The sequence below is a fragment of the Artibeus jamaicensis genome, unplaced genomic scaffold, assembly GCF_021234435.1.
Source record: "Artibeus jamaicensis isolate MK-2021 breed Jamaican fruit bat unplaced genomic scaffold, CSHL_Jam_final scaffold_1283, whole genome shotgun sequence".
In the NCBI taxonomy this organism is placed as follows: domain Eukaryota; kingdom Metazoa; phylum Chordata; class Mammalia; order Chiroptera; family Phyllostomidae; genus Artibeus; species Artibeus jamaicensis.
The window spans coordinates 5,793,129-5,937,307 of record NW_026522028.1 but is presented as its reverse complement, the minus strand read 5'-3'; the positions used below and the strand labels follow the sequence as shown (position 1 = coordinate 5,937,307).

Sequence of the window (144,179 nt, the reverse complement as noted above, 5' to 3'; positions counted from 1 at the left end):
TCTGGCCAATGAGATAGAAGGAGAATTCTAGGAGGTTCTAGGAAATGGTCCCCTCCCCCAGGAAAGGAACAAGACATGTAAGGAGGGTAACGCCTGAGCTATGGCAGCCATATCACAACCATAATGCCATTATTAGCCTTTAAGATGCCACAGACACCTCTAGTTTGGTGCTATGGTTTATCCAAATTTATTTGAACAATATGATTAATTTAAGAGTGCCTTTGAGATCTGTGACTAAATCCACATGTGCAGTTAATCAAGGAACTAAGCCTTGAACTCAGTAATCTTAATTCATATGCTTTTGCTAGAATATAAATCTGCCTCTTAATGTTCCATTTTATATTTTACTCATCTGGTCATTAATTGAATTAAATGTATTGGGACTAGTCTACAATGTAGTCATTTTCTTAAGCACATTGATAACCACAGATGATATTTTGCATGAATGATCTCAGAGAGAACCTGCAATTGCCCCAGCTGGTATGGCTCAGTTGGTGGGAGTGTCATCTTGCAAACCAAAAAGTTGTGGGTTTAATTCCCAGTCAGGGCACATGCCTAGTGATTGGTTGGGTATCTGCTCTGGACACGTATGGTTCCCAGTCTGGGAGCATATGGGTTGATGTTTTCCTCTTACATAGGTATTTTTCTCTCAATCCCTTGCTCTCTAAAAGCAACGAAAAATGCCCTCGTGTGAAGTTTAAAAACAATGGAAAATATACAATAAACAATTAAACTGCTAAAAAAAAGAAGGTCCCGCAATCAACTCATATATGCCTCAATTAGGACTGAGGGCTTTGTTTGTTTTTCCAGATATGTCATCCCATTACGAAATCATAAGTGATTTTGTAAAATGCAAGTTGAAACACAGTGAGCACTATCACCTAATATTTGGTGAAAACCAAACGGTTTAGTTCTAATTAGGGCAAACAGACTGCTGTTACTTTGGCTGAAGAAAAGTCTCTGTGACAACCTCAGAAACAAATACACTCAGGTTATACCACAAACATTAATTTTTTAAAAACCTTTTTTATAATAAAATTGTTTTTTAAGATTTTATTTATTTTTAGAGAGAGCAAAGGGAAGGAAGAAGAGAGGGAAAGAGATATCAGTGTGTGGTTGCCTCTCGCTCACCCCCTACTGGGGACCTGGCCTGCAACCCAGCCATGTGCCCTGATTGGGAATCGAACTGGTGACTCTTTGGTTTGCACATCAGCGCTCAATCCACTGAGCCACACCAGCCAGGGCCTATACCAGAAACATTTAGAAGCTATATGCTAATCAAAGTTAGTTCACTTGCCCCCAATTTAGAATAAATGTTTTTCATTAGGTGTTTTCTTTCTTTTTGCTATAAAGCCAAGTCTACCCCTTGTATAATATAAAACATTTGAGACCAAAGATTTAGGGAAGATTCAGTTCATGTAGTGAATGGACCAAAGAGGATTTTAGAAAACAAGGGACAAATCTGAGAGCTAGAGCAAAAGTAATCAAAATCTGATAATCTGGGCCATTAATGGGACAGATGGCAACATCAGGAAATTAGAATATGAAAATAATATTAAGAATTAAGCTGTTTCGTACTATGGAATTAATGACAATATGGCATCTTGGAATCATTTTACAATTTTTAATTGTAAGAAATTTATGAAATAGAAACAAAAAATAGAAAAACTGAGAAAAAAGAAAGTAACAAGTTCATGATATAAGTAGGAGTGACAAGGTAAATGTTCTTTCTTTTTAAGATTTTATTCATTTATTTTTAGACAGAGGGGAAGGGAGGGAGAAAGAGAGGCAGAGAAACATCCATGTGTGGTTGCCTTTAGCGCGCCCCCTACTGGGGACCTGGGGGCCTGGGTTGCAGGCATGTGCCCTGCCTAGGAACTGAACCAGCGACCCTTTGGTTCCCAGGCTGGCACTCAACCACTGAGCCAAACCAGCCAGGGCTGTTTGTTCTTTCTAAAGAATAAATTATTGTCCTGGGTGGGTGGCTCTACTGGTTGGAGTGTCACCCTATCCCATACACCGAACAGGTTGCAGGTTCCATCACTGGTCAGGGTATATACCTCCTTGGTTGCCGGTGGGTGGGTGGTGAGAGGGGGTCGAGCGGTGTGCATTTGGGAGGCAACTAGTTGATGTTTCTCTCTCACATCAATATTTCTATTTCTCTCTCTCTGTCTCCTCCCTCTTCCTCAAATCAAACATATCCTCGGTGAGGATAAAAAAAAATTATTTAGAAAAAAACATTTTATTTTAGTAAAGAACAATTTTTTGGTGAAGAAAATGTCCTAAGCAGTCTGTCTTTCAAAAATGACTCAATTTTATGATTATAATGATAAATAATTACATTTTTAATATCTCAATTTTATATTTTGTATTTACTATAGACCAAAAATATTATTTTGGATATTCCTCTCCCATATCATTTGTAATTATTAGAGCATGTCTCACTTTCAAATCATGCAACTAACTGAAAGTTGTGATGTTCTGGCCTCCTGGCTCAGCTGGTGAGAGCATCATCCCAATACACCAAAGTTACAGGTTCGATCCCTGATCAGGGCACATGCAAGAATCAGCCAATGAATGCATAAATAAGTGAAACAACAAGCTGATGTTTTGATGTTTCTCTCAAATCAATCAATAAAAATGTTTTAAAAGTTATGATCGACTAACATTTTCATTGCCACTGATATTTATTCTTATACTTACTGGTCCCTGGATTTATATGGCAGGTTTCCATTTCAAAATTTATCATAGAACTTTCAAAAAGTAAACTCTAGACATCATTAAAATGTTCTCTCCATGTTACTTACAAAAATTCATGGATTTTAAAAAAGATTTTATTTATTTATTTTAGAGAGATGGGGAAGGGAGGGAGACAGAGAGGGAGTGAAACATCAATGTATGGTTGTCTCTCATGCACCCCCTACTGGGGACCTGGCCTGCAACCCAGGCATGTGCCCTGACTGGGAATTGAATTGGCAATGCTTTGGTTTGCAGGCCTGCACTCATCAAGGATAATTTTTTAATTATTGGCTTATAATCTTTAATGGTACTAAACGAATACTGTTTAAGCTATCTAAATTTTACTCCAGATAATTTCGTTACATAGGTAAGGTTCTAAGTGCCTTCAATTTTATTTTTATTCTATTGTGTTTATGCAACAGAGTCTAAAAATGGCCACAATATTTTGCAGCTCTTCCCACCAAGAGGTGAAGTTTCTTTCCTCACCCCTTCCATCTGTCTGGGCTGGCCAAGTGATCTGTTTCATTGAATAAATGCAGTATAAGAGATGTGCAAAGTTCTGAGCCTAGGATTAAAGAAGCCTTACAGATTTTGCTTTCTTTCTTTTTTTAAAATACTTTATTCATTTATCTTTAGAGGGGAAGGGAATCAGGGAGAGAAATGTCAATGTATGGTTGCCTCTTGTGTGTCCCCTGCTGGGAACTGGCCTGCAACCCAGGCATGTGCCCTGACTGGGAATCGAACCATGATCCTCTGGTTCTCAGGCCTGTGCTCAACCCACTGAGCTACACCAGTCAGGGCCAGACTTTGCTTTCTTGTGGCTCTTGGAACCCTTTCACCACCATATGATCAAGCCAGGGCTAGACTGCTAGAGAATAAAAAGCAAAGGAACAGAGGTAAGTTGTCCTAGCTGGTGCCCCCCAAACCAAATAGCTCTGAGTCACCCTGGCAGCTAATCACAGAAACGTGAATGAACCCAACCAAGAACTTCCCTATTGAGCCCAGTCCAAATTACTTACTCATAGAATCCTACACTAAAGGAATGATTATTCTTTTAAATTAATAAATTCTGGGGTAGTTTGTTACACAGCAATAGCTAACTGGTACAATCTGCTTCTAAGGCACTAAAGTACAATACATTAGTTCATTTTGTCACTTTTATATTTCCATTTCTACATGTTTATTTCTTTTAAGGATTTGGTGAGGCTTAAAGATCATGAAAATGATTCTGAAAAATCAGTCACTTAAATTATAGTTGGGTATGACAAAAAATAGATTGTGCGTTAAAGTTTAAGGGAGATTAATAACAACCTCCTTCCCTTCAATCTCCCACTCAAGTTTACAACCAATTAAGTGAGTGGCCCCAGAGTAAATGAAAAGGAGAATAAACTCTCACTGTAATGGAGGGAGTGCCCTAAATTACAAACCTGGTGCTACTGATCTACAGACTGAGAATTACACCTCACTCGGAGCCCCTGGCTGAGTTGAAAAACTCTAGGGAATGCAGAATGGGAAGGCAGCCACTGTGAAATTTAGAGCAGGTAGGAGCAAGAGTAGAGCATATGCCCTGTATACAGGAAGGAAGTACCTGAGGACAGGGAGAAAAAAACATGTCAAGACGAGCAAGTTCCTTCTCACATATTTACCAACAGATAAGTCACCACCCTCAGCAAAAGGCCAGGAATATTGCTTTAATGGACTGATTCCTCCAAATGTAAAGGTACATCAGGAGCATTGGACAAGCACTCCTGTCTAACACTCTCATGAACTGAAAACAATGGGTAACCTGAACATTACTCAGAAGTTAGGAGATTTAAAATTAGAAATATACCATCTCGAGAAAAGTAAAAAAAAAATTATATGTAATTATAACAAAAATAATAATAGTAATGGCAATAGCTAATGGTTTTTGAGCATTTATTATGGCCAAGTGGTATCTCTTTTTTAAATTTCCTTTTTAATAAATTTAATCAAGTGACAGTGGTTAACACAATTATACAGGTTTCTCCCTAACCCGTGCAGCTGGGTTTGGCAACATCCCCAGAGCAAGGGGTTGCTGGTTTGATTCCCAGTTGGAGTGCGTAAAAGAGAACCGGTAGGTGATTCTCTCTTGCATGAATGTTTCTTTTTCCCTTCCTTCCCCCTCTCTCTAAAGAGAAATAAGCAAAATTTTTTAAAAAATTATAAAGTTTTACCCTGGCTGGTGTAGCTCTTGTGGATTGAGCACGGGCTGTGAATCAAAGGGTTGCTGGTTCAATTCCCAGTCAGGGCACATGCCTGGGTTGTGCGCCAGGTCCCCAGTCGGGGCCATGTAAGAGGCAACCACACACTGATATTTCTCTCCCTCTTTCTCCCTCCCTTCCCCTATCCCTAAAAATAAATAAAATCCTTTAAAAAAATTATACAGGTTTCAGGTGCATGATTCTGCAACACATCATCTGTACACTGTAGTGCATACTGATGGAATTCTGGCCAGGCTGTATTTTCAGTGAAAGTATTTCATTTCTTCTTCACGTGCCCTATGGTATAGACATTCTCATTATCCCCTTTGTCAGATGCAACAGCCTAAGGAACTGACTCCACAATAAACAAGATGGAATGAAGTTGGAGTCTTTTCTGAATTGTTTCCATCCAAGAGTAAAACGTATTTTGAAAAACATAACAAGTGTTGGCAAGGATGTGGAGAAATTGGAAGCCTTATGTATTTCTGATGGGAATATAAAATGTTGTGATTTCATTTCCTGCAGATATAAACTCAGAAGTGGAATTGCTGGATCATATTTTTAATATTTTTTCATCCTCACATGAAGATCTGCTCATTGATTTGAGAGAGAGAGAGAGGAAGAGATTGGTTTGTTGCTCCATTTATTTATACATTCATTGGTTGAATCTTGTATGTGCCCTGACCAGGGATCAAACCTGCAACCTTAACATATTGGGACGATGCCCTAACCAACTGAGCTACCTGGCCAGGGCCTTATTTTTAAGTTTTTGAGGAAACTCCATACTGTCTCCCACAGTGGCTGCACCAATTTACATTCCCGCCAACAGTGCACTAGGGTTCCCTTGTCTCCATCCACATCCTCGCCAACATTTATCCCTTGTCTTTTAAAAAAACTTTTTTAGATTTTCATTTATTTATCTTTAGAGGGGAAGGGAAGGAGAGAGAGAGTGAAACATCAATGTATGGTTGCCTCTTGTGTGTCCCCTGCTGGGAAGTGGCCTCAACCCAGGCATGTGCCCTGACTGGGAATTGAGCCATGATCCTCTGGTTCACAGGCCTGCGCTCAATCCACTGAGCTACACCAGCCAGGGCCCTTGTCTTTTTTATAACAGCCATTCTAACCAGTGTGAGGTGATATCTCACTGGGATTTTTCTTTGCATTTCCCCGATGATTAGTGACACTGAGCACCTTCTCCCGGATCTGCTGGCCATTGGTGTGACTTTGTTCGCCCAGTTTTTAACTGGAGTATTTGGCAGGGAGTGTTTGTTTTTGTTTTTGCTTTTGAGTTATGAGTTTCTTCTATATGTCAGATATTAACCCCTTATCGAATATGTGGTGTGCAAATACTTTCTGCCCTTCCGTAGGTTGCCTTTTCTTTTCGTTGATGGTTTTCTTCACTGTGCAGAAGCTTTTAAGCTTGATGTAGTCCCACTTATTAATGTTGCTTTTGTTGCCTTTGGGTTACATTACATATTATAAACTACAAATTGGAAAAGAAATTGTTTCTAACCATTCTGAAAAGTACAATAGTTAATCATTTCTTCTCTTTGAAGGTTCACTTTGGCCAAAAAAAAATTGATAATGGCTTATAATGATCCAATCTTATATCTATAACATTGTCAATATTTTATTTGGGCAGAACTATTTTTCTCCTTCTTTACCATTTTTGTCTTTAAATCTTTCTAATTAAAGTTTCTATTTTGAGACAACTGTAGATTCGCATGCGGTTGCAAGAAATAATTGCGAAGAAGCCTGGGTAGACTTTGGCCAGTTTCTTCCCCTCTTGCAAAACTACAGTTTGTACAAGTATGTCGTAAATGTGTCATATTGCTGCAGTCAAGATACAGAACATTTCCAGCATCACAGTGATTCCTTTTATTACCACACCCACTTCCTCCCACGCTCACCCCTCCTTAACACACAGCTATGAGCATTATTTTCAACGTGTCTATATATATATATAATGAAACCAGCATCTTTTCAAATGTGTGATCCTACCATAAAAGAAGTAAAGGATCCTACCCTGGATGGCATGGCTCAGTGTATTGAGGGCTGGTCTGTGAACTGAAAGGTTGCTGGTTCAATTCCCAGTCAGGGCACATGCCTGGGTTGCGGGCCAGGTCCCCCTGGTGGGGAGTCACACGAGAGGCAACCACACATTGATGTTTCTCTCCCTCTCTTTCTCCATCCCTTTTCCTCTCTCTAAAAATAAGTAAATAAAATATTTTTAAATGAAGTAAGGGATCCTTTTGTATTCCTCCCTTAACATCAGTGAGTAAAGTGATTAGAAAGTCAAATTCTTCTTTTTTTTTAAGCAGTGAATACCCCAAGCTTATTATTCTTTTTTTAAAAATAATTTTATTTATTTATTTTTTAGATTTTATTTATCTTTAGAAGGGAAGGGAAAGAGAGAGGGAGAGAAATATCAATGTATGGTTGCTTTTCATGTGTCCCCTGCTGGGAAATGACCCCCTGCTGAGGACTGGCTTGCAACCTAGGCATGTGCCCTGACTGGGAATCGAACCACGATCCTTTTGTTCGCAGGTTCGTGCTCAATCCACTGAGCTACACCAGCCAGGGCCCCAAATTCTTCTTAATAAGGTCATAGACATGGCAAATGTTCATGATCTTCTACAGCAAAGGCTAGTAGGGCTTACTGGTTTATTAATTTTTAAAAACTTTTTATTTCGGGCCCTGGCTGGTATAGCTCAGTGGATTGAGTGTGGGCCTATGAACAAAATAACTGTGGTTCTATTCCCAGTCAGGGCACATGCCTGGGTTGCAGGCCAGTTCCCAGCAGGGGATGCACAAGAAGCAACCATACATTGATATTTCTCTCCCTCTCTCCTTCCCTTCCCTTTCCCTTCCCTTTCCCTTCCCTTTCCCTTCCCTTCCCTTTCCCTTCCCCTTCCCTTCCCTTTCCCTTCCCTTCCCTTCCCTTCCCTTTCCCTTCCCTTTCCCTTCCCTTTCCCTTCCCTTTCCCTTCCCCTTCCCTTCCCTTCCCTTCCCTTCCCCTTCCCTTCCTTCCCTTTCCCTTCCCTTCCCTTCCCTTCCCTTCCCTTCCCTTCCCTTCCCTTTCCCTTCCTTCCTTCCTTCCCTTCCCTTCCCCTTCCCTTCCCTTCCTTTCCCTTCCCTTCCTTCCCTTCCCTTCCCTTCCTTCCCTTCCTTCCTTCCCTTCCTTCCCTTTCCCTTCCCTTCCCTTCCCTTCCTTCCCTTCCCTTCCCTTCCCTTTCCTTTCCCTTCCCTTCCCTTTCCTTCCCTTTCCCTTCCCCTTCCTTCCTTCCTTCCCTTCCTTCCTTCCTTCCCTTCCCTTCCCTTCCTTCCCTTCCTTCCCTTCCTTCCCTTCCCTTCCCTTCCTCTTCCCTTCCTTCCTTCCCTTCCTTCCCTTCCTTCCCCTTCCCTTCCCTTTCCTTCCTTCCCTTCCCTTCCCTTCCTTCCTTCCCTTCCCTTTCCCTTCCTTCCTTTCCCTTCCCTTCCTTCCTTCCCTTCCTTCCTTCCTTCCTTCCTTTCCTCTTCCCTTCCTTCCCTTCCCTTCCTTCCCCTTCCCTTCCCTTCCCTTCCTTCCTTCCTTCCTTTCCCTTCCCTTTCCTTTCCCTTTCCTTCCTTCCCTTCCCTTCCTTCCCTTCCTTCCCTTCCCTTTCCTTTCCCCTTCCTTCCCTTCCCTTCCTTCCCTTCCCTTCCCTTCCTTTCCCTTCCTTCCCTTCCCTTCCCTTCCCTTTCCCTTTCCTTCCTTCCCTTCCTTCCCTTCCCTTCCCTTCCCCTTCCCTTCCTTTCCTCCTTCCCCTTCCTTTCCCTTCCCTTCCTTCCTTCCCTTCCCTTCCCCTTTCCCTTCCTTCCCTTCCCTTCCCTTTCCTTCCTTTCCTTTTCCTTTCCCTTCCCTTCCCTTCCCTTTCCTCTTCCCTTCCCTTCCCTTCCCTTCCCTTCCCTTTCCTTCCCTTCCTTTCCCTTCCCCCTTCCCTTCCCTTCCTTCCTTCCCTTCCTTCCCTTCCTTCCTTCCCTTTCCTCTTCCCTTCCTTCCCTTCCCTTCCTTCCTTCCCTTCCCTTCCTTCCCTTCCCTTCCCTTCCTTCCTTCCCTTCCTTCCCTTTCCCTTCCTTCCCTTCCCTTCTCTTCCCTTCCCTTCCCTTCCTTCCCTTCCCTTCCCTTCCCTTTCCTCTTCCCCTTCCCTTCCCTTCCCTTCCCTTCCCTTCCCTTCCCTTTCCCTTCCCTTTCCCTTTCCCTTTCCCTTCCCTTTCCCTTCCCTTCCCTTCCCTTCTAAAGATAAATAAATTAAATTTTAAAAAACCTTTTTATTTCGGAATAATTTAGAAAAAATTCTCACCTGAGGATTTGTTTTCTAAGATTTATTTATTCGTAGAGAGAAAAAGGGAGGGACACAGAGATAGAGAGAGAAACATCAATCAGTTGACACTTGCATGTCCCCAAATGGGGACACACAACCCAGACACGTGCCGTGACTGGGAATTGAACTGGTGACCTTTAGGTTCACAGGCCAGTGTTCAGCCCACTGAGCCACATCAGCCAGGGCTGTTTTATTTGCATTGATTTTTGGAGAGAGGGAGAGAAAAAAAAAACATTGATGCGAGAAACACTGATCGTTGGTTGCCTCCTGTGCTCACTCCTACCGGGGATGTAACCTCAGTATGTGCCCTGACTGCCATCTTACCCGCGATCTTACCTGTGATCTTTTGTCGTGCGGGGGCAACACTCCAACAAACGGAGCCACCAGGCCAGGGCTGGAATAATTGTAGATTTACAGAAAAGTTGTAGAGAGAGTATGGAGTTCCCAAGTACCTTTCACCTGGCTTTCCCTAATGTTCTTCCCCCTCTTTTGGAAAAAGCTATAAAATTTACGGAGACGAACATCCAACATAAGAACAGTCTGCATGTGTTTTCAGCTCATCTTCCCTTGAACCTGTGCTTGCCCTTCTCCTGGAAGATAGACATAACAGTTGGGAACACTACTTAGCAGAATTTGACTTAGAGTCCGTTAAAGCCATACAAAGGACACTGCAGTGTTGGTTTTATAAGACAGACTTCCAAGCATCTATGTTACTAATATTTTTTTCAATTACACCTTACATGCCATATTATGCTGTATTAGTTTCAGATGTGGGGCTTCCCGTAAAGCTAACATCTTATATAACTAAATACATTTGTCAAAACTAAGAAATGAGTATTGGTATGTTATTATTTACTGAACTGCAGATTTTGTTTGGAGTCCACCGGTTGTTTTGTCACTCATTTCCTATTTCTGTCCCAGAATTCAGTCGAGGATACCACCGCATATGTAATTGTGGCGTTATTTTAATTACAAGAATTCATCCAGTGTGCTCGACAACAAAAAATTTATATAGCAATTTCGTTCTGATCCCGAAATACTTGCATGTTGAGATGATCTCCAAATGTAGCCATTTAGTAAACAATACTGGATTATATTTTCCCAGGAAAATCTGCCCTGGTATCCAGAGAAAATATGGAACCAATAAACAGAGGGGCCATTAGGTATTTCAAAAGTGCTTAGGGAATTGCATTCATATTGTTTTATGGTTATTTGCTCGAGAGAGACTTAGAGCTGGGATATTTTATAAAAAAGCTTTATAAAGCTTTTGTCCTTCAGCTTGTTCCCACTTTCTGGGTGGTAGAAACATAATACGATAATTATTTTAGTAGAAGTCTTCCTTCCAAACTTATTCATTATTCATTTAATTCAGCATCCTTTTAGCAGGTGGTGGTTGAATGCCCATATGGTGAGGGAGGAAGAAAGATTCCTGTTCCCATCTACGTTTTACTGGGCAGTCTGATGATGAGATCTACATTAAACAGATTAACAAGAGAAAAGAAACAAGTTTAATTACATATCTATGGTAACCCCACCTACGTGGGGGGTTCAGGGAGGGCGAAATGAGGTCTATGTAAACATTTTAAGTTGAGGATGAGACAGGGCACCTGGGGAGGAAAGTGGTTCTCAAGACGAGAGGAAGATGTTTAGTAATCAGAAGTTTGCCCGCCCCATAGACAGGGCATAAAAAGTTGTTTCCGGTGATAACTCTTATTTTATGAGCAAGGGCCCTAATTTAAAGTCTTCTAGATCATCAAAAGGTTCGGAGCCAATGTTTCTCTTAAGCCCATGGGACTCAGTTGCCTTTCACTCAAAATAATCCACACGCCACGGCCCCCGGGTGAGTCGTTGTAAACCCTTACAATGCCAAGCACTGTTGTAAACCCTTAGGACTCACAGGTGCGGTATGGACATTCTGATTCCGAAGGGTTCTCGGTCTCCACTCATAAATCCCACCAACTGCCTGAATCGCTCTAGTTTATTGATCCCATTGCCTCTGCAGATAGATGATGGTCACACTGAAATATTAAACATTCACTCTCCACCAACCAGACTATACTCATGACTAAACCCCCTTTTTCAAATGAGCAGTGGTGTCCTTAGTGACTAGGAGAAGGGATTTACAGCTCACCCCGGCTTTGTTTTTTGTTTTTGGAGAAGAAGAATGAGTCATGGAAGTGAGTCACTTCCAGGGTCGGTATGACTTGGAAAAGGAGCGCTTATATTCTCTGTTTTTTTGTTTTTTTTTTGTTTTTTTTTTTTTTTCAGAATCCCGCCATCAGATAAATGTCCTCTAGGCCAGGGGTCCCCAACCTCGGGGCAGTGAACCTGTACTACAGGTGTGCTTGAATCATCCGGAAACCATCCCTCCCCCCTCCCCACCCCCCCATCCCTGGTCTGTGGAAAAATTGTTTCCCACGAAACTGGTCTCTGGTGCCAAAAAAGTTGGAATCACTACTCTAGGCTACAGCAATCTTTAAAATTTTTTTAATTTAGTGATTGATTTAAGAGAGAGAAGGGAGGGAGAGAGAGAGAATATAAACATGGAAACATCCATGTGAGCGAGAAACATCGATCAGTCGCTTCCCATACCCACCCCAACCAGGGATGGAACCAGAGCCGTAGGAACGTGTCCTGACCCAGAATGAAACCCACAACCTTTTGGTGTAGAGGATGACCCTCTAACCAAGTGAGCTACCCTGCTAGGGCCCTATGATTTCTTTATATAAAGGTTAAAATGGGCAGAACTGATCTATAATGATAAGTTAAAATGATGGTGATCCTTTGGGGGTAACTAACGAGGCTTGTTTCTAAGAGCGGGTAATGTTTCATACCTTGAGGCCCTTACACAAGTCTCTACATATTGTAAAACTTTTCAGGCTGTGTGCTTCATATTTAGGTACTTTTATATACCATCAGTAACTTCTGTAAGGAAACAACCCCTTATTATTATTCTCTCTCAATAGAGTAATTCTTTTCTTGCTTCCTGTGATATTATGATTGATAACAAGAAATATAAATTTGGTCTTTGTCACTTGCCTGGCACAGAGTTCCTAAAACCCTGGGAATTTCTTGAATAATGAAAGTGATCAAGGTGTCTTTGTTATGTTAATGAGGTGACTTTCCGAAGCCCCTAGGTCACCAATGATGGGGGCTGGTTGCCAGGGGAACCAACCACGTGAATAGAGGCTTAGAATGTTCAGTCCCACCCCCTGGCTTCCGGGGAGGGAAGAGGGGGGCTGGAGATTGAGTTTAATCAGTTGTAATGAAGACGCCATTAAGACCCAGGAGGATGGAGTTTGGAGTTGGTGAACCCGTGGAGATTCGGGGGAAGGACATGGAAGCTTCGTGTTCTTATGCATCTATTCCATTTGGCTGTTCCTGAGTTAGTTCTTTTATAAACCACCAATGATCTAGTAAGTAAAATATTTCTTTGAGTTCTGTGGCTGTGGCAGCAAAGTGATCAAACCTGAAGCAATGGGGATATGCATTGAGTTTTTCTTTGGCTCCAAGTTGCTCCTCAACAGTGTGTAAACCAGAGGATGGAATTAGGTGGTAGAAAGATGTTGCTTAAATCGAACTATCAGGAGATTCAAGCCCCAGCCGCAAGTCAGTGAAAATGCCATTACATTTTTTCCTTTTCTATCTTGAGATTTACTTTTGAGAAAAAAAAATCCTCACCCAAGGAGATGTTTATTGATTTTGGGAAGGAGGGAGGGAGAGACAGCGAAAGAGAGAGAAGCATCAATGTGAAAGAGAAACATGGATCAGTTGTGGTTGCTTGCCATAGGCGCCCCACCTGGGTTTGAACCTGCAGTCTTTTGGTGTAAGGGACGACACTCTAACCAACGAAGCCACCTGGCCAAGGCTACATTTGTTTTTAAATAAGAGAGGAAACCTAAAATGTCCCATGGGGCAAGTCTGCCCATGACCCAAAGGTAATGCATTTATAGAAGTCCCAATAAGAGGTTATCAGAGAACAAGCTAGAACTCTGAAACTAAAATTTAAAAATAGGTGCAAGTGGAGAGGGAGGAGCGAGAGAGCACTCTTTTCATGTGATTTTCTAGTGCCAAAAATGGTGTCACAAAGTTTGTCAGAGTTGAAAAAGAATTAATGATGTAAGGCTACTTCAGGCCAAATATATATATATATGTGTGTGTGTGTGTGTGTGTGTGTGTGTATGTGTATATGTATATATATATATGATTATATTTATTTACAGAGAAAGGGGAAGGGAGGGAGAAAGAGAGAAACATCAGTCGGTTGCCTCTTGTATACCCCCACCTGGGGACCTGCCCCGAAACCCAGGCATGTGCCCTGACTGGGAATCGAACCAGCTACTCTTTGGTTTACAGGCCGGCACTCAATCCACTGAGCCACATTAGCCAGGGCAGGCCAAATATATTTTGATGAATATGTGATTCAGACAAATCTGTGAGTCCCTTCCAGTGAGGATACATGTAAAAGTCTCCCAGGGAAAGAGCCCCACTCCCGTCGGATTGGCAGTCAGATTGTCAAGACAATTCATTGCTTCAGGTATTTCAGGATCTCGGGTATGTCCCAGAAGTAGGTGATGTGTCCAGAGGAGAAAATCCTAGTGCTTTAAATGGACTGGTCTAGTCCAGTGATTCTAACCCGTGCTTGTATTAGAATTACTTAGAGAGCTTTGTTAAAATATTGATTCCTGGGTCCTGCCATTCATAAATTCTGATGCCGGCGGACTGAGCAAGAAAGAACTAATGCTGTAGAGCATCGCTGTGCTTTAGCAGGTTGGGAAAAGAATACTTGTCCGTTTGGTTTAAAAAGATAACCCTGGCTGGTATGGCTCAGAGGACTGATTGATTGCCGGCCTGTGAACTGAAAGGTTGCGTCTTTAATTCCCAGTTGGAGGCTGTGTGAGAGGCAAACCATTATCTCTCACACACTGATGTTTCTCTCCTTCTCTATCTCCCTCCTTTCCCCACTCTCTAAAAGTAAACAAATGAAATCTAAAAAGAAAAAAAAAAAGATAATGAAGGGGCCTTGGCTAGGTGCTCAGTTAATTGGAGGGCCCTGTACAGGTTGCTGGTTCAAACCCTGGCTGATGTAACTGATTATGTTTCTGTCCCCTTCCTCTCTCTCTCAAATCAATATCCTCTGGTGAGGATTAAAAATTTCTTTTAAGATAATACATCGAATAAGATAACAATCAACTGAAATTGAACTGAAATTCCTTAACTCCAGCAATCTAAGGGAACCCAAATTCACGTATCACGTTCCAGGCAAGTATCCTTAAAGACTAAACCAAGGATAAAGGTTATCTGCTCGGAGCTGGCTTACAAATCTTATCTCTATAGAGATGGGCAAGTTCTACCCCATTGATAGAGATGAGACATGGTCCACAACAGATCTAGGAACCAGAAAGGGGGTCAGCAGATGGTTTTGTCATAATACCCACTTGTGAGAAAGAGACTGAACTCAGGAATGTTAAAAAGCAGTCCCCTGGAGAGTTCTGCCTTCTGCCAAAACATGCCCCATCCTCCCCCCATAAACAGTCATGATCCTTTTCAGCTTGGGTTTTACAACCGTGCACTTTAGCCGCAGCTTAGAATTTGAAACCTATATTTTTGTATGTGACACAATTAAAAAAAAACAAAACCCAGATTAAGCACATTTTACAGGATAGCATTTGAGATGCACATACATAATACTCACACACTTTAATACCTACAACACATACTGTTTCATTTGTGTTATTCCAGCTCCCTTCAAAGAGAGTGTGTGGAAGAATTAATTTCCAGTTGAGGGGTAAGGCATGGTCTGTGGGAATTTTTATCAGGGTGCACATAGTGATTCGGGGGGAAGGGGGAAATCTAAGCAGACAGGGTCCCTCTTTTCTTGTGTCCTTAACATTTCTATGAATGGACACAGATTGATATCCCCAACAGCACAAGGACACGTGATGATTCGGTATTTGTATCTGTAAAGTGATCACCACAGTCAGTCTGTCACCATATGTAGTTACAGAGGTGTTTTTTTTTTTCTTGTGATAAGGATTTTTAAGATCTGTTCTCTTAGCAACTTTCAAATACACAGTACAGAATTAACCATAGTCACCATGCTGTACATTCCATCCCCTTGACTTACTTACTTTATACTTGTTTATAAGCGGAAGTTTGTGCATTTGATTACCTTCACCCATTTGGCCTCCCTGCCCTCCAATCCCCCACAATGTGACATCTCTTTCTGTGTCTCACTTATTGCACTTAGTATGATGTCCTCAAAGGTCCATCCGCACTGCCACAAATGGCGCAATTCTACTTTTTTATGGTTGAATAATTTCCCATTGTTTATATATATATACTATCTTTTTTTTTTAATTTTATTTAGTTATTTTTCAAGTACAGTTTTTTGTCTATTTTTCCATCCCAGCCTCCCCCGCCCCTTGCTCCCCACCTCCCTCCCATTTCCTCCCCCCCCCTTAGTTCTCGTCCCTGTGTCCTTCCTATTTGTTCCTCCAAATCCCTCCCCCTTTTTTCCCCTTAACTTCCCTTCCTTCTCCCCTCTGGTCACTATCCCCTTGTTCTCTATTTCAGTGTCTTTGTTTTTTGGGTTTTTTTTTTCTGCTTACTTGTTTGTTTTGTTGTTTAGCTTCCTGTTAAAGGTGAGATCATATGGTAATACTATCTTTTCTTTCTTCCTTTCTTTTTCTTTTTCTTTTTTTTGTAAGGGAAGGTTTATTGATCAAGAAGGCCTAGCTAGCTCCGGAAGATGGGAGAATTAAGTCTCAAATCCATCTTAAGAGCTCAAAATTCAGGTATCTTATATATAAAAGGAAAGGAGGGGGTGGGGGCGGAATGGGAGGGAGGGGGGAGACCAGGCGGGGGGGGGGGGGGGGGGGATGGGAGAAATAGATAAAAAAGATGTACTTGAAAAGTAACTAAATAAAATTTAATATTAAAAAAAAAAAGGAAAGGAGGGTGAGTGGGTGGGGGCTACAAAGGTAGACCCCTTTGTAGACGGGCAGCAAAGGGGTCCAAGGAAAAGTTTCAACATTTCTAATGATCACCCCCCCCCATCTGAGTCAAGTTCTAGAGTCCTTTGTGCTATTTCCCTACCTCTTGCCCACCTAGGGTCTGCTAACGCCTCAAGCAGAATTTGTGCTGTTAATTAGCATATCTATAGCAGGAGCTGTTGGCCTAAAGGCTGTAGGAGAGAGGAAGCCTTTCACTCTTTGGGACTTCAAGTTGAGGGCCAAAGGGAATAATGGACTTGAGAGAGCCCCCTGGTGGACAGGAACTGAAACCGGAGTGGGGGCCGGTAACGGGTTGAGGGGAGTGGTCCCACCAGGTTGTGGTAACCCTTTCCCGCCTTGCCCCTGCAGGGCCTAAGGACGGAAAGAGTTCCCACTGATGCTAGCTGGTCCCCAGTGGCCGCACCAAGCCTACGTGGCCCCCTTAACCTAACCCACAGTTCTGGAACCGGCCCCTTTATTGAACTCTCCTCAAATACCCAGCTTAATAAGAATGACTATTTTGGACTGAGACCTTTACATACAGCTTGGGGCCAAGCGGTAGACAGGAATTCTGCATGGGGCTGGCCAGCCTGAGCCAACACCCAGTGATGCCCAGAAAACAGTGCAGGGCAGGGTGTGGGCGGCAGGGCCTGGATTGGACCACCCACCCAGGATTGACCCAAGCTAACATAGAACACAGAGCCCTGTCCATTCCTCTCCACTGAGCAGCTTGAAGGCAGAAATTTATTTCTACTCACTTCTGCAAGGGCTGGAGCTCAGCTGATTAGATGTACCCTCTCCGGAGTTTGCTGGGGGCTGGTGATCAGCAGCCGGGCTACAGAGGCTGCTTTGGCAGCAGCCGGCCAGCAGCACGTGATGTCTGGGCCAATGTGAATGCTGTAGGCGTGTCTTCTTTACCCATCCATTTATCAGTTGATGAACACGGGTTGTTTCCATAGCTTGGCTATTGTGAATAATGCTGCAATGAGCATGGGGTGCAGATGTCTCTTCAAATTAATGTCTCTTTTTGGTAATAGTCATTCTAACAGGTATGAGGTGCTAGTTCATCGTGATTGTATTTTCCTCATAATTAGTCCTAGTTCTAATGTTGAGCATCTTTTTTATGTACCTGTTGGCCATCTCTATATCTGTATGCCTTTAAGAACATTTCTATTCAAATCTACCCTTCTTTTTAAAGATTTCATTTATTTAATTTTGGAGAGAGGAAGGGAGGGAGAAAGAGGGAGAGATACATATTGTTGATGCAGAGAGAGACAGATCAGTTGCCTCTCACAGGCCCACAGCTCACCCACAAGTGGGGATGTGGCCCACAACCCAGGCATGTGCCCTGACTAGGGGTTGAACTGGCGACCTCTTGGCTCAATCCACTGAGCCACACCATCCAGGGCCAGATCTACCCATTTTTTAATTGTGGGGTTTTTTTGAGGGAGCTATTGAATTGTATGAGGTTTTAATGGTATATATTTTGAATATTAATTCCTTGTCGGATATATGATTTCCAAATATTCTTGTTTTGGAGGTTGCCTTTAACTAGTTGCTAGTTTCCTTCTCTGTGCAGAAGCTTTTTAAAACAAATTTTAAAGGTTTTATTTACTTATTTTTAGAGAGAGGAGGGGGGTAGGGAGGGAGAAAGAGAGGGAGAGAAACATCAATGTGTGGTTGCCTCTCGCACCTCCTACTGGGGACCTGGCCCGCATCCCAGGCATGTGCCCTGACTGGGAATCAAACCAGCAACCCTTTGGTTCTCAGACCTGCACTCAATCCACTGACCCACACCAGCTAGGGCTAATTTACATTACAGAGCACTCTTATAAATGAGGGTTTGTCCCAACATCGTGAAAACTAGAAGATGTGGTGTGGATGCAGCATTCTATGAATCACTGGGAGAGCAGGATTGTGGTTTGGTACCTAAGACAATTCGATGGTTTGTTCTTATTTTAATGTTATGGCATGTTATAGATCATATTGCGGTTACCTGTTTGCATGTCTGTATTCTTCTTGATTCTTTGTTGTTTTTTTTCAATGACCATTGACATAAAATATTATTGGTTTCAGGTGCACAGCACAGTGATTAGATATATATCGGCACATAACTTACAAAGTGATCACCCTAAGTCTAGCACCATGTGACACCATACACAGTTATTACAATGACAATTTGACATCTTTACAAACCTTTATGATTTTTAAACTTTTTTTTACTTTGAAATAATTATGAACCCATAGGAAGTAGCAAGGCCCCATGAACCCTTCACACAGCTTGCCCCCAATGGTGACATATAACGGCAGTATAACACCATGACATGGTTTTGTGTTAATAGTGGTTTTGAGTTAATAATTAAAACAAATAGACAAATTGGATAAAATAATTTACTCTTAGGTGTAATTTCACCTGGCTTTACTAAAGATTGCATAGAAAAGGGTGGTGGCATGCACAGACATATAAGATAAATAACCTTTCATCGTATATGAGGTGGTAATTCCTGTATGTACATATGAGAATGCTTCAGTGGTTAGAGTGTGTTATGCTTAAGTTTCATCTGCTTGAAGCTTAATACAGTGCAGAATCTTTAGCTGATCAACCTTTGATTCTTTTCAAATTCATACGTCTTCTAACTTATAGTTGAACCACTGTCTTCTATACTCAGGTTCCTATAATTAATATATATGACAATTCTTAAGTCACATCATAAGACACTTAATTCTGTAGAATAAATCGTGCTATTCTAAGAGATATATGGCAGTTAAAAAACCTAATGGCACTCCTACACATTAATATGTCAATATAAAGCCCTGACTGGTGTAGCTCAGTGGATTGAGCATGGGCCTGAGAACCAAAGGATTGCGGTTCGATTCCCAGTCAGGGCACATGTCTGGGTTGCAGGCCAGTTCGCAGCAGGGGGACACATGAGAGGCAACCATACATTGATATTTCTCTTACTCTCTCCTTCCCTTCCCCTCTCCTCTAAAGATAAATAAAATCTTTAAAAGAAAAAAATCTCAATATAAATAATTATTAAATAATTATCTTATTCACTACTTGCTACCTGCTTAATTGAAGTGTATACAAATATTTTGGCAAAGAAGCCCATCCATGTGGATGGAGGAACAGAGCTAAGATTTCCTGTAGCTGAGGTTTATAGTCTATTCTGTGGGCATCTCACACTTGCCTTCCAGGCGTGCCGACGCCTTGAACCTGTGGACTAGTATCGTGGAAGAGAAGCCGAGAACCATCAAGGCCAAGATAAATTAAAAAAAAATAAACAAAATAAATAAAATCCTTATAAAGAAGACTTTTAGGTGTTAGGTCCTGTGAAGGAAGAGGCCCAGGTGATATTTACAACAGAGGAACAATACCAGTGTTTCTCAAAGTGAGATGTTTGGGCTCCCTATATCAGAATCGCTTGGGAGAAGAGTCACTTATTAGAGTAAAGATTCTGGACCCCTCTTGTGATCTACTTACTGAATCAGAATTTCTCAGAGTGGGGGCTGATTATGTGCATTTTAAAAATAGAGGTCCCATTTAAAAACTTTTTAAAAAGATTTTATTTATTGCCCTGGCTGGTGTAGCTCAGCGGATTGAGCGTGGGCCTATGAACCAAAGGATCGAGGTTCAATTCCCAGTCAGGGCACATGCCTGGGTTGCAGGCCAGTGCCCAGCAGGGGATGCACAAGAGGCAACCATACATTGATATTTCTCTCCCTCTCTCCTTCCCTTCCCCTCTAAAGATAAATAAATAAAGTCTTAACAAAAAGATTTTATTTATTTTTAGACAGAGGGGAAGGGAGGGAGAAAGAGAGGGAAAGAAACATCAATGCATGTTTACCTCTTGTGTGCCCTCACACTGGGGACCTGCCCCACAACCCAGGCATGTGCCCTGACTTGGGTTTGAACCGGTGACCCTTTGGTTTGCAAGTCCATCACTCAATCCACTGAGGCACACAAGCCAGGGCCCAAATTTATTCTTTTATGTGGAAATCCAGTTGTCTGTCCAGCACCATCTATCACCATCTATTGTAGAAATTATTCCTCCCTCCCTCCCCACCGCCCTACTGTTGAATGGATGTGGCACCCTTGTTAAAAATCAATCTTACATAGAGATGTGGTTTTTTTTTATTGGACTCTTGTTTTTATTTTACTGGTCTCCTTGTCTGCCCTTGGACAGTACAAGACAATGTTTTGAATACTGTACCTTTGTAGTAAGTTTTCAAATCTGGATGTTGAGTTCCTCCAACTTTGTTCCTTTTCAAGATTCTTTTGGCCATTCAGGCTCCTTGAAATTCCATATGAATTTACAAGATCAATTTTTGCATTTCTGCAAAAACCAAGTTGTTGGAATTTTGAGAGGGATTGCATTGAATCTGCAGATCACTTTGGGTAGTATTGCCAAGTTAGCAAACAGTATTATCTTCTTAACCATGAACACAGGAGGTCTTCCCATTTATTTAGGACATCTTTAATTTCTTTCAGCAACGTTTTGTAGTTTTCAGTATTCGAGTCTTTCGCTTCCTTGGTTGCATTTATTCCTTGGCAATTTCTTCTTTTAGATGCTATTATAAAATGAAATTCTTAATTTCCTTATCAGATCGTTCATTGTTTACATACAAAGACAACAGATTTTTGTGTGCTGTTCTTGTACCCAGAAACTTTGCTGAATTGGTTTAGTAGCTTTCGTGTGATTTCTTTGGCATTACACGAAATCTTAAGAACACTGCCCCAGCCACTGGGCCACCTCGGTCAGGGGCTTTATTTTTCTTGATTAGAAATTGCTTGATTACAGAGTGCAGGGAAGACCTGGGAGTTCAAAGCTTTTGCTAAGCATTACTTTTTGCTCCTCACTGAACAAGCACTAGGGGGCGCTGCTGCTATAGTTATTTACGATGTGGTTGAAAGTTCATCTCTGGAATCCTCTGCTAGGCCAAGCAAGTGTTCACTCCCTGTTCACTCTGGCAGCTTGCAGTTTACTGGGTGCATTGCACCTCTTATCTGTGTGGTCAAACCACTCCCACTCCCAACACGTAGGATTGTGTTTTCTGAGAATAGAGACAGTTTTACTTCTTCCTTTTCAATATGGATGCTGTTTATTTCTTGTCTATTGCTCTGCCTAAAACTTCCAGTACAACGTTGAACAGCAGTGGTAAAAGAGGGCATCATTCTCTTGTTCCTAATCTTACTGGGAAGAACCTTTTAGTCTCACCATTGAGTATGTATGATGTTACTTGTGGGTTTGTTTCTTTTTAGAGATTTTTTTAAAAATCATATTCTTAGAGGGGAAGGGAGGAAGAGAAGGTGAGAAACATCATTGTGTGGTTGGTTGCTCCTTGTGCACCGCCTACTGGAGACCTGGCTCTCAAGCCAGGCATGTGCCCTGATTGGGAATCCAACCAGCGACCCTTTGGTTCACAGGCCAGCACTCAAGCCACTGAGCTACACCAGCCAGGGCAGCTGTGGGTTTTTCATAAATGCTCCTTATTGTGTTGAAGAGGTGGCCTTCTAAGCATAGATTCCCTAGCGTTTTTATCATGAAAGGGTGTTGGTTTTGTCAGATGACTTTTCTGCATCAATTGAAACGATCGTGTGAGTTTTCCCCCTTTGTTCTATTAATGTGATGTATTACATTGATTGACTTTCTTATGATGAACTACTCCTGCATTCCTGGGATAAATCTCATTTGGTCATGGAGTATAATTTTTTTAATATGCTGTTGGATGCAGTTTTTGTAAGGTTGTTTTTTGTGTGCATTAAGATTTTATTGATTTACTTTTAGAAAGAGAGGAAGGGAGGGAAAAAGAGGGAGAGAAACAGCAATCCATTGCCTCTTGTACACCCCCAAGTGGGAACCTGACCCGCAACCCAGGCCTGTGCCCTGACTGGGAATTGAACTGGCGGTCTTTTGGTTCACAGTTGAGCACTCAATCCACTGAGCCAACCAGCTAGGGCAGTTTTCTAGTGTTTTGTTGAGGAATTTTGTACCTGTTGCATAATGGATATTGATCTGTAATTTTTGTTTCTTGTGCTGTCTTTATCTGGGCTTAGTATGTACCTGGCTAGCCTCACAGAGTAAGTTAGGAAGTATTCCTTCCATTCCTTTTTTTAGAAGGGCTTGAAAAGGATTGGTTTGATTATTTTTTTCTTTTAACTTTTCCTTAAACTTTTGCTAGAATTCAGCAATGAAGCAATCTGGTCCCTGAGCTTTTCTTTTTTGGAAGGATTTTGGTAATAGACCTATAACAAGCAAAGACATTGAATTAATTAAGATTTTCTGTTTCACCCTGGCCGGAGGGCTCAGTTGATTGGAACATCATCTCGCACACCAAAAGTTGGCATATTCAATTTCTGGTCAGGCAGCATACAGGAGGCAACTGATCTCTCTCTGTCTCTCTCTCTCTCTCTCTCTCTCTCTCTCTCACTCAAATAAACAAAAGCATATCTTCAAGTGACGATTATAAAAAAAGATTTTCTGTTTCTTTTAAACCAGTTAGCTATCTTGTTTCTAGGAATTTTTCCATTTCATTTAGGTTAGCTAATTTGTGGATGTGTAGTTATTCCATCAGTAATGTCTCCCCACTTTTATTTTTGATTTTAGGTATCGGTATCTATTCCTTTTATTCTTTTTTCTTTCTAAGTCCAGCTAAAGGTTTGTCAGTTTTGTTTTTCTTTGCAAAGAGCCAACTTTTGGTTTCAGTGTTTCTCTCATTTCTCTATTCACTATTTTGTCTGTCTCTGCTCTAGTTTTTATTATTTCCCTCCTTCCGAAAGCTTTTGGTTTAGTTTGGTCTTTGTTTAGTTCCTCAAAGTGTAACATTAGGTTATTGTTTTGAGTTTTGGGTTTTTTAAAAGGTTTTATTTATTAATTTTTACAGAGAGAGGAAGGGAAAGAGAAAGAGGGGAACATTGATTGGTTGCCTCTCGCACGCCTCCAATTGGCGACTTGGCCCCGCAACCCAGGCATGTGCCCTGACTGGGAATCGAACTGGCAACCCTTTGCTTTGCAGTCCTGCACTCAGGCCACTGAGCCACACCAGCCAGGGCTACAGTCTTCTTGATTATCTGTGTAGATCCTGTAATTTTTCTCTCATGGATTTTCAATTCAAGATGCTCCCGTGAAGCACCTCTTCAGTCTTCCTCAGATATTCCTAATACTTGTGATTGATTTGTTTTAATACTTTTTCGATTTAATGTATGACAGTCATAAAAATGTGGCCTGTATAATTGTTTAAAAATTTGAGGTTGCCCTGGCTGGTGTTGCTCAGTGAGTTTTAGTTTAGATGTAAAATTAGAAATTAAAATTTTCTCTTCTGCTCTGATTCTGTGGAATGAGGCCCTCCTTTTAGAATGCTAACTTTTTCCATACATTCATTGATTTTTAAGAAATTTCTAAAACATTGTGTGGGTCACTGCTTAACTATTTTAATCCTTAACAACAGATTTTATTTATTTCTAGAGAGAAGGAAAGGGAAGGAGAAAAAGAGGGAGAGAAACATTCACGTGTGGTTGCCTTGCACATGCCCCCAACTGGGGACCTGGCTGACCACCCAGGCATGTTCCCTGACTGGGTTTTGAACCATCGACCTTTTGGTTTGGAGAACACTGCCAGAGCTACTGGGCCACCTCGGTCAGGGGCTTTATTTTTCTTGATTAGAAATTGCTTGGTTACAGAGTGCAGGGAAGACCTGGGAGTTCAATGCTTTTACTAAGCATTACTTTTTGCTCCTCACTGAACAAGCACTAGGGGGCGCTGCTGCTATAGTTATTTACGATGTGGTTGAAAGTTCATCTCTGGAATCCTCTGCTAGGCCAAGCAAGTGTTCACTCCCTGTTCACTGTGGCAGCCTGCAGTTTACTGGGTACATTGCACCTCTTATCTGTGTGGTCAAACCACTCCCACTTAAGCACTTGCTTATTTAGTGAACCCTGCTGTGAGTCAGAAAGCAAATGCCACAGTCTTAGTGCTCCCTGTCCAGCACCCTGATCCTTCCAGTTGCCTGCGGTTCAGTTCTTTGGTTTTCATGGGCTTTGTTGGGGAGTCCTATACACCCGCTTTTTGCAGGGTGACCTTCACGGGTGACTGGAATTTGGGGCTGGCTGACACTTGTTGCTACTGTCCTCAGCACATCTTCATCTGCATCCTGTCAGTTTCAGTCTCCTGAGAACACGCTTCCCTGTTCTCCAACCCTTAGACATGTTTTATTTCAAAATTGGGGTAGAAAAATTGTAATTTTGAAATAGGAGCCCCCTGACACATGTGACCATTTGTCCAAGTGAATAGGGAATACAATTTTTTAAGGTTTTATTTATTTTTAGAAAGGGGAAGGGAGGAAGAAAGAGGGAAAGAAACACCAATGTGTGGTTGCCTCTCACACGCCCCCTACTGGGGCCCTGGCCTGCAACCCAGGCATGTGCCCTGGCCAGGAATCAAATCGGCAACCCTTTGGTTTGCAGTCCAGTGCTCAATCCACTGAGCCACACCAGCCAGGGCAGGGAATACAATTTTAATATGCTAACTTAGTTCTGCCCCCTACCTCACATGCCTTAAATTTTTTTTTAAATTTATTCACTTTTAGAGAGAGGGGAAGGAAGGGAGGAAGAGAGGGAAACATCAATGTGTAAATACACTGATCAGTTGCTTCTCACATGCCCTGACTTGGGGACCTGGCCTGCAACCCAGGCATGTGCCCTGACTGGGAACTGAACCGGCAACCTTGTGGTTTGCAGGCTGGCACTCAAGCCACTTGAGCCACACCAGCCAGTGCTAAAGATTTTTTCTTTAATTGGACACACCCAAAGCAGACTGTTCTTAGTAATTTAAATCAGAAGTGGGGGATGGGATTTAGAAATAGCTATACATGTTAGTGGTTCTTGATCAAGGGAACAGAACTACCTGAAAACAGGTTCAGTACCCAAGACAGTAAATTATACAAGTCAGTGCAATAAAAGCAGAGTATGCAACACAATATGTTAACCAGCATTTTGTTCCCAAACTGCCATGCAAAACTTCAGAAAACTAGGCTGTATCTATCACTGAGTTTTCTCACATTTGATATTTCTTAACACCAGCAAGCCATGGAGGGGTGGTCCAAAGCACACCCTCCTCCATCCAGGAGGCAGGCAGCGGCTGACGGCTCTGGGACTGGAGAACCCAAAATCTCACCCATATCCTATATTCCCTATTGAAACCTTTGACACCAAGCGTCACCTGGGTAATGTCCTGGCCTTAAAGGCCAGCAGGCCCAAGGCAGAAGTGTTCGTAGAAATGCAGGTGGCAGACACACACTGGGTATCCTGCACCCAATAGTCCCCCACAATTGTGTGTGGAAAACTGAGCTAGTCACTACCTTGAGAAACCATTATACTGATTACAGACACTGCAGTTCTCATGGATGCCTAATGACCAAAGTGAGCACCAGCAGATTTGAAGTCATTTGCTACTTCAAAATAAACTAGTTGTTTAGAGGGGGAATAAGGAAAATACCTCATTTACTATTTTTAAATTTCTTTGATGTTCTTTCTTTTTTTTAAATTTTTTTTATTGATTATGTTACAGTTGTTCTATTCCCCCCCTTCATTCCCCTCCCCCCTCCCCCACCATTGCCCCCCCTTTAGTTTATGACCATGTGTCTCAAGTTCTTTAGATTCTATATTTCCCATACTATTCTTGCTCCCCCCATCTATGTTCTATCTTTGCAGTACTTAAAAGATGTGGTAGAAGGTAGTTATGAGGCAGCTTCCTTAGGATTTCTGACAGTAAGAGGAGACTGTGTAAGTGGACAAGATGTAAGAGACTTAACAATTTCCAGTGTTCCATTTACACCCTAATTGAGACATACTTGTAAAAAAAAAATTTGTGCGACTTGGGCAATTTAACAGTAGATACTTAATTATAAATTATTTCGTAAGGTGTGATGTGAGTATATGGTGCTTATGTTAAATTTAGATGACTTGCGATGACAGGTTTGTTTCAAAATAATCATGGAGGTGGATGAGAATATAAACAGGAAATAAGATTGCTTTATATATGAAACTTTTTCTGTAGTTATGTTTGCAAATTTTCACATAATGCAAGATGTACAAATTATTTTGACTTTAGGTATATATTTTTTTAATTTACTTTTATTATTTTTTTAGATTTTAAAAAATTATCTTTAGAGGGGAAGGGAAGGAGAGGAGAGAAACATCAATGTGTGGTTGCCTCTCATGAGTCCCCTGCTGGGAACTGGCCTGCAACCCAGGCATGTGCCCTGACTGGGAATCGAACCTTGATCATGTGGTTCGTAGGCCCACGTTCAATCCACTGAGCTATGCCAGCCAGGGCTGATTTTACTTACTTTTAGAGAGGTGGAAGGGAGAGAGGGAAGCACCAACCTGTGGCTGCCTCTCATGTGCTCCCCACTGGGGACCCGGCCCACAACCCAGGCGTATGTGTCCTGACTGGGAATTGAACCTGCAAGGCTTTGGTTTGCAGGCTGGTGCTCAATCCACTGAGTCATACCAGCCAGGGCTAAATACATATTCTTAATCACTGAAAAGCATCTCCTATAATTTACCCGTGGTGATATCCGTGCAAAAGTTGGCAAGGCTGGCTCCAGACCCTAGCAAAATGAAGTTTGGAGCCTCTGTGATTTTTTTTTTTTTAAATTAGCTACAAATGATATAAAAATCATTTTAAGTTCTAACACATTCCACCTTTTAAATAAAATGTGCTTATCCATCCTTTAACCCAATTTTGAAATTAGAGATTAGAGTAATAATGTATACTTCATACCTCAAACTTAACATCACTACTTGTTCTAACAGAACAAATGTGATCAACGATTACATTTTTGGGGCAGCATATTTCAGTCCAGAAATGATGAGTGTTGGAGCTACGATGTGTTGGAACACTGTAAGGTATTTCTAACTACACAGAACAGATGCCAAATGTAATGTTTGCTTTTAGTTTATTAATTTATTTTGAAGGAATCATTGACTTTCCGAATAGGTACTGTTTGGAGGTACGATGCATGCATAGCCTTTTAAAATACCTTTGTACAATTTCACTTCAAAATAATTTGATTCACAGCATACACAGAAATCTAAGAGACATGGTATTTACAAGATGTAGTAAATTCTTGCTGTTTTAATGAAGAAACTGATCAATTCTTTTACAGCAGGGAAACATGGACATTGGGTATCATAAGTATCATTCAGTCTCACTTTTCATGGCTTTAAAAATTAAAATTGAGTCATTCAATCTCTGAATGCCCATGCCATGCAAAAGCTACTCGTTTTAAATATTTGGGGATGCACATACTACAGGAAAAAATGTATGTCTGGTGAATGTGAAAATGTCATCACAAGGAACTTTTACAATAAGAAAATACTGTGAATTCTTCTGGAAACATACAGTAGCGGTGCAACACAGACAGTGCCCGATTTATTGATTGTTTTTAAAGTAACATTTCAATGATCATTTCCCCCTTCTCTACAGATATACATACACACACTGTAACATAAAGTCATTCAAAGTCTGCGCAATGACTACAATATTAAAATAAATCAATATTAACTATAAGGGGACATCTTCACATTCCAGGATACATTGTTGATATTTTCAAAGAACAATTTCCCTATGCCTTATATTCTTTTTGTTTATACCATCAGACATTACAATTACCTTGAAAAATACTATATAAAACTTGAGTTGCCACAGAAAGTTGGATGCGAACCCTAGAGAACTGGGACAAAGCAATGACAGAACTTAAGGAAATAATTAAAAAGTACTAAAATTGAGACCAGCTCCTTAAAAGTTATTAAATTGCTCATCACATATCCCATTTCTTTCAGGGAAATAAACAAATTAGCAACACTTTCCCCAACATCATTAATCTGCTCTAAAAACTACTTTTTTTTTTCTATGCAGTTTCTTTAAAACTCCCTGCCTCTACCCTCTCCCAAACAAGGTCATTATCAATTTGAAACATTTACAATGCCTAGAAAGTTTCTGGGTCCTCTATTACCTCTAAAACTCTTAAGACCTCCAAAATTTAGAAGGCAATGTACTTTAACAAAATGGTAAATGTGCTTTCTACAAACCCAGTTTACAAAAAGTGAAATCATTTCAAAGGTGTAGTTAGGTCTGTGTACTAGGAACAAAACTTTTAAGAGAAACAAGTGCACCAATTGATCCAAAGAGCATAGCCCCCCCCCCCCTCAGCAGGCAGGTACCAGCCAGTTTGTGCCCTACCGATTACATGCCAGTTGCCTGTGCGTGGCAATCTGACCAGGAGATCCTTTTGAAAAGGCACCTTGAAAGCTGACCTAATTCTTCCAACTGGTCACAGGCAAGAAGTAGTGGACATATGGGACACAGTGAAATGTATCAAATGTATCTGTGTCAAATTACTTTGCTTAGTTCAAAAATGGAATACAGCCTATGTGGGTGTATGAAATTGTTGTGCACAGTCAGGAATGAACAGACCAAAAAAAAAAACTCCCTCAAAAGCAGTCTGATGTCTCATACACCATCCTCTACAACTACTGAACAGACTGGGTTCTCATTTTCCCTGGCAGGTGAAAACAGTGATTGACTAGATAGATCACCAAAGGGCTGGAACCATGCATGTACTGTATGATAGCAGCTTGTAACTTGGATGTATGTTCACATGCAATAGTTTTAAAGTCATCTATGTGGTTTTAATAAAAGCATCAAACTGTTTTCTTCATACATGCTACTTCATTTTCAATTGACAACTGCCAAGTTAATTACTGCCACTTCAGCTTATCACTAATACTGGTAAACCTTTAGCTAGAACACCAAGCAGTATATATATAGTTCCCCCTAAATTGCTACTAAAGACCAAGTGGGGTCCACCATCCTGAAAGAGATATGAAACCATACAAAGGCAAAGGCACTGGCCTATTACGGAACAATAGGACTGGTAGGCTGTTATCGGAGACTGACAGATACTAGTGTCACAAGTCTTTCAAGAATGCTGTTCTCGGGTCAATGCTTTGAAGTCCATCTGCTTTCTCACCATTATTACAGTTTTGCTACAGCTGTTGTATGAGATGTTTATCAGAGTAATTACATGGCCACACTTTGGAGAGTATGAAAGTATGATTTTGATGGAAAACTATGATATACATTGTCATGCCTTTGGTTTCATTATGCTATCGAGTGCAGCTTCTTTTTCCAGGTTTGCCAGTTTACTGCCAAATTCGAATACACTAACAGCTTGAAGTATGTGGGGGGGGGGCAGGGGAAGTAGGTATTCCCTACAGTCATAACCACAGGTTTAAAAATCCTTAAGGATTAGAAAACCTAGCGATTTTATTGCTCTTTATATTTACCCACATAAGGAAAAGATTCCAAAACCCAATTCTCAACAATGGTAGAGACCTTAATGAAATGTCTTGTTAGTCATTTTCTACTGGTGCATTCTAGTGAATCACACGGTTTTCTATCTCTTCATTTATGCACACCCAAAAGTTCTAGTTTCATAAATACGGGGTGCTTCGGTCTCACGTGCACTCCTTGAACAAACAGTATTATTTCTGAACATGGTATGTTACATTTGAAAAGCTCTTGGTTTCAAAGTCCTTTGTGTTCACCCTTTTCCGAACCCTATTCCTTGACTAGCCTTCTCCTCCTACCCAAGGGTGTGACTTTGACATCCGCTAACTGTTAACTGCCCTCACTGGTTTATTAACGTATGTGCAAATAAATAGTTATTGAACTGATATTGATTTTCTTTCAGCTAAGTTAGGATTATGGCACAAAGTATCATCTGTGCTGTAAACATCATGAATTCCTCACAAAACTGAAAGGGAGGTGGGGGGTGCGGGAGGGAGACCCTATGCACTGCAAGTATTTCTTGCAGAGAACCACAGTTGAGACCAAGATTTCCAAATGGATTTTGGAATGGCTTTACATTTGGCATACATTCACTGTGCTACTGGCAAAGCACAGTTTTATGAGAAGGTCATTCATGAAATCATACTTTGTAAAGGACTTGTTATTTTGAAAACCGATGACCTCATAAAAGCATGCAATAACTTAAAGAAAATCTATTTACGTGGTGTAATTAGGTCTTATTTACCAGTGTTGATAATAGCTTGCTGAATCATTGTACAAGCAAAAGGGATCTTGTCACCTCTGATTGTACTTCCGACAAAGGGCACGCAATATGCCTAATTCCTGACGACTACAAAATCACATTTTAAAGCATCTTGTGTGTTGGAAATTCCCCCTGAAAAAAAGCAGCAATTACAAACACTCTTACTATTTTGCCACCCCACCTCCCACCCCAAATCATATTCTGAGTGCTTTTTCCTGTCCTTCTCTTCAGTAGGGACAACAGGAAAGAGCACTGGGGGCCTCGGTTTTCCAGAGAGCTGTGACCAGGGAAGTCTGCTCTGGGGATTCACAGCTTGTCTGCAGAGCCTGTAACGTGTCCTAACTATGACCCAGAGTCCTGGTTTATAAAATAAGGGCCACTCAGCAGTAACTTGAACAACTGGGATTCCACAGAAGACTTCTGGACTTCTCTGTGTACATTCTTTCGGGAGTGAATCCTTCCCCAGTTTCAAGTATCCCTTTGTGTCTCTGTAATGAGTTAAGAAAGGGGAAAAACCCTCCCGATTATTGTTGTAGTGAGCACAGGCAGCGACAGTGCTGTTCTCCCCCCATGTCATCTGAAATGAAAAGGCCCGACAGATGAAGATTCCCACGGTTTCCTTTTCCTCTAATTGGCGCTCGGTTTCACTGGCAACGTGGTGCCGACCCTTCGGCACTCAGGTGTACCGGGGCATCTCACACTGCTCGCAGCGATTTAGTGCCGGGTGGTTCAGAAAGGTGCAGCTGTCACAATTCCAAGGGGCCCCTTCATAGTCTTCATCTCGGGATGATGTCCAAGAAGTCAGTGTGGAACCAGGTAGATGCTCTGAGGGAAGTTAGTGTGAAAACAGAGAAGAGAATGACTTTTTCGCCAAGTAGAATCCAAACTAAAATGAAAAACAATCTCCCTTCCCCCCACCAAAAAAAAAAAAAAAAAAAACCCAAGGGAGGGAGGGAGCTTCACATCTTAAACCTAATGTGAAAGCCAGTTAGCATACACCGCTGCTGGAAATGCACTACCAAAGAAGAAGTGTACGGTATGTAACTGACTTTGTTCGAAACAATTTACTTTTCTGCTTTAAGATCGAAGTCCAGCACGGATTGATTTACCTGCCTAACTCATTATCCACAGGCAGAGGGTAGTTATTCCAAATGACAAAATGAAATGTTTCACAGCAGGTGCCATCTTTAGCCCCCTGTGACTGCCCCCCCTACGCACACGCGCACGCCATGCTACATTAACCCTCTGATCAGAGGTGCACCTTCCGGGGGGGCCTGCAGTCTCACAGCAGGCGTGTGTCCAATAATGACAGCAATGAAAGTTCATAACCAAGTTTCCCCCAGTGTGGTAAAAAGTGAAAGATAAAAGACTGTGCAGTTAGTTTTTCATTAAGCTAAACTGATGCAATATAAATGATTATCCTTTATTCTCAGATTCTTTCCTACCTATTAGTTTTTTTTAAATGTCTACACCTGGCAATACGAAATGCTGGCATTCTTATGTTGGTCCCTGGGATTTCATGTTTGAAATTTTTGAAACTTACTATTCCTAGGTCCTCATTCTCTCTGGGCTTGTGTTCAAAAAAAGATCTTTGCTTCCAGAGTCAATTTGTAAATCCTGCCTTTCAGGAACAGTCCCTACTGGAAGTGGGGTCAGGAACAGAGGCTAAAGATCAGCGGGTGGAATTCACCCTGGAATCTGGAGCAAGGTCAGGAGTCTGCAAATTCAGCGTAAAACACAGGACAACCTTCAGTGTCTACTGGAGATGAGATCATGATCTAAGGTAGGCAGCCTTCTAAAGCAGGTAATGAAAGAAACTGGGATGTGGGGAAGTTTTAATCAGTGACCATTTGGGGGTGAAGCGTACCTTCCATGGGAAGTTAAGAAGCTGACTGGTTTACCAATCTGTCTTTAATGATGAGTGGCTGCTGTGAACGTTCACCAAGGGGTTAAGAGAGCTGGGTGTTAAACCCTGAATGTTACCGCAAGCGAAAGGCTCAGGCTCCATGAGGAGGTGATTTCAGCCTCACGATGGAAGAGAAAACCACTGGCTTCCCCAGCCTATTCCTGTGACTATAAAAAGGATATAGGCTTGTTCCTCTGGAATTATCACCCTTTAGTAGTTTTCTTTTTTTGTCTCATGGAGGAATGAAAAGCACATTGTCAAAGCCTTCTGTTGGAGGAAAAATGTTCTACATGCCATTCATTTCCAGAAAAGATCCTCTCTCATACAGTCATCTCCACCATTTACTAAAACAAAATGCCCTGAAAACGGAACACTTCCAGTGCATTTGTCACAGAGTGAGACAACTGAAGATGTTTAACCCTTAAACTGTTACATTCCATTTTGGTATGCTAAACTCTACACGTAGCCTTCAACTTTAGATGGTAGTAGTGCAAATGTTTTAGTATGAAAAGGTTTTTCAAAGTTCTCTTTTCTCTAAGGTACAGAAACCTAATTAATCCAGGATACCTGGGGGCTCTTTTCACTATTTAGTCCAAGGGAGGAAATTTTTTCCCTCTACCTTTCTTAGTTCTTAGCTGAGGCCCTCTCATTCATTATAAACGACAGATTAACAGGAGAAAAACAAACCCAAGTTTAATAACATACCTCACAGATACAGGGGGGAGACCCGGGAAAACTGAGTAACTCCCCGAGATGACCCAAACCAATTTCATTAACACCTCCAGCTAAAGACAAAAAAGATGCTGGGGGTGGGGAAGCCAGTTGTGGAAGGTGTAACTACGGAAAGCACGGTAAACGAGGGGAAGGTCTGTGATGTAGATTGAAGTAGTAGTAGCCTTTCTCCACCGATACAATTCTCCGGAGACGGAGTCACGGAGACAGCCTTACAAATGGAGATTGCCTTTGTAAATGTAAATGTCCCTCACAAAGGGGTCACTTTCGGTCTTCGAAGCTTCTCCTGCACCTGCAGTTACTCAGAATAATCCTAATGCCGGAGGCATGCTTTGGGGTGGTGTATTTGCTACCCTTCAGTAACCTAACACTTTCTTTTGGAAAAAGAAATCACTCTGAAGTAACTTTTCAAAAAATGTATTTAAAAGTCACCTAATTTAGAATTATTGTTGGCCCTAAAAAAAGACACTGCTCATTTCATCACAAGGAAGTACTGTTTAAATAGAAGCATCTAAAATCCAAAATACATTTTAGATGTCTATTTTCATTTGACTTACAGGTGTGAAATCTTTATGGGATGGTTTACAAATTAAGATATTTCAGGCCTCATGGAAAATAAAAAAAGAATAAGAATATTTATACACAATAAAAACTGAGGTAAACAGGTTTTCCTTTAATAGGCTGAATTTCCATAAAATGATCATCCTCCCAAATAGCACTTACCAACTTAATCAATACTGTTTGTATTATATAGTAATTAGCATGCAGAAGATAAAGTGCTCAAAAAGGATGCAACTGAAATTTACCAAGATTCTGATTATCTTCTACAGTTTCAAAGATAGCTATTATTTTTCCAACGAGGGACATAGGCCAATGGTAAAGAAGAATTCTGGTTTGTTTGGTTTTTTTAACTACATGAAGTGGAATGTACTTTCATGATTGGTTTGTTGTTAGGTTGGGGTCCTTCCACCTAGTTAATATAATATTAAGAAATATCAAGTAGAATACTTGTAAAATTTCAAACATGTACAATATTTTTACTGAAGCACAGGATAAAGTTCAATGAACATTATAAAACTTCAGTGAGAAGTTATCAAGTCCACTTTCGAGTTGACTTTACTTGACCTTGCTTTCTAGATCCTATTATTACCTTAGAGCAACTGTCCAGTATGGAGACTACTCGAAATGCAGCCACTCTGAATTGAGATGCAGTGTAAAACATACGTGAGATTTTGAAGACGTTGTATGGAAAAAAAGAATGTAGTCCTGACAAGTGTGACTTAGTTGGTTAGGCACCCGTCATCCCCCAAAGCAAAGGTCGTCAGTCAGTTTGATTCATGGGATTCGTGGTTGGGGCACATGCCTGCATTGTGGTTTGGTCCCTCGATGGGCACGTATGAGACGCAACCAATCCACGTTTCCTTCTCTTTCTCCCTCCCGCCCCCTCCCTCTAAGAATAAATAAATAATTCTTATAGAAAAAAGAATGTAAACTATCTCACTAATAATTTATAGATTTCATATTGAAATGATAACATTTTTTACGTGATTAAGGAAAATACATTAAGATTCATCTCCCTTGTTTCCTTTTTAAATGTACTTCCCAGAATATTTTAAATTATGTATGTGGCTAACATTTCTATTGGACAGCTCAGTCTCAGATGTTCACTGCAGAGAGTATTTAGTAAAGTAAAAAAAAAAAAAGTTGGCCTTTACTTATGAGAACTCTACATGGGTTATATAACACGTGTTTTTGGACATTCTGCACAAACTCAACACGCAAGTACAAACCATCTGCAGCTGCTGCCTGGGTGTCATGGACGTCAGCCTGTACTTTGGAGGTCACACTAATTCTTCGGGCTTTCCTCTCAATGGTGCAGGGGTCTGATGAATCTGCATGAGAAAAAGGGAAGCCACGAAGAAGGGATCAAGCCATTCATTTAGAAGAGTGGAAAGGCTCACAAAAACCTGGAGGAGGAGGTGCACAGTTGAGTGTATACCCCCCTTCCATTACCTCGTGTTCCCTTTAGTACTATGAGGGCAAGTGCCTACACAGAGCAGTGGCTCTTACCACTTTTTCCATCCTCTCCAAATACATGGAACAAATGCCTTACTTCACCAGTTTCACACTTTCTACTGGGTTAAGGGTACAAACTCAGTAATTAAATGTCAAAGTGAAAAGCATATTTCGGGTATCATACTTCAGCAATTCCCTGATTAAGCAATGTTTTGAAAGTAAATTGCCCACATAAAGCTAAACAAGAACCCATTACAATAATATTAGACTACAGCATTTTATAATTAAAGGATAATAGGAGCACTTGAAAAACCAGAACCAATTCAAAATAATACTACATACTGACAATACTTGCTCCCCAAACATTTCATAAATTCCAATTACCTATGTGTGCAAAAGCTCTCAGTGAAGACTCTCCACATGGACCGCAGGCACCCTAACACCTAGCTAGTATATCGTGTCTATCAACTTACATGTCATTAGTTAAGTAAAAACGAGAAACAGCACACTTCACATTCTTTGCCCCTAAGAAACAAAAACAGATGTTGCACTTTCTAACCAGCCCTTAGCCCGGAAATTTCCCCTTAGGCTCCAAAGACTATAAGGTAAAGCTCCACTTCTTAGATCTATAAAGCACTTTATAGCATCACATACCTCCTTTTTTGCTGACCCTTACTTAGCTTGTCCATTTTACGGCACTGATCACTGATTGCCTCTGGCACACAGACTGGGGATTTCTGAGGAGTTTACACACTCACTGTATTGCTTAACTACAAAATCCAGTGCAAATTTCTGTCTTCCTTTCTATTTCTCATTCTTTCTCTTTAATTACCACACTTTTCAATCAGATGAATGTCTATATTTCACTTGGATTTCTTGCACATAATTATAATAACACTAAGACCTTTATTCTAAATAAAAAATAATTCTACTCATTACTTGCTTTTTAAATGTAAGTGGTACACAAGATGACTTGCATCAAACCAGATAAAAGTCAATTTAGTTTTTAAAAATTTATACTTTTTAAAAAAGATTTATTATTTTAGAGAGAGGTGAAGTGAGGAAGAGAGGGAGGGAAACATCAGTCAGTTGTCTCTCGCAAGCCCTCATTTGGAGACCTGGTCCACAACCCAGGCATGTGTCCTGACCAGGAATCAAACTGGTCACCTTTCAGTTCCCAGGAAGCCAAATTTGACTTCATAGAGAAAACCAAATAGCCTACTAAATCTGTTATGAAAAGGCTTCCTAAAGAATGACAGAATTCACATTGATGTTTCTCTCCTTCACTCCCTGCCTCCCCTTCTCTCTAAAAATAAATAAAATCTAAAAAATAAAAGAATTATAGAATTTAACCAAGTTCTATTTATAAATTTTAACAGAAAACAGTGAAAGGTTTAAAAACCGGAAGGTATATATCACAGCACCATTTTATACTCTTACCAACAGTGTATATTATTATATAATTAAAACCCAATTAGATTTCTAAGTAGAGATTCAGTTATAGTGATGGTGTTACTTGAGATGGCTTTCTAGCCTTTTAATTAAAACTATACTGGAGAGTACAAACTGCTTGCATGGCCCTCATGTCTTACCTTTGTGACATCAAGCATCTATCTACGTAATCCGTAATCCATCTGGTATTTAAGGAATTGACTGTAATTGGAATCCTATTACAACTAACTCTAAATGACTATCCAGTATCAGTTTTAGAAAGAGCCTTTTTAATGTAGAAGTACTTGTCGGGAGCTAGAGGAAACTTGATATTAATAGCATATTAATGCAAGCCCTGCAATTCTTAGCTGAGAAGTATATCAAACAGGAACTTCTCACCTCAAATACCTGGTGCTGGTCTCAAAGACAGAAGGCAGAATGACATTATCTGCAAAAATGCTATCACCACTGCTAGAAAACCGACTTATATGGGCCCTGAACCTCAAAAAGTTTTCCTTTTATTTCTTTGTACATTTTTGAGGTAAAATTTATACAATAAAACACAGAAACCTTAGGTGTACTATTTGATGACTTTTAACAAATGCACCTGGATAATCCAAATCCCTATCAAGATTTAGAACACTACCAACAGCCCAGAAAATTCTCCCCATTCCTTTTCTCAGTTAATCTCCAACCACAGTTCTGATATATATAATATACACACACACACACGTAATTACCATAAATTATTTTAGCTTGTTCTATCTGAAATTTCATACTAAACAGAATCATGTTGTATACGTTCATTTATATTTGATTTCTTTCATTTAGCATTATGTTGAGATTCATGTATTAGTAATCTAGTTTTTTGCTGAGTATTATTCCATGGTATGACTACATCAGTTTGTTTATCCACTCATCTTTTGATGGACACTTGGTTTGTTTCCAGTTTTTGGTTATAGTGAATAAAAATGGTATGAAACTCCTAAAAAACCAAGTCATTTTGCAGACATGTGCTTATCTTGTATAAATTTTTAGAAGTACAATTGTTGATGGATGAATGGTTTTACAACAAAATGGCCAAAATGTGGGGTTTTAGCCATTCCGGTGGGTGAAAGGTGGTATTCTCAGGATTTTATTTTGCATTTCCCAACTGTCTACTCAAGTTCAGTATTTTCATGTGCATATCAGCCATTTATATATTTATATATATATATATATATATATATATATATATATAAATACTTTTGTGAAGCATCTGCTCAAATGTTTTGCCCCTTTTTTAAATTGAGCTTTTTAATTATTCTCATAGATCTTTATATATTCTTGATATCAGTTCTGTACCAGATACATGTTTTGCAAATATTTTCTCCCAGTTTGTGGCTTGCCTTAATAGTGTCTCTTAACAAGCAGAAGGCTTCAATGCTTCCTATGTCCTGTTGAAAAATCTCTATCTACATCTGAGTTGCAAAGATATTGTTTTATTCTAGAAGCTTTATAGTTTAGCTCTTACACTGAGGTGTGTATGACCTGTCTCAAATTTTTGTCTACAGTATGACATAAGGATCAAATTTTGTTTTTTTCCTCACGTGGATGTCCAGTTCTTCCAGCACAGGTTATTGAAAAGACTTTTCCTTTTCCATTAGTTGCTTAGGTGCTTTTGTCATAAATTTAATGACAGTGTGAGGGTCTACACCTGGGCTCTCTATTCAGTTGCAATTATCCATTTTTTAAATCCCCATGCTAGGGTAGCTTTATAGTAAGTCCTGAAGTTGGTTAGCATAAGACTTCCAACTTTGCTGTTCTTTTTAAGACTGTTTTCAATGTTCTAAGTCTTCAGCATTTCCACGTCAATTTTAGAACTGGTTTACTAACTTCAACCAAAAAAAAGGCCAAAGGCCTAGTGCAGTTACAATCAGTATTGCATTACAGCTACAAAATCAACATGGAAAGAATAGGTATCTTAACAATATTCATTTAATCATGAATATGGTATATTACTCTATTTAGGTCTTCAATGTTTCCTTTGCCAATGTGCATAACTCAGGTTAAATTTATTCATGTGTTGGTATTATTGATGGTACTGTGGTTATATATCAGCAAACCATCGGAAAATAACATGAAAAAGATAAATAGGGATTTTTGTATGGTGACCTTACATCCCAAGACCTTGTTAAATTCATTAGTTCAAATGGTTGTTTTTTCAGTGCCCTTAGATATTCTTTGCAAATGATCGTGTCTCCTGCAATTGCTGCTGAATTGTTGGATGTTTTGTCAGCTGCTCCTAGTGAAATGACTATACGCTTTTTCTCCTTTAATGTTACATTCCTGAGCTAAACCCAACTTGGCCATGATGTATTATCTTTTTCATATATTGTAAATATTTAATGAAGGCTTTTTTGCTTTTATGTCCGTCGGTGATATTGATCTGTAATTTTGTTTTCTTTTGGAGGCAGTAGGTAGGTAATGTCTTTATCGAGTTTTGGAATCAGGGTTCTGCCAGCTCCATTAAAAAAAAAAAAAGAAAGAAAGCTTTCCTTCCTCTATTTTCTCAAAGACTTTGTGTAAGACTGGTATTATCTCATCCTTAAATGTTTGATATTCTGGCGTTCTCTCCGTGAGAAAATTTTTTATAATAGATTCAGTATTTTATCAATGTATAATATAGCTATTAATACTTCCTATTTCATCTTGTTTTTGGTTTTGTCAGTTACATTTTTCAAGGAGTGTGTCAATTTCAACTAAGGTGTCGAGCTTATTGGCATAAAAACGTTCATCATACTCCTTTATTATTTTAATGGGTAACCCATTACAGTTATAGTAATATGTGTTCTTTTTTTTAAATCAGTTCACTTTCAAAACTTACTGATTTTGTTTCTTTCAGAAATCAAACTTTTGGCTTTGTTGTTTCTGTTTTCTATCTCATTGGCTAGTCTCATCTCTTTGAGGTGGAATATTAGATCACTGATGTTAGATCATGTCTTATACTACTAGCATTTAAAGCTATAAACCCCCTTTTAAGCACTGCTTTAACACCTCGCCCAAAGAGAGGTCTAGCTTTGTCCCCGGCTCCTTGGAGATAACCTCTAAAATCCTGAAGCTTCCCAAGTGATAGAAGTCTGTTATTTATGGTGGGCCTTCCAGACCACACCTGAGAATGTATGCTAATAAGGTGGCTCAAGGTGGATATACAGTCCACCATTTCTTGCCAACTTGGTCTTCTGTTCTGAGGGAACAACTTTTCAATGCACTCCCTTAAATAGGGTGATTCCTCCATGACAACCCTTGAATCAATTAACTGAAGTTTATCTATTGGATTATCAGTAAGTAACCCTTCCTTAGTAGACACTGAGGCAAAATCAAGTTTACAGATTCATATGTTAGCCCTGGCTGGTGTGGTTCAGTGGACTGAGTGCCAGCCTGCAAACTGAAAGGGCACTGGTTTGATTCCCAGTTAGGGCACATGCTTGGGTTACAGGTAACTCTCTTCCCCCGTCTCTAAAAATACAGAAATAAATTTTTAAAAATAGTGATCAATAATATAACTCAGTGACTTTTAACTTGAAGCTGTATATAATGACACCATAGTGCCAAATCTGGTACTTGGCATTCAACCACTAAAATTTTTCTTTGTGCCCTTCTTAGAAATTAGTGGGCTATTTTAAATGCACATCAGATGACACATCCATGGTAGCATTAAACAGTAAGAAGAACAGCAGATAGCATGTTGCAACCAGTAAGTGAAATACTTAAAATACTCTGTACTGAGCTTTAAAACAAATACTTAAGTAATTTAGGTCAGGCAATATTATTTATTTAGAATTTATACATTCTCTGATTAATAATGATTCTGGTGAGGTTTTAAAATATACCCTTAGATAGTATTTTTTAAAGTAAGACATTCCAAAAAAATGTCTTCATGATCATTCTACTTTGAGTTGCTTAAAGCCTTAAGGATTAAGATCTGAAATGCATACTTTAGCTCAGTCTTGAGAATTATATTTATAAAATAACATACATGGACCATTAATAAGAATGGGGCAGAAAACCTAGCTAGTGTGGCTCAGTGGATTGAGCTCTGGCCTGCGAACCAAAGGGTCACTGGTTCAATTCCCAGTCAAGGCACAAGCCTGGGTTGTAGGCCAAGTCCCTGGTAGGGGGTGTGTGAGAGGCAACCACACACTGATGTGTCTCACCCTCCCTTTCGGCCTCCTCTCTGTAAAAATAAATAAAATCTTTTAAAAAATTAATGGGGCATAAAAAGTTTAAATTCAATGACTGATTTAAATTTAATTGAAATTAATTTTTAAGATAATAAAATGCCAATTAAACATTTGGTACATAAAAACTATAAGATTTGATACCTTCAATATTACATGAAAATGATTTAAAATTATTGAAAACTGATTCCTCCAAATCTTGGATGTATGTAGGATCTATCATGGTCGCCTGCTGATCACCCAAGGATGCTTTTGTGGCCTGTTAAATAATCTTAGATCTACTCAAATCAAACTTTCCATTCTAACACAAGACCTTTAAAATTCTCATTATTTAGTAGGAATTATCTTTTAGGATTATAGTTTTTACAGTGCAGTATAAATTTTAACTATGTAATATAATATGGTTTCAACTCAAAAAAATAAATTATATACCTTATAATTCTAGGAGTTATAAAGTTTAGGGGCATTTTATTATTGCCATGAACAAGTTAATGAATATCTCTAATGAAAACTGTTTCAGCTGTAAATGTGAACTCCCAAAGAATTTTCATATTTATTTGTATGTTTGTGATATTTCACTACTCACCTTTCTTAGATGGCTTGGGTGGTACCACTGGGCCAGGTTCTATGTTATCATAAAAATTATTCATGGCTTTCGGGTCAAAGTTTCCTATAAGAAAAATAACATCACCAGGCATTTAGAGTTATTTTTCCTGTTACTTGAATTGTTATGAAAATTAAACTTGTAAGAAGGAAAACTGTTCTCCAGGGTTTTAAAACTCATTATATTATCTTCCTACTTCACACTGAAATGATTTTATCATTGTGAGAAAACACCCAAGCAAACTAACACATCATTGTCTATCTAGTGCTCACCTAAAGGAATTATTTTTCTTACAGTAAACCTAGTATGTTTTGGCAAATTTAAGCATATGGCGCATTTAGGGAGGTAAATGAAGGCGACAAATGTAAGAATGGCTGAACTGTTTTCTCTGTTTGTTTTGATTTTAGTGAACAAACCATAAGATTTAAACAGTGAAAGCTCAATTCCATATCTTTCTTTATTTACCTTAATATTTAATCTATTGTAAATTCAACTATTAAAGAACCCAAATATGTACATTTACAAAGATTTTTCAAGTGTTGATATCAGCAGCTCATGGATTCCTATCTTCAAAAAAAAAAAAGATGTCACCTACAGATTTATCAATGATAAAAGATGATAGAGTGCCAATTTGAGAAAAATAGAACAATCCCTGAGAATTCTGTCTTGCCACAAAATTTCCTCCTTTCTGAAAATGTTCACTCCCTGATCTAGTGTTTACTTCAGCCCCATCTCCTGCCAGGATTCATCCAAGGTCAGTTTTGATCCAGGGCCAGCTTTTGGTCCTACCTCCACTTCTGTGAACCTACCACTGCAATCTCCTCATTCTGTACAACACTAATTAAGCTTTATAACTGTACCCACGCTTATTTCCAGAGGATGTTATACAGCATTGATGAAGTTCAAACATAGGATCTCTTGATTTCTAGACCTACTTTTTTCCCCAGCAAAATTTTTCCTCACCAAAACAGACAACAAAGCTGCTTTTCAGCAAATCATACACTGATTTGCATCTCATCTAAATGTCCCCCAAATGTCTACATTCTTTGTCATCTAAAAGTTTAGATTAGAAATTTATATACAGAAAATTTTCCCAGAGCATGGACAAGTAGAGATTTAGAAATGCGTAAAGCACCAAAAAGAGCTCTTTGTTCTCCAATGGAGACCAAAAACAACAGCTCTTCACTTATAAAATCTTAATAGTGGTTTCCCTTGCAGGTCCTATTACAAATGCTTTTATCCATTTGTGTACGCTATTCTAAGATATTTTCTGAAAATAATTCCCATGACTGCTCATAAAACCCACAATGCTATTTGGTATATTAATTGGATCTTTTGATGCTTCATATGTATTTCTTCAATTACTTAAGTTACAGCTGGTGTTCTAATTTCTAGATCCTATTAGATGTTACTATAAATACCCTAACCAAATGTTTGTTTGTTTTGCTTCAAAGAACACAAAAGCAAAAAAAAACTTTTTAGAAATCAATGCTATATTCTAATATAGTAGGAATAGTTTATATAACCACTACATTATGCACAGTAACTCTTTCATTGCTCAAAGCTACTAGGCTCTAGAGTAACTAGGCTTCTGAAAATAACGTTAAGGGCACCTAACTAGATCCTTCAACTTTCACATTCAAACTTACTTGTGTTCAGATAGTTCTATGTCTTTTAGGTTCCCCTGCTTCTACTTACATAACCTTGCCTTACACAAAATGGCAATGGAGTAATTTTATATATACCTCTTAAAACACAGTAGAAGCTCTCTTAGCTGCCGTAATTAAGAACAAGTAAGGTGGGAGCTGATTAAAACATGGAATCATTAAGAAAAATTACACGTCAACTTTAATGTAGCGAAACATATAATCATGGCAATATTTTAATGCTGGACCAAGAGTTTTCTACACCTGTCTATTGACTGAAGGTTCTATATTGTCTTTTCTACACTACACCTGTGATGAGCTAAAGTGTAGTGGGCAAACTGTTTCCCCAAGTGAGATGATATAAACACCTGAGACATTGTGGACCCATAATACCGTCACTGTTGTGTTGCGAAGCCCGCAACTGTGTCACCGAAGCACAAAAGCAGTGCAGGGCAATATGTAAACAAATGGAATGGCTATGTTCCATTAAAACTATTTTGAAGAACAGGCAGCAGGCTACTTTGCTGAACCCTGATATTTATTTTCACTTCTTCAGGATGGAGCAAGAAAGACACTAAAACCATTTAATCTGATGACTGAAACCTCTTAAATTTTTAATTTCCCCCTTAACGCTTTACAGTAGCCGTCACCCATTATCTAACTCACAGTCCCTATTGGCTTTGCCTTTGGGTCTTTAAAAAGGTTTTGCCTTTGATTTTTATAGGAAAAGCAGCGGCTTTTCCTGACTTTACATCATGTTGATAACGGGCACAAACAGGTTTAGGAACAGGCACAACTGAGACTCGGTGAGCGGACAATTCCAATTGCACGCAGACATGCCAGCATGTGGCTTCCTGTCGGGACTGTGCAGTGGCTGTGGGCTCTGTCAGCACCGCGTACAGAGGAAATGAAGGACAGCTCTGCCCTGGTGAGCTGAGTAAATGAAAGGCAGTTAAGAGAGCTTCTGCTGTAGTGTCGAAAGCCAAAAAAAGAAAAACAAAAACCCCTAAAAACTCTAAGGTATAGTTCCATGCTTTTATGTAACATAAAATAAATTGCCATATGGAATTTTCTTTAACACCAGAAATCTGATATTCTGACTTGGGACCCCTATTTTTACAAATATTTTAGATGACTCACATAAAATGAACCTACTAAAGTTTTAGAATTAAAACCCATCATTTAGAGTAAATGCCTAAAAGAGGATAAATGCAGAGTAACAACACAGAACAGACTTAATGGTGAAATTACCAAAGTAAAACTATTTCTTGATCCCCACCCTGACCTCCAACCATGGGGTGGAGGGATCTGTTTACCAGGATTGTAATCTTATAATGGATAAAAACGCTGTCTTAAGTCTATAAAACCAAAATGATTGCTATTTAAGCAGCTTAAAACACCACACTATTACTTATGGTTTACCAAATAATCAATTCTATACCTCTAGATTGAAGGAGGTCAACTTCTTTCAGTGTACAGTCAACATTTATCTGGAGTTGTCTGTTCATGCTTCTCAATCTTGTCATTTCCTCAGGCTAGTAAGAAAGGACCCAAAATAGCAATTGTGGGAAAGTCATTATCAAGCCCAACATTTAAGAACTGCTATTCATGTTAATCGTTCTGATTGGTTATTACCAAGAGAATGGCCTTAGTCCATAACAGGGCATGTTTAAGAAGTCCTATGTGTTATATTTTTCAAGGAATAGTCAGATACATTGGGGACATCAGTGTGGCCACATATAAACAAAATCTGCACATAATGTGGGCTAAAATACTAGACTGTTCTATCATACAAAATACTACCACTTTAGTCACAGAACACTGAGAATATCTTCTATGTTTTCATGACAAGGGAAACTAGTAAGTATGAACCTTTTAAATAAGCAACATCCATTATTTTAGTCTTGTCCAGGATTATTGGAATCACAACAGTACTAATTTTAATTAACACTTAGTGGCAGACACTGTGTTCACCAACATTTTCCCATTCTTTCCTTAAAACACTTTCAAGGTGAAGTACTAATATCACTCACAATTTACACATGAGGAAGCTGAGGCACAGAGATTATATAATTTCCCCAAGGTTATAAAAGAGACAGAATTTGTATCTAAACGTCTTCTCTATACATAGAATCAATTAATCTAATACACGAAAACTTCAGGAACAAATGGATTCCATTCTTCCTCCAACTGTGTTTCCTTCTGCCTCGACCTTTCCAGCGCAGCCTACTCTGTAGGCCTTTCGGGGCACACACACAACACTGAAATGTGAAGAGAGCCCTATTCAGTTAAATAAAGCTTTCTGGAAGCCTTCATTTCCCCTGACATTCTGAATTCCTTTGCTACTTTACATATATGTACAGTAAAAAAGTTAGTGTTTAGACTCCAGAGGTATGAGTACTGAAGCTTTCGGCAGAGCCTAGACACTGACTCAGTTTCTAAGGTGATTCTATAAAGTAAAAGATAAAAATCGGCTATGACAGGAAGACAAAATAAAATCCCATTCTGTTAAAAAAAATGTAGTTTGCTAAAAACCAAATACTATGTTATTGTAAGAGTGAAGAAAAATGAGCAAAAAGGTTATTTTAATTCACTACAATGCAAGATCTTATGCTGTTAGGAGATATTACTATAATAACTGGGAAGGCCCACTCAATTAGCAGCTATCAAAAGTTTAAAATAAGGCCTGGATTGGTGTGGCTCAGTGGGTTTGCGTGTCATCCCGCAAAGCGAAGGGCTCTCATTCAATTACAATCAGGGCATGTGCCTAGGTGGTGGCCAGGTTCCTTGCTTGGTGGTGTACAAGAGGCAACTGATGGATGTTTCTCTTCCTCTCTTTCTCCCTCCCTTCCCCCTTTCTGAAAATAAATAAAATCATTTTTAAAAAGGTTTAAAGTAAGTGCTATAACGGGCAAAATAGAGTAAAAGCTATAATCCCTAAGAATGCCAGGGAACATAAAAGTCTTTTAGAAATATTTATTAGGGATTGCTTCTCTTTTCTCATTCCCATTGGTAAACCATGTGACGTTAACACGTAAAGTTGCTTATATGTTGCCTACCAGGTAATATTAAGATTTGAGCTAAAGCAGTTGTTCGAGCTAAAGCAGTTGTTCAAGGATGTCAAAAACTGATGCTGTCTTACTAGGAATATGTGAAAGAACCTATTATCTTTGTAGAATCATATCAGCAAAGTCAAGCACCTGAAGAAGCTGATCATTCCTATATATTGGTGGGGGGGTGGTGGTGGTGGTCTCAGCCACAGTATTCATGAATAGTGAAGCTCTATAACTGAGTATGAAAATATTATAATACTGCACATTTGCTTATAACAACAATTTCCAAAGACAGTGGAACTGTCTGATCTAACAGTTTTATTTATAAGGTTACTATGTTCTTTTTCATAGCTTTTGATTGAGGGGAAAGTTGTTTCTGAAAGTTACTACCATTTATACAAAAATACAGTTTTTTCGTGGAGAAGGAGTTTCTAGAGTGCCTATGTGTAATTTACAGTTGTCTGTAAACTATCAGGATGTTTCTAACCATTATTTCAAAGTGAAAAATTCCAAACTTAAAAAAAAAAGTGACAAAAATACCAAATCCACTGTTTCAGCACTTTAAGAAGCTGTGTCAGAGAGACCAAGGCTGAAGACCACTAATGCTCTTTAGTGTCTTGGCCCCAGTTACGCAGTTGGGACTCAAAGTGGTAGGTTAATCCAAAAACTCAAATTAGTTAGAACAAGATGAATGGGAGAAAAACTTTGGAGGCGGGGTAATTGGCAGCTCTGCCTATTAAAATTCTATGTATCTTTAAATTTCTCCCTCCTCCATGAAATTGTCTCATCTTTGAACCCTACCAGCAAAAAACTAACATTTGTATCTCCAAACTCCGAAGGCATTTAATAGAGCTACCATTCAGTTGGCCGGCACTTCTGATTTACTGTCCTACATCATCTCCTGTCACACACACACACACACACACACACTCTCTCTCTCTCTCTCTCCTCTCTCTCTCTCTCTCTCTCCCCTCTAGAAAGAGATGACATCTCCCATGGCATTTAATACAATGCTTTGCAAATGGTAAGAAAAATGATGGTGGTAATGCACCTTGCACTTCTGCCCTCCCTGGTTCCTCTAAGTGTCTGCAATTGTGCACAAGCTGGTCACAGATGTGCACTCCAGTCTCATTACGCACACTTCTAACCAATTTTTCATACACTGCTTTATAAGAAATAAATGTTTGATAACCTGAAGGTAGCAATATGTGCTAAGTACCAAAAAAGTCCATTTTCTATTGCATAACCTACACGAGTGGGACAGTGATAAATCTGGATAGCCACTTAATGTCAGACACTTTATATACATTATCTCTTGATCTTAACCAAAATATTAAAATGAACTTGTTATATTCCTGTTTTTAGTAAGGGAAAATCAACTGCAGAGAAGTCAGATATAACCAGTCAGCGCCGGAACTGTTCTGGCTCCAGAGCCCATGTGGGCACGCTTTCAACTATGCCATGGTGCCTCGAAGGAACCTCTGAACAAAAAGGGATTTCCGACAAATCCTTTGTTTTCTGATTAATTTCCTACATATAATATACCCTGGTGTTCTGCATGTTCCGAAAGTTAAAAGGCAATCCGTTTTACAAAATGCTTCAGATTTGCGTGTGTATCTCAAGTGGATTTTTTCAGTATCTTATGACCAACCTTCAACTTACAAGAATACTATCTGTTGGGCATTATATATTGTTTAATGTGTTGTTATTTAGTCCTAACAAAAATCTCATGAAATGGACACTCACATATATTATAGATAAGAAAACAAGCATAGAGAAGGTTTCTTAGCCAAGGATATACAAGTAACATGAGATCAGCAGAGGCAGAATTCGAATTCACACCTGAATCAACAGGTCACTGTCTTAACTATAATTGTCCCTCAGCCATGCACTCCAATAGTCCCCCATTTTACTATAGGCTTGGCAGCAGAAACATGTGGGAATCACGCACTCAGATTTCTCACTTCTTAAATATTATCGCCCATATGAGCTACTGATTTTCAAAGCTCGATGGCGGCTACATGGGAGTTCATTATACTATTCTGCCTATTTATCGTTGAAATCCTCTTAGTAAAAGGTTTAAAATAAATTAGAGCCCAGAACAGCAGTTTTACCGACTTCCCTCCTTTTCTTTTTCTAAAAAAGTCTCATCAATAAAAGCTCTCAACTAAAACGTGGGTTTTGTGAAAGACTAACCAACCTATGCACAGCACATGAGACAATTCTCTACTTCTAACAACAAAGAATCAATAGGGCTTTATTTAGCAGGGATTACCACATGGGAACAGGCTGCTAATCAAATCTTATATGGTTATGTTAGAGAAAATAACTTCTACGCTAAGAAAATTTGTTTTTGCCGTACAAGTACCTAAAGGACTCCAAAGTGTCCAACCACCACAGGTGGTTTCCCATGTATCTCCGCCCTCATCAGAGGATTCCATAGAGATGTCAAGTGAGCCCTGGCTGGTTGGCTCAGTGGACTGAGAGCATCAGCCTGCAAACTGAGAGTGTGCTGTTCGATTTCCCGTCAGGGCACATGCCTGGAGTGTGGACCAGGTCCCTGGTTGGGGGTGTGGAACAGGCAACCAATCGATATTTCCCTTCCCCTCTCCCTAAAAATAAAAAAGAGATTAAAAAAACTTAAAAAGAAATAAAAAATTAAAAAAGATTTCAAGTGAGAAAAAACAAGGCAGAAATACCACTTTTCCAAGTGTTTTCAATATTAGGAAAAAATTGACTAAATTATCTTTTGAAAAACATCCACTGGGTTCCCATGATCAGCAGAATAAAGGTTAGTGTTCAAGGTCTAAGCCCCATTCCACCTATGTACATTAACCTGTTAAAACATCAGAAATCTCTGCTTTAGAGAGGGAACAGTAGTTGCTGCCTGCTCACAGTCTGTCTTGACTTCAAGTCTTCATGTTCTTTTTTTCTCAAATGCCTTCCCCTTTCCTCTACTGATACGGCAATAGTACCCTATTTTAGGGCAATGGTTCCTCACCCTTTTTTCCTTCAATCTAATAATAATAACCTTATAACAATCAAATGAAAACGATGGATCTGCTTCCCACACAAATACACATAAGAAACTCTGCATACAATCTCAGGCATTCACAGATCTCCTTTGAAGCCATGAAACTCAGTTAAAAACTTTTCTATAGGGCCACAGCTGCAGACATACTATCTGCAGGAGGCCTGGTATTGTGCTGTCTTCTCTAAACTTGTAAGAGAAGCTCTCAAAGCTTCTCTTTGCTTTGAAACAGAGAGAGAGAGAGAGAGAGATTGGTTATCTTTACTTTAGAGAGGGTAGGAAATGAGGAATGGCTCTGGAAAAGGTAGAGACTGAGTTGAGCCCTGAAGAACAGACAGAATTTGTATGTGTGGAGCTTTAGAACAGCATTTCAGAAGGAATGTGAGACAGCAGAGAAGTGCACTGATATAAACAAACGAGCTGGCATATAAATTCTCTTATCACTAACTGTGAGCATACTGAGTGCTTACCCCACTGTACTATCTGTTGATGGATCTACTGGACTTCTCCCACTAAGCACCTAGCACTGGACCACATTCATTGTAAAATCCACTCGTTGACGGAATAAATGTTAAAAGGCAAAATGACAGGTGGTTGGATCAGAGAAAGTTTGTGATGTCTCAAGATCTTAAAGACTTGGTTAATATTTAATAAAGATCTTAAACAAATTTGAAACAAGTCTTTAAGATCTTGAGACATCACAAACTTTAACCAACATGTTAAAATATATTATCCAAATCTTTTCATTTAGAGCAGTTCCTGCCAGGACCGTTGTCAATACTGTTATCTTAGTTTCTATAATTATTTACACTTAACAAAACTGCTCTGCCTTAAAATAGTCTAGAGTCAGCACTCCCCAAATTCATATTAATCTCATTGTAGCTAGTGTGAATTAATATATTTAGAAAAATAATTTTCCTAATGTTTGGGAAAATATAAAATATGCTTAGGAGAATACATGAGAGCAATTTACACAAGATTTGCGAGGTAAACTTTTCATTTCTATTTGACAAAGCAATGTATTGTAAATGAGATCTATACCTTGATTATAGTTATCAGAATTTGAAACTATCAATGAGCCTCTGGAATTCACACATGTGAAAAAACAAAGCATCAAATTATTTTGATGAGAACTACGGAAGGCAAAAGTCCTTCATCCATTGTATAAAAATAAAAACACTGCCAGAAACAGAACACCTTCCTATCAATACATCCCCAACAGATCACTTACCGTTGGAATTGGTGTGGTGCAGCTGACCCTTCTGAGACGTCTCTGCATCAGGTCATGCTCCATACTGTTAACTTCAGCCTTCAATCGCTCTAGCTCCTCTTTCTCAAGTTTCAATTGCTTTGCTAACCTCTCCATCCTTGCTCGCTGATGTAACAGCAAGGCTATAGCATTACAGATAAAGTCATTGCAGAGAATAACATTGAACGAGTGACCAGAAAATTTCTATATGCATTGCTAATGTATAAAATACCTGTAAGAAACCCTGTCATTCAACTTGAGTTGGCATTCACTTTCATGTCTCTCTAATGCTATTCTGTCTCCATATCCGTTTTAACTTAGCTTGTAACTGTTGCCAAAATGACGTCATCTATACGTCCCTCTTGTTGTGCCATCCTTAGTTTCCCTAACATTCTCCTTAACTGCCTTTTTTAAACAGACTCAATACCAAGCATACTGAATTACAATCGATTACTTTCATTATATACTAAAAGAACACTGAACTCTCAGATGTCTTGAAACAAGCTCTATTCTCCTTTATATTTAGTTGGATCTATTTTTAACCAGTCTAACAATGTTCTTCAGTATCAACCTAACTTCTTATAAATTACTTATAAATATCATTGCATCCTTCAAGTCATCCTCTCTGAGACAAGATTCAAATACTTTTACCTTGGTGAACTTTAGTCTACTCTTTTTCCCACTCTCTGGTTTGTATTTCCCACTCTCTGGACAGTATCAATTTCACTTATCTATATTTTTCTCCCAATGGCTGTTCTTCCAAAAAAAATTTGTCAATATGTCATGTCTACATTTTCATATTTTAAAAGAAACTCTGGATGACTCTCAAGCACTAGTCCTATTCTTAATAGCAATGCTATCGGCCAACATTTAATAAATACTACTACTAAACACTTAATTGAAACTAAATAACTAATATAAATGATTTCACTTTAAACAGGAAACTGCCATCCCACCACAAAGATTAAATTTCATAAAAGGGATTTAATTACCTTGTGTATAGGCATAATCATCTGATCCAGAACTAGAACTCCTGTGATACTTATGGCTTCCCTTTTCTCCCCCAGAGCCTGGTATCACTGAAATGGGCTGAATAGGTTCTGGGGCTGCAGAATGTTCTTCTTGGTCCACTAAGTTTAAAAGATTTTCAGTCGTTGCTCGGCCTACGGTAATTTTGAAAACTGTAGTTGGGTTTGGCATCACTCGAGGAGATGGTGATGGAGCACATGAAGGTCCAGGTGGCTGTGTATATGTGATATACACAGGGTTAACACTAAATGGAGGTTTTGGTTGACTGGCTATCCCTCTTGAAGGAGAACTTGAAGGTGGAGTGGTGGCTGTGTACAGTGAATGCTGATTCCGTGGAGACGGCTGGTTACTGATAGGTGAAGTACTCCTTTGAGAGGGTTCAACTGTAATTTCTATCTTCTTCATGGATCCTTTGGGTAAGTTAGATGGTGTGTACGGGAGATAAGCTACTGAATGGTTTCCCTGTTTGTGATAGCAAGGAGGTCCTTGTTGGTATAGATGGGGTGGAGTAGTTGAAGGACTAGGTGGCATGAAGACATGGGAACTCGGGTGACCCAACTGGGAAGGCTGCACTTGATGCTGTGGAGAGCTGAAGGGTGAAGCACACTGAGAAGGAGGTGGTGAATGGTAAGGAGGTTGAGGGATCTGTTGCTGTTTGGGAGAATACTGAGAAGGCTGATAGTTCTGTTGATGTGGATAAACAGGTAAAGGACGCTGGCTATAATGAGACACTGGGCCCTGTGGTGAAGACTGCCACGGCACACTTTGAGGAGTCTGTCTTCCCGATGAACTCTGAGATGTCTGTCTAATATAAATAGAACCAGGAGACCCATAGAGATTGCTTGGAATTTGTGGAAGAATTTGTAAAGCTCTTGGTACAGTCTGTCCAGAAGGGAGGTTTTGGGATACTGTAACAGTAATCGGATTTGTACTATACCGAGGTATGTGCATGTATGAAGGAGGTGGCGGTGGTGAAGGCCCTTGCATAGCAGATGGATTCATTGCCGTTTGCATGGAAGATGGCTGTTGAGGTGGCTGTGAAGGAGTAGCTGCACTTCTGTTCTGTTCATTCATAAAAAATGGATTGTAGTTGGGAGTAGCAGCCACAAGAGCTGGAGCTGAGTGTGGTTCCTGAACTAAACATATCAGCTGTTTACCTGCCGCATGCTGTGGATCAATATGTCCATCACTTGAGCTATGTACCAGTGTTCGACCACCATTAAGTTGGGCTCCGTCTCCTGGATGGTAGCCACCAGGAGAATGGATGCCCAAGTTAATATGCAAAAGGCGATTTCTATTCATCCTGTTGTCATCTGGACTATGGTATTCCATATATAAGTATTTGCTACTCTCCTGGGAAAGGGCTCGGCAACAGGCTTCAAGATTGTTGTTATTCTAGAGGAGAAAAGCGGTAAAAGTAACATTGGCAAGATGAACATATCCTAATAGTGGAAGGCAAGCTTTTGCCAGAGAGTTATGCATATATGACTGTCATAGAACAAGCGGAGGACAATATTTTAAGCACAAAAAGCTTCATGGTCATCTATCCTGAAAAGGAGATCTCAAACAATTCATACTATTTTACAGACATGTATATCACATAACTAGTACTACCGCTACTGCTACTGCTACAGAAATATAAAGTACCTACTAATGAACATTGTGACTCAAGCCCAACTTTTCTGACTCCAAATCCAGGACTCATTTTATACTTGCTGCATCTCAACAAATTAAAATGTTGGGCTAATCTTGGATTCACCATAATTGCTGCAATATACAAGTATAAGTAATAGCCATCATTAATATTTAAACTGATAAACATGGAACTAATCATGCTTTAGTTTTCTCAAGGCACGGAAACCACAAAAGGAGAAAAAAGATATAGTAAAATTCCAAGAGTAAAAAAACAAAACAAACAATAAAAATTCTAAAGCGGCTTCACTTTTCTTTTAACCAATGTTATGCCTGTATCATTTTGAAAGCTTAGGCTGAACGAAAAAGGAAGTTAACCAAAAAAGTCCACTTTTGAACTATGTCTCCACGACTTCACCAAAGTTATGGTGATTTAATATGAAACCAGGTCTTGACTGACTTAATTCTGTACATTTCTACATTCTCGAGTTTTTACCCAATGAAAGGTAGCTTAGTATATTTTCAAAATCATTTAAGGATTTGAAATTTTTAAGTTATACACACACATGCAAAGATGGTAATAGCAAACAAACATGTCAGAGGTTCCAATTGATAGTAATGAAACTCTTAACAGGTTCCCTCTTTTTTTTAATTTTAAATTACAAAGTAATTTTCCACAAATACAAAATTTAGAACTATTTTATTAACCCAAAACACTGTTATTCATTGCCTTTGAAATAATCTATTAACACTTCTCAATTATCATCAACTTCTCTGTAGTTCATAGACATATATACAAATATGAACATACATACCTATTACCACGTATTTATTTTAAGGAAAAGTATATTTTACATTAAAAAAAAAAACATTATACTTCTGCTGGGAACCAAATGAACCTAAACCTAAGACAGGACACACACGGCTGCAACTTCAGAGCTGGGAGAACTCATTTACGGATAAGGAAAGGGATGCCTGGGAGGCTGCGTGGCTTGACAACACGCATTAAACTAGTTTACTGGACAGCCGGGGCTAGTCTTGGTCTGCTGACTTCCAGTGCTCTTACCCCTGAACACAGAAATTCCAAAGGAGAAAATGCTGGGCCAAAAGTACAGTAAAGATGTGGTTATTTGATCAAGCAAAAAACCTCTGCAAAATGAATTTTCAGAAACTTAAAGAATTGGCCTTACCAAAATTCCATAGATAATTTTATCCTTTTTCTTATGTAAAGCTTTTGATACTCAAATTTAAATACAGAGCCATAGGCGGGGAAAAACAATGTTGAAATTTAAGAAGAAAATAATTAGAACTCTCAAAGACTGTTTTTTTTCTTATCCTTCTGGGAAATTATGCTTATCAAGAGAGAAAAGCTAGTATTAAATAAATTTGGACTCGAAGGATTCAAATTGCTTGCCAACTAGAAAATGTTACTGATATAGCTGAAGGGAAAAAATATGAAAAGTGAAAATAAAACTATCTCCTTAAAGTTTTTATAAACCAATGGTTTAAGGGCAGAACCCAAACTAGAGTTTTATTTGAAACAGAAAGCAGTTTTCTACACTGAATTAGGTAGCCTAATTAGTATCATATCAGAATTCAAAATAGGATGACAAATCCAACTTTATATCATTTCAAATGCATGCCTACAGTGACAAGTTCAGTAAATTTTCCTATGGAAAATAATTTACAAACAAAAAGATATTTAAGTATTATGTTTACAGAAGTATTTTAAAACAAAAATACCACAAGAATAGATTTAAGTGTCACATTTGACCTGCTAAAAGTCTAAAAAATTTCAAACAGTAAACATGAAAAATAAAAAATCAAAATTGTTTAAAGAGATCAGAATTTTTATGAAGACCTATGAACACTCCTGAAAGAACCAATGCAAAAAAGCATTATACTCTCAAAAATGATCCTAAATTGAGGGATGATAGCCCAGAGAGAGGCTGTGAGGATTATGTATTAAATGCAAACTACTGAGTCTCATATATTTTAATGCAAACAGAGAAACTTTCCAGACCCAGTAGGTGGTAAATTCCATATGAATTAACTCTAGTAATCCCAAAGGAACATAAAAAAAAAAAAAAAAGTAAAAGACTAGTAAGGACAATGTAAATTATCACCAAATGTTCACTGACAGAGTTGAATTTACAGTTCCATTCCTTCCATTGGGTGAGGTAAAGACACTAAGCCACGAAAAAAACATAGGTGGTAATAGGCTAAATAAAATAAGTTTCAAAACCCCCCCCCCAAAATCAGAGCTAGGTGGGGCCCTAGGAGATTGCCAGGAAGGAAGTGCTTTAGACCGGAGCCTCACTCAGCGTCACTCCAGTGGGAAATACCTTTGTTCTACCAGAGACCAAAATGAGAGGCTCAAGTAAAGAGCAGAGATTCAAACTGGGAATGTGTGTTAAAAATGAATAAATAAAACAATACCCCAAAGACCGACTATGACACTAAAATCATAAGCCCAAAGGTCTAGATCTAGTAGAAGGGCCTGCAAACTAAGGAAGCACCTCTGTGGCCAGCACTGTTGTGTGAGTCTCAATTGTATACAGGTTTAGGTGATGTCCTGAGTCACTCACAGGGCAGTAAGGGTAGAGGGTGAACTGATTGCTTGAGGGAGTCCAGTGGGTGAGACAGAAGCACTGCTCCCAAACGTCAACCAAAAAGGGAAATGCTACAACCCAACACTCTGAGATCCTGTGACGGATGATATAAGTCAACGGGGCAGTGTCAGGACTGTTTCTCCGTTCCCTCTTGAGTGGGAAGACATGGTCTGTCAGAGATGAAATATCTTTATTTTAACAGAAGACAAGACAAAAGGAATGTGAGTAAACAAAAGAATTTATATATATTAGAAAGCATTCACCAACCAGGAAAACAGTAAGAAAGGGAGTAAATGCTGCAAACTTCTAAAAATAGGCTCAAAAATATATAGTAGTTATAAATTTGAGATTCAAAAATTCAACTCTACAGATTTGGGGTCGGTGACACAGCCCAGGCAATTTGAGAAGTGAAATGTGAGGATCTTTTTTCCTTTTTGCTACATGTACTTTTCCCTCTAAATCAGTGGCTCTTAATGGGGGGAGGGGTTGCCTTCCATCAGACATTCCATGTCTGATGTCTTTGCCTTCCATGTCTTTGCCTTCCATCAGACATTCATTCACCCAGGTCATCAAGACATTTTTGGCTGTCACAAGTGTGGAGATACTACTGGCATCTAGTGGGGTGGAAGTCACAGATGCTGCTAAACATTCTGCAATGCACAAGGCAAGACCCCCCCCCCAACAAAGATTATCCAGCCTAAATTCTGCTCTAAATGTCACCACCCAACCCCTATACAAGAAAATTTAACCAAGTTCTACTCGCCACAACACAAAGCCCGCTCTGAAAAGGAAAAATTAGCTCAACATCACTGTCATCGGTGGGTAATCTACCTGTAACATGCACTGAGACACCACACCCTCTGGAATCTCAGGGAAACGTTGTCGGAGGTCAAGGAGAACCTGCATATCAAGCTGAGGACTGCTTTGCGCCATGCCAGAGCAAGTGGTGGTCAAGTTTCTCTCAGGAAATGGATGCTAACCGGCCTTCCAATAGTAATGTTCTTCCAACACCGCAGTCATTTTCTAGTAAAAGAAATTAAGGTACGGTTAAATTTAATTACATAGTTCACTTTATTCAAATACAAACCATTAATATTTTCAAATAGGGACCTACATAAGTATACCCAATTCCAATGTTGGAAAATTGACACATTCAACTTAGCCAAAGACTTTTCTGATGTAATATGGCCATCACTGGTTTAAAAAGAAAGAGAAAAAGCCACCCCCTCTTGAGTTTCATTTAATTGTTCAAGCAAAACAAAAAGAAGCAGGTAGATTTAAAGTATAAAATTTTATTATTTGGCAACCATATTTTTCTAGCCTTCAGAAAGCCTACTTATACATAATCACTCATGTCTTCCCAGGGACTATCACATCACTTCTCTAAAACAGAATAATTATTTTGGTGTATGAGATAATAAAAGAAAGAAACGAGGACTTGATAATATCACCAACAAAGCACACTTGTCTTGTGTGCCTTCCATTCTCCCTGTACTTTGAAGCCAAAAGGTTTAAATTTGAATTCTGAGTGAAGGAAACCCAATGTCTGAATGAAACACCTGGGCAAACAAAAATGGAAATGTGGAATCCTTTGTTCTCAAAAATGTTGTTGGTGACCCATCATTAGCCAGACCTGCCCAGCTAAGCTTTCCCCTAGTTCTGCCACTGGCGGGATGTGGGAGTATCTTTTGAGTAGACAGAGGACTCTGATTCCCAATCCTACTGGCACTAGTTAAGTTAAGCACCCATGTAAATAAAACAACTAACGATATATAAGGAAATCATAAATCAATGGCAATAGCAAGGGTCAATTAACCAATCCACTCTTTAATCTTTATTTCCCATTTTTAAAAGAGGAAAAATCATACAGTGCATACCATACAATCTCATAGTATTATGTCTGTGCTCACTTGCTAGATAGTCAAATATTTTCAAGAATGAGAAGTAGCCCTGACCAGTGTGGCTCAGTGGGTTGGGCATCATCCTGCAAAGGGAAAGGCTGCTGGTTCAATTTCCTGTTAGGGCACATGGCTGGGCTGCCAGTGTGGGTTTGGTCCCTAGGTTGGGTGCATACAAGAGAGTCAACTGATCAATGTTTCCCTCTCACATCAATGTTTCTCTCCCTCTCTTCTCTCTCTCAAGATAAAAACCAAAAAGGAATGACAACTAATCACCTGCATCTTCAGAAGATTCATGGCAATCATAATTATATAAAATACATGTCTAAACCGCACACATAAGGGAATCATCCCACAACAAATTTTCTATTCTTGCAAACAGGCCTCAGAACTTTACATCATACCACTACTTAAAGCAATGTAGAGAAAAACAGGAAATAATTTAAAAATAAAAAGTATTTAAAGAAAATACTTACTTTTGCTGGCTTATAATTCCACTAAAAAATAAATACCATGCAATCTCTAATTTGATTTTAATCATAGTCACGGAATTTCATTTTGCATGCAATCTGTGACTTATACTGGGCATCTAGCTGTCTGTCTTCTTCCTTCCGAGACCAAGACTATCAAAAGTTACATATTCTTACAAAGCCCTTATGTACAAGACTCTGCCTAACCATAGGTAAAAAGAGCTATTAGGGACTGATCAACACAGAAGGTGTCTAAGGAATATGAGGAAAAAGTAAAATGTGGATGAAGAATACAGATAACTTCCAGTGTGCATACATGGGCCTTCTGGCCACCATGTACTTTGCTGATCCCTGCAATTCACTCCTTAGTCTATTAGAATGTGGCACATCTCACTTCCACTGAAATACTCTCTCCATTATCTCTCTGCTGCTAAATCCAGATGATACATCTTCTGGTCCCTAGGCCCCTTGACATCTGAAGCATCTGACACGCAGCCTCTGTGACATCATACTAGCCTGGTTTCTTCCCACCTGTCGTCACATTAACATTTCCCTCAATTCTGCCCTAACCCTAACTCTCTTCTTATTCTACCGGGTTTTGCCCAGTGATCAGGCCCCACTACTAAGGTTTCAAAAACACTTAAAGGCTGATGATTCCCAAATTGGTATCTTAAGCATCATATTCTCTCCGAGAGTCCAGACACAGAGCCAACTGCCTACAACACAGCATCATAAAGATATGCCCAAAGATACCAGTATGCCCAAGAAGGAACTCCTTACCACAGTCCTTCCCCGCAAAGGCTCTCTGTTCTCTCCATGAATGTTACCACTCAGTTAACAAAATTAGAAGCTAGGGTGTGATCCCTGACTTCCTGTTCTTGCACAACCAACTAAACAGTGTGTGAAATCAAGTGGGTCATGGTTTACAACCCTGTTTCTGCTATTTATTAGTCTCTAGGAAAGATATGCAATCCTTAAGACTTTGAAGCTTCATCTATAAAATGGAAATAACAGCAGAATTTAAATGGAAAACAGTCATAAGTTAGGAAACATTAGTTATATTCAGGGTATGTCTGACACTCATCAACTTCCTGCTGGTCTCCCTGCCCCTGGTCTTGCCTTCCTCCACATTACAGCCAGAGAATTTATTTTCTAAGATGCAAATCTGATCATGTCTCCTTACATTCTGTGTATCCAAACCAAACAGCCTTATGTGATCCTTTGCATGGATGTCCTATGTTGCCTTTTCTCGGGGCATTAGCCCATCATCAGCCCATCATCATCTATCTGCCTGAGATACTTTCTATCTTCCTTTCTCCCCTCTGCTTCTCCAGGCTATATTGATCCCTAAATGTTGGCACTGGTGGCACCTCCCACTTACCCATCCCCCCCCCCTCCTGCTGCCTGGCCTCTCCTCCTACACTGGGCTAAAGGACCCTCGGCTATGCTTAAGCTACCAGAGCAGGCTGTGCTTATCCTAACGGGAGAACCACACATACTATACTGAAGCCACCTGTGTACCTGAAGGTCTCATATAAAACTATAGCTCCACCTAAAATGTGCTGTTATGCCAGAGAGTAAGGAAGTACTCAAAAAAGGATGGGAATTGGTGGTAGGACCCGTGAGCCAGCTTAAAAAGGCTTCCCCTGACCAAATCTGTGACACTTAGAGCACCTAGCAGGGAGGGCTTTTGCTTACAGTTGAATCCAACTGGTAAACATTCAGGGAGTGCCAGAGCTGGGAAAAACATTTTGTAGCCATCACACTGTACTGGCTGCTTCAAGCAACAATCATCAGTGGATGCTAAATCTAGAGGGAAATCTGAAGGACGAGTAGGATATATAAATGGTCATAGAGTATTTAAGAGGAGATTTAACTATACAGTGGATAAATCGAGCAATATGTTGACTGGGTGATTAAATGAACATCACCAATGAAGGACAAATGGACAGTGTACAACCCCAGATGTGACATCCTGAAAAAAACATATTACTTTTATAGTAGTCCAGTCATGAATGCATAATAACCTGAAACTACTCATGAGGAAATAGACAAAGCCCAAATGAAAAAATGTTCTGTTAAAAATAGTAAGCAGGGGGTAAAGGGGTTGAGAATGTCATCTTAAAAATACCGATGTCATAAAAAGACTAAGGTTAGAAAAAAGATCACAAATCAAAGGAGATAGAGCCATGAAAACAAAGTCGAATACCTGATCCTAGATGGAATCCTATATACTGAGGAAAAAGTATTCTAATGTTAAATGTATTGGATTTCCTAAGTTACTGACTTGATAACTAAGCTATGGTTGTATATATGAAGGTCCCTATTTTTCAGGAATTAGGCAGTGAAGTATTTGGAGGTAAAAGGCATGACATGCAGCTTCTTCTCAAATGATTCAGGAAGAAAATATGTAGTATATGTGTGTACATACAAACATGCATGCACACGCACACAATGAGAGGCAGAAAATTATAAAGCAAACAAGAAAAAATGTTAAAACAGGTGAATCTGGATAAAGGGTATATGGTGTTCTTTTCTACTATTTAGAAAAGAAATACAAATGCAAGAAATTGCATTTATTCTTGCAATTTCTAGAAGTTTGGAATTGTTTCCAAATTAAAAGTCAAAACAAAAGAAAACACCAATAGAAGGGCCTGTGTTCACCACTATATTTCCAGAGCCTTACGTAGTACCTGCTCAAATGTTTGTCAAATGACAAAAACTGATTTCACTACACAAACCCAAATCTAGCTAGTAAGACAGAAAAGTACACAGAGAAATCTAATTTAGATGAACCTTATCCCCTACCTCCTGCACACCCACCCCAATAAAATATTGGGGGCCAGGGATCTCTATGTAGAACAATTTGTGAATGCTTAAGGAGAAAAGAAAAATAGGTTTAGGCTACTGAATCAATGGGTACATTTTACCAGTTTGACCCTTTAAAACATCCCAAATCCAAAATGCTAAGAGAGTCTACCAGATTAACAATTTAGACTCTGAAATAATTTACATTTTAAGAGAAGTTCTTAGTGTTTAAGGCAATCTCAAATTTACAGTAGTCATAGGAGTCCTACCTTGGCAAGTCACTGAAACTCTAAGGTATCGCTGTCCAATCAAAATATGTGAGTCATTGTAAATGTTCTAGTAGCCACACTAAGAAAGTTACAATTATGTTCTGCCCTGACTGGTGTGGCTCATTTGGTTGGGCACCTTCCTGCAAACCAGAAGGTCACTGGTTCTGTTCCCAGTCAGTATGTGTTTGATAGGCAACCAATCAATGTTTCTCTCCCTCTCTTTCTCCTTCTCTTCCCCTCTCTCTAAAAATAAATAAATCAAATATTTAAAAAATATTGTTTTAACGTGTAATCAATGTAAAAATCACTAATCCAGTGTGTATTTCATACTTATAGCACATTTCAAGTGCTCAGCAACCACCTGTAGTTTCTTGTGGCTACCTTATTGGACGGCATGGCTCTAAGGCTTTAGGATTTGCATTTAGATGACAGGAAGTCCTACAGCTCTTAGATTTCCTAATTCAGTATCTCCTTTGAGGGCATACAATTAAGTAGGCAAAGGGTCTAGCATAGGCTAGATGTTTAAGAAATATTGGTTAGACCTGGCTGGTGTAACTCAGTGGATAGAGCGCGGGCCTGCGAATCAAAGGATCAAGGTTCGATTCCCAGTCAGGGCACATGCCTGGGTTGCAGGCTGCTTCCCTGCAAGCCAGTTTCCAGCAGGGGATGCACGAAAGGCAACCATACATTGATGTTTCTCTCCCTCTCTCCTTCCCGTCTAAAGATAAATAAATAAATAAAATCTTTTAAAAAAATAAACAGCCAAATTATCATACACTTTAAAAAAACAGTAATTCATTGAATTTGATGATAGGAAAGACCTTAGGTAATTGAATCTGCTTGTATTTATGGAAATGATAACAGCTTTTCTAGTAGGAAATAACTCCTTCATATTTCAGGGGCTAATCACATTCCGAACACTTGGTGGCTATTTAATCATCATCAATAAAGAGCTTCTGAAGAACCCAAAAGCTTAACTTGAGCTTTCCTGGTGGCCTCAAAGAATAATTTGATTCATTTCTCAATCCTAATTTTGTGTTGAAAATACAAAGAGCAATGCAGACGCCATTTTATGAGAGAGAAGAAAAGGTAACAAGAGTCAATAAAAACAAAAGCTTCACCTAAGAGTCTGCGGTCAGCAAACTCGAGAACGTTTTGCCGGCCCTCAGAACCTCTGGGGCTGCCTGGGCCTAAGTTACCGTTAATTTTTATCACGGTTGGTCTCTGCTAGCAACTGAAAGGTCACTAGGATCATCTCCTTTCTACAAATAAGAAAACAAACTGAGAATGGGCACATGGCAGAACTGTCACTGAAATTCAAGCCTTCCTTTTCCAAAGCCTGTGTTCCTTCCACAATGGCACTGGCAGGTATCATGGGTGTTCTCAGGAGAGTGATGATGTAGAGTGATGATGTGTGCCCTTCTTTGGATAGGGGGAAAAGGCAGCAAACTCTCAACAGTTTATCATCCAAATAGGGATTACAGGTATGTGGAAGATGGAGGACTGAGAGGAAAGGAATGAATCCTTGTACAAACAGCTGTTTTAGGACATGTGAGAAGCAGGGAGCTAAAGGGAAGAAACTGCCTTTTAAAAAAATTGCTGCAAATAGTTGTCTCTGAAAAAAACATTTGAAAGTATCTTTAAAATTGAATCCAAAAACTTACACACCCTCAAAAATGGCTACCATCTGAAAAGATGATTAAAAGTAGATCTACTTTTCACTAAGACTAGGAATCTAAATGGATTTTAAAATGTCTTCTCTTCTCTGGCTGGTGTAGCTCAATGGATTGAGTGCTGGCCTGCAAACCAAACAACCGTGGTTCGATTCCCAGTCAGGGCACATGCCTGGGTTGCAGACCAGTTCCCAGCAGGGGACACACGAGAGGCAACCATACATTGATATTTCTCTCCCTCTCTCCTTCCACTCTAAAATAAATAAAATCTTTAAAAAATTAAAATGTCTTCTCCTTAAGGATCTATGTATATAATTTTTTTTTAATCCTCACCTGAGGACATTTTTCTTTCATTCTATTTTAGAGCGAGAAACATCAATGCAAAAGAAAAGCATTGGTTGACTTCCGTATGCATCTGGGATGGATGGGGAACCGAACCTGCACCCTTTCAGTTACAGGGGCAATGCTCCAACCAACTGTGCCACACTGGCCAGGGCATGTATGTAATCTTAATGGTGATTAGCACTCTGCCCTGTATACTCACTCACATAAGCACTAACGGACGTTTATTATCATTAAGTATTGCACAACATATAGCACTACCAAACTTAATAATTTCTTGTTGATTATAAAATGTTAAAATACTTTTTCTTAAAGCAATTTCCTTTCTGCTCACTGGGAGGTTAAGGCAACAGATAAAAAAACAATCCAGCCAATAAGATGAACCAGTTTCCTTTAAAAACACTTAGTGTCAGCCGTGACTGGTGTAACTCAGTAGAGGTTAGGTGTTGTCCCACAAACAGGAAGGTCACTGGTTTGATTCCGAGTCAGGGCACGTGGCTGGAAGTGTGCAAGAGGCAAGTTTCTCTCCCCACTTCTCCTTGAAACAGTTTTACAGTAATGTACCACACTGCATTTTTGTATTTAATCCCATAGATAATACAACTAAAATGAAGTACTTGTCATATGGTATCTTACAGATTTGGATATGACACAGATCAAAACATACAGTCTTCCTGTCCATATACAATTGACCACAGAACATGGGTTTGAATGGCGCAAGTCTCCTTATATGCAGATTTTTTCAATAAACAGACAGTTGGCCATATATATCCCCAGCTCTCACATATGCAAATTCAACCAACCACTTATTCAAAACAGTATTTTTGAACCTTGGTTGGGAATCCAGGGATGCAGAGGGCTAACCGTATGGATTGTTTTCCGCCATTTGCTAGAAGAAACTTTGATATAAGAAACAAAATACATATGGACTTTGTCGCCTAACATTAATTATATTAAAGTGATGGGTGATGATGTGACACCTTAAAACCAAGCTGAGGACCCAGGCAGTACCTTGACTGTATTAGCTAGGCTAGGACATGACTAAATTCCTGGGACGCCCACGAACACCCCCACGAAAGCACAGATGGCCACAGCTGTGGACTGTGGAGTTGTGTAGGCGGTAAGCCTAGAATCAAGAAAGAAGAAACAGTGAAGGCATAAATCACAGTTCCAAAGCCTCAGAACCCAAGATCAGATCAGTAGGGTCGAGCCTTTACTGCCTATTAGCTTTGCAGGGCTCCTACTTCTTCAGGCAGGATGAAGGTCTGTAATGATATGCTTTGCAGTGGAATCACTCTGGCTTCCTCCGGTAGTGCATCTACCCCACCTAATTCAGGAGTGCAGGCAGCTCAGGATGCAGCAAGCTGCTGGGATTTCTCCCGATAGAATTCCCCCTAAACAGGGAATGCTCCCCCAGAGCTCTGCTCTGAGGCTATGATTCTCCAAACTTTAGAAAATGGCCCCGACACCTAGTATTCTCCTTCCACAACCTTTTCTAAATTCAGCAAATATGAACGGTGCTGTTATGGCCCTGCCTGTTTACCTCTGCCAGAATTTTAGCTCACTCCTAAAACAATTAAGTCACAGGTTACAAACCAGTGGTCTATGAGCTGAATCCAGTCTACTCATCTGCTTTGGTAGTGTTTAAAAAAAAAGGTTGAGCCACACTTTAAAATAAGTAAATTTTACATAAAAATTTGGATATCTAGCTTTCCTCTGAAAAAATCGGAGGTCTAGCAACAGCAGACAACAACTGGTTGAAGCTGAGGAGTCACTCCCTGGTTTAGAAAGGATATACACTCTCTGGCTTGCCTGGTTTCTACATCGCTCCAGACACAGAGGCCTGGCCTTGCTTTGTTCATCGACACATTTGCTGCATCTGTGACACCCAAAATGTATTCGAAAGACAAGCTTAAAGATAGACCTTGGCTGGGTAGCTCAGTTGGTTAGAGTATTACCTCAATATGCAAAGGCTGTGGGTTCAACCCCTGGTCAGGGCACATACAATAAGCAACCAATGAATGCATAAACAAGTGAAACAAAATGATGTCTCTCTCAAGTCAATCAATAAAATAAAATATATTTTTAAAAAGAGAGTACTGTAAGTATCAGTCTAATCTACTGGATCTTTTTTTTTTTTTTTCTTTAAAAGGGAGAGAAACACTGATGGGTGACAGAAACATCAGTTGGCTCCCTTCCTTACACATCCTGACTGGGAACTGAACCAGAAACCTCTGAGTTTGCAGGACAATGCCCAACCAACTGAACCACACGGACTGGCCAGGGCAGTCTAGTGTGAATTAATGGTGTGCTATTAATGTGGTAGTTTAAAATACAATACATCTTCACCATGCAAGACTCTTCCATGTGTCACAAGGTCTTTAACATCCTGGCCTGGCCTGTAAAATCCCAAGAACACCTCCAAGTGGTACCTAGGGAGACAATAGTATCTCCATGCTGACAACCAGTGTTAGCATTTTAAGTTTGGTGAGGTGAGCATTTCCCAGGTTTGAAGAACAGTTAGCCTTCTCTTGAGAGGACTTTTTTTAAGACTGAAAAATAAATCATTCACCTTTCTGATTGGTCTGGTCCAAATAATAACTGTTGAACAAAGAGATGCATACTAGTATAAACCTTTAAAAACTTTTGTCCATTTTCTTGCTGTTCATAGGGTTTTTAACTAATCATCCTGGCTGGTGTAGCTCAGTGGATTGAGCATGGATCTGTGAAGCAAAGGGTCACCAGTTCAATTCCCAGTCAGGGCACATGTGTAAGTTGCATGCAGGCCAGGTCCCCAATAGGGGAACACATGAGAAGCAACCACACATTGATGTTTCTCTCCCACTCTTTCTCCTTCCCTTCCCCTCTCTCTAAAAATAAATAAAATATTTTTAAAAACTAGTCAGTCTTTTTAAAAAAATTTTTATTGATTATGCCATTACAGTTGTTCTATTCCCCCCTTCATTCCTTTCCACCCTGCACACCCCCTCCCCCATCATCCCCCCCCTTTAGTTTATGACCAGGTGTCAAGTTCTTTACATTCTATATTTCCCATACTATTATTGCCCTCCCCCCTATTTTCTACCTACCATCTATGCTACTTATTTTCTGTATCTTCTCCCCCCTTCTCCTTCTCCCACTCCCCTGTTGCTAACCCTCCATGAGATCTTCATTTCTATGGTTTTGCTCCTGATCTAGCTGTCCTTTTAGCTTGCTTTTGTTTTAGGTGTGGTTGTTAATAACCGTGAGTTTGCTGTCCTTTCACTGTTCATATTTTTTATCTTCTTTTTCTTAGGTAAGTCCCTTTAACATTTCATATAGTAAGGGCTTGGTGATGATGAACTCCTTGATCTTATCTGAGAAGCACTTTATCTGTCCTTCCATTCTAAATGAAAGTTTTGCTGGATAGAGCAATCTTGGTTGTAGGTCTTTGGATTTCATGACTTGGAATACCTCTTTCCAGCCCCTTCTTGCCTGTAAGGTCTCTTTTGAGAAATCTGCTGACAGTCTGATGGGAACTCCTTTGTAGGTGACTGTCCCCTTAGCTCTTGCTGCTTCTAGGATTCTCTCCTTCATTTTAATCTTGGCTAATGTAATGATGATGTGCCTTGGTGTGTTTCTTCTTGGGTCCAACTTCTTTGGGACTCTCTGAGCTTCCTGGATTTCCTGGAAGTCTATTTCCTTTGCCAGATTGGGGAAATTCTACTTTATTATTTGTTCAAATAAGGTTTCCACTGGTGGCTGTTCCTTTCCATGTTCTGGTACCCCTGTAATTCGGATGTTAGAGTGTTTAAAGATGTCCTGGAGGTTCCTAAGTCTCTCCTCATTTTTTTGAATTCTTGTTTCTTCATATTTTCCTGTTTGGCCATTATTTTCTTCCTTCTGGTCCACTCCATTGATTTGAGACCCAGTTTCCTCTTCATCACTATTGGTTTCCTGTGCAATTCCCTTCATTTCAATTAGTTTAGCCTTCATATGTTGCTCTAATTTGTAACTAAAACCAACCAGTTCTGTGAGCATCCTGATCACCAGTGTTTTGAACTGTGCATCTGAAAGTTTGGCTATTTCTTCATTACTTAAGAGTTAGGGGCTCTGGGGCTCTGAGATCTTCTTGAGCCATTTTTGGTCTGTTTGCGCCTGTTAAGTATGAGAAGCGGAGCCTTAGGGGCGGGGCGGGGCCACCTGGGCAGGGTCACTGGGTTGTGATGCTGTATGTAGGGGCAGGGTCAGAGTGGGGAAATGGCAGCCCTCTCTGCTGCCTCCTGCCACTGGGGTCTGCTTGTCCCGTCTCACTGCCCACTCCCTTGCCAGTCTATCTGCGCAAAAATTCGCCACCACAGTCAACCCGCCGCCCTGCCGGTCGCTCACTGGGTCCACCCGTTCCAACCCCATGCCTGGGATCTGCGTGCCTGAGTCTGTCTGACCGAGTTTTCCTGTGCAACCCCACATCGCCAGCTGCTGGCTTCGCCCCTCTTACTGGTCAGGCTGAAGAATTTGTTGTTACCAGACTTCTGAAAAGTTCAATTTTCTGTGTTCTGGCTGTGTTTTCTGTTGCTAATATTTTGTTGTCTCTAAACTTGGTTGTGTGAGAAAGCACGGCGTCTCCACCTATGCCTCCATCTTGGCGGAATTTCCTGATATCCAGCCTTTTTTTTTTTTTTAAAGATTTTATTTATTTATCTTTAGAGGGAAGGGAAGGAAGGAGAGAATGTCAATATATGGTTGCCTCTTGTGGGTCCCCTGCTGGGAACTGGCCTGCAACCCAGGCATGTGCCCTGACTGGGAATCAAACCGTGATAATATGTTGTTTAATAAAGAATGCTGAGTTGGTATTTTTTGGAAAATGGTATATAGGCTATTGAAATCAAAGGTTGTCTTTATAAAGTGACTTTTAAAGTATCTCAAGAACAGCCTTGGCTGGTGTGGCTTGGTTGGCTGGGCATTGTCCCACAAGTTGTAAGGTCACAGGTTCAATTCCCTGTCAGGGCACATGCCTGGGTTGTGGGTTCAGTCCCTGGTTGGGATGCATGCAGGAGGCAACCAATCAATGTTTGTCTCCCCCTTTTTCTCCCCACTTCCTCTCTCTCTAGGATCAATAAAAGAAAAAAATCTCAAAAACATTCTGGAAAGGCAAAACTTATAGAGACAGTAAGGAGATCAATAGTTGCTAGAGGTTCATGAGGAGGAAGGAAGGGTTCACAGGTGAAGCACAGGAGAACTTGTAGGGCACTGAAATTATTTTGTATTATATTATAATGGTAGATATGTAACATATACACTTCTCAAAACCCATAGAACTTTATAATACAAAGAGTAACCTTAAAAGTATGTAAATTAAAAAAAAAACCTTTTAGAAAGTCAGGGGAAATCTCAGGAAGAAATGGGCACTGTACGACAGGAGTCTAACTGTATTCAAATGTATAAAACAGTATCCCTGTAGGTGATAGAGGAAAAGGTGCTGATCTAAATAACTTTGGAAATGAGTGGAGTCTTTAAGATCAAAGGCAAAAGGAACTGTACATAACACTGTACTTTTTGTTGATAAAATTGTTTCCCATGGGAGTACAGGCTACAAAAATTTCACATAGTTACACATGGGAGTATTGGGTTAATAAAACTGATATGCATGTATAGATATATACCCAGATTGAACAATTAAGTAAATGCTGGTGAATGGTGGCAGCTATGGTTCTTGCTCTTGGGAGTGGCAGGTTATACACAAGCAAGGGAAGAAGACTAGAATGACCCATGTGGGAATGAACCAGAGTTGGGAGACATCAGTATGAATTCAAGTTTAACATATAGATATATAACACAGATTTATAAATGGATACACAGGAAGATTTATAGATATGCATAAATACACAGATTGTATATACACAAGACTTCAGTTACGAGGGTTGAGAAGTAGCAACCCTCCAGTAGCAAAGCGCACACCTAGCACCCAGATCTTGATTTCCAAAAGCAATTCTGTAGTAAAAGAAACCAGGGCTTTGTGGAGACACTGCTTACTCCAGAACTGGAACAGGAGATATACAGGATGGGCCCGGAGTGTCTTGTAGTACAAGTAAAATGCTACAAACAAAACCAAAAACCCTATGACAATGGGGACATGTTAAAGTGACTTAGGAGTCAACCAAAAGTGCTCCCAATGCTCAAAGGTGGACAAATTTGAGCAACAAAATAAAGTGGTATTGGATTATGACCTAAAGTATAAAATAAATATCCATGAGCCTATAACTGATATAAAGAAATTGCTGAATAAACAAAGAAATAAATGGGGGAGAAGAGACACAATCTCCTGTGTAGAATTCCCAACACCCTCAAGGGGATAAGCATAACTTTTCACCTCTTAAGTGTGGACAATGCACAGTGACTTCTTTCAAACAGCACAGTATGGAAAAGTTTTAAAAAACAGAGTAACTTTACAGCAGAGAAACCTGATAAATACCTTCTCAGCCAAGTGAACAAAGTCAACATTACCAGTGATAAATCATGTTGACAGTTTGTACTCCTGATAGGATGTGGTGAGAATGACACTTTGCCTCTGTGGTCTTCCTCCCACAAACCCCTAACCCCAGCCTAATCATTAGAAAAACGTCAGACAAATCTCAATTCAGGGGCAGTCTACAAAATACCTGATCAGTTCTCCTCAGAACTCACAAGGCCATCAAAAGGAGAAAAGTCTGAGAAACTGTCACAGCTAACAAGAGCCCCTAAGGACACATGACAACTAAAGGTAATATGGGGGGCTCCTGAGACAAAAAGATATACATATATTAGTAAATAAAGTATGAACTTTGGTTAATAACAGTGTCAATACTGGTTAATTTTAACAAATGTACCATGTTAATGTAATAATAGAAGAAACTGGGTGCATGGTATATGTATTCTCAATTTTTCCATAAAATTTAAACTGCTCCAAAAAATAAAATCTATGTTAAAAAAAATTTTAATGACCTCAGAGCCCTGACACAGTGGTCTTATTCACACCTCCAGCTCTGAAAGCACCTTCTTTTGAGTAGTCTGGGAGTCTGACAAAATGAGATAGGTACCCTTTTGCTAACTTCCAAACTTAGTACTGGAGAATGACAAAAATTCAGACTTCTAGTGCCTTCAAGTGAACAGGAGACAGAAGAACCATTTCTAGGGCAGGTGGTGCAAGCTGAACTACTTTTCCTTTAGGTCACAAAAGCCTTCGACAGTAATTACATCCTACATTACCCCGCAGAAGAGAGCAGCAGTTCAGAAAGGCACAAAGATAGTCCGCCACTCATTTCTTAAGGCTTTTTTGCAGCATGCCTGGTTGTGACTTGCCCTCCCCTAAGCTACCCCACCCCCCCACCCCGCCCGCCACCGCCCCACTCTTTTTGGATAAGAAAGAATGAGCCTGGGTCTATCAAGCATGTGCAAAATTGTCGATTGCATAGCCAAAATAGCATATAACTTTTCCAAAAATGCTGTTATATAACCCATTTCTGTTCCATGAAGAAATTTATATATAGTATAATAGTAGCTTTATTGCCTTATTTTGACAAATGAGTATTCTCTCTCCCCATCATTTAGAAGCTATTTTTATTCCCCATAAACCTAGTAATCCAATGTTAACTTTATCATTCTAGGGCAAATATTGGCTTATATCAGAGCCATCATGCACACAAGTTTCTAATTAATCTCCTGACTCAACCTTGTTTTGTAACTAGAGTTAAATAACATATCTTGTTTATATTGTATAATTTTGGTACTTTACCAGATTTTATCTTAATTTCTGTTAATCTAAAATATTACCCCCAAAATGAGGTTCAAGTATGAGTAAGAAGTACTCTGCACCTATATGAATGCTGTCTTCTGCCACGTGTTGTTGCTTTTCCCAATCTCCTGACACATGACAATGCAAAATCCACCCCCATCCAAGTTAACCTTCTCTCATCAGCTTCAACCAACACAGCTTTCTACCCCTCTTAAATGCCTATTAAAAGTCACTGTGTATTATTATCACTTAAAATGTTTATTAATTTTTATTCTTATCTAGGTTTTATCACTATATAAATCTTGAGAATGAAAACCAAACATCTCATTCACCTATAGTGCCTTGTGCACCCTAAATACTTAGTATAAATGACAACATGTATAGCTTTTAAATAATTGAAAAAGTAACTTGCTCTGGCTGAGATGTTCTGAGGTCTTTGATGGGTCAATTCTTAAGTGACATTATTTAAAAAGACACGCCCCCTGGCTGGTATGGCTCAGTGGATCAAGTGCCAGCCTACAAACCAAAGGACTGCCAGTTCGATTCCCCGTCAGGGCACATGCCTGGGTTGTGGGCTGGGGTCCCCAGTGGGGAGCGTGCGAGAGGCAACCACACATTGATGTTTCTCTCCATCCCCTCTCCGCTCTCTAAAAATAAATAAAATCTTTAAAAATAAAATAGAAAGACAACCTATTGATAACAGATGCCAAAGGCAGATCATCTGCACATTTTATTACTTAGATATTACTTAGGAACAGTGTTTTTCAAATGGTGGGTTGTAACCACTTAGTGAATTATGTAGTAAATGTAGGGTGATGACAAGCATTTAAGGAAAAAAAAACACAACAGAAAATATTACAGGGCTTCACACATAGTAATGGTAAATACTGAATCAACTTATCTGAGGGTGTGTGTGTGTATGTACTAGATCATGATTAACATATATTTCTTACTATGGGTTGCTTTTGAGAAATGCTGACTTCTATAGATATGGTGAGGTTTTCTAGGTTATGTGAGAAAAATATTTAGCACCTTTTCTTTTTACTTTTATCTGAATAAATGGCGGTTTTCAATTGAACAAAATGGAGTTATCTGAGAAACTTCGGGATATGAAAGTTGCAAACAACTCTTTGTCATAAGTTTTTATATAACTTTTTTTCAAATTCAGCCTCAATGTGTTTTGTGCAGCACCCTCGCATGCTATTGGAGACACCCGTCTTAAAAGATTTTTTTTAAATCAGTCATCAGACTCATTAACCTAGAAATAGAAGATCATGAACTGGGAATTGCCTACGGTAAGGGTTTGAAAGATTTACAAAAATGCCATTAATAATCATTTATTTAACGAGCCTGACAATACTTCTGGATCCCTGTTCATTCAGTTAATAAAAATTGAGTATTCTGCTTGGAGACACAGAGGACTCATGCCCTCAAAGTGAGAGAAACACACTGATAGTTATAACAGAGTGGGGTTAAGTCCTATAATAAGTTGTCAGAAAAAAAATCAATTAAGGTAGGACAATGAAAAGGAGCACTGAGGAAAGCTTCGTCAAGCTGGGGTGCAAAGAAAAGCAGAATTGAAAAAATAAAAATAATAAAAAGGCAGCCCTGGCTGGCGTAGCTCAGTGGATCGAGCACGGGCCTGCGAACCAGAGTATCGCGGTTCGATTCCCAGTCAGGGCACATGCCTGGGTTGCAGGCCAGTTCCCGGCAGGGGACGCATGAGACGCAACCACACATTGATGTTTCTCTCCCACTCTTTCTCCTTCCCTTCCCCTCTCTCGAAAAATAAATAAAGAAAATATTTAAAAAATAAAGAAAAAGAAAGAGAGAAACATCAGTTTGTTATTCCACTTACTTGTTCATTAATTTGTTGATCTTTTGTATGTGCCCTGACCAGGGATCAAATTCACACCTTGGTGCATTGGGACATTGCTTATAACCAACTGAACTATCTGACTAGTGCTCCTTGTTTTTCAATTAGTCTATTTGTCTCATTGATATCAACTCTTCTGGGTTCTAGTCCTGTAGAAATTAGTTACTGCAGGTATCTTCAAGTTTATCTCTTATGGTGTCTCGTACAGAATTTCTTATATTTGATGTAGTTGATTATATTGGTCTTTCAAGGTTTGAATTCTTGTTGAAGAAATCCTATCCTACACTAATGCTATTAAAATACTCTGCATGCTTCTAAACATTTTAAACATATACTTGGAGTTGATAATGTTTGGGGGAATAGGATGGGGCCCGCCTGGATATTTAGTTATATATAATGAATAAATAACCAGTGGTCACAACTCAAAAAAAATAAAATAAAAAAATAAAAAGGCCAGGAAGATGTTAAATGTCCTATAGTACACAAGATAGCCCCTGACAACAAAGAATTTTCTGGCTCAAAGATCAATAGTGCCAAGGCTAAGAAACCTTGAATACAACCTTGTTTTCACAAGGAGGTAACTGAAGGCTAACAGGGATTTAAAAACTTGCTTAAAAGTCAAGTAGGCCTCATAACACCTTCTTCAGTGTTTAAGTCACAACACACACCCATGTATGTTATTATACTAGAAAACAGCTGTTAAAAAGTGTGGGAATACCTTCATCAGGTGGCAAGACAAGCTATCTAAAAATTAAAGCTGACATTGTTTAATAGCCTTTCTTGATATAGATCTACCAATGGCTCAAAGCAAGAATTACGGTAATTTTAAAAATTGTACCTTGATTTGTTCATAATACTAGATTTATCATCCATACAGCTCAGTTTCTGAACATGTGTCTAAGAAGAAGAATAATTACCAAAAACATAGGAAGTTGGAAGGTCAGCTTATGCATGCACACCCAGTTACTCCTTAGCACAATTCTTTCAAGCTCCACCAGCTCCAGCCACTGGGGTCTGGGACCTAGGTAGAACTGATTAGCCCCCTTTATTCAGTTATCCTTCCATTTGCTGGTGAGCTTTCTAATAACAAATGAATTGTACAAAAAAAACTTGCTCAGGGTCCTGATTTAGGGCCTAACTCTAAATACATGAAATCACCTCAATGTCTTTTCCTTGCTCTTAAATGCAAAAAACAGACTGAGGAGGGGGTGGTATTAACAACAAGGATTGGTTTTTAAAGAAGTTTTTGCTCTAATGTATTACAGGAATATGTAGACACAGATATACACTCCTTACCTCCAATTTGTCAACTGGTAAAACTTCAACTATGATATCTTGTCTACTTTGACATGCAGTAAATCACAATAAAAACCTTCAAGAAAAGGCTGAAGACACCGTCCTAGAAACAATAAAAGACCAAAAAAGAAAGATTTAAACTATGAAAAGTTTTGTTGTTTTTTTTTAAATTTTATTTATTTATTTATTTATCTTTAGAGGGGAAGGAGAGAGGGAGAGAATCATCAATGTATGGTTGCTTTTCATGCATCCCCTGCTGGGAACTGGCCTGCAGGGAACCTGCCTGCAACCTGGACATGTGCCCTGACTGGGAATCGAATCGTGATCCTCTGGTTCGCAGGCCTGTGCTCAATCCACTGAGCTACACCAGCCAGGGCTAAACTCTAGAAAGTTTTAAAAAACAGTATAAATGACACAGTACGCAAATAAAAGGTCAGATAAAGAATGCAGCCACTTGTGTATCTATCTATCTCCACTACTGGAAATGTCAATGAGTGAATTGTATGTTGCTAGACACTAACAGAAAGCTTATCTGAGTGCCCGAACCACACTGCTCCCCCCCCTCCCAGGCAGTCAGTCACCTGCAGTACCTAAGTCAGAGCTGCCAACAGCAGAGGGGACAGCTAAAGCTTTTCCAAGGTTTCAGCTTCAGAGAAAGCTAGCAAGAGGAACTTTAGTTGCATCCCTGGCAAATCATTAGGGGTCCCCACAGCTCCCCATGATATACTAGTTATTAAATTTTTAAACAATTCTCATCAGAGGACATGCTTACTGATTTGAAAGAGAGAGCCCTGGCTGCTGTAGCTCAGTGGGTTGAGCTCGGGCCTGAGAACCACACGATCGCGGTTCAGTTCAATTCCCAGTCAGGGCACATGCGTGGGCTGGAGGCCAGTTCCCAGCAGGGGACTCACGAGAGGCAACCATACATTGATGTTTCTTTCCTTCTCTCCTTCCCTTCCTTTCTAAAGATAAATGAATAAATCTTAAAAAAAAAATTTCCGTGTAAGTTTAAATAAATAAATAAATAAATAAATAAATAAGAGAGAGAGAGAGAGAGAAGGAGAAAGAGAAATATCAGTCAATTGCCACTAGCATATGCCCTGACTGGGAATTGAACCCATGACCCTTCAGTTTATGTGACAACGCTCCAACTAACTGAGCGATGTGGGCCAGGGCTAGTTATTAAATTATAATGGGGCCCTGGCCGGTATGGCTCAGTGGATTGGGTGCTGGCCTGCAAACCAAAGGGTTGCCAGTTTGATTCCCAGTTAGGGCACATGCCTGGGTTGTGGGCCAGGTTCCCAGTAGGGGGTGCGTGAGAGGCAACCACACATTGAGGCTTCTCTTCCTTTATTCCCCTCTAAAAATAAAATTTAAAAAATCTCTTTAAAAACTTTTAGAAAATCGTAATGGCTTTGATCACAAAATTGTGCCAAAGCCCTTAAAAGTCTAGATTTCAGAGAGGTGAGCCAAGCAATCCAGAAGAAATTAGAGCACAGGTAGCAAACACAAGGCCCATGGGCCGAATCCAGCACTCCACCTTGTTTTTACATGGCAGCGCAGTGCTGATCTCTTAACTGTTAAGTAGTAGTTACATTCATACAGCCATGAAATTACATCTGGCCTTTGAAGGAAACCTTGAGGCTGATTGGCCCCCAGTGAAAATGAGTTTGACACCCCTGAACTAGAGGTTTTAAACGGTATCTGACAGCCTGCTAGGTGAAGAGGAACAAAAGGAAAACCCACTTCCCCCACTTTCAGGTTAGGAACCCGAAGGGCTGCACCTTAGGAACAGGAGTGAACCAGAAATCAGTCAGGCCATCCACTGAATGCAACTTGGCCTTGAGTCATTGGGTTGGCCCATAAAAGTCTCAAAACAAATTTAAAAAATTTTTTAAAGATTTTATTTATTTTTAGAGAGAGGGGAAGGAGGGAGACAAACATCAACTGGTTGCCTCTTGCACACCCCCACCTGTGGACCCTGCCCAAAACCCAGGCATGTGCCCTGACTGGGGTTTGAACCAGTAACCTTTAGGTTCGCAGGCCAGTGTTCAATCCACTGAGCCACACCAACCAGGGCTAAATAAATAAAATCTTAGGAAAAAATAAGACTCACAGGCATTCTAAATATTTTTTTAAACATTTTTTATTTATTTTTTGAGAGAGGGGAAGGGAAGGAGAAAGTGGGAGAGAAATATCAATGTATGGTTGCCTCTCATGTGTCTCCCGCTGGGAACTGGCCTGCAACCCAGGCATGTGCCCTGACTGGGAATCGAACCGCAATACTCTGGTTCGCAGGCCCGCGCTCAATCCATTGAGCTACGCCAGCCAGGGCATCTAAATATTGAACTATCAAATAGATTCTAAATTATTCAAAGAGGTGAAAGCCAAACTTAATGATCTCAGCAATGACGTAGAAACCATAAAAAGTGACACAGCAGATTTTTAAATGAAGAAGAGCAATTGTATAACTGAAAAATACAAAAACCGAAATTAAGAATTCAATGAACAGGCTTAACAGTCAATGGACACAATTGAGACAGTGACTCAGAAGATGGGTGGGTGGAAAAGGCTCAGAATGAAGAGAGGATAAGAGATATGAGGAGGCCCTACGTGAGTGATCAGTTGGTTAGAGCATCATCCCAATATACCGAAGTGGTGGTTTCAATCCCAGGTCAGGGCAAGAATCAACCAATGAATACATAAATAAGTGAAGCAACAAATCAATGTTTCTCTTACTCTCTCTAAAATCTACTTTTTGAAAAAGAAGAAACGTGAGGACACAGTGAAGAGGTCTGACATCCAATGCAGTCATTTGGATTCTCAGAAGAAAAAGAGACAGAAGCATCATTCCAATGGCTGAAATTTTCCAAAACTGATGAAAGGTGTCACACAACAAAGTAAGAAGAATCTCAATGAATTCCTAGTTGAAAATCAACAAAGAAAAACTTTAAAAGTATCCCGAGGGTAGAAATATTACTTCCAAAGAAGCAACAGTTAGGTGGATAGCTTAATTCTCAACAAAAATGGAAGCTGAAGCACTGTGTAATGGTAGCTCCAAGGAGCAGAAAGAAAAACCACCACTAACTTACTATTGTACTGCAGAGAAAATATCCACTAAAAATATAAAAACGAATACAAACTTGAAAAATATTCTCACAAATAAAAACAGTTCAGCCCTGGCTGGTACAGCTCAGTGGATTGAGCGCGGCCTGCGAACCAGAGGATCGTGGTTCAATTCTCAGTCAGGGTGATATGGGAAACTTTGAAGAACCTTTGTTTAACCTTTATTTGCCCAGGCCCCAGGTGCCCTGGGGAGAATGACGAGGTGTCTGGGATAAGTAAACAACGGTGCATTAGCTAGGACTGAGATTACACCCCTGCTGTTAAAAATTGACCTTCGAATTTAGCCTTTATACTCTACTTTTGCCTCGTAGCTAGGACTAACTTCTGCATTCCTGCTTCTGTATCTTGCTTTACTACTCAGAAGGCTATATAAACCCCAAGAATCCTTTGTTCGGGGCTCAGAATTTGGAGACTTCACTCCTCTGGGCCCGTGCACGTTAATAAACCTTGTACTCCAGAAACCCTCGGTGTCTGGTTGCTTCATTTTCCTGCAACAAGGGTGCATGCCTGGGTTGCTGGCCAGTTCCCAGCAGGGGACAGACGAGACACAACCATACATTGATATTTCTCTCCCTATCTCCTTTCCTTCCCCTCTAAAAATAAATAAATAAAATCTTTTAAAAAATTACTTTAAAAAAAAAGTTCACATTCAGTACACCCCCCACTAAGTAGTCATAAAGCAACAGAAAACTGACCCAAAATGGGAGGTTACATATGCAGAAATGAAGAACCGTAAAAAATCTAATGGAACATTGTGTAAAATAACAATTTTTTAAATTAAGTTATAGACATTAAATCTGTACAGCTTTTGAATAAATATATGAACGGGGGACCAAAAACCCCTGAAATTTATAAAAAATCATGTATTTATTCTTACACGTGTAAACTTCAGTCAACTTCAAAGTACTCTCCATTTGATGCAATATATCTACCAACGTTTTTTCTACTCATCAAAACAGTTTTTCAACTCATGGATTTTGATGCCTTTTAGTGCTTCTGCTGTTTTTTGTTTAACCTCTTCCACGTGGGCAAATCGTTTCCCTTTGTGGACTTTTTTCATCAGGGAAACAAAGAAAAGTTGCTCAGGGCAAGACTGGGTGAATAAGGAGGGTGGGGAATGGGGGTCAGGCAGTTTTTTTGGTCAAAACCTGCTGAGCACTCAGCCTGGTATGGGCAGGTGTGCTCATAAATCACCACCCATCATGAAATGGGCAAATGTGTTGAAAGAATCTTCAAAAAATTCACTGAAGCCAAATACAGCCTCTCTCACAACATCAGCTGGTGCGTTGACACAGATGGGATCCTGGAACGCTCACCTAAAGGGTGAAGGAAGCCTGTACTACAAGGGGACCCACCCTCTGCAGGATAAATCTGGTTTTTTGGGGTCCCCCCACTTGTGTGTGTACATACATAGATACATAAAATTAAATTACAGGATAACAGCATGTATATCAGGAGGTAAGTAAATGGAACTTAAAGTATTTTTAATGTTCTTGCTTCAATCAGGAGGAAGGTAAAAAGTATTGATTAACATTAGAGTTTGGTAAGTAGTCATGAAAAGAATTAAAATGAATGGGCTATCTGAATAAAAAAGGAAAAATTGATATTATAAAAAAGTCATTCAAATGAAGGGAAAAATAAATACAGAATAGGTAGGGAACAATGTGATGCTATACACACTCTCATTGTTAAACTAGATTTTTAAAAATCTACAAATATATGTTGCTTTCAAGAAACCCATGTAAAACATAACAGAAAAGTTAAGTGTAGAAAAATACATCATGCAAACTTTCACCAAAATACAGTATAGCTAAATCAGTTTCAGAAGAAACAGAAAAGCATCACTAAAGTTAAAGGAGTCACATTAACAATAAAATGTTTACTTTCACTAGAACAATGTAATCAACTGAATTTGCATGCACTTGATAACATGGCCTCAAATTATATATACAGCAAAAGTTGGCAGAACTACTAGGAGAAATAGACAAAACATCAGCCTCATAAAGGCAGATTTTAAGATATCTCTCAGTAGTTGAAAGAATAAGCAGACAGCCCTGGCCAGTGTGGCTCAGTTGGATGGAGCTTCGTCCCATATCCCAAAAGTCACAGGTTCAATTCCTGGTCAGGGCACAAGCCTGGGTTGCGGGTTTTGTCCCTGGTTGGGATGTGAGAGGCGGCCAGTCGATGTTTCCCTCTCATATTGATGTCACACTTCCTTGCTAAAGTGAATAAGCATGCCTGGCTGGTGTACCTCAGTGGATTGAGTGTAGGCTGTGAACCAAAGGATGGCTAGTTTGATCCCCAGTCAGGGCACATGCCTGGGTTGCGGGCCAGGTCCCTGGTGTGGGCCACGTGAAAGGCAACCACAAAGTGATGTTTCTCTTCCTCCCTCCTTCTCCTCTAAAAATAAATAAATAAAAATGTCCTAGGGTGAGGATGGAAAAAAAAAAAAAACCTCCCAACAAAAGTCCAGGACCAGATGACTTCGCTGGTGAATTCTACTGAACACTTCAAAGAATGACTAATACCAATCCTTCTCAAAGTCTTTCAAAAAACAGAAGACTTTAAACTCATAAGGCCAGTATTACATGTGCTGGAGAGGATGTGAAGAAAAGGGAGCAAAAGCCTTGTGCATTCCTGGTGCGCAGCCACTATGGAAAACAGTGTATAAGTTCTTCAAAAAATTGAAAATAGAACTACCATACGATCCAGCAATTCCACGTCTGAGTATTTGTCAAAAAATAAAATGGCCCTGGCTGGTGTAGTTCAGTGGGTTGAGCGCAGGCCTGCAAACCAAAGGATCGAGGTTTGATTCCCAGTCAGGGCACATGCCTGGGTTGCAGGCCAGTTCCCAGCAGGGGATGCATGAAAGGCAACCAGACATTGATATTTCTCTCCCTCTCTACTTCCTTTCCCCTCTAAAAGATAAATAAAATCTTTTAAAAAATAAAATAAAAACACTAATTATCAGAAAAATAAATACACACCCATATTCATTGAAGCATTATTTACAATAGCCAAGTTATAGAAACAATCTAGGAGTCTATCAACGGATGAATGAAAATTTTTAAAATAGATATTTAAAAAAGATTTCATTTATCCATTTTAGAGAGGGAAGCAGAGGGAGAAAAAAGGAGAGATACATCGCCTCTTGCACACCCCGCAGTATGCCCCCCAGCAGGGACCTAGCAGGCAACCCAGGCACATGCCTAGACTGGGAATCGAACTGGTGACCCTTTGATTTGCAGACCAGCACCCAATCCACTGAGCCACACCAGCTAGGGCTGATGAATGGATTTTTTAAATGTGGCATACATATACAATGGAATATTCAGCTGTAAAAAAGAATGAAATCTTGTCATTTGTGACAATATGGATGGACCTGAGGAGCATTAGGCTAAGAAAAAGACAAGACAGAAAAACCAATACCATATGATCTCTATTATATGTGTTGTCTAAAAAAAAGAAATAACAGGTACATTCCTTAACTCATTTTACAAGTCTGCCAAAACCTGACAAGAAAGGTACAAGAAAACAAAATAAAGGCCAATCTCACTCAAGAACAAAGATCCAAAATGTCTAAGCAAATAAAAGGAAACTGTGATAATGACCAAACAGTTTCTTTTTGGAAGGCAAAGTTGATTTAACATTAGGAAGGCAATCAATATAATTTGATTCAAGGCGCAACAGTAGGAAAAGCATTTGATAAAAATCCAGTATTATTCATCATGTAAGCTCTTACCAAAATAATAACAGAATGAAACTTCCTTAAGCTAATAGAGTAACTAGGAAAAAAATTAAAGCAAATATCTTACTTAATGGATCAAAGTTTTCCCTTTGACAAAGGAAATAAGACAATCAACCCTCTATTCTATTCAATATTTTAAGTACTAGTCAAAATAGACAAGGAAATACCTGACACTTTTGAAGAAATTCCACCCAAAACAGTTAACAAAAGCACAAACCTCAGTTACCTAGAAGATTGTTATAAATACTGACCTTTTCCCTGAGATTTACATATTTAAAATTTTCCTATATGTTAACATTTTTACAAAATTTTAGATGTCCATATTAAACCAGTTCTCCCATGCCTTCTCTAGTTAGAGCTCTAAAACAAAATTTAAAAGTCCTGTTTAAGAATGAGAGCAAAAGCTTTTAAGTTGTTTCAGGTCAAAGCACAAAAACCAACTAACAAAAACTTAAAAAGCAGGTATTACACAACATGCTAATTATCAAGAAATATTCACAGGTCTCAAACCAACTAGTGACTCAAACAGTAAATTGGTTTGAAACAGATTCTAACACCCTCTCCCTGAAATAAGATGACTTATATCTACATTTAGTAACCAGTGTTGACTTATAAAGATCTTAAGATTTATTAAATAAGAGGCTGTTTCTTTCAAATCTCAGAAATGAACTAATGGGTTGACACATCTAGTCAAGTCTCTCAATTTTACTAATGAAGAAACCAAGGTCCTCTGCAGTTGGGTGATTTGTCCAAGGTCATAAGCCGCTCTTGATAAGTAGAAACAATTGAAGTTATTTAATTTCACCCCTCTACCAATTTTCTGAAAGTTCTAGGGGATTTCCACCCACCAAGAGTTTGTTTACTGATAATGTCCCTCAATACATAACATTTGGCACCCAAATGTTACCAACTCAAAATTAATTTCTTTGCCATCCATGACTAATAGCCAAAAACTATTTCTGGGACAGAAAAGATAAGACTTTTGAAAAGTAAAGTACATGATGTGCAACCCAACAGATAACTTTCTGTTTACACTAAATGACAACTTTGACATCCAATTTAGGCATATGTGATAATTTAGAATGACAATGGCACCTCTAGCATACAGTAGCCCTAAAAGACACTACAAACCAGTACATATAAACAATTGTGCTAATTAGTGACAATAAATTATTACAGTAACAGTATTAATCTTTTTTTTCCTTGAAAGTATTTTACTTCAGATTGAAAATGAACAGCTTCCATACTGTTTATTGCAATAATACACAGTATTCACGAATACAATGCTGGTCACTGAGGAACAATATTAATTGCTTATTAAATCAATCATAAGTACTAAAGAGGCAATTTCTCCAACTCATTCCAGTTATCTCCAGTATGAAGTATGCTTTCTACATAACTTCAACATTTTTAAAAGAATGTTGTTATTTTGAAGCTAAATCCATCAAAAGTGAACATTACATACAACAGTTCTTTTATTCCTGTGAAAACATTTTTAACTATAAAAATGCTCTAGTCTCCACTCCATGCTCATACCATTCTGTCCTCTATTGTAGGACTCCCTCCTTTATTTCAAACTAAAGCAGTGACAAGATGATCCCCTAGACCTGCCACCCCAAGGGAAACACATGGCCTTTCCAGGACATGCAGAAAACTTAAACCAGAAAGAGGTTTTATGGTCACAGAAATTTACTTACTAAAGAACTGGAGGTCTTGCCCTGGCTGGTGTGGCTCAGTAGATTGAGTGTGGACCTGCAAACCAAGGGGTCACCAGTTCAATTCCCAGTCAGGGCACATGACCGAGTTCCAGGCCAGGTCCCCAGTAGGGGGAATGTGGAGGGCAACCACACACTGATGATTCTCTCCCTCTTTCTCCTTCCCTGCCCCTCTCTCTAAAAAAAAAAAAAAAAAAAAAAAAAAAAGAAATGAAAATAAACAAACAAACAACAACAACAAAAAGAACTGGAGGTCTCAATGATATAAACACAAATAATTAAAAGTAACTTAAAAACTAAATACAACATGGCATCCTGGATTAGATCCTGAAACAGAAAAAGGGTATTAGTGGAAAAACTGGTGAAATGGAATAAAATTGCAGTTTGCTAACAGTAATGCACTTATGTTAGTGACAAACGTACCATATTTATCTATATCTGAGTGAAGGGTGTAAGGGAACTCTGTAGTATAACTTTGCAACGTTTCTGCAAATCTAAAATTATTCCAAAATAAGAAGCTTTATTCAAAAAGACTTAGTGAGAGCCATGAAAAGTCAAGAAGTTTGTACCTCCAAATTCTGACTCAATTAAATGTCCCGAGTCAAGCATCTTAGACCAGTAAAGTGTCTCTATCCCAACGAGGCCAAAGGAGGGTTTGGGGATAGTTCACAGAAGGGACTCTAAATGCTACCTATTTCTCCAGTACTACTATAAATAAAATAAACCCCAGAAAAGCCTCCCAAAAATGCTTACTTTAGGGAGGAATGAAAATGAAAAACTATGAAACCAGTTCTCAGTGGAAAAGGAGAACAATAAATCCTATTTAAGTCAAACAGATTTGGGCAGTGGGCCACCCGTAGAGAGAGGGGTATTCTAGAGCTCTCAGAACAGTAAAGCTTAATAGTAAATATATAACATTTTTCATATGCACTCATCTATGAGCCAGGTGCTTTTTAAAGTACTTTATATAAACACATTTAACCCTCCCAAGAACCCTGTAAGATAGGCAGTACCTATAACTAATTTTTTTTTTCTTAATGTTTGTTTGCATAAACCCAATAGGAATCAGATTTTTTTCTTTTTAAATTTTATTTATTTTTAGAGACAGGAAGGGAGAGAGGGTGAGAAACATCAATGTGTGGTTGCCACTTGCGCTTCTCCACTGAGCCACACCAGCCAGGGGACATAACTGAATTTTAGATGAGGAGTTCTGTAAGTGATAACAGAGATTTGAAGGCAACCACTATACCATACAGTGTTTGCTAGGATCGTGAAAGGAATGGGATTCCACCACCCATTTTTAAAATTGTGTTCATAATCTTGCAAACCTGATGTACTTAGTGCTATTCTTGTTGAAACACTGTTATACACAAAAGCTAGTTTTTAATAGTATTATCAGTTTTCGAGTTCAGATATATGTTGGGCCGGCCTGGGACACTGAAGGCCACAATGTGACCTTATTTCTGTGGGAAAGTGGAGTTGATTTTAAAAAAAAAATCTTATAAATGGACCATTTAGAAATTGAGGATCCCTCTACATAGATCCAAAACCTCAAAATAATATAAATAAATTTTAATAAAGACACTGCAGGTACTCAAATAAGCCAGTTTTGCTCAAAGTGGCACAGTTTCTCTCATACCTAACGTAATAGGAATGGTGTTACTGAAAAAAATTAGCTGAACAGTTTATGGATTTCCTTCACTGTGGCCAATTTTAGATACCCAACAGTTAATATACTTCTCTGCCTGGACCCCCAATATGCTTTGTGTGCAAAAATTACTACTGAGTAAATAAACATCTTTCACATACACCCAAGACAGAAGGGGTATCATCTCAGAAGGTAGCCAAAATAGTAATAGTGCAGCAATAACGGCGACAACAAAGTAATAATGTCAAAAAGAACTGAGCATTTGTGATTGTTAGGCATGCTCTAAATATTATACATCCTCTGGCTCCTTTAATCCTCACAAAAATCCTGTGAGGTAGATATTATACTCTCCTAATTTCAAAAATGAGGAAACGGGTCAGTGATTAAGCAACTTGCCCAACATCACGGAGCTCTAGTTAGTGTCAAAAGTAAGATTTGAACATTTGAGAATTTTACCCTTGGAGATCATATTTTTAACCACTGCATTCTATGTGTAGTTAAATAATTTGGTGAACTCTCGAAATAAAGGGGGCTGACTCAAATTCATCTTTAAAACAACAGTGGTTCGGAGACACCCCCTCAATAAAGAATCTCATCTTGACTTTTATTGGGAATATATCCTTCAACCAAGCTAAAACAGAACACATTTATGGAGAATAAATTTAAAAATATATTATGCTTTGCTTTTATCACTTTGAAATCCTTTACTTAACTGAACTCTACAAACAGTGGTAACTGCATGTAACTTCAACAACAAATAAAACTTTTATTTCTAAAGTCTTCAGGTAAAGCATACTGCCCATGTTTACCACTAAGTAAACTAGGGTAAAATAACCAAGAATCCCAATACTCCTGAAAAGTTTCAAAACAGCAGCAAGATATAGTGGGGAACAAGATATTCCTTTTATGACAAAGAAAAACTGTTCTTTCCACAACACTAACATCTGCTTTAGTGACAAACATTAACCTGGGCTGGACTGAAGGCAAAACCTGTGCCTCAACCCAGAAATTCCTTACTGACAATCCATAAAGGCTATCAGCTTATCTCTCGAAAGAGCCATCTGATCCACATACCACATCTAATTTTGGAGAGCTAAGGGTGTGCTCCCTACCCTCCCACTGAGTAATTAACAAAAAGCATGCTAACCCCCCAACTTGTGGAGCACAAGCTGATTTTTAAAATCATCTATTTGAACCTCAGAACTTCCCAGAAAACAAAGGTCTATGTGCCAGGTTTCCACAAAAACTTAAACACCCATAAGGTTACAGAAGTATAATAAATTACCGAATCTGTAGGAAAACCCATTTAGCATTCGACTCAGAATAAAAGCAACTAGTCCTGCCCCCCTCAGCCAACTGGGAGTCTGGGCTTCCCCTAGGACCAAAGGTCCAGGCTTCCACAATCAAAGCGGAGTACAAGGAAAGGCGTGAAGGAGGGTGGTTGGCAGTGCATTAGGCCTCAGAGTTAGGACAAAAAGGCAGAGCTGCGGTGAGGAGATCCTGGGATGAGGGAGGCAAGACCTACTGGAATAGAAAGATGAAGGGTGGGATGGCAGCTGAAAGGAACAAGGAAAAAGTGTGTGTGGGGGGGGGTCGGGGTGGGCTGCAGAAAACGACAAAGGGAACAGTGCCTACTCCTGCAGTACGTGAGTTTTTGTAAACTTTACTCTTTAGTATGAATACTTAGGAGAGGGAAGGAAAAGAAAAACCGTGGCAAGGGTTTTGATACTGTCTCCCTCTGGCTACTGTCATTCTCCTTTCAAGACAGAAAGGGTTAAAGACTTCTATGTTAACTGAAAACTGCGGGAAGACTCCAGGTACCAGAAGGAACAGTGTCAGAGAGGAAGGAAAGGAGAGAAATTTGAAGCAGGAAGGAAGTGGGATGTTTCAGAGTCAAACTAACAGACCCGCCAATGAATTAAACTATAATAAATGTTCTTAAGTATTTAGGATTAATTCCCTTTGACAGTTCCAAATATTTCATCAGATCCATTTCACTTTTAAACAAATTGGCCATGGTAATAAATTGAGGTTTATTATGCAGAAGGTATGGGGATAAGCTTCTAAAAACAGAAGACAATTTCCTGGTGTCTTTTATTTAGACAGTGGCAATATAAATCATTTCAGAAAAGCTCTATTTACTTAATGAGTACTCAGTTACATTACCATTTGTAGATTTTTCTGCTCCAATAGCCCAAATACCATGAGCAATTACCTTTACAAATAAGTGTATTTAACTCTTTCTTGGGAGTATAATTATATTGAAAAACTTGCTAATTCAGGCCAAACACTGCCCATCAGGATTCCAAGGTTTTATTTCCGGCAAAGCTCTAAACTGCACATAACACACACATGCAGATGCATCCTGAGGAGCACAGGACTACTTTTTTCCTTGGCCTCCAATGCCCATGTTTCTGTGAGACATGGCTACTTAACTGAAGGCCCCAAATGACTTCCTAAAATATGGAGCAGTAAATCCCTAATTCCATAATGACTTCTCCAGAACTTCCAGCCACAGATAATTAATTTGACAGGTAAGCCTAACCCAAGGACCTGCTGGAGGATGAGTGCCAGGATCTAGCACCCCTTTGATTTTTATTTTTGTAAACTTTCAACAGTACTCTTTTAGTTGAACTCTCTCAAGGAGAGACAATGGCCAGGATGGCAAGCTCAGCAAGCAGTCAGCACATCAAAGATACCAGAGCAGAGACCCGTGGAAGACAAAAGTGACCAATGACCTGGCCTGTCTAGCCAAGATGTTCTTGCTGTTGCAACTACATCTAAGATACTGCCTGGAAACCTGGACGGTCTTTCACTCCCTAGCTCCACAGAAGATTATGCTGGATCCCAGAATAGCTACTGTGTTTTCTGCAAACCACGAACTAAGTCCAAAACTTCTGTACTAAATTAAAGAGGAGAAAAACAATATCTTATCAACTACTCCACTTGCTGGAGAAGGTAGGTGGGTGAGGGAGTTAGGTGGGTGGGTATGTATGTATACATACCTCCAAGCTATGATAAAACAAGTTCAAACCCCTATAAATAGCTGGTATTTTATTTTAATAATATAATTTGAAAAACTATTCAGGATCAGAATAAAAAAATATTAAAAGTATCTTGGACATGCTGAAACTGGAGGCCAAGTTACTGAAAACACCTGAATTTCAGAGAGAACACTATGGGCTATTGGGAATCTCCTTACTAACCACCAAACCTGCGAAAATGTTACCTCTGGCCAGAAAATGAAGACATCTGGGGGGAAAAGAATCTTGAGATTATCTTTAGCCAAGAACACTGAAAGCTTTCAAGATTACCAACAGAATTGAAAGGTCTCTTTGTGGCAAAAATTTCCATTTTCATATAATTTGTATTAGTCAGCACATACACTTATGCAGAGCATAGTAGGAAAAAACACACTGCAGAATAAGACACACAAGTTGGAGTTCTAGCTCTGCAATTTACCAGTTATATGACCTCCTCAGGAAAGTTACTGAAGAGTACAGGAGGTTAAGTGTCGTTATCTGTACAAAAGGGATAATGCTACCTTAGGCTCAGAAATAGCTTTGAGGATTAAGTGCAGAAACACGTTAATTCTCCAAGCCCAGTCAGTGCCTGAATATAATCAATGTTAACTCCATCTGCTCCAACACAAACTGTACAGAGTGTGGGATCTATCATTGAGAAAACTGTCAAACATGTGGAAGAAAATCTAGACTGGCAGAACACAGATTAATCAAATATTTAACATTTATGTTCACTAAAGTCTCTCCCTTGATTAACCTAGTTGCAGGCAAATTGGGTGAGGGTGGCGGGAGCTAAAGTTAAAAAACTCCGCATCACACAGTGATTTAAAATGATGTATGTGTATATGCTTGCAATCTTCCAGTGTTCATAGAAAGACACCAGCACAAAACATACCATGGTTAACGATAAACTTTAAAATTTAACACTGAAATTTTTAACTCTCATCTCAAAGCCCTTTTTTGATGTAAATGTTTCTTCTTACAAATGTTCTTGTATACTACTGTGAAACATTTGCAAAGGGGGAAAAAAGTAAATTCCCTTATCCTTCCCAAATAAAAAAAATGTGCAAAAGAAGCTTTTCCGATTGTCAAATTGCTCTTTCCCATTCAGTCTTGTTTTTACAAACTAGAGGTAAATACATCACATGCCAAAATTGTCTAATTTGACAAATGTCACTGAAGAATACACGGAATTGACAAGCCCTGTCTGGACCAAAGGTGACAAGTTTTCTTAAGCAACTTTTAAAAATTACTTTTCAGCAAGTACAGAAACGCTTTTCATCAGCATTATGAACTTCTGACTTTATATTTAGCTTACTTTATAACCCATCTTGTTCCCCATGCCACCCCCCAAAAAATCCTGCTTTTACGAACTTTAATAAGCTGGTACGCAGTACTAAACTACAGAACTCCAGTGGTAATAACTCTAATCTGTTGGACTTCAGAGGACTGCTCGTGGGATCTTTAAATGAACGTAGACGATGTTCTCTCCGTACTCCACACCTGCCCACAATCATTTGCAAACCTCTTTTAGAACAATTACTACTAATCTTCCTTATAATTCTCAACAACACCAACCTTGGTGCATTAGTTCTCATCCCCAGGCGCATTGCTGGGACTTGAAGCCCATCCACAGCGGTTCGCTCTTTTCAAAGTCCAGGGTCCGGTGAGGAAGGACATCTTCCCCTCCGTTCGAGGGGCGAAGGCTAACCCAGGCCCCCGGCCACTCCCTCTCTCCTCGGCCGTCCGGGGCCGCCACGCCAGGCCCTGCGCAGACCTCCCGCACCCCAGAGCCCCAGGCCAAGCAGCCGCGCGCACACACCCACCCCCGCGGGCGAGGGGTCACGATGTCGAACCCCGGGCCAACCCTGATGCCCCCATCCGGGCAGGTGCCGGGCCTCCTTCGGACACTCACCCGGCAGCCGCTGCTCGCTGCTCGCCGCCGCCTCCTCGCAGTCACTCCCGCAGCCTATTCCCGCGGGGGGTCTGTGCCGGCGCGGCTTCCCCGACCGACCCCCCCCTCGGGTGCGCGCCGCGCAAAGCCCGGATACGGTGAGAGCCACCGCCACCGCCCCCTTTCCTCCCTCCTCCCTTAGTGCGTCCCTCCCACCGGGGCCCGCCTCGTATTTCCTGGATCCGCTCTCAGCAAGAGCTTGGCTCGCGAATCGTCGGCTTCAGGTCTCCCAGCGGGCGCCGTCGTTCGCCAGACACAAAGATGGCGCCGCCGGAGACGGCTGGCGGCACTCTCGCGAGTCTTCCCCGACAGCAACCGGAGGGCGGGGACCCACTGGAAAGGTGGTCAATTAGAGTAGCCTGAACTGGCCTCTAAACAAACACTCCCACGTATAGAACGGGCGTACTGCTTATGGGAGGTTATTGCGCTTGCGCAGGAGCGGCCGGCGTGCCGATAGCGCATGCTCAGAAAAAGCCTCTTCGACAGCGCCCATTGCTCAGTGTTTTACCTGTTTCTACTGGAGGCGCGAGTGAAGGAGGGGGCGGAGGAACCAGAATGAAACTCCGGAAAGGGCTGGGCAGGAGCCGGCTGCGAAGTGAGAGGCGTCGCTTAAGGCTGGGTCATCCCAAGAGCCTAAAGGGCCAATACGCTTTGGCGTCCCCGGGCGTTTTCCAGGCTTTTCCCTCTCTTTACCCTCCCTGTCACCGAGTATTCTTCGTAGAGTCTCAGCTGTCCCTTCATCGTGTTCTCCATTTGCGTTATTTATTGAGACCTTACTGTGTGCTCAGCTGGGCTCACAGCTGACAGTCACAGTCCTCTGACAGTCACAGTCCTCCTGTTTCTCACAGCCCCATCTAACTTTCTCTTTCATTTTGTCGCTGTGTGAGCCTTCCAAGTCTCATACTATTACCGCTTGTGTTCCTGTTGTATTTTCCCCCACTCATTCACTTATTCATTCATTGAAACATGTGTTGTTGAGTTTCCTATGTGCCAGGTGCTGAGGAAATATGTGCTCTGACTTCAGGGAGCTTTTGGTCTGAGATGGAGGTGGATGAGGGGAAAAAAATGATGACAATTCACAGTAAATTCTGTGATAAAAATGAGTGCAGATACTGGGGTGGGGTGTCCTGAAATATAGCAAAGAGAAAATTCTTGAGGTGAGTCTTAACAGGAATAGGATTTAGTACGGTAAGTGAGGATGCTGGCAGGAAAGAAACCATTCCGATTATTTTAACAAAGAATTTAATATAAAGGATTGATAATTAGATAACTGAAAAGTCAAGAAGAAAACTCAATATATAGCAGAGATAGCAACTGTGGGAAGCAGCTACTATGCCTGGAGCTGGGGAACTAAGGAAAGAGGTTGGCATCATTACAATTTAGATATTTCCAGGAGGGGCCTTGTGGAGCTGAAACTCAGACTTGCGGGGAGGGAGCAGCATCTTCTGGTACTGGTGTTTCTGAGCAGGGCTCAAGATGCTGTGTCCACCAGTGTGAGCAAAACTGCTAACTGGTTCCAGGTGCTTCTATGGGTAGGAACTTCTACTGCCCTTCTGAGAGCTTCTAATCTCCCTCCAGCCTGGTGATAAGAATGACACACGTAGAGCAGAGCTGAATTTGACCCATGTCCTGAAGCAGAACAGCTTGGGTGTTAAGAACCACTCATTTTGGAAGCTGAATGTGGTCAGAAAGGGAGCCATTCTCTTCTGTTGCATATCCCACATAGTAGGGACCATCATGTTAAAACATTTGGAGAAAGCCTCCTTCAAATTCAGGTTTCATATCGAACACAACTGCCCCAGCCAACCCACAAAACCATGAATGAGAAATAAATGTGCATTGTGATGTGGCACCGAGACTTTTACCTATTATATGGCAAAAGTGGACTAATACAGCGGCTCTGTTCCACTAAGTGAACAAGAGTTAATCTCCTGTCTTGCTCCACCATCCCTAGAGTGTTGTCCTAGTATATTTGGTCCAAAATGGCTCAGTACCATATCACATTCCAGTCCTCAAGAAGGAAGAGGCTGCCCTGGCTGGTGTAGCTCAGTGGATTGAGCACGGGCCTGCAAACCACAGAATTGCGGTTCGATTCCCAATCAAGGCACATGCCTGGGTTGCAGGCCAGTTCCCAGCAGGGGACACACAAGAGGCAACCATACATTGATGTTTCTCTCCCTCTCCCCTTCCCTTCCCCTCTAAACATAAATAAAGTCTAAAAAATTTAAAACTCTGAAAAAAAAAAAAGAAGGAAGAGGCTTACCCATTTCCTTCAACAACACAACCCAGAAGATGTCAACATAACTTGTGTTCACAACCCATTGGCAAGAACTTAATCACATTACTATATTTACCAGCAAGGGATAATGGAGAATGTGGTCCTAATTCTAAGTACTCTTGTACCTAACTAAAAATCTGTGACTTTAGAGAAAAAGTTGGGGAGACAACCAGCAGCCCCATAAAATGATCACAATTCAGAACTTGATTTAAAATTATACCTTGTACTGCCCTGGCTGGTGTGGCTCAGTGGATGGAGCGCTGGCCTGTGAACCAAATAGTCCCTGGTTCAATTCTCAGTCAGGGCACAGGCCTGGGTTGCAGGCCAGGTCTCCAGCGGGGGCACGTGAGAGGCAACCACACATTGATGTTTCTCTCCCTCTCCTCTCTCCCTTCCCCTCTCTAAAAATAATTAAATAAAGTCTTGAAAAACAAGATAATTAACACATCCATTACCTTACAGTTAAGTTAAAAAAATTATACCTTGTTCTCTCTCATCAGTGAGGAGTTTAAAATCAAAGAAGCCAGTGTAATCCTTTTTCTGTTCCTTAGGTTTCTACATCTCCTCCTGCATTTTGCTAACCAGTTTCTTCTACTCCAAGGAAGAAGAGGGTGGGAATGGAGGTGGGCAAATTACTGCTTTCCAGGTGCCGTCATAGATACCTTTGTCTTTTTTGCACATGGCGGGTACCTAAACTTGGCTCTTTCTCTCTTGGTTTAATTTGGAGGTTCTTCTTTGGCTTCTACTGGGAAGATTTGATAGTACATTTGAGGACACAAATAAATAATGCTCTTTTATCTGGCCTCTCTTTCCTCAGCCCCTGGTCTCATTTACTTTTTGATGCTGCTCTAAATCCTCTTTTGGTTGTCAGTGCCTTCTGTGTGACTGGCACCCAAATGCTGGCTCCCTCATTGGGTGAGCATGATTCTTCAGCACCCTCCTCAAGGTACAGTTCTTTGATAAGAACTCAACCTTTCCTTTTATTTATTTTTTTTCTTTTTTTTAAATTTTTTATTGATTATGCCATTACACTTGCTCTATTCCCCCCTCCCTTCCCCTCCACCCTGCATACCCCTCCCCCACCATTTCCCCCTTTAGTTCATGAACATGTGTCTCAAATTCTTTAGATTCTGTATTTCCCCTACTATTCTTACGCTCCCGCCTATCTATTTTCTATCTACTGTCTATACTACTTATTTTCTGTACCTTCTCCCCCCTTCCCCTCCTCCCACTCCCCTGTTGCTAACCCTCCCTGTGATCTTCATTTCTATGGTTCTGCTCCTGATCTAGCTATCCTCTTAGTTTGCTTTTGTTTTAGGTGTGGTTCTTAATAACTGTGAGTTTGCTGTCCTTTCACTGTTCATCTTTTTTATCTTCTTTTTCTTAGGTAAGCCCCTTTAACATTTCATATAGTAAGGGCTTGGTGATGATGAACTCCTTGAATTTGACCTTATCTGAGAAGCACTTTATCTGTCCTTCCATTCTAAATGAAAGTTTTGCTGGGTAGAGCAATCTTGGTTGTAGATCTTTGGTTTTCATGACTTGGAATACCTCTGTCCAGCCCCTTCTTGCCTGTAAGGTCTCTTTTGAGAAATCAGCTGACAGTCTGATGGGAACTCCTTTGTAGGTGACTGTCCCCTTAGCTCTTGCTGCTTCTAGGATTCTCTCCTTCATTTTAATCTTGGCTAATGTAATTATGATGTGCCTTGGTGTGTTCCTCCTTGGGTCCAACTTCCTCGGGACTCTCCGAGCTTCCTGGATCTCTCGGAAGTCTATTTCCTTTGCCATCTTGGGGAAATTCTCCTTTATTATTTGTTCAAATAATTTTTCAACTGGTGGTTGTGCCTTTCCCCCTTCTGGTACCCCTATAATTTGGATGTTGGAACGTTTAAAGATGTCCTGGAGGTTCCCAAGCCTCTCCTCATTTTTCTGAATTCTTATTTCTTCATTCCTTTCTGCTTGATCATCTTTTTCTTCTGTCTGGTCCTCTCCCTTGATTTGAGTCCCAATTTTCTTTCCATCACTATTGGTATCTTTTGTATCAGCATTCATTTCAATTAATTTAGCTTCCATATGTTTCTCTAATTTGTGACTAAAATCCACCAGTTCTGTAAGGATCTTTATAACCAGTGTTTTGAACTGTGCATCTGAAAGACTGGCTATTTCTTCATCACTTAGGTCTATCGGTTCTGGGGCTCTGAGTTGTTCTAGAGCCATTTTTGGTTTATTCGTGCTGTTTAGTGAGCGGAGCGAAGCCTTAGTTGTTTACCAGGACGGGGCGACCCAGGTCGCTGGTTTGTGACGCTGTGTGTGGGGGCGGGGTCAGAGAGGGAGCGATGGCGTTCCTCTCCCTAGCCCATCACATCCAGTCACTCAAACGCCTTGGGCTTGCTTATCCGATCCTAATTTTGCGAGCCTGCTGCACCGCGCGGGTTTCCCTTCTCACTGGTTTCTCCGCACGTAAATGCGCGCGACTGAGCGACCCACCGCGCCTCTTCCCTGTGCGCTCCGGCAGCCAGCTCGCTGGCGATCAGCCCTCGGTTGCCTGCGCGCCCCGCGCACCGCCCCGGGAATTTTTTCTTGCTAACCTGCTCTGCTTCTGGCCTCGTTCCTCGTACCGGTCCAGCCGAGTATCTAGTTGTCCTTTGGACTCCGTATTGTCGATTTTCCGTGTGGCTTGGTTGTGACTGCTGTTAAAAATAGTTGTTCCTAGATTTGGTTGTGCACAGAGGCGAGGTGGACCCTCCACCTACTTCTCCATCTTGGCGGAAGTCCTGCAAATTTCTAATTCTCCTTTTATTTTTTTAAATATTTTATTTTTATTTATTTTTAGAGAGAGGGGAAGGGAAGGAGAAAGAGTGGGAGAGAAACATCAGTGTGTGGTTGCCTCTCATATGTCCCCCATTGGGGACCTGGCCTGCAACCCAGGCATGAGCCCTGACTGGGAATCGAACCAGTGACTCTTTGGTTCACAGGTAGGCACTCAATCCACTGAGCCACACCAGCCAGGGCCTGTGATGTTCATTCGATCCATGGGGAACTCACATGTCTTTGCCATGCTGCACAACAGACATGCCGCCCTGTCCTGCTGCTCCAGCAACCTCTTGTCTTCATAATTCCTTTGGCAGGTGACAGGCAGCAGTCTCTCTGCTGATTCCAGTCTCCAAACTTCAAGAATATGTGGTCAGTTCTCCCAAAATGCTCTGCCCGGGTTGGACCTCCAGATAGCCACTGCTCAGTAACCAAGCAGCTAGAAGGTGATACATCTCGAAGGTGCCCCTCACTCAGCTCTCGGAGGTACCCATACTTGGCTTTGCCCTTCCTTGTAGGAGAGAAAATCTACACTTCCTCAAAAGTGGTAAGTAATACAAATCTCCCTTCTGGTCTTTTTTTCCCCCCTGCAGAATTTTATGGTGTTATTAACACAAAGGCAGTGTGCACGCAAGCTGTATATTCATACCCTTTGCTGTGCAGCCTGACATTGGGATTGGTGACTCTGATGGCCTGCTGGGTTGTTCTTTCCACAAGGGCTTTGTGGTTCTTTCAGGAAATGTGAGCAATATCAGCACAGTGACATTTGCTGCACATCAGCACCACTTCAAACTTCTTGGCCTTGTGGACCAGGAACTTCTGAAAGCCACTGGGCAGCATGTGATTTGTTTTTTTTGTTGTTGCTCCCATAACCAATGTTGCACATCAAGACCTGGCCCTTGAATGTTCTGCACATACTATTGTCAATGCCTGTGGGTTTCTGCCAGGTATGCGTAATTTTGATAGATCGGTCTGATTGATGCTGGATGAACTTCTTGGTCCTCTTTGGGTCTGAGGGCAGCCATGATGCTGAGTAGGAGATGGCTGCCACCTGAGTAGGTGGTGCCAAGGAAGAGCTAGCCTTCTCTTCTTCAGGCTGTGGGAGGCGTTCGGGCGATAGTCATAGAACCGGTTTTGCTGCCTTTTAGTGAACCTTTAGGGAAGGGCCTAGGAGCTCTCTTTAGAATGTGATAGAACCTAGCTTGTACTTTTTTCAGCTGCATCAGATACATCTTCTGTCCCATTTCAGTTATTTTGGCTTCACTTGTATCAATAATCTTTTGCCACATAAACCATTCCAAAACATAATAGTCTAAAATAACAACCATTGTATTTGCTCATTATGCAGTGTGTTAGTAATTTGGGTTGGGCTCAGCTGGGCATCTGGTCTCACCCAGGGTCACTCAAGGTGACAAAGGTGACAAGAATAGAGGCTGTGCCCTGGCTAGTATGGCTCAGTGGATTGAGTACCAGCCTGCAAACCGAAGGGATGCTGGTTCGATTCCCAGTCAGGGCACATGCCTGGGTTGCAGGCCAGGTCCCCGGTTGGGGACGTGTGGGAGGCAACCAATCTATGTTTCTCTCTCACACATTGCTGGGTTTTTTTTTTTTAATTTTTATTTATTTATTTATCTTTAGAGGGGAAGGGAAGGAGAGAGGGGGAGAAACATCCTTTTGTGCATCCCCTGCTGGGAACTGTCCTGCAGGGAATAGGCCTGCAACCCAGGCATGTGTCCTGACTGGGAATCGAACCGCGATTGTTACCGCGATTGTCTGGTTTGCAGGCCCGCGCTCAATCCACTGAGCTACACCAGCACACCAGTCAGGGCTCACATTGTTGTTTTTCTCCCTTTCTTTCTCCCTCCCTTCCCCTTTCTCTAAAAATAAATAAATAAAATCTTAAAATAAAAAAGAATAGAGGCCGTGCATGAGACCAAGAAGGCCTGTTCTTAGCAAGTCAACTCCACTCCACTGGGTATGATCTAAATGCTAAAAAGTTAGCTGAACTTTTAATGGGCCATTTCATTAGACTGTCTGCTTCTGAGTGGTGAGGTTTATGTGATGAGACCAGCGGTTCTCATGGTCATGTGCAACTCCTTTGCAGTAGTAACACGGGTCCATCAGTTTTAAGCAATGCCGTATGCCGGTGCCGCTGGGGGAACTGTGGGGAAGAAAAGCAAACTCATAACAAGAGTATGAATCAGTTCTGGAAAGAATGAATCTGCCCCATAGTCACACCCCATGTGGAAAGGATCCAAAGTAATCAATTTATCCAAGTGGCTGGCTGGTTTCCTTGAAAAATTATGCCATACTGTGGCTCGGTGTTGGTTTCTGCAGGTGGTGGGTTGGGCCAGTAGTAGCTCATTGAACTTTGGTGAGAGGGAGCCCTTGTCGGGCCTAAAGGGTGATCCTGAGTTCACCCTTCTTGTAAAGCAAGTCTATGAGGAACCTTGTGGGTGATGGACCGCTTGGGCTGCTTGGTGCCAGTCTATCTGGATTTAGGGTACCAGATCTCTATAGGCATTGTCTGGGACCTTGAGACTGAGTACATGTTACATTCCTCCTGTAGGGGAAGGAAGTCACATGGGAAGCTGAGCTTATGTGCAGAACATCCCTCTGGGAGAAGAGCAGATCTCTGGTTCTAGTTAACTTTTAAAATTTTTTTAAATTTATTTATCTTTAGCGGGAAAGGGAAGGAGCGAGGGAGAGAAATATCAATGTATGGTTGCCTCTCCTGTGTCCCCTCCTGGGAACTGGCCTGCAACCCAGGCATGTGCCCTGACTGGGAATCGAACCACGATTCTCTGGTTCGCAGGCCTGTGCTCAATCCACTGAGCTACACCAGCCAGGGCTCCAGTTAATTTTTTGCCTGCAACCTAGCATGATTTCTCAGGATCACATTCAGACAGATGTGCTCTTTGTACTAAAATATTCGGTTTAAATTGTGTTAATTTTTAACACAATTTAACACTTCTGTGTAGACCCTTCTATTGATTTTTGCCTTGCAATTTCGTGATTCTCAATGGGAGAGGGGTTCCTCATAATCTAATTTTCCCCCCTATATTCTATGCCCTACGCTGCTTGCCACCTAACAACTTTCATTTAGCACTTGCCCCTATACTGGACAGTACCCTAAACAATGAGTGTGTCAAAATGCGTTCTGAGTTTGCTAGAACTAAAGGCAGCCTATTTTAATTTTCACTTTATAACCACAAGGAACAACAGAATCGAGCCATCTTATACCAAGACACTTAAAGAGGGGAAATACAATTATTAAGTGCAAAGGATGAAGCAGGAAGAGACAGCAGTTGCCTATCACCCCACCCTTTCACCCATGGGGACACGCTCATTATCTCCTGGTTCAGCATTCTCTGACTTGGGAATTGTGTGTCTGGTGATGGATAATGGGTTGGTGTTGCTACTAGGACATGACTCACCTGTATTCACCAAGACTTTTTGGGAACAAGCCAGAGGAATTGGGATGGGATAATGGGTTGGTGTTGCTACTAGGATATGACTCACCTGTATTCACCAAGACTTTTTGGGAACAAGCCAGAGGAATTGGGATGGGGACTGGCCTGTCATCTGAACTGAATGCATATAGTACACCAATCTCAGTGAGTGCATCTGGTGACCAGCATCAACCCTTTCCCAGCTAGTTCCCTACTCCTGAACATCAGTGACCCTGGCTAGTGGTCAGCTTCCCACTGGCTCATCTCTGTCAAAGCTGTCATCTTGGGAGTGGTAACCGCTCTCAGAAGAAAGAGCTTAATTGAAATTGGCTCAACATCTTTTTCTTGTTTGGAGTCAAAGTTTAATTAATAATAGGACTAAAAACATTTAGAGAGTCAGTTCTCTTGACCAATACAAAGGAATCCCTAATTTCTTTTCCCAAAGAGTTCATTTCGAATAGAAAACATGCTCGGTATCCACCTCTAAATAAATTCATTGTGCTCTCAATTTAGCTTTTCTTAATGCTACATAAGCTCGGTGATGCTCTAAGAGAATCCTCATACAGAGACTGACAGTTGCCCACCCTCCTGAACTCTCAAGTTGAGAGAATTACAAATAAATTTCTTCAAAAATGTCTCATCTCAGACTTCCGGCCAAGATGGTGGTGTAGGTAGACACATTGGGCTTCCTTGCACAACCAAAAGAAGGACAACGACACATTTAAAAACAAAAAACAACCAGAACTTCCAGAAAATCGAACTGTATGGAAATTGGACAACCAAGGAGTTAAAGAAGAAACATTCATCCAGACCAGTAGGAGGGGCAGAGGTGACAGCCAGGCGGAGAGGACTCGCAGCAAGGTGGCTGGTGAACCAGGTGGTCCCACATTTGCGTGCAGATAAGCTGAGGGGAACAACTGGGAAGCAAGACAGACCACGCAACCTAGGGTTCCTGCACTGGGAAATAAATCCTCAAAGCCTCTGACTGAAAACACCCGTGGGGGTTGAGGTGGTAGAGGAAACTCCCAGCTTCACAGGAGAGTTTACTGGAGACACCCACAGGATCCTAGAACATACACAAACCCACCCACCTGGGAATCAGCACCAGAAAGGCCCAATTTGTTTGTGGATACCAGGGGAAGTGACTGAAAACCAGCCAAGAGTGGTGCGAGTAGCATTGTTCCCTCTGGACCCCTCTCCCACATACAGGATCACAAAGCAGCAATGTGGGTTGCCCCGCCCTGGTGAACACCTAAGGTTCTCCCCCGTACATGTAACAGGCGCACCAAGACCAAAAAAAAAAAAGGCCCAAATGAAAGAACAGATCAAAGCTCCAGAAAAAATACAACTAAGCGACGAAGAGATAACCAACTTATCAGATGCACAGTTCAAAACACTGGTAATCAGTCTGCTCACAGAATTGGTTGAATATGGTCGCCAAAAGAAATAAAGGCTATACTAAGTGAAATAAAGGAAAATGTACAGTGAAGGAAAGGAAACCAGGATTCAAATCAACGGTGTGGGTCAGAAGGAAGAAGAAACACTTAACCAGAACAGAATGAAGAAAATGAAAATTCAAAAAAATGAGGAGAGGCTTAGGAACCTCCAGGACATCTTTAAATGTTCAATATCCAAATCATAGGAGTGCCAGAAGGAGAAGAGGAAGAGCAAGAAGTTGAAAACTTATTTGAACACATAATGAAGGAGAACTTCCCTAATGTGGCAAAGGAAATAGACTTCCAGGAAGTCCAGGAAGCTCAGAGAGTCCCAAAGGAGTTGGACCCAAGGAGGAACACACCAAGGCACATCATAATTACATTAACCAAGATTAAAGATAAGGAGAGAATCTTAAAAGCAGCAAGAGAAAAGGAGATAGTTACCTACAAAGGAGTGCCCATAAGACTGTCAGCTGATTTCTCTAAAGAAACCTTGTAGGCAAGAAGGGTCTAGAAAGAAGTATTTGAAGTCATGAAAGGCAAGGACCTACATCCAAGATTACTCTATCCAGCAAAGCTTTCATTTAGAATGGAAGGGCTGATAAAATGCTTCCCAGATAAGGTCAAGTTAAAAGAGTTCATCATCACCAAGCCCTTATGTGAAATGTTAAAGGGATTTTTCTAAGAAAAAGCCGAATAAAAATATGAACAGTAAAACGACAACAAACTCACAGTTATTAACAACCAAACCTAAATAAAAACAAAAACAAACTAAGCAAACTACTAAAACAGGAACAGAATCACAGAAATGGAGATGGCATGGAGGGTTATCAGCAGGGGAGTGGGAGAGGGAGAGAGGGGGAGAAGGTGCAGAGAATAAGTAGCATAAATGGTAGGCAGAAAATAGACAGGGAGAGGTTAAGAATAGTATAGGAAAAGTAGAAGTCAAAGAACCTACATGCATGACCCATGGTCATGAACTAAAGTGGGGAGATGCATGTAGGAGAGGGTATGCAAGGCAGAGGAGAATAAAGGGGGTAAATGGGACAACTGTAATAGTATAATCAATACAATATATAAACAAAAAAATATCTCTTGTCTACTGAGCCAGCAAGGGAAGTTTGCTATAGATCCACCGAGTGGTTAGCAGTGGTAGTAGAAGACACGAGAGGAAAACACTGTTTTTTGGCTAAGCTGTTAGAAGAAAATGAGTGGGTAGGTGAATTAGAAAGAGTTCACATGGCCCTGGCTGGTGTGTCTCAGTGGATTGAGTGCCAGCCTGTGAACCAAAGGGTCACCGGTTCGGTTCCCAGTTGGGGCACATGGCCAGGTTGTGGGCCAGGTCCCCAGTGAGAGGTATGTGAGAGGCAAACACACATTGATGTTTCCCTGTCTTTTTCCCTCCCTCCCTCTCTCTCTAAAAATAAATAAATAAAATATTTAAAAATAGACAAAGAGAAAGCGTTCATATACAGTGACCTTATTTTTTTAAAACTGAGGCTTTTTTTTTGTTTGTTTTTAGATTTTATTTATTTATCTTTAGAGGGGAAAGGAAGGAGAGAGGGAGAGAAACATCAATGTATGGTTGCCTTTCATGCATCCCCTGCTGGGAACTGGCCTGCAGGGAACCGGCCTGCAACCCCATTATGTGCCCTCACTGGGAATTGAACCACGATCGTCTGGTTCGCAGGCCCGCGCTCAATCCACTGAGCTACACTAGCCAGGGCTTACAGTGACCTTATTAAGATAATAGCAAAGAGCACTGGCTGGTGTAGCTCAGTGGATTGAGCATGGACCTGCGAACCAGAGGATCGTGGTTCAATTCCCAGTCAGGGCACATAACGGGGTTGCAGGCCAGTTCCCAGCAGGGGACGCAGGAGAGGCAACCATACATTGATATTTCTCTCCCTTGCTCCTTCCCTTCCCCTCTAAAGATAAATTTAAAAAATTTAAAAAAAAAGATTATAGCAAAGATAGAGAGTATTTGTAGTGGAAACTGTAGTGTTCCCCCAAGATCCCCTTTTCAGGGCAATGCACCTATCCCTCAGTTGTTGGGGTTGTCAGTTCCCGACAGCTGACATTTTCCGGGCTAGCAATTGCCTTTGCCTTCAGGGATCTGCCTCACACTGGTTAGGCACTCTCTCTGTAGGTGGCCCTCAGCTAGTGACTTGCTGCTGTAGAAATACAATCTTGGCGTCATCGCATTAAGTTGGGACAACTGTGAAGGCCCATTCCAGCTTCAGAGCTTCATGCGAGATTGGCTGAAGCTTTGGCTGCAGCTTCATCCTGGGTCAGTGTCTTCCTCTGTCCAGTTTTGTTTTTGTTAGTTCTTTACAGGTGATTTTTTTCCAAGAGACTTTCCCCACAAACCTTCTGCACACAGCTCTTCATCTCCTTTTAGTACCTAAACAGATCATTTTTTTAGTTTCAAATTTCATGCTCCCACCTAAATACATCAGTTGTTTCCTTTCCCATTTCATGCTCCCAATCAGAGTGGTATCACAAGAATTCTTTCTAAACTTCTCACTCTATAATCTTCTGAGCCATTGTCGTGAGCATAGAGATGTGGGAGGGGAAAACTGGGAGATGCTACGTCACATTGCATGCAAGTAGTTCATTGTAAAGTTGTGATTTATAATAAGAAATAGCCCCGGCTGGTGTAGCTCAGTGGACTGAGCGCGGGCCTGCAAACCAAAAGATCAAGGTTTGATTCCCAGTCAGGGCACATGCCTGGATTGCAGGCCAGTTCCCAGCAGGGGATGCACAAGAGAAAACCATACATTGATATTTCTCTCCCTCTCTCCTTCCTTTCCCCTCTAAAGATAAAGAAATAAAATCTTTAAAAAAAAGAAATACATATATTTGTTTTTTGTCCACATTCCTGGGACAGAGCTCATAAAACCACTTGAATTTCCTAAGTGATATGAGTTATAAGAGTGCCTTTTGTTAGCCATAACAAGCCCCTTTCAACCACACCTGAGTTTATGTGATTGGGGTGACTTTTGGAAAGCTCCTAAAGATGGGAGCTGATTGCCAATGGGGACAACTCTGTGATTAGAGGGTTGGGATGTTCAGGACCACCCTTCAACCTCTGAGGAGGGGAGAGGGGCTAGAGGTCGAATGAATCACCAATGGCCAATGATTTAATCAATTGTGCCTTCTAATGAACCCTCCATTAAAATGCAGAAGGGAGGGGCTTCTGGAGATTCTGGGTTGGTGAGCAGGTGGAGATACCAGGAAGATGGTGTGCCAGAGAGGGCATGGAAACTCTATGCCCCTTTCCCTATACTAGGCCCTAGGCATGTCTTTCATCTGGCTGTTCTTTGGTTATATCCTTTTACAACAAACTGGTAATCTGGTAAGTAAACTACCTAAATTCTGTAAGCTGCTCTAGCAAATAAATCAAGCACAAGGAAGAAGTCATGGGAACCTCCAATGTATAGCTACTTAATCAGAAGCAAGGTTACAAACTGGACTTGCACTTGGTATCTGAAGCCTAGAGGGAAGGGGTAGTCCTGCAGGACTGAGCCCTTAACCTATGGGATCTGACGCTGTTGCCAGGTAGATAGTGTCATTGACTAGAACTTAGTCACAGGACTATATGTAAGTAACTTCATATGCTCAAGAATCACATTAGAATGGATTTGGGTGGATCAGTAGCAGATTCCACCACAATACTATATATAAAACCTTTTTGTAGATACTTACTTTCTATAACATTATATACAACATTTTCCATATTTCTTTATAGTCTTGATTATTGTGGTAGATTTTACTACTGTTGAGTATTTTTGCTACCCCCTTTCCTCTGGAACCATGTCTACAGGGCCATTTCCTTGTGGCCCCCCCTGTAGGAGCAGTATCTGCCTCATTGATATCAGGCGTGGTCATGTAGCTTGCTTTAGCCAGTGGAATTTGAACAAAAATGATATATCCCACATCTGAGCCTAAGCTTTAAGAGTCATTGTGTAATTCTATCCTTGTTCTTTTTCTACTGCCTGGAGACCAACATGGGATGGGTACTCCCAACAGGATCCTGGAATGAGGCAGAGCTGCAGCTAACCTGCAAAGGACAGGTAACTGAGTGAGAAATAAACCTGTGATAAATCAGAAATTTGGGCATCAGCTGTTACTATGACACAATCTAGCAAAAGCTGACTGGTACAATAATTATAATGGTGCACATTATTCCATTATATTATGTACCCTGAATTTTTTAGTCCATTCCCCCAATAATGAACATTTGGTGGTCTCCCATTTTTTGGTTAATGTAAATAATGCTGAAATGGACATCCACATGCTAATTTTTGTTTAAATTATTTCCCTAAACTACAGTTTTAAGGGTTGAAAAGTGGCTCAACATGTATGATTATCATTATTGCTCTTATTCCCCAAAGGGGTGTGTTGTCTATATATTAATTCAAGTTCTACCACAGAAACTGTTACCGAACAACAAGAGGTCCGAGGGAGGGGCAATACAATATTCAGCCCACCTAGGGATGCCCAAAACTGCTATACAACAGGGGCCCCTCCCGAAAACAAAATACTAAAATCTACTGGGCCCTTCTGTCCGCCGCCAATTGGAAAGACATCTCTTAATGCCAGAGATTTGTGAAAAGGAAACAAAATGTTTATTTAATGCTATTCAGGCCTAATGCCACCACTAAAATATCAAAGTCCTTTATGTATACACCTACACCCACACAGCGCTCCCTTCTCCCACTGTCCCAACTCCGGGTACCGTAAATCAGGAAAAGAGCACACGTCTGTGTTGCAGGCCGCTGGCACTGTCAGCTGTGTCACTGTGCAGGATCTCGAGTTAATCCAAAGTACTGTGGTACCCTCTCATGGTCCACTGGCAAGAGTCCTTTGTACCCAGTTCCAGTCAAAGTCTCTCTTGCTTTTTCAGGCCCCGCAGCCAAAGGGGGCACCCCAAAGCCGCGTGGGCCTCTTCTACCAAAGCTACAGGAGTCCGCACTCCACCAAAAGCATGTGGCTTTCTTCTTCACCTGGCTGCAGGGATCTCCCTTCTGGCAAAGCTGCGTGGTTCTTCCCTTTCACCTGGGAAAGAGGGGGTCCACACCCTGCCAAAACCACGTGGCTCCCTCTTTCACCTCACCTAGAGGGGGTCCTCACTCTGCTGAAACCGCGTGGCTCTTTCTCATCTGGCCAAGCGGGGACCCTTCATGTCCTAGAGCCAGTCTTTTTCAAGCTCTCACACAAGCCTTCTTACTCAGGAGCGCAGCCCCTCATTCCATCCTGAGTCCAAGCCTTTCTCACTCAGGAGAGCAGCTCCTAGTTTCCATCCTGAGTCCCTGCTACTCCCTTCTCACTCAGGAGCGCAGCTCCTAGTTACATCCTCCTGAGTCCCCAAGCTGCTCACTACTTTCTCCCTGGCTCCAAACTTGGCCACTGCTATTTAACATATCTATGAAACCAGTTAAAGGTTATAGATATGTTAAATAACCATTCCTCCAGAGGTTAGCTCCAAAACTGTTGCTATGCAAAACAGCTCTCAATGGCCCTGGCTCCATTCATCCCTTCCCCATGGGGGGGGGGGGCGGTGAGGACATCTTATATGTCTCTCCAATATTTCTATACACTTTGAATTCTGGACACCTTTCCAAATCTTTTTTTGGGGGCCCCCCTGGCTGCACCCTGTATCAAAACCACTCTAGTACCTTTAAGAGAGGGAGAATAAAACAGGCTATTGTTGTTCAAAGTAATAGAGAAGCTGAGAATCTGTCCGTGGTGAAATAACTCAGAGATTGGCAACAGTAGAAAGATGCTCTTGCCCCTCAGGTTGGAGGGACACTTGGATAAGAAACCAGGGCCATCCAAAGGGAACTAGAACTATGAATGGGTCTGCCGAGTCAGGACTGTCTAATACTAGCTAGGACCATCAAGGGAGATTTAGTCTGGCAGAAGCTGGATCCACAGAACACATGTTAAGAAGCAGAGAGAGAGAGGGAGAAGGGTACGTTGAATTCTTTCTTCATCTTGTTCCCTAATCTTCTGTAAGTAGTGTCCGTTGGGCAAAACTACCCAGAGGCCAGAGAACAAAGGGACCTGGAAAATTTAGTTTTCTATGATACAGAACAGACCCAGAGAAGGACAGTGGGGTATCTGAGAACAACTGGACAGTAATGAATGAGTAAACCACTTTACCAGTCTTTCTAGCATTGTGTGTTATCATTATAAATGTTCTTTTGTAACCCTGGCTGGTGTGGCTCAGTGGATTGAGTGCCAGCCTGCGAACGAAAGGGTCGCTGGTTCAATTTCCAGTCAGAGCATGTGCCAGGGTTGTGGGCTAGGTCCCCAGTTGGGGGTATGTAATGGGCAACCACACATTATTGTTTCTCTCCCTCTCTTTCTCCCTCCCTTCCCCTCTTTCTAAAAATAAATAAATAAATAAATAAATAAATAAAATTTATTTTATTTTTAAATTAAAAATTTAATTTATTTTATTTATTAAAATTTATTTTAAAGATTTTATTTATTTATCTTTAGAGGGGAAGGGAAGGAGAGAGGGAGAGAAATATCAATGTATGGTTGCTTCTCACGCGCCCCCTGCTGGGAACTGGCCTGCAACCCAGGCATGTGCCCTGACTGGGAATTGAACCATGATCCTCTGGTTCACAGGCCCGCACTCAATCCAATACACTAGCCAGGGCTAAATAAAATTATTATTTTTTAAAGTGTTCTTTTGTTATGGGAAGCAATACAGTTTAGTAGCTGAGAATAGTGACTCTGAAATCAGACACCCCTAGGTTTGAAATCCTGCTCTGAGCAGTTCCTAATTATGTGATCTTGGGTGATTTGCTTAACTACTTCAAGTCTCAGTTTCTCATATATAAAATGTTGTGAAGATTAAATAATATAAAACACTTAGCATGGTGTCTAGCATGAAATAGGTCCTCAATAAGCATTAGCTAATATAATTATTAAATGTAATATAAAAATCTTTAGTTTTCATTCCTTTGATGTTTGTATAGGATAATCATTTTTCAAATAATTTTTCCTTCGCAATATGTATTTCCTCAGGAATTAATTGACTGTCTATTCTATTAATGACAGGTTTTAGGTATCTTTCTTATACATTTGAATAATTTGTTAATGTGATGTAGTTATTAATCCTTTGTCTATCACATTTTACATTTCATATTGTTCAAAGCTAAAGAAGTTGTCCTTCTTTTACAAAGCTGAGAAATATTCTCTTTTTTGGTGTCTATAATTAGAGTATGATAATTACTTGTTAAGCTATGACTATGTATAAAAGATAAATAAAATCTATAAAAGTCTAGGATAGTATGGTGCTCTATAGTGTCAGAAAGCCAGGCTCCTTCTATTTTGTTCTGCCATCCATGGAATGCTTCTGTGGTTTATTGATTCCAGATGGCTCTCTATATTCTTACTAGTGGGAAGGAAGGAAGGAAGGAAGGACCTGTGTCTTCTCTTTAAGGACATAACCTGGAAGCTGCACACATTACTCCCTCTCACATGCCATTGGACAGAACTTAGTTCCATCTAATTATAAGGGAAAGTAGGAAACAAAGTTTTTATTTTAGGTAGACACATACTCAGCTCATAATTCTATTATGATAAAAGAAGGGGCAAAGAGACATTGAGAGAAAACTATTAGCCTTTGCCATTCTCCTATTCTGGCCACACAAACATCTATGCATGCCCTCCTCCCCACACACTACTTATTGCCCTGGAGAAAACTCCTAAGTAAGGCAGAGAATTTGCCACCCGCCAAATATGCCTGTTTGGCCTTTTGATGATCTTAAGCTGCTTGTTTTTATTTTTATTTTTATTTAGTTATTTTTCAAGTACAGTTTTTTGTCTATTTCTCCCATCCCAGCCTCCCCCGCCCCTTGCTCCCCACCTCCCTCCCATTTCCACCCCCCTTAGTTCTCATCCCTGTGTCCTTCCTATTTGTTCCTCCAAATCCCTCCCCTTTCTCTTCCTTAAATTCCCTTCCCTCTCCCCTCTGGTCACTGTCCCCTTGTTCTCTATTTCAGTGTCTTTGTTTTTATTCTGTTTGCTTGTTTGTTTTGTTGTTTAGCTTCCTGTTAAAGGTGAGATCATATGGTATTTGTCCTTCAATGCCTGGCCTATTTCACTCAGTATCATTTAAGCTGCTTATTTTTAAAAAACAGCAGACAGAGAAGTTCTGCAACTGAGTGGAGTACCGGTTACCCTTTTGTTAGGAGACATTTACATTTATAAGGGAAATCTCCATTTGTAAAGGGGTCTCCTTCCTTTACTAGGAAAGGAAGGATGGCTAAATTTCTAGAAACTCATATTAAGAAAGAAGGCAAGGATTTAAATCTGCATAACAATCCTACTCCTGTTTTCCGTGCTTTCCTGATAACCTGCATAACTGGCCTCCTCCCACCTGCAACATCTTCTTTTGTCTTTAGCTGAACGTAATTAAGTTTGGTGGCTGGGACCATTTGGGGGAGTTTTCCTGGGTATCTCCCACGTCTACAGGAGGTATACACATAATTAAACTTTTGTTTTTTTCCTGTTAATCTGTCTTTTATTACGGGTGGTGGGGAGGCCTCAGCTAAGAACCTAAAAAGGCAGAGGGAAAATTATTTTTCCTCTCTTATACTACATACATGTCAAAGTCCAGAATCTCTGAATGATGTGTGATCCCCTATGTCAGGTTTAGATATGTCTCCTTATTTTCCTGCAGTCTATAAAAAGTAGAACAAGTGAGGTGCTTCATCCACAACGTAATGGTGTAGTAAGATACAGGTGAAAAGAAATGCTGATACTAAAAAGAGAGAATTAGAACTACTCAGCAGTCCTCAGTTCATGGCAATTATTGAGTCCTCCTGGCTTGGAAATGCAAAAGCTCCTTGTGCTAGAATTGGATTAAATTCCTCAGCTCACCAGACAACCCTGAGCTCTGCTCTCTTAAAGGTACCCCTTGTCCATTGTCCTCTATGGCTTTAGTCTCTGCTCTCTGGAAGGTTCATTTCCATAGATTATTGTGGCCACGTATCTGCAGGGGGCCTTTCCTGGGGAGTGCTTGGCTTTCACAGCTGGTTCCCTGTTGAGCATTTTGGGCACCTTAACAGCACTTGGTGGTGAAGGGGAGCAGAATTTGCCACCCCGATGTATGCCTCCATGCAAAAAAGGTTACGTTCAGCTAATTATTTTAAAGAAACAGCAGATACTGAAGAAGTTCTGCAAACCAAGTAGAAGTTATCCTTTTCTAGGAGATATTTACACTTGTAAAGGAAATCTCCACTTTGCAAGGCTGTCTCCCTCTGTATGACAGAAAGAGAAGGATGACTTTAAATGTCTAGAAACTCTTGTCAATGGAGAAAACAATGACTTCAGTCTACACAGCGACCTTAACTTAATTTGCTGTGCTGTGCCTGATAGCCTCCCATTACTGACTCCCCACCCTCAATTCTTCGTTGTCTTTAGCTAGAAGTGGTATTTGAGGTGGTGGCTTGGACAATTCAGGAAGTTGCTTTGTTTTCCTGGGTCTCTCCCTTGAATACAGGAAGTATACATGTTAATAAACTCCTGTTTGTTTTTCTCCTGTTAGTCCGACTTGTATTAAAGAGTGGGGTGGAGGTCTTAGGTAAGAACCTAGAAATGTAGAGGGGGAATTATTGTTTCTTCCTTTCAGAGGCTGTAATCATCACAGGTATTTGCATGCCAAGTTTTTAGTTTCTTAGGCTTTCAGATTCCCTCTAACATTTAGTAGGCTTCTGGTCTATTTGCTGCATTTCAGTTACATGTAGAAGTAACCTTGCGCTGGCTGGTGTGGCTCAATGGAGTATGGGCCTGCGAACCAAATGGTTGTTGGTTCGATTCCCAGTCAGGGTGCATACCTGAGTTGCAGGCCAACCAGTTCTCCAGTAGGGGGGTCCATGAGAGGCAACCACTTATTGATGTTTCTCTCCCTCTCTGTCTCCCTCCCCTCTCCCCTCTAAAAAAAATAAATAAGTAAAAATCTTTTTAAAAATTTAAAAAAGAAGTAACCATCGTGCAGGGTCACTGGCCAAGCAGTGGGAGTTTGTCTTGGCCATGAACTCCTGTGGAGGAAGGAAGCAGGAAACAGCAGGGCCCAGAGGTGCAGAAGGGCTCATAGAACCTAGGAACCTGACCAAGCTCTGCACCATAGTCCCTGAAGCTGGGGCTTCCCATGAGGGTCAATAGCTTTGTGTCCCTAGGCGCCCTCCTGCCGCTGCCCTGGTTTCAAAATTTTTCAGCCAAAGATGTGCAGTGCATGGTGGACAAAAATGACAAGCAGCCGTTTGTCCTGCTGCGGGCGACCCCAGCTCCGGCTCTTTCATCCAGGCCAATCAAAGTCACTCCCTGTGTAGGAGGCCACTTAAGGAGTCAAATCCAGGGAAAAGACACACCCTTGGGTGGAGACCTAAGATGTTAACGAAAGTTGCGTGTTAGAGCATGTAGCCCTTCTGCACCTGTGCGAATCACAGCCAGTTCACCAAAAGAAGGACTGAGGAACAAAGAAATCTATTCTGCGCCTGTGCAAGCCAGTGCCAGCCCGCAGGTGAGGGAAAGCCAAAGAACAAAGGGATCTGCCTTGTGCCCACGTGAGTCAAGTGCCAGCCCACCAAAGGGGGAGGAGGAAGTGTGTGTCTATATAAGGCAGACCCCAGCTGTAAATTGGGGTGCCATATTTTCAGTCCAGTATGCATTTCCTTAGTGTACTCAGCTGTCCCACCATGTCTTGAATAAACTCCTTTCCTTCCAAATGTGTTTCACTTTCTCTGTTGATTTCAGCTCCTTCTTTTATTCCTTTATTCCTATCCTGGGAGGAGCAAGAAGCCTCCAGCTGGTAACACTTGCAGGTAACTAGCTGAGTTAGACCTGTTACCTCTGAAAACCCCGCAGGCAGGGTCCGTGATATTCATCCACGGCACATGCTGGCGGCACTGACCATCCATCTTGCTCAAGGGCTTGTCCTGCTGGGGAAGACTACACATCCATCTGGCCCCAGGACTGCCCAGGAGCACTGGCGGCGTCACTGACATGAAGTAGCCATGCTCATCAACAGGCCTCTGATCCCCACTTCTGCTCTGCCAGTGGGGTGATCCTGACTGCAGGGAATACTGATAGCTTCCTGCTTCCTAAGGACTTCAAGGAGGTGCTGCAGAGCCCCTCTCCCCGACTGTTAACCAAGAGACGAGTGTCAGAGTGGCTCCAAGCACAGCTCCAGAGGAAGAAGGATGATCCAACAATAAGATACTCTTTTTTTAATGTAAAAAGATGACAAAAGGCTCTGGCTGGTGTAGCTCAGTGTATTGAGCACAGGCCTTCGAACCAAAGGATTGAGGTTCAATTTCCAGTCAGGGCACAACCCAGAACTGGCCTGGGTTGCAGGCCAGTTCTCAGCGGGGGACGCACAAGAGGCAACCATACATTGATATTTCTCTCCCTCTCCCCTTCCCCTCTAAAGATAAATAAATAAAATATTTTTTAAAAATGACAAAAGCTCTATTTTGAAAAAAAAAAAGAAGTAACTGTAGCCCACGATCTCTTTCAGGCATAGTCTCTTGCTTTTTCCACTGTTCTCTGTGCTGACTCATCTTCCTATCATTCAACCTGCTAGTTGCTTCCTGAAGCTCTTCTTAATAGTTTTGGGTGGGAGGTTGACATTCTTAATATGCTCTTTACCTCTACTCTGGCTCTCATTTACTGGTCAAGAAGGAAAGTGCTTGCAGAGCCCAATGTTATCTCTTACCAAGTTTTTCTTTTTTGTAGCCTCTTTAAACTGCTTCACTGAGGAGTCGCAGAAAGCAGTTGGCTTTTGCAGTTGTGTGGGGCTCTGAAATCTCAGGCCGCAGATAAAAATGACTCTTAATAGAGCTATGTTCTCTTACATTTTTGGTTTCTGTCTAGATAGTTCTGACTGGGGTCCATCCCTCTTGTAGGATGCTGCTAGGAGGAGCAAGAACCAGCAGACACTGCTCAATGTTATACGTCTGTCTTATTCACCCCAATGCTATTGCTTTCAATGGCCATGAGCTGCTTTCCAAGATCTCACCTACCTTTATGAATGCTGTGCCTGGCTACACTTTCTCTTTCCTTAGAAGAAACAGAAAATGGATGTTGGGGGGAGAATTAGCACTCTGTGCTACAAATGCCTGTTGATTCAGACAGGATCTTGATTCCACTCCACAAAATGAATCAGCAACTTGTAGGAGGCATGGGGCCAGGGCAATAGAAAACTTGCACCCTCAGATTAGTATCAAAGGACTCACTTTGAAAAAGGAAACCCAGACAGGCCACCCCTCCCCCAACAATTGCAGCTAAACTTTTGCTAGTTTTGATATGATTGGTATAAATGTTCAAAGATTATCTCGTAACTCGCAATGAAGCTGACTTTCTGGGCCCTGTCAAAAAACTTGATTTTGAAAGTATAGTAAAACAACTAACTACAAAGTGACTTTTAAAACTGTAAGGAAAACAAAACCCATGCCCTGTTATAATTTTTCACTATGATAGATTGCTGACGTTACCCTAAAATTCTTTTGTTTTAGATATATTTATTGTGGATTTGGGGCTTGTTATATATTATAAATACCTCATGATGTTTCCTCCCTTTTTACATTGTAAAATAAATCTTTAAAGAGAATGAAAAATTAATGACTGTCACAAAGGGATTTTTCTTTCCCTTCTTACCATGCTCATTTTTTAAACTATGTGTCATTTTCTTGATCTCCATTTCATCTGATAAACTGCACATTAGTTCATCTCTAGCACTAAAGATTCCTTCGTTAGTTTGCACTGTCAAAATATGAATTAAATACCTACTTTATTTGAGAATGGAGACAGTGACCATTTTAATAGGAGTTCGGGAACAAAGCCAGCGGACTTTGAGAAGTTTATATTATTGTAGTTATTTATACTTGTATGAAACATAAGGGACTTTAGTGTATTTTGTTCCCTGCTGTATACCTGGTACCTAGAACAGTACTTAGTGGACACTCAAATATTTATTGGGTTAATGTATTAATGGATTTTTTCATTTAAATAATCCTAAAATCCACTGGAAAATATTTAGTCAAAGTAGTTGCAAGAGGTTTGGATCCTTTTGATTCTAATAGGGAGAAGGCATGGTGGAATTATATAATTTAGACTATTAAAATTTGTGAAAGCAATGCAGACTGTGTGAAAAGACATTTAACCTTGTTTTACATCTTCAAATATTCATCCCAGGAGACAGGAGGAGGGGCACACACTGTGGGAACACGGTTATGTGACACAGTGTCTCCGATGTGTGTCTCAGTGAGAACACCCTGATCCAAACGATGAGCAACATTAATATTGAAATCAACATTTTCAATTGTTCTTCACATAGTCTCACAGTCTCATAACAAATTTGAGAAATGTTTTATATTACTCTTCTCATTTTATAAATGTGGAAATTGAGCTTCAGAGAGGTGAGTAATTTGCTGAAGTCCCACAGCTGATGATGGATAGGCAAGACCTGAAGGTCTTTGACAGTTAAGATCACATTGGATAAGAAGTCTTGTCTTTGTCCCATTGGCATTCAGCTACTCTGGGGTTCTTTCTCTGCCCTTCACCCCGCTTCTGCAGCACGTCTCCCTTTCTTCTGGGTAAGTATCTAGTACTAATGTTGCAATGGCATTATCTGCCCTGACTTAATAAAGAGCTTCTTTTCTGTTGTTCAAACTGATGCATCACATTTGCTGGGTCTTCAGGAACGAAATAATGATGACTGGAATGAAAGTCCCAGAATTCTCCACAAGCAACCTGCCATGTTATTTTTTTAAAGATTTATTTATTTGTTTATAATTTATTTTTTAGAGAGCGGAAGGGAGAGAGAAAGAGAGAGTGAGAAACATCAATGTGTGGTTGCCTCTCACGTGCCCCCCACTGGAAACTTTGCCTTCAACCCAGGCATGTGCTCCGACTGGGAATCAAACTGACAACCCTCTGATTCGCATACTGGTGCTCAATCCATTGTGCCATACCAGCCAGGGCGCAACTGGCCATGTTAAAGATTTCTGGGAGAGCTATTTATTATGAAGACTCTATTATGGGCCAAGGGTGTTGTGTCCCCCACCTCCAATTCACGTGTTGAAGGCATAACCCCCATTGTGGTATTTGGAGATGGGTAATTAGGGTTAGAAGAGGCCATGAAGGTGGGGACTTCAGGATGGGGTTAGTGGTTTTATAGGAGTAGGGAGATTTCTCTCTTTCTCTCTCTCTGTCCACTCACATGCACTGAAGAAAGGCAATTATGAGGATATAGTCAGAGACCGTTGATCTGCAATCAAAGAAGAGGGTCCTTACCAGGAGCTGAATTGCCCAGCACCTTGATTTTGGACTTCCCATCGTTCCGAACTATGAGCAAATACATTTTTTGCTGTTTAAAGCACCTAGTCAGTGGTGTTTTGTTTTAGCAGCCGAAGCAGACCAGTGTACCCTCTGTAGTGCTTTGGACCCCAAAACTCTAAGTGGACACCTCAGATCAGGTGACTCAGACTGGATCACTAGTGAGGAGTGAGCACTGTGTTTGCCCAGACTGGAAACTGGCCTAAATGGCCTTTCCCATGTGTTCTTTCTCCTGAGTCTGAAACTGGTCTCTGCTCAAGCTTCCAGGAGAATGCAACTGGAGGTAGGGAGCTCCTTCCTAGCTGAGGGGTGAGTGAGCGAAAGAAGGAATGTGGCCTATTTGCCATTACCAGTCAGCAAAAGAGATCAAAAGAAAAAAATCTCAAAAAAGAGAATCCAGCCCTGGCTGGTGTAGCTCAGTGGATTGAGCACAGGCTGGGAACCAAAGGATCACCAGTTCGATTCCCAGTCAGGGCACATGCCTGGGTTGCAGGCCAGTTCCCCAGTACGGGGAGTTCAAGAGGCAACCACGCATTGCTGTTTCTCTCCTTCTTTCTCCTTCCCTTCTCTCTCAAAATAAATAAATAAAATCTTAAAAAAAAAAAGAATCTGAAGGAAGACAATTCATGTATAGGAAATCTCTTTATGTGGCTTGTACAAGTCATTTAACTTCCCAGCTAATCATGGGAGCTGAGGTCATTGATTTCAGACCTTTCCTTTTTTTGGAAAATAGGTGTATAGTGCTATACATCTAAGCATGGTCTCTAAGCCATGGCCTTTTCCTCTAAGCATGGCCTTAAGTGCATTCCACAAGTTATAATGTCCTATTTCATTTCCATGCAGTTCAAACTACTTTCTTACTTCTCAGTCCTGGCTGATGTAGCTCAGTGGATTGAGTACCAGCCTGTGAATTGAAAGGTCACCAGTTCGATTCCTTGTCAAGCAAGGTACATGCCAGGATCACCGGCCAGATCCCCAGTTAGGGGCACACAACAGGCAACCAATCCATTTTCTCTCACACATCAATTTTTCTCTCCCTCTTTTTCTCCCTTCTCTCTCTGAAACTACATAAATAAAATCTTTAAAAAAAAAGAAATAGACTGGAGTATGAGACAGGGCCTAGACATCACACAACTGTAGTTGAGTGGCACCCTGTGGATCTCATATGTGAATGATACTTCCCAGAATTATGTTAAGTTATGGCTTTTGCCAGAGGATCCATTTGGAGGAAAGAATTATAGTCACATGTATAAAGGCTGTGAGGGGTTTGTTTCTAAGTGTACACAAGGCCAGGCAAACTGTCCCAATGTACATCATTGCTCGTGTAGGGGAGAAGATCATTTCCTCTCTCCTCTTAGGTTCTTGATTGAAACCCCCAGTAATAAAAGACAGATCAACAAGAGAAAAGCAAACGGAAGTTTAATAACATACATACCTCCTGTACACATGGGAGAGACTCTGGAAAACTGAGTAACATGCCAAAATGGCCCATGTCACCACCTTAAATACCATCATCTCCAGCTGAAAACAACAAAGGGATGGCTGGGTGGGGAGGCAGTTATGGAAGTTTTTCCAGCAAAGCACAGTAAATAAGGGTAAGATTGTTATGTCAGTTTCTAGGTTTCGAGTCATTGACCTCTCCCAGGTACACAGAGGGAGATGCCCCTACAAAAGATTTCCCTTTTAAGTGCACATGCCCTGGCTTTTAAGTCTTATGCCCTGGCTGGTTTTGCTCAGGGGGTTGAGTGCCAGCCTGCGAACCGAAAGGTCACTGGTTCCATTCCCAGTCAGGGCACATGTCTGGGTTGCAGGCCAGGTGCCCAGTAGGTAGCGTGCGAGAGGTGACCAATCAATGTATCTTTCCCTCTCTTTCTTCCTACCTTCCCTGTGCTCTAATAAGTAAATAAATAAAATCTTTTTAAAAAATTTAAAAATTTATTTATTTATTTTTAGAGAGAGGGGAAGGGAAGGAGAAAGAGTGGGAGAGAAACATCAATGTGTGGTTACCTCTTGCGTGCCCCATACTGGGAACCTGGCCTGCAACCCAGCCATATGCCCTGACAGGGAATCGAACCTTGATCTTTTGGTTCGCAGGCCTGTGCTCAATCCACTGAGCTATACCAGCCAGGGCAAATAAATAGAATCTTAAAATAATATTAAATGTACGTGTCTTACAGAAGAACAACTTCTGTTTTCAGAGATTCTCTTGTGTCTGAAACCTCTAAAAAATGATCAGCCCCAAATCATCAAATAATCAACAGAACAGAATCAATAAGCCAGATTATGGGGGGCATATTCTGCTTCTATTCACCCATGAGTCCAGAAAGATTGTCCAGTGAAGGGAGTTGTATATGCCAGACAAAGTACTGGAGAGGAGAGTAATAAACAGAAAAGATACAGAAACCCTCTTAGGGGTCCCTTTGATGTTTGTGGCTGAATACAAAGCCATACACATGTAAGGGTTAAATACACAGTGTGCCCTGAAGTCATGAAGACCTCTGAAAAGGATTTATAAAGCCTAATGCTTATGAAACATGCTATTTCATGGGTAAACAAATACATTTTGCTTAAGGATGTTGGGAATCACGTATTTTAAAAACGATAGTTTTAAAGGCTAACTGGGTATGTAGACTGTCTAAAGGTTACCTCACTCAATATCAGGATTCTTGAATTTATTTTGTGAACATTTCCAAGCAATCTAAAGCCTGATACTTTCTGAGTTGTGGATTGAACGTACGAATTCTCCTCACTCAGCCCTGGTAAGAAGCACTTTTGAATTCATTTCCCTGACATGAGATTGCTCTCCCCAAAGCAATTTTGGAGGGAACATTAAGTGCTATAGAACTGGAATTGGAAAAGTCGGCCCTAGAAAATGTTTTTAATCAGGGCTGTGTGGGCACCCATTTAATCACTATGTAATAGAGGATGTTAAAGTCCCTGGCCAAGTTGCTCATTGGTTAGAGTGTCGTCCAGATAAGCCAAGGATGCAGGTTCAATATCCAGTCAGTTGCACATACAAGAAGCAACCAATGAATGCATAAATAAGTGGAACAACGAATCAATATTTCTCTCTCTCTTCCTGTCTCTCTAGAAAAAAAAATCAATAAAGAAAGAAAGAAAAAGTGTTAAAGGAATAATGCCTTTAAGGCAGTTAGTGACTAAGAAGTTTGTTTAAACTGAGTCCTTTCTTCTGTGGCTTCCTATTTGGAACTGTTTGGCCCAAAATGAACTCAATATTTCTCTTTGGTAGCAGTTCTGTAGCCCACCCTTACCACCTGCCCCCAACGCCCTCATCTTTTGAACTATAAATGGAAATTCACATGTTTTGGGTTTTGTCCTTACAAGTTATAGTGGTCTCTGACAATTCCCTTTTCGTTTGAAACACACCAAAATGGTGCTATGTATTTTCAGTCAGTCACATTCTCTCTGGTATCAAATGGCACAGCTGAGTTGCAGAAAGGTTTTTTTTTTTGCATTATAATAGCATTTCCTTCAGACCTCTAGGGGCCTCTATCTCTAAAATCACTTGTCTGCAGTAACTTCAGGGAGAATAACTTGACCTTTTTAAAAGTAAACTTTCCAACTGAATATCTCCCTCTGGATCTAGGTTCAGATGGTTCTGTGTGTGTGCCTGTTATGTTACTTGAGCTTTTAGGTTAATGTAGATTCTGACTTTTAAAGTGATATACAATGTCTTTCTTTGATTTCCCAAACAGAGAGATCTTTCGCTGATTGCGATGATGAGTAAACTATTAAGTATTGCAGCGGCATGGTTTATTGAGGGTGACAGGGAGAAAATTCCAAGATGTCCTAAATTAAATTACAGCAGGCTGGAGGGTGGAAGGAAGAGACAAAAAAAGGGGTTCATCAGTTAATGGCAGCGCAAAACTGCCGAAAGACTGTGCACACTCCTTAATGTATGGTGGAATTATTAAAGTAACTCCCAGGTGGCTGTTTCTGAGATTACCTAAAAAGAGAGAAGAGCCAGGCACCATTGAACCCCAACAGCCTCTGCTTTTGTTTACACTCGAGCTGCATCTATCCCAGAACTAACCCTGCTTCACCTTCTCCCACCCCTTTGTCTACAGCTAACTTGCAAAAGGGCTTACGTATTTCTCCCGCTACTTGATATATGAAATCTGCTTGCAAAACTCCAGGACCAAAGACCTGTTGTCTTTTTTACCTTCCCACGCTGCCGGAGGTTTAGACCCCAGGCCCTAAGACTCCGATCCTTTTTTCCTTTTTTGCTAGCAATAGTCTAATAAATGCTTTCTTTTAAAAAGACTTTCAGTTGTGGAAGTCAATTTTTTTTTGTTTAACAAGGACATAATGCCTGTTCGTCCTACTACTATTTCAGAAGGTTAGTCAATACTTTGTGCTCTTTCCCTAATTTATATTATGCAAGGTGGGGCCAAAGTAAGTTTACAGTTGTGAATACACGAAACAGAGTTTGTTCTTATACTGTTTTCCATAGGAACAATCCCTGTATTTGTAGGCAGAAATAAGGTGACCCACTGTCCCAGTTTGCCCAGGCCTTGGGGAAGGGGAGGTCTTGGCATGTGGCCCTTTCAATACAGAAATGGGACAAAGTCTTGGGTAAACCAGGACAAGTTGGCCACCCTACTCAGAAGTCATGTACAAACACCTACCATCCTGGAATTTTTTTCTAAATCCTCAGTTCGCTGAAGAAAAGTGCCCCTAAGGGCAAACGAAGAGCAGGATACTATAGTAATGTAAACTTTTAGTTTGGAATACAACATATAATGCACAAATCATAAGTGTATATAGCTCTACAAAATTTCACCAAATGAACACACATATGTAACTAGTATCCATATCAAGAAAGAGATATTTTCAGAATTTCAAAGCCTCCTTCTGTATCCATTCAGTCATGTCCTGCTTGAATAACCTGGAAGAGGAAAATTAATTTTCCCTCTACTATCCTGAGCTCTTGGCTGATACCCCCTTTAATAAAGGACAAATTAACAGGAGAAAACAAAAAACAAGTTTAATAACATGTCTTTCTCCTGTATATATGGGAGATAGCCAGGAGACCTAAATAAAACTCTCTGAATTGGCCCAAGATATCACCTTAAATACTATCTTCAGCTAAAAACAAAATAGAAATGTCAGGGTAGGGAGGCCAATTATGAGAGATTTTCAGGAAACGTACAGATTGTTATGTACATTTAAGTCCACACCTTCTCTATTGATAAGAGTTTCTTGTGATTTACCTTCAGCCTCCTCTTCCTGGTAGAGAGGGGGGAGGCGCCCTTACAAATGGAGATTAACATTATAAATGTAAATTTCCTTCACAAAAGGGTAAATAAAATCTACTCTGTTTTCAGAGCTTCTCTTATGCCTGCTTTTCCTCAAAAGCATGCTACCTCAAAATAATCCTTATGCCAAAGAGGCGTATTTTAAAGTTTCATATTCTGTTACTCCTCACTTTTCTTCTCTTTTTTTTTAAAGAAACACGTGCTCTTCCTAGCACATAATAGATGATCAATAAAAGTTGCTTCCTTTTTTAAAAAGATTTTATTTATTTTATCGTTAGAAGGGAAGGGAAGGAGAGAGGGAGACAAACATCAATGTATAGTTGCCTCTCGTGTGTCCCCTGCTGGCAACTGGCCTGCAACCCAGGCATGTGCCCTGACTGGGAATAGAACTGCAATTCTTTGGTTCGCAGGCCCATGCTCAATCCACTGAGCTACACCAGCCAGGGCTCTACTATGAATACTTTTGATGGTAGGGATATACAGGGGGCAGTGATTTGGCAGAATCTCAGGGAGGCAGCAACACTCAAAGAGATTGGCGCCTAATGGACATAGACACTAGCCATGGGGGTCCGCACCACTGCGCATTCTCTGAGCCACCTAGGCAGGGTACAAAAGCAGGAGTAATACCACACTCCAAGGAAAACTCGGTCTTTCACAACAGAACAACTAGGCAGGGGGAAATAGAGGTTAGGGACCTATATAGAGTCCAAACTTTGAGTTTAAAGGTAGAGTCCTCTGGACTGATGTCTGCCTAAGAATTCTGACACCAGTTACTAATGCATGGGTTTCTTTCTTTCCTTTTCAGTTTTATTGAGATATAATGGACATACAGTATTGTATAAGTTTATTGTGAAAAGATTACCACAGTAAGTTCAGTTATTATCATCCCCTCATATAGTTACAAAAGAAAATGATATTTTCCCCTTGTGATGAGAACTATTAGGATATACTTTTTAAATGTACTATGATAATAATGTTAAATATACTCATCAGGTAATACATTACAACCCCCCAGTACTTATTTATCATATAACTGGAAGCTTGTACCTTTCTGAAGCTTACACCTTCATCAAACCCTTGGTGCCCTACTCCCTACCTCTGGTAACCACAAATCTGTTTCCTTTTTCTAGGAATTTCTCTTAAGATTCTACATGTAAGTGAGGTCATACACTATTTCTCTTTCTTTGTCTGACTTATTTTACTAAGCATAATGCCCTGATGATCCATCTGTGTTAGCACAAGTGGCAAGATTTCCTTCTTTTTTTATGGCTGCATAATATTTCATTACCCATACTGTAGTCCCCCTTGTTTGCGAGTTCACTTTCCATGGTTTTGGTTATCCGCAATCTGAAACTGTGCTCTGAAAATATTAAATGGAAAATCCCAGAAATAAACAACTCATAAGATATATACTGTGTGCCATTCTGAATGGTGAGATGAAATCTCGTGCCATCCCGCTTCATTCATCCTGCCCAGAATGTGAATCATCCCTTTGTCTAAAATAACCACACTGTATACACTCCCTGCCCGTTACTCACCCAGTAGCTGTCTAGGTTATCAGATATTTTCAGAGAGAGAGATAGAGACTACATTCACATAACTTTTATTACAGCATATTGTTATCATTGTTCTATCTTGTTAATTTATAAATTAATATATTATAGCTATGTGTATATAGCAAAAAAACCCATAGTATATATAGAGTTTGGTACTATTTATCTGCAATTTCAGGAAGCCACTGGGAGTCCTTGCATGCAACCCCTACAGATGATGTTTTGTTTATCCATTCATCCACCGATAGACACTTAAGTGGTTTCCATGTCTTGGCTATTGTGAATAATGTTGTAGTGAGCATGGGGGTGCAAATATGTCTTCAAAACAATGATTTCATTTCCATCAGCTATACTCCCAGAGATGAAACTGTTACCGAACAAGAGGAGGTCCAAGGGAGGGGCAATACAATATTTGGCCCACCTAGGGATGCCCAAAACTGCTGTACAACAGGGGCCCCTCCCAAAAACCAAAATACTAAAATCTACTGGGCCCTTCTGTCCGCCGCCAATTGGAAACACATCTCTTAATGCCAGAGATTTGTGAAAAGGAAACAAAATGTTTATTTAATGCTATTTAGGCCTAATGCCACCACTAAAATATCAAAGTCCTTTAGGTTATACACCTACACCCACACAGCGCTCCCTTCCCTCTGTCCCAACTCCGGGTACCGTAAATCAGGAAAAGAGCACACGTCTGTGTTGCAGGCCGCTGGCACCATCAGCTGTGTCACTGTGCAGGCAGGATCTCGAGTTAATCCAAAGTACTGTGGTACCCTCTCATAGTCCACTGGCAAGAGTCCTTTGTACCCAGTTCCAGTCAAAGTCTCTGTTGCTTTTCAGGCCCCGCAGCCAAAGGGGGCACCCCAAAGCCGCGTGGGCCTCTTCTACCAAAGCTGCAGGAGTCCGCACTCCACCAAAAGCATGTGGCTGTCTTCTTCACCTGGCTGCAGGGATCTCCATTCTGGCAAAGCTGCGTGGTTTTTCCCTTTCACCTGGGAAAGAGGGGTTCCACACTCTGCCAAAACCACGTGGCTCCCTCTTTCACCTCACCAACAGGGGGTCCTCACTCTGCTGAAACCGCGTGGCTCTCTCTCATCTGGCCAAGCGGGGACCCTTCATGTCCTGGAGCCAGTCTTTTCCAAGCTCCCACACAGCGGCCCTTCCACTCAGGGGCGCAGCCCTTAGTTACATCCTGAGTCCAAGCCCTCCTCACTCAGGAGAGCAGCTCATAGATCCCATCTTGAGTCCCAGCTACTACCTTCTCCTTCCTCCTTGGCCCCAAACTTGGCCACTGCTATTTAACATATCTATGAAACCAGTTAAAGGTTATAGATATGTTAAATAACCATTCTTCCGGAGGTTAGCTCCAAAACTGTTGCTATGCAAAATAGCTCTCAATGGCCTGGCTCCATTCTTTCTTCCCCCTGTGGGGGGGGGGGTGAGGACATCTTATATGTCTCTCCAATATTTCTATACACTTTGAATTCTGGACACCTTTCTAAATCTTTTTTTGGGGGGCCCCCCTGTCTGCACCCTGTATCAATTCCCTCCTTTCAGATATACACGTTCTTTATAATCATATAAAGGAAAATGGACGCAGATCTCATCTTCTTGTAACTGCTTCGAGCTGAAAATGGACGCTGTCCTACATACTCCGGGGTCAGGGCTGCCCTGAAAGGGGAGGGGGGTGCAGCACGGAGGGAGTCCTTCCTGTAAGGGAAAGACCTTACAGGGTCTTGGTCAGTTGGCTGTCACCTGGACGTCGCAGGCTTGGTGTCCAAAGGCTGGCATTACTGAACTGTTGGCATTCTGGTCAGGTCACATTCTGGAGGTGACAGATTAGGCAAGAAATTGGAAGCACAATTAAATCATAACCATTAATAGACAAAGGCAGACACTTCAGTAAAGAATGGCTTATCCAGTGGAAGGTGTACAAGGCATGCTACACCTATCTAAAAACTCTTGTGCTCCACTATACTTCACTCAGGCTGAGGGGAATACATTAAGATTTCCCTCCTTTCAGATTTCTGCGCCCTTTCTGCCCAAGCCATCGAGACAGAAAAGGGAAAATCAGTTTCAAGTGAAGCCCACAGACTGCCCCGCCCTTCACCAACCCAACTACTTAGTTCAGCCAAACCGTTGAGTCTCAGGGGGGGCGATGACGAAGATGGGCTCCTTAAGTGAGGCCTATATTGCAACCAATCACTCATAGGCATAGGCAGGTCATAGGCATACACTCTATGAAAACAGAACGCACAGGTTAATTCACACAACAATCCCCAAACCAGTCTCTGCGTCTGTGAGACTGTCTTTTGGGAAGACATTCCATTGCAAGATCCTTTGCACCTGTAAATTGTACGTCTTCGGTAATATCACAAACCTGGTTTCAACTTTCAAATGAAAACAAATTCTCAAGACAATTAGCTGTGCCATTCTGATGTGTAATACTGAGCATTGTGATTTTCCTTGAATTATAATTTTTCTCCTTAAGATCACCCTCACTGTTATTTACAGGGACTACTTTAGGTCCCGCTTTTGATTTTGACTGTTTGTTTGCATAAACACACCAAGAGCAGCCTGGATCACTTATGATCCCTAAGTCTACTTTGCTGGAACTGACACAGGGAACCCTCAGATTGACTTCTCACTCTGCCCCTCAGGGCACAAACGCAGAGCCACACACCTGCCATCTGGCTTTGCCTGTACCAGTTGTTTCACTCAAGTCCTTGAGCCTTCATTGTGCCTACAGGTTCCTTTTTAGCCATCTTTCAGGAAAGCAACCTTCGTTTCTCCCCCTGGAAATACTGGCACGAACCGCACAACCAACTAAAGTACCAGGCTTTTCTTGTGGGCTTTCGCTAGCTTCAGAGGTCAATCCCAGTTCCTCAGGGCTTTCTGGTAACGTCCAGAACCCATACATGCCTCCTTCAGGCGTGACATTCCAGTCAAAGTCCTGGTTAACAAAACCACTATTAAAGACTAGTCTTATTGGTTTTATGCAAAGAAACTTTATGTCATCACTCATTCCTTTAGAATGCCAAATTCTGGAGAGATTAGTTAGGGAGAAAAATACAAAGCATAATGGAAAATCCTTTTCTTTGTTCACTTTCTTACAGAGTATGAAGTTTTAACCTTTCTTGGAATCCTCAATTTCCTTTTCAGAGCAGATACAGAGCAAAATCTGAAACACAGTGTTCCGAAACAATACAGGTAGAGACATTCTCTCGCACCAATGCTTCCACTGGTGCCTCACAGAGACATGCTCCTTCAGGCCCAGTCTCTTGGTGGAGACATGCTGCTTTGCCTCAGGCTGAAGCACTTATCAGCCCCAAATGACCCTTCCTGGGTCCCGGGTGGCAAAGGCACTCTCCCCAACTGGTTACAGTGACCTTCACTAGGTCTTATAATACAGGTACGGAGACATGCTCCTTCAGGCCTGGTCTCTTGGCGGAGACATGCTCTTTGCCTCAGGCTGAAACACCTATCAGCCACAATTGACCCTTCCTGGGTCCCAGGTGGCAAAAGCATTCTCCCCAACCGGTTACAGGTGACCTTAAAAAGGTCTTCAGATACAGGTTTGGAGACATGCTCCTTCAGGCCCGGTCTCTTGGCAGAGACATGCCGCTTTGCCTCAGGCTGAAACGCTTGTCAGCCCCAAATGACCCTTCCTGGGTCCCGGGTGCAAAGGCATTCTCCCAACCGGTTACAGTGACCTTGACTAGGTCTTACAGTACAGGGTTTCTGATCAGATGCAAAACCAATGGCAGAGACTTGCTCTCTTCCAATCCAGTCTCATGGCAGAGACATGCCCTTTGCCTCAGGCTGAAACGATTGTCAGCCCCAAATGACCCTTCCTGGGTCCTGGGTGGCAGAGGCATTCTCCCCAACCGGCTACAGTGACCACTAGGTCTTACAATACAGGTACGGAGATGTGCTCCTTCAGGCCCGGTCTCTTGGTGGAGACATGCTGCTTTGCCTCAGGCTGATACACTCATCAGCCCCAAATGACCCTTCCTGGGTCCCAGGTGGCAAAAGCATTCTCCCCAACCGGCTACAGGTGACCTTTACTAGGTCTTCAGATACAGGTTTGGAGACATGCTCCTTCAGGCCCGGTCTCATGGCAGAGACATGCTCTTTGCCTCAGGCTGAAGCACTCGTCAGCCCTAAATGACCCTTCCTGGGTCCCGGGTGGCAAAGGCATTCTCCCCAACCGGCTACAGGTGACCTTAAACAGGTCTTCAGGTATATACAGAGTTTCTGATCAGAAACAGAACCACATGTGAGAAATTTGCTCTTCTCCCATGAAACCAGAAAAAAAAGTAGTTGAGGTTTTCCTTACTCCAGGTTTAAAACTTTCATATCCTTTATACACATTTCTACTTATCTAGATTTAGCTATTACTCTCTTTTACCCTTGGTCCCTTTCCCACATTGGGAAGGACTCTACTTAAGCTCAGTACTTAAACTCAGTATGTGGCAGCTAAAGTCCATAGCACTACAGGTACCTTCCACTAAAAGTCCCTAGGTTTGCAGGGACATTTTACAACTTTCTGAAGCTTAGACCTTGCAAATACCCTATAAATCAGATGGTCACTCTTGGACCTCAGTTCATGACCTTCAAAACCAGAACCATTACTATCAGAACCAGTTACACAGAGAACCTGACTGCTGCATTGCCCACACAGCAGCAGCGTACAGCCCATAAATCAGAAGAGAAGCCTTATCCAGTTCCAAGATGGTGGCGCCCATGCACGTGGGGTCATCCAACATGGCGGCACCCATGCGTGCAGGGTCATCCAAGATGGTGATGCCCGTGCATGCTCTGTCCTCCATGGTGGGGCACTCACGTGGCTCATCCATTTTACCCAAAATGGCAGCACCCCGACTCTGGTTCCCCCCACCTGGGAAGGTTCCAGGACTCCGGTTTCAGGAGCCCCGGAAGCCCCCAAGGCCCCTTCCACCAGCGGGCAAGGGGACACCACAAAGCCACCCTCTACCCAGTGGGGGTGGTGCACTGAGGCTGCAGTCACCAATGCAGGTGGAGAGCAGGCTCCACTGCTCTCCTGCTCCACCTGTGAAGGTGGGGGCTCTGCAGCTCCGTTTTCGGGAGCCAAAGAGGCTCCTGGCAACCTCTGCTGCAGTGGGTGAGCAGAGCCCACTTGCAGAGGCTGCGAATCCATGGTGGAGACTTCTCCCACTTGCAGGGCAGGAGAAGCCGCAGTGGGCCTCACCTCCCCAGAAAGCAGTGTCACCACGGGAGTTACCGCTGTCTGGGGTCCCCCATTCCCTGGGTTCAGGACATTGATGAGGTTTCTTTCCTCATCATCTCTCTCCTCCTGTGATCTACTATCAGGGAGGGGTTCTAAGACCCCTTTCTCCTTCTGAACCATTACATACTTTTCTGTAGAACTACTCATACAGTTCCAACAAAGCAAACAAAGGTTCAGAACAAAAAGAATACAGGTGGCGTAAAGACCAGGTATTTCCCCTGCTATCACCCACCATTCCAGCTCCATTATTGCAAAAGAGCAGTCAGAAACCAAGTTTTTCAACCCCGAACACTTTCACGTCTCTGCTCCCTTCCCTCTTTGTTTCCTTTTCACCTTTCCAGGCGTGATTAGGCGGCCGATGCCCTCAAGAGCGCAGAGAAATCCTCAGAGACTCGGAAAATTCCAAAGCCTCACTCTCTCGCACTTGAGGGGGTCGGTCTGCCACGGACAATTATCCCACCAGAGTCGCCAAAAACTGTTACCGAACAAGAGGAGGTCCAAGGGAGGGGCAATACAATATTTGGCCCACCTAGGGATGCCCAAAACTGCTGTACAACAGGGGCCCCTCCCAAAAACCAAAATACTAAAATCTACTGGGCCCTTCTGTCCGCCGCCAATTGGAAACACATCTCTTAATGCCAGAGATTTGTGAAAAGGAAACAAAATGTTTATTTAATGCTATTTAGGCCTAATGCCACCACTAAAATATCAAAGTCCTTTAGGTTATACACCTACACCCACACAGCGCTCCCTTCCCTCTGTCCCAACTCCGGGTACCGTAAATCAGGAAAAGAGCACACGTCTGTGTTGCAGGCCGCTGGCACCATCAGCTGTGTCACTGTGCAGGCAGGATCTCGAGTTAATCCAAAGTACTGTGGTACCCTCTCATAGTCCACTGGCAAGAGTCCTTTGTACCCAGTTCCAGTCAAAGTCTCTGTTGCTTTTCAGGCCCCGCAGCCAAAGGGGGCACCCCAAAGCCGCGTGGGCCTCTTCTACCAAAGCTGCAGGAGTCCGCACTCCACCAAAAGCATGTGGCTGTCTTCTTCACCTGGCTGCAGGGATCTCCATTCTGGCAAAGCTGCGTGGTTTTTCCCTTTCACCTGGGAAAGAGGGGTTCCACACTCTGCCAAAACCACGTGGCTCCCTCTTTCACCTCACCAACAGGGGGTCCTCACTCTGCTGAAACCGCGTGGCTCTCTCTCATCTGGCCAAGCGGGGACCCTTCATGTCCTGGAGCCAGTCTTTTCCAAGCTCCCACACAGCGGCCCTTCCACTCAGGGGCGCAGCCCTTAGTTACATCCTGAGTCCAAGCCCTCCTCACTCAGGAGAGCAGCTCATAGATCCCATCTTGAGTCCCAGCTACTACCTTCTCCTTCCTCCTTGGCCCCAAACTTGGCCACTGCTATTTAACATATCTATGAAACCAGTTAAAGGTTATAGATATGTTAAATAACCATTCTTCCGGAGGTTAGCTCCAAAACTGTTGCTATGCAAAATAGCTCTCAATGGCCTGGCTCCATTCTTTCTTCCCCCTGTGGGGGGGGGGGTGAGGACATCTTATATGTCTCTCCAATATTTCTATACACTTTGAATTCTGGACACCTTTCTAAATCTTTTTTTGGGGGGCCCCCCTGTCTGCACCCTGTATCAAAACTGCTACATCGTATGGCAGTTCTATTTTTAATTTTTTGAGGAACCTCTGTACCGTTTTCTATAGTGGCTGTACCAACTTATATTCACAGCACCAGTGCACAAGCAGGGGTTGCTCAGAACCACCTTCGGGTTGAATAATTCCTTAAAAACCTATTATACTTACAGTTCCATTTTTTACAGGGCAAAGATACAGTCAAATTAGCCAAAGATGCATAGGCCTAGTCTGAGAGGCCTCCAAAGGGTTACAGCTTCAAAGCTTCCATTTTTCTCAGGATGCACATTACTTTCCTGACATTGATGGGTAACAGTGCACTCAGGAGTATTGCAACAGCATTCCGTGCGTGTTGTTAGTTCGGGAAGCTCACTCCAGCTTTGGTGTTCAGAGTTTTTACTGGGGCTTTATTATATAGGTATGACTGATTGAATTGTGGTTGAATTGAATCTCTAGCCCCCACATCCCATCACATGGTTAGTCTTTCTAGTGTGGCCAGCCCACACAGAAAGCTTGTCAGGTGTGGCTGGCTCCATCCTACGTCATCTCATTAACGTAACCTGCCAGGTGTGGTCTAAGGAGCTCACTATAAACAACAGAGACACTCCTAGCACTTGGGAATTGCCAGGTGTTTCAAAGGTACCTCCAAGAGCCAGGACAAATACTAGACCACTCTTTTAGCAAGGCCAAGTTCTTTATTACATAGGGCCCTTTCTCCTTTTTTCTATAACATTGCTAGAATCTGATGTAACAGTGACAAGGGAATTGTCCACTAATGATTGAGCTTATCTGCCCAGTGGGTGGGAATGGAGACTCAAAAGAGACCTTTTGTTTATTAATTGTTCAGTTACAGTGGTCCTCATCTTTCCCCCATTACTCTCCCCTCCCCTCCCCTCCCCCCATCTTCCACATTCAGTCCTCCCCGCCTTGTCTTTGTGCATATGTCCTTTATACATGTTCCTTGACTCATCCCCTCCTTTCCCCCATTGTCCCCTTCCCTCAAAACAGAATGTAAGGTGATTTATAGAAAACAAAGCAATGCCAACTTTCCTATAACAAAATAGTGTTTGGAAATGCAAACTAATTTGCTTTTCATTATTGGTGCTTTCTTTATACCCCCACATCTCTTCCCTTATTAAAATGGACCAAAAAAGCCCTGGCTGGTATAGCTCAGTGGATTGAGCTCAAGCCTATGAACCAAAGGATCAAGGTTCAATTCCCAGTCAGGGCACATGCCTGGGTTGCAGGCCAGTTCCTGGCAGGGGACTCATGAGAAGCAACCACACATTGATGTTTCTCTCCTTCCCTCCTTCCCTCCTTCCCTTCCTCTTTAAAGATAAATAAATTAAAAAATCTTTAAAAAATGAGCAGAAAGAGAGAAAAGATAATAATTTACTTTTGTGTGACAAAATATGCTTTTGAAGCTCTTTGGGAACCGCTTATGAGAGGAGAGGTTTTCGGATTGCAAGAGTCTGAGTGGTTTGGGTATCAAAAATGAAGGCTTCAAGTTTGACAGAAAAATCTGGAAGAAGATCAGATCAATCTGAACCACCTAAAGCGATGTAAGAGCATCCCAGGACTAGAAGAGTGGAGAGTCAGAGGGAAAAAAGGGGTACACAAATGTGTTCCTGAGAAGAGACTCTGTACTCTGCCCGCATTCTCTCCACCCCTACCTAGTCAAAGAGAATAAAAAGGCAGAGACATAAGAAGTTGCTTGTCGTTGACACTCAGTGCCCCATGCGCAGCCCTCCCACCTTAATCGTTCCGGTATGTGGTCTCTGACTCCCACTGGCCAGTAGCTTTGTGTCTAGAGGTTTTTCCCCCGGGACTACTCTGCTTGCTACAGCAGTGCAGAAGTGCCAGGGAGTCAAAGTTCTGAGAGCAGCCCTTACCCAAAACTCTTATTATAATTACCTCCCATTATAGATCTCATTATAAATACCCTAGGTCTGGCCCCGCCCCTTGGGTGGGATAATTTGGAGGTGTGTATTTTATACCATTTCACCAGAGTTGTCCCATGGGGTTTAAGTCCCTGGGAATCCACCACAGCATTTGACTTAATAATGCACCTTATCTGCCTTGCCTTCTCTGCATCACTCCCCACTCCAAGGTGATTTCTGTATAGTGCAAATGAACTACTTGCCCTTGAATCCTGTCTCAGAGTTGTCTTCTGGAGGTGTTGATACTAAGGCACAGCTCTTTCCATTGTTTAATGAGGCAAATGTTCTTTTTTTTTAGAGCTATTTTTTAAGGATATTGTTTTTTAATTTTTTAAAATTAATTAATTTATTTATCTTTAGAGAGGAAGGGAAGGAGAGAGGGAGAAAAATATCAATGTATGGTTGCCTCTTGTGCATCTCCTGCTGGGAACTGGCCTGCAACCCAGGCATGTGTCCTAACTGGGAATCGAACTGCAATCCTTTGGTACGCAGGCCCACACTCAATCCACTGAGCTACACCAGCCAGGGCCAAATGTTCCTTTTTAATAGGTTCATTAAGAATAAGGGAAAAGGAGAGGATGGTTCCCCTCCATGTATCAGATTTCTCTGTGGTTCTTTGCAGTGGATTTTCTGATTAATTGCATCACTCAGGGTAGACATCCGGGAAAGAGAGTGTCCTCATGTACTTTGTAATTTTTGTGTTGTGAGCTCATTTTTATTAGGTATTTATCTTTTGTGAGAGTGCTGTGTGTGCACTAGGCTGAGGAGGTATCTCAGTTGGCTGGTTAACCATTTGCTTATTTGACCTTGCAAACTTAAGATCAGTTTCAAGTAAGTTTCTAAGCAAAGGAAACTCATACTCTAAGGTAGTGCAAACCTGTACCTGCCTCCAGGCCAAGATCATGCTTGGGGTTCCAGTTTCTTAGAGTGGTTCTGTTTCCTCCAGTGGCCCACAGTGGACGTGGTGTTTGTGTACATTCCACTTCTACTTTCTGCCTAAGGACAGAGAAACTCTTCCTAGTGCCTACTGTTACTTCAAGAGCCTATGTTTGGTTTCCTGGTTTGACTTGCTCCCTTAGCCTGGATTCCAGTCCTATTCTTCTGTCAGTTGCACAGCCTGAGTTCTGTCTCCAGGGCCAGGACTCCGAAAGTTGTCTGGCTTCAATTCCTCCTCACTGCTTTGATTCTAACATCCCTTGTTCTTCTGACACCTGGGGATTTGCTTTTGAGCACAACTATGTTTAAAAAATTTTTTTTTCATATCTCATCTAGCATTTCTGTGTTTTAGGAGTAGAAGGAGGAACTCCAGCATCTTGTTGGGCAACTGTAGTTACCATGACACGAAGCAGCATAAACATGACACAAAGCAGCATAAACTCTCAGCAGGTCACCCTGCCCACAAAGAAGACAATTTGTTGCATTATACAGATTAGATTAGCTCTTCCCTATCCATTCTGGAATAGGATCTTGGCTTTAATGTATCCTAAAGGCTTCCCAAAGCAAAAGAGCCCTCAAAGAGGAATTTGGGCCTTTGTTTTGAAAACTTAGACTTTGAAGATTTCAAACATCTCAGGAACAGCTTCTTAAGCAGATGTCATGATCAGTGTACCCGAGCTATTCCTTTTCCCAGAACTTTCTGCAAGAGAAAAGTTGTTCTGGCTCAAGATGGGGGCCTATCCTTGACGTGAGCAGAGATAAGCAGCAGAAAATATCTCTCAATTCTAGAGAAAAATTAACCTCAGGGGTCACAGCTCATTTTCTGTTCCAACATCCCCATCTTAGAAGGTCAGCTAGTCTAAGGAAAGGCCAAGGACTTTGAAGTCAAACATCATGGTTGCAAAGAGTGATTTTCAAAAGTTAAAATCATGGCTCTAATACAAATATAGAATGGGCATATGTCAAAGATTTTATTTAACTCATTAATGAGGAGATCAATAAGGTGGTAGTGCTGGTTCAAAGAGCATTTTGAGGACTAGCGTATTTCTAATCCACCAGGATTCAAAGGCAGTTTGAAATAAATTTTCTAAGTCGGAGGCAAAACTGATTAATGTCTAGAGGGCAATGAAAATGTACTTTGGGGCTATGTCTTCTATTGCACAGAACAATTACCATATAACTTTGCAGTCCAAGCCCTTAATTAATAGTAAATGGCAGTTGTACATAGATATGTCCCCTAGGTAATTAAATAATCACACGATCCTGTCCACATCCCAAGATGGCACTAAAAGGACATACAACCCATTTTTTTCCTTATTTTTCAAATTTTAAATCATATCTCCTAGCAATAGCTAAGACACCTAGCTATGCAATACTACCTTTGAAGCAATTATCCAAATTCTCTGGGAATCAGTTTCTTCATCTGTAAAATTGGGGTGGTAATATCTATCTTGCCTAATTATTTTATTTTTTCATGCTCCATAACTAATGGAGACCAGAGATGACTCCTGGGTAGACGGAGTTGGACTGGGTGTTTTTTACACTAAAGACTAGTAGCAGAGACCTTCGGATACTAGGGTGTGGGTCAGAAAAATGGACATAAGCCTGGATCACTGTGTCTGAGGATGAGAGCCTAGAAGGAAAACTAAGTGAAAATGAGCAGCAAATCTAAGGAGTAGTAAGAAGGAGAAGAAACCCAGAGATAAAACGAGCAACACATGTCAGCCAAAGTCCCACTAGTTTGGAGTTCAAAACATAAAGCAGTGTGAGAAAGAGGACAAGAGTGAATCTGAATCTGAGTCAGGGAAGGTGGCAACTTTTGTTGTATTCAGTTTTTTCAATTGTGTGGGATGGCCTAGCCTTGGAGATTAGGGTTATCCTGAGACAATGAATGAGGTAAAGGTTAAAGAGAATTTCTACCGGGCACTTGGTTTGGTATCTAAAAATAGAAAGTGGTTAATAAAATGTAGTGATTATACTTTTTATCTACTTTTCTCTCCATGGAGGTTGTGGGTGAGGCAGTTTTCTTTAAAAAAAAAAAAAAAAAAAACGTGAGCCCTGGCTGGTGTGGCTCGGTGGGTTGAGTGTGGGCCTATGAAACAAAAGGTCACTGGTTCAGTTCCCAGTCAGGGCACATGCCTGGGCTGCGGGCCAGGTCCCTAGTAGGGGGCATGTGAGTGCAACCGACCAATGTATCTCACACATGTGGGAGGGACTTTGCCCGAAAGTTCCCCCGTCCGCCACGGATGAAAGTAACACTACCAAGACATGATCTTCTTGGGGAGGAGAGGTGGCCAGTTTCTCAGAGGAAAAAGGCCAAGAGCCCCTAACTCTAAAGGCTTTTATTGGGTTGTAATACACAGGAATACAGGTGGCAAGGATCAAACAATAGATAACATTTCAAAGAAAGATGAGGGCTTAGTCTGAGTCAGTGTCTGTCAGGAAAGGGGGTTGCAGAAACTTTAGGAGACATACTCATTTCCTGCTCAGATCCTTAACATATGAGTGAAAGCACTCTTAGCAAAGCAGGTTTCACAGGACTTTTAGGAATTCTTTCTTATGCCTGATTAGGGATAAGGCCCTAGCCGACAAAGGGCTGCATCGCCTCTCCCATCACAGGTTTTCAGGCTTAAGTGGATTAGAGCAAGGAAGCGCTTCTCCTAGAGGACATGGGGACTTGGGCTATGTCAGAATAGCTGGGAGGCGAGGGTCCATCGCTCCCTCTTTGTCACAGCCCCCGGAGTCCTTCCATGATGGCCTCCCAAGTGATCATGTCTAGCTTAGGTTGCCCCTCTCTGTGAGGAGCCGTACCCATCTCGAACTAACCGACCAAGCGTTGGGGGCAGGGGAGGAAGCAGAGACAAGCTTTATCTCTTTGTGGCTCACATTCCAGAGGTTGCTCACTCATCCTTAGCCATAGGGGGGTAGTTACAATTCCTGGAACCAGGCAGAGTGGTTCCCAACACACACACATGGATGTTTCTCTCCCTCTCTTTCTCCCGCCCTTCCCCTCTCTCTAAAAATAAATTTTAAAAGTGTTTAAAAAAATATTAAAAAGAACCATGAGAATAAAAGTCTCTATAACTTACTTGTTTAGTACAGAAGGTATTCATATCACTGATGAAAATGAGGTGGACATTTGGTAGTTTTGATTGCTATGGCAAAAAAGATGTACCACTTGCATCTTCCTTCAAGAAGGAACTTGTAGGCCGTGGCTTGGTAGCTCAGTTGGTTAGAGGGTTGTTCTGATACGCCAAGGTTGTGGGTTCAATCCCTAGTCAGGACATATACTAGAATCAACTAATGAATGTAGAGATAAGTGGAACAACAAATCAATATCCGTCTGTCTCTCTTTCTCTCTCCCCTTTTCCTCTCTCCTGAAAGAAAGAGAGACAGAGAGAGAGAAAGACAAAGAAAGAAAAGAAAGGGAGGGAGGAAGAATGTGTTCATCAGTTGTCAGGAGTGCAGTTAGCTGACAGCCTTCAACTGCAGTGTCTTTAGGACCTACCTTAGAACATAATTGTGAGACCTGGCACTTCCCAGGCAAGGCCTAGCCAATGACTGAGCTTAAAGTGTCTATGAAGGCCTGGCCTTTCCTGCCCAACACAGGGATTCACTAATGGGCAATCTTTGCTCAGCCCCCCTCCCCGCCCCCACTGGGTTGGCAGTGCAGTTGGGGGCTTTCTCTGCCCCTTTCTACTTTCTCCTCCATTTTTTCATCGATGCCAGATCTTCATCACAGTTTGAAAGACTTCTCTGTTGCTTCTCTTTCCCGTCCCTTCATTTTTCCCAAGTGTTCAATTTCCCCAATAAACTTTGCACTCGTCACTCTATTTTCACCATTTGCTACCCAGAAGACCTGCACTGACATAGTTGGTACTGTGAATGGTCTGAGAGAGTAGGAAAAAAGATGGGGGTTGGTGACTGGTCACTCACCCCCTGACTGGCAGTGAGGACCTCATTCTGGGTGGTAGGTAGGATATGGAGGATCCCTGGATAATGCTGTGTCTAATTGCTAAAACTTACTGAAAGGTTTTTCTCAGGCTCCGCCAAGGAAAAAATGCCCATCAGCCACAAAAGTAGGCACAATATAGAGCTTTATTGAGGTAGATGCGCCCGGATGAGGTTCTGTGTTCTTCAGAGGAGATCAGAGAACCTCATCCTCTGAATAGGAAAAATGGCCGGGTTTTATTTCCATTGGCTTCCCGCGGGAGCTGGGGATTGGTCTCCTCTGAACAAAGCCACGATACAGGATTGGTGTTTTCTGCCTCGAACTCAGGTTGCTGTGCGGATGTCCCTTTTGGCAAAGCCTGCCCTTCTGGAGGAGGGTGGAGTACTCTCGGGGCGAGGGGGGGTATGGGCGGGGCGAATATCAGTAGTCAGAAAGAGGATGGGGTGTGGCGGGGCTTGTGCGGTGAGTTCTCCGGCTGCAGCATCCACCCAGGCATTGCCGCCAGAAACAGGGTCCTGTGAGGCTTGGTGACCCTTACAGTGGACCTTACCAGGTCTCTGCTGATCAGAGAACCTCATTCGGGCGCATCTACCTCAATAAAGCTCTATATTTTGCCTACTTTTGTGGCTGATTGGCATTTTTTCCTTGGTGGAGCCTGAGAAAAACCTTTCACTTACAGTGGTTGTAATTTGGCAGAAGGCTCTGATGGAGGGGAAATGGTCGGGTGCAGGGATTTGAGAAGTCCAGGAGGTGGGGTGGGGGAATGGAGGAGGTGTCAATGCATATAGGAACAATGGAATTGTTTGGTTGCTGTTAAGTTTCAATGACATCCTACAGAGAGATAAGGAAAAATTGAGGGCAGTTAATAAACAATCAAAAAATGGGTGAGGCCCTGGCTGGTGTAGCTCAGTGGGTTGAGCACGGGCCTGGGAACAGAAAGATCATGGTTCGAATCCCAGTCAGGGCACATGCCTGGGTTGCAGGCCAATTCCCAGTGGGGGATGCATGGGAGGCAACCATACATTGATACTTCTCTCCTTCCCTCCTTCCTTTCCCCTCTAAAGGTCAATAAATAAAATCTTAAAAAAAAAAATGGATGAGAAACCCAGAAGGCCTCTTGGCTGGATTATAGAGGCTTTTATCTCCTGCACTGGGAGAGCAGAAAAAGCTGAAGACTAAATGCAAAATTTAATAGTTATATTCACTGACCTTCAAAGATGGTGGGATTTGCTCAGCTGAGGCAGTCTATTGTGTCAAGGTCACGGCCCTGTCAGGGACACCCTGGGACTCTGATACATGGGATGAGGACATGTGGGTGGATGCCCCTGAACAGTTTGGCTTCTCAGTTTTAAAGAAACCAGATTAGGCCCCAGATTGAGTCTCACTCACGCAGAGGCACATGTCAGCAAAGCAAAACTTTATTAAGTTTTTATGCTTGGCTCTCCCAAAAAAGGAAGGCCTAGCTTAACCAATCAGAATTGGCCTGCATAGCACAAGTCACCTGACCTGGCTCCAAGTCTTCCCTTCGCTCCACATAAGGAGAGTAACCCTGTTTTAATGAATCAGCAAATGCCCAACATAACTTCCTTGTTTCTGCTTACTTTAGTCTATAAAAACCCTCTTGAATTGTACAGCTCTTTGGAATTCCTTTCTTTAAAAAAAGATTTTATTTCTTTTTAGAGAGAGGGGAAGGGAGAGAAAAAGAGATGTGTGAGAGATACATCAATTGGTTGCCTCTTGCACACCCCCAAGTGGGGACCTGGCCCACAACCCAGGCATGTGCCCTCATGGAGACTCAAACAGTCAACCTTTGGGTTCACAGGCTGAGGCTTAATCCACTGAGCCACACCAGCCAGGGCTATAACTTGTTATTCTTTTTTTTTTAAAAAAGATTTTATTTATTCATTTTTAGACAGAAGGAAAGGGTGGGAGAAAGAAAGGGAGAGAAACATCAATGTGTGGTTGCCTCTTGCATACACCCTACTGGGGACCTGGCCTGCAGCCCAGGTATGTGCCCTGACTGAGAATCAAACCAGCGACCCTTTGGTTTGCAGACTGGTGCTCAATCCACTGAGCCACACCAGCCAGGGCTATAACTTGTTATTCTTAGCAGATGCTACCAAAAATTATAAAAGAGTGTGTTATTAGCTAGTCATGCCCATGTGTAGTATTGTATGTACAATCTCAGACATGAAGTTTGTCAAATAGGAACGAATATTGAATTTAAATTGAGTGATCAGCAGACAAATAGGTCTGTAGTTTGGAATGAATTAGAACACTGCCCATAGAAATTATTTGGTACTATATGGAGAAGCCTTAACAGGACAGTTTAAGAGAGCTTAATACAATTATAGGCAGTTGCCCTTGGAGTATAAAAACTGAGCCAAGGAAACTTTCTGAGTGTCAACTGAAATCTGAGCATGCAGCTTCTACCTCATTCAGCAGATTCAAAATAGGAATGTATTAGGTCCTCTAATCTATGTTCGGTAGTGCTAACAGGGGTCTAAACTAGGGTCATGGTATAATGTAATAAGAATGTATTTTACGTACATAATGTTTTTAAACTTAAAACATGTTTAAACTTATTATTTTCCCTAAGCAATTTCTTAGGCAGGGAGAAGTGTGCAATAAGGAGGAAGAGTTAACTTGAATAAGATCATCCGAGGTGACCTCTTCAGTGACTTGTTTCATATGGCACCACATTAACCTGGTTAAGGTTTTGTTTTGTTCTGTTGCATCCCAACGGTACTCGTCAAACCAGAAACTGGAAGGGCGAGGCCCACGTTTACCAAGACCTGGAACATGATTTTAATTTTCATTGGTCTGTTGTTAGAAACGAAAGGGGAAGTGTCACTTGGGCACTTAGGCTGATTTCGAGAAACAGCAGGAAATTGCCAATGGAATTAAAAAAAAAAACAACTTTGCTCCGGATTACTCTTCTCAAACCTTTTCATCTTCTCATCCAATTAGACTTCAGGACAAGTTAAGTCACCTGCTGAAGTAGAGGAGAACTGTATACTTTCTGCAGAGTTCAAAATACCTATGATAAAAATATATGACTCTGGACTCAAGAGTAGAGACAATATTTTCCTAAGACTTGTTGCATTTCCTATGACTCAGCAAAATACAATTTATGGTTGTAGGTAGTTTGTTGAGAAATGTTCCATTTAAGCAAACACATGTAGGACAACTAGCTTATGGAGAAACAGTCCTAGCTGCCCTCTGTAGGCTGGGAAGTTTAGGTTTTCAAAGATCCAGAAAGATGATTAAAACTAGAAAATACTAAAATAGAGAAAAACACAACCTCAGACACACTGGAAGTATAAACTGGGATATATTTTTCAGAAGGGCAACTTGGCAATATATACTGAAGCTTTAAAAAGTGCATTTCTTGCCCTGGCTGGTGTAGCTCGGTGGATTGAGCGCGGGCCTGCGAACCAAAGGATCACGGTTTAATTCCCAGTCAGGGCACATGCCTGGGTTGCAGGCCAGTTCCCAGCCGGAGACATAAACGAGAGGCAACCATACATTGATATTTCTCTCCCTCTCCCTTTCCCTTCCCCTCTAAAGATAAATAAATAAAATATTTAAATAAATAAATAAAAAGAAAATTTTTAAAGTGCATTTTTTATGTAAATATCTTCATTTAAAAATTTTTCATAAGAATATAATTACTTAATTGAGGGGAGGGAATTTCAGGGAAAAGGGGGAAGGATTTACAGGAACAAGTATTAAGGACACATGGGCAACAACTAAGGGGGGTGGAAATGGGAGGGAGGTGGGGAGCAATGGGGGGTGGGCTGGGATGGGAGTAAAAGACAGAAAACTGTACTTGAACAACAGTTAAAAAAAAAGAATATAATTACATAACTGAACAAAGACCTTTGTAAAATGATATCTATTATACCTTTGAAAAATTGGAAACAAATATATGACAATACAGGATTGATTACAAATCATGATGCAAATGTATAATGAAGTATTAAAAGCCAATAACATATTTAAAATATATATTCATTAACATAAAAGATATTCATGTTACCATGGAGTGAAAAAGTCCTATGGAGCCTGTGAGCTCAATATTGTTTACGACCTGATTTTATATTTGCATATATAAACACACACATGCATAGAAAATGTCTGGAAGTTTACAGTAGACAATATTAACTATTGTTAGATACTTTATTATGAAATATTGAAAGCATACAAGGTCTCCACCCCCAAATACCATCACCTTTGAGAATTGGAATTCAACATACGATTTTGGAGAGATGGATTCAGGCCATAGCAAGAGCTAAATCCGAATAGTGCATTTATTGACTCACAGAGTTCCAGGGTGTACCTGGGCCTCAGGAATATCTGGAACCAGGAACCAGGGGTGTGATTGCCAGTATTTCTTTCTCTCTCTCTCTGATTCTTATCTTTGATTCTCTCATTGCTTTTACTGGAGTTTCTGTCATCACAGATCACTTCTCTTCCTCTTTCTCATCCTGATGGCTAATGTTTATTTGGCTTCTATAATGTTCTCATTGCCTCACGTGAAATATTTCATTTTATGCTCACACAACATTGCGAATTAAGTGCACTCATCCCCATGTTTCATCTGCGTGATGGATCTTGGGCAAGTCACCTAAATTCTCTGGGTCTTACTTTTCTCATTTATAACGTGGAGACAATGAGGGTACCTAACTCATGGAGTTGTTGTGGTGATTAAATCAATAATATAAGTGCAAGATTAAACACAGTGCTTGGCCCACAGTAAATGTTCCATAATATTAGCTACTGTTGTTAGTATTGGTTGTCATCATCAAAGTAGAGCGGGTAGATGCAACAAGCCCTTCTGCCTTCCATGCAGTCACTTTATGATAACATTTTGTTTTCTTTAAGGCTGTATCTAATTTTAAAAAAATCAGATTATATCAGGGTAAAATTGTTCTATGTAGAAGGAAGGAGCATAAAATATCAAGCATTGTGGATCCAACTGCCCTAGGGGATAGCCTGATACATATCAAAAGTGAGAAAGGACTATTTGTAGAATCTCTCTGTTACGTCCTGGTCACCTTCTTTCTTTCTTTTTAAAGATTTTATTTATTTATTCTTAGAGAGGGGAAGGGAGGGAGAAAGAGAGGCAACTATCAATGTGTGGTTGCCTCTCACACACCCACTACTGGGGGCCTGGCTTACAACCCATGCATGTGCCCTGACTGGGAATGGAACTGGCAACCCTTTGGTTCACAGGCCAGGGCTCAATCCACTGAGCTACACCAGCCAGGGCCTGGTCAGCTTATTTCTGATTTCAAGTTGAATTATCACACATTTTCCTCTTCATTTTAATTCAAGACCATGGGCTGTTTGGGCTGTGACCTGAATATGTTAATAGGGTGGTCGGTGTTTTTTTGAGGAACTTATTTCATAATTAATTGTGTGTGACACAAGAAGAAAAATGAAGCCTGAAACTAGTTTTGATGCCTAGAAGAAAAATCAGCGGCTGTTATATAGCCAATGCAAATTTCTGTAAAACAGTATCATGCCCTAGAGAAATGAGGTATTTTCTTAAAGAATATTGTGTCCAAGCTACTTTATAAATTCAGATTTTAATATCATCAATTGTGAAGTGCTTTGTTTTTCTTTTCTTCCCAAAAGTCGCAAGAAATGCTGAGTTCGAACTAAGAAGATATTATCCATTATGAACACATTGTTGGAATGTCACTTTATATTTTGAAAGAGCTTTCGAGTTTTCAAAGAGCATTTTTTCCCATTTTACTCTCTCTATCACCTAAGTGAAGTAGAACATGAGAATTACTCATAAAGAACAAAGTGAGTAAGAATGTGTGATGATGTAAGAGTAATTTCTGCCCCCAACCAGGTAAAGACCCCATTAGGGTGAGGAAGGGCTGGAATTTGGAGAGGAGACAGGAGAGTCACACATCAGTGAGTGTCCCTAAGAGAGTATTGGGGCCTGGTCCCCACTCTCTAGGATGGGTCTAGAGGGTGATGCAAGCAAACCTCAGATGGAGTCTGAGGAAGGAAGTGTTACCGAATAACAAGAGGAGGTGGAGGGAGGGGCAATACAATATTTGGCCCACCTAGGGATGCCCAAAACTGCTATACAACAGGGGCCCCTCCCCAAAACAAAATACTAAAATCTACTGGGCCCTTCTGTCCGCCGCCAATTGGAAAGACATCTCTTAATGCCAGAGATTTGTGAAAAGGAAACAAAATGTTTATTTAATGCTATTCAGGCCTAATGCCTCCACTAAAATATCAAAGTCCTTTAGGGTATACACTTACACCCACACAGCGCTCCCTTCTCCCACTGTCCCAACTCCGGGTACCGTAAATCAGGAAAAGAGCACACATCTGTGTTGCAGGCCGCTGGCACTGTCAGCTGTGTCACTGTGCAGGATCTCGAGTTAATCCAAAGTACTGTGGTACCCTCTCATGGTCCACTGGCAAGAGTCCTTTGTACCCAGTTCCAGTCAAAGTCTCTCTTGCTTTTCAGGCCACGCGGCCAAAGGGGGCACCCCAAAGCCGCGTGGGCCTCTTCTACCAAAGCTACAGGAGTCCGCACTCCACCAAAAGCATGTGGCTTTCTTCTTCACCTGGCTGCAGGGATCTCCATTCTGGCAAAGCTGCGTGGTTTTTCCCTTTCACCTGGGAAAGAGGGGGTCTGCACCCTGCCAAAATCACGTGGCTCCCTCTTTCACCTCACCTAGAGGGGGTCCTCACTCTGCTGAAACCGCGTGGCTCTCTCTTCATCTGGCCAAGTGGGGACCCTTCATGTCCTGGAGCCAGTCTTTTCCAAGCTCTCACCTAGGCGCTCTCACTCAGGAGCGCAGCACCTTGTTACATTCTGAGTCCAAGCCCTTCTCACTCAGGAGAGCAGCCCCTAGTTCCCATCCTGAGTCCCTGCTAGTTCCATCTTGCGTCCCCTAGTTCCATCCTCAGTCCCCTAGTTCCATCCTCAGTCCGGAGAGCAGCCCTTAGTTACATTCTGAGTCCAAGCCCTTCTCACTCAGGAGAGCAGCCTCTAGTTCCCATCTAGAGTCCCTGCTCACTACCTTCCCCCTGGCTCCAAACTTGGCCACTGCTATTTAACATATCTATGAAACCAGTTAAAGGTTATAGATATGTTAAATAATCATTCCAGAGGTTAGCTGCAAAACTGTTGCTATGCAAAACAGCTCTCAATGGCCCTGGCTCCATTCTTTCTTCCCCCTGTGGGGGGGGGGGAGTGAGGACATCTTATATGTCTCTCCAATATTTCTATACACTTTGAATTCTGGACACCTTTCCAAATCTTTTTTTGGGGGCCCCCCTGGCTGCACCCTGTATCAGAAGCACATATGCTATCCATTTCAGGGGTAGTCAGGGGACTGCAAGCCTCTCAGAGAAGCCCCTCATTTAGCAAGGCACCAGAACAGAGGATACCGATGCTGAGAGAGGCCCCCCAGCAGATGCACCTGAAGTCGTCTCACAGGGGCCCATGCACATCAGCCTGGTGTAGGGAAAGCATCTGAGTGTCCCTAAACCTCTGAGGGTCTGAGAAAGAGCACCAGCAGGCCTGAGGATGTGTGGGGACAGGATAGAGAAGAATTAGAGCTGTGTCCTGGTAACCACAGGCCAAGATGGGATTATAGACTTCAGCAATGAAGTCCAGAACTCAGTAACAAACACCAGATGAGCAAGTTAAATTCCGATTAATTTTAAGTGAAAGAGAAGACCTCTGTATCTAGAAACCCTGTTCATTTTGAAGTCCAATTTATAGCAAGTCATGCAGAAAGAACCTAGCCTATTTCTGAGGAGAAGAAGGGATGGGGAATACTAAGTTACTCAAAAGAGTTAGTTTCAAGCTAGAAATGGTTGAGTTACCTTAAACTGGCAAAATTAAGTTTTGTAGTGCTGACCACCTTTATAATGGTTCAATAGCTGGATTAAATATATTTAAGGAGAAAAGAAAGTTGCATTCTTTAGGTTATTTGAAGGCTTATTTTATTTCTATACTTTTAAAGATTTTGTTTATTTATTTTTAAAGACAGGGGAAGGGAGGGAGAAAGAGAGAAACATCAATGTGTTGCCTCTTATGTGCCCCCTACTGGGGACCTGGCCTGAATCCTACACATGTGCCCTGATTGGGAATCAAACCTGTGACCTTTTGGTTCATAGGCTGGTGCTCAAACCACTGAGCAACACCAGCGAGGGCTGAAGGTATATTTTAAATACCTTTATTATTTAAAGGAGTCCTCTAGTGATCACTCTGAACTGTGAATAACTGTTTAATTTGCACATCAGATTGAAAAGTTACATTTTTACACACTCAGATTTGGGGATTATGAATTTACTATCCCCTACCTATGTGCAGATAAGTTGCATATTTCCCCACCTCATGGAAGGTCTTCTGCTCTTAGAGGGACTGTAGGCAGGATATAGCTGTATATGTGTATACATCTTCATCTCTGTTGGTTCATAAGCTCTTGAGCTTCCTATGTGAAATCTGAAATGGCCTGCCCCTCTTCCCTGAATACGTGGAAGGCAAGGAGAAATGGGAGGAAGAGGCAGGCTACTGCAGATTGCTTGGTGGCAGGTTTAATAAAGAGGAGAACTTATATACAAGGCTTGTGTTAGGTACTGCAAGACAAGTAGATCTCTGTACCCACCTGCTGGAATCCTAAATGTCTATCTAGAGGCCTAATAGGATTTGGTCATATATACTGTTCAAATGGTCTCAACAAAACCTTATTTTCTCAAGGTGTCCTTAGCGTAGCTTCTAGTGTTGGACAGGTAATCGGAACACACATTCCAAGGGGGGATGCTCAGCAGTCCAGCTGAGAAACTATGAGATAATAAATGTAGATTGTTTTAAGGTGCTACATCTGTGATAATTTGATATGATAATTTGACACACAGTAATAGAAAACTAACAGGCTAGCAATACCCTTCATATGCCAGATGATGTCCATTGTCTCTCAGCTCTAGTACATTCATATTTTTATTTTAAAAAATATTTTATTTATTTATTTTTAGGGAGGGGAAAGGAGGGGGAAAGAGGAAAGAAACGTCAAAGTGCTGTTGCCTCTTGAGTGCCCCCTACTGGGTAACTGGCCCACAACCGGGGCATGTGCCCTGATTATGAATCCAACCCATGACCCTTTGATTTGCAGGCCACCACTCAATCCACTGAATTTCAACCAGGGCAGAATTTCTTTTTTCTTAACCAGGGAAGAATTCCTTTTTTCTTTTTTTAAGAAAATTTATTGATGAGAGGGAGAGGGAGAAAGAAGGAGAGAAAGAGAGATTTGTTGCTCCATTTATTTATGTATTCATTGCTTGATTCTCGTATGTGCCATGATTGGGGATCAAACCTGCAACCTTGGAGTATGAGGATGATGCTCTAGCCAATTGAGCTACCTGGCCAGGGCTGCAGGTTAGAATTTCAACATGAGTTTCAGTGACTAAAATCAAGATGTCAGCAGGGCTGCCTTCGTTTTTTTGGAGGCCCCAGGGGAGTATCCATTTTCTTTGTGTTCTCTGGCTTCTAGAGGCCACTGCATTCCTTGGTTCTTCGTCTCCTTCATGTGCAAAGCCAACAACATCGCGCCTCTCTGACCTTTCTTCTGTAACTCTATTTCCCTCCAACACTATTCTTCTGTCTTTATCTTTCACTTTTAAGGGCCCTTATGATTACATTTGACCCACCCGGGAAATCCAGAAAGATCTCCCTATCTTTAGGTCAGCTGCTTAGCATCCTTCATTCCACCTGCAATCATAATTCTCCTTTTCTAGGCATTAGGACATGGATATCTGGACAGGACATTAATCTTCCCACCATGTAGAACTGTCATTTTCCTCAAGAATCAGCCTAGAAATGAATTAATTAATTAACTAATTAACTAACTAATTAATTAATTATTTTTAGAGAGAGGGGACGGGAAGGAGAAAGAGTGGGAGAGAAACATCCATGTGTGGTTGCCTCTCATGTGTCCCCTGCTGGGGACCTGGCCCACAACCCAGGCATGTGCCCTGACTGGGAATCGAACCAGGGACCCTTTGCTTCACAGGCCCGTGCTCAATCCACTGAGCTACACCAGCCAGG

At 41.3% G+C, this 144,179-nt stretch overlaps 1 protein-coding gene and 1 pseudogene across 6 annotated transcripts; one reads left to right on the top strand and one right to left on the bottom strand.

The window, feature by feature from the left end:
- Window positions 1-27,419: 27,419 nt before the first annotated feature.
- TAB3 (TGF-beta activated kinase 1 (MAP3K7) binding protein 3) lies at window positions 27,420-89,327 on the bottom strand. Of its 6 annotated transcripts, none has more exons than XM_053655797.1 (10): window positions 89,136-89,327; window positions 82,532-82,726; window positions 73,961-74,063; window positions 56,410-56,601; window positions 51,298-52,729; window positions 50,288-50,448; window positions 44,414-44,507; window positions 41,309-41,392; window positions 34,846-34,947; window positions 27,420-31,242 (listed from the first exon to the last, which is right to left on the bottom strand). In XM_053655797.1, the coding sequence occupies exons 4-10, from the start codon at window positions 56,509-56,511 to the stop codon at window positions 31,094-31,096; spliced, it is 2,124 nt and encodes a 707-aa protein (XP_053511772.1). In that variant the 5' UTR covers window positions 56,512-56,601; window positions 73,961-74,063; window positions 82,532-82,726; window positions 89,136-89,327; the 3' UTR covers window positions 27,420-31,093. The 6 variants fall into 6 exon arrangements, with proteins under 6 accessions (XP_053511772.1, XP_036982922.2, XP_053511773.1 ...); XM_037127027.2 differs by having other exon boundaries at window positions 82,532-82,586; XM_053655798.1 differs by lacking the exon at window positions 89,136-89,327 and adding an exon at window positions 88,799-88,816 and having other exon boundaries at window positions 82,532-82,586.
- Window positions 89,328-109,204: 19,877 nt separating this feature from the next.
- LOC119035615 (tRNA 2'-phosphotransferase 1-like) lies at window positions 109,205-110,391 on the top strand (annotated as a pseudogene).
- Window positions 110,392-144,179: the final 33,788 nt, after the last annotated feature.

Coding starts and splice junctions, on each gene's coding strand:
- TAB3 (XM_053655797.1), bottom strand. CDS start 56,511: ATGGCGCAAAGCAGTCCTCAGCTTGATATGCAGGTTCTCCTTGACCTC. Junction 44,508..50,287: donor GCACCACACCAATTCCAACG/GTAAGTGATCTG, acceptor CTTTCTTACTAG/CCTGAGGAAATGACAAGATT. Junction 31,243..34,845: donor CCAGGCAGCAGCTGCAGATG/GTTTGTACTTGC, acceptor AACTTCCCTCAG/AGCATCTACCTGGTTCCACA.